Consider the following 144,179-nt stretch of genomic DNA (forward strand, 5'->3'; position numbering starts at 1 on the left):
CAAAGTACACAACAAACAAGTTAATCAAAATCTCATAAATTATGGCACTCTCAAAAGAAGACAGATTTGTGTTAAGTGGTATAAACTGATGATCAATATAATACACTGTAAAACTCAACCACTTGTATAGAACATGGTGAACTGATTTACTCAAAATCATTGCACAAAACATAATGAGGTAAATCATATGGAATAGAAAATAAGTTGAAATCATGGAAAATGCATGCAAGCCGTAACGTCCAAATTTAGTGCAAAGGAGGAAAAATGCAAACAATTTCGTAGACCAATTGAAGCAAGGGCATTCACACTGTAATTAGGAATCCCGTTCTGGTAAACATAAACAATACCTTGCACAATATGATTCAAAATAAACTTCAAACACATTTGATTTGAACATGTGTTAAAGAAATCACAATTAGATTGAATATGATTGATCAAACAAATAATATGAACAAAAGAATTCAAACGCAGTAACGTGGTTTTACACGAACTCATTGCATAAAATGGAATGATGCATAGCAAATTGAATGGAAAAAAAATCATAATCATGAATTCATGTACCATAACGGGGTGCCAAATTTAGTGCAAAGGAGGAAAATGCAATAAAAGGAGGAAAATGCAAAAAACAAGTTGCATAGACCAATTGAAACAAGGCCTTTTACACTGTAATAAGGAATCCCATTCTGGTAAACATAAGCAATACCTTGCACAAAATATGATTTAAAATAAACTTCAAACACATTTGATTTGAACATGTGTTAAAGAAATCACAATTAGATTGAATATGATTGATCAAACAAATAATATGAACAAAAGTACTCAAACGCAGTAAACTGGTTTTACACGAACTCATTGAACAAAATGGAATGATGCATATCATATTGAATGGAAAAATAAATCATAATCATGAATTCATGTACCATAACGGGGTGCCAAATTTAGTGCAAAGGAGGAAAAATGCAAAAAACAATTTGCATAGACCAATTGAAACAAGGCCTTTTACACTGTAGTTTGGAATCCTGTTCTGGTAAACATAAGCCATACCTTGCACAAAATTTGATTCAAAATAATCTTCAAACACATTTGATTTTAACATGTGTTAAAGAAATCACAATTAGATTGAATATGATTGATCAAACAAATAATATGAACAAAAGTAATTTAGTGCAAAGGAGGAAAAATGCAAAAATTTGCATAGACCAATATTGAAACAAGGGCATTCACACTGTAATTAGGAATCCCGTTCTGGTAAACATAAACAATACCTTGCACAAAATATGATTCAAAATAAACTTCAAACACATTTGTTTGAACATGTGTTAAAGAAATCATAATTAAATTGAATATGATTGATCAAACAAATAATATGAACAAAAGTACTCAAACGCAGTAAAATGGTTTTACACGAACTCATTGCACAAATTGGAATGATGCATATCATATCATATTGAATTGAAAAAATAAATTATAATCATGAATTCATGTACCATAACGGGGTGCCAAATTTAGTGCAAAGGAGGAAAAACGCAAAAAACAATTTGCATAGACCAATTGAAACAAGGCCTTTTACACTGTAGTTTGGAATCCCGTTCTGGTAAACATAAGCCATACCTTGCACAAAATTTGATTCAAAATAATCTTCAAACACATTTGATTTTAACATGTGTTAAAGAAATCACAATTAGATTGAATATGATTGATCAAACAAATAATATGAACAAAAGTACTCAAACGCAGTAAAATGGTTTTACACGAACTCATTGCACAAAATGGAATGATGCATATCATATTGAATGGAAAAATAAATCATAATCATGAATTCATGTACCATAACGGGGTACCAAATTTAGTGCAAAGGAGGAAAAATGCAAAAAACAATTTGCATAGACCAATTGAAACAAGGCCTTTTACACTGTAATTAGGAATCCCGTTCTGGTAAACATAAGCAATACCTTGCACAAAATATGATTCAAAATAAACTTCAAACGATTTGAACATGTGTTAAAGAAATTAAATTGAATATGATTGATCAAAGAAATAATTATGAACAAAAGAATTCAAACGCAGTAAAATGGTTTTACACGAACTCATTGTACAAAATGGAATGATGCATAACATATTGAATGGAAAAATAAATCATAATCATGAATTCATGTACCATAACGGGGTACCTTTTTTTAGTGCAAAGTATTAAAATTGCAATAACAAAAAAATTGCATAGACCAATTCAAACAAGGCCATTTACACTGTAATTAGGAATCCTGCTCTGGTAAACATAAACAATACCTTGCACCAAATATGATTCAAACTAAACTTCAAACACATTTGATTTAACCATGGGTTAAAGATATCATAATTGATTAGATTAACTATGATTGATCAAACAAATAACATGAACGCAGTGAACTGGTGTTACACAATATCATTGCACAAATATATGATTCAAATAAATCATAAGCAATAATTTATGTACCATAACGGTGCCAAATACAGTGCAAAAGAGCCTAAGGAGGAGGAAATGCATAAAAAGCATAGACCAGTAGAAACAACGGCATTTACACTGTAATTAGCATTCTCGTTTTTGGTAAAACAATAATAGTTCATTGAGAGAGAAAAATAAAACTGATTGGAAAACAAGTAATGGTGACATTTTGTGATCAATAACTAAACAGCATATTTAACACAAGTAAAGTGGGTAGTATACTACTTACAAACAAAATTATAATAACTAAAAGATAATGTGGTGTGAATATAGTTCATAAAGTCATCAACACGCGATCATCTCTTGTGGAGTGGTGAATGATTAACAGAAGTTATTAAACCGTGTAAATAAACGTATACTCTTTTCATAAAACAGAAAGTGTCTATACTGAATCGCGGTGAGTAATCTGTGTATAGCGAGTGTTCAATAGACTTACGTTCCGAAAAGAAGATTAGTCCGAACTAAATGAATAAACTTGTCCGTTCTGTCTCCATTTTCCTGCAACGAAACGCAATTTAACACCTCTGTTATACAAACTCTTCACTTCTTTCCCCCATTTCTTCTTTTCATCCAGATCTTGTTTTGTTAAGTCATCTACAATGAAGTATGATTCAGACTTCAGCTCAGATTTGGATGATCTCAGTACATCTATTTTGTCCCTATATGACAAAAACTTCACTAAAATGTGAGGAGATTTTCCATCATTCCCTCTGCCATCTCGATGAGCTCTCTCTCTACTACTGTGTCGGCCATGTTGAATTTGGAACTCAAAATGTCTTCAACAATTTCAATACATTTCTCACCTGCTGTTGTTGGCACTCCCACTATTCTCACGTTGTTTCTTCGTGAGAAGCGTTCTTGCTTGTTTAGACTTGATTCATGCATTTCAAGTTTCTGTTTTAGGTTTGCAATCTCACCTGTGAGTTTTTGATTTTCAGTCACAAGTGGGCCTACCTGTTTCTCCAGGTCGTCAATTCGTGTTGACTGGAATTCTATAGAACGATTCAAATTCGTTTCTAGTTCCGTCATTTTCTTCATAAGGCTGTCCAACGTTGACTTCACAAATTTTTGAAACTTGTCAAACGATTTGTGGATGTGATCTGTTAATTCTGATACAGTATTCGGCTCGCCGGCAGGTGGGGGGAATAGCAATGGTATGGTATCCTCGGACCAAGGCTCGGACGACCTCTTTGTGTGTTTTGGTGTAGCAACCATTGACATCGTTGGTACGGATGATGATGTTTCCTTGCCGCGTCGACGGGTTTTTGGGTTTTTAGAAGTCATCGTTGACGTTGTCAGCAAGAAAATCAAATATAATGACGAGAACTTAGATCTTTAAATAAAGATTGAAGAATAATTACGATTTTATCTTGTTTAAATGGTCATTTTCATAGTTGGTCGGAGACCAGTTTTGTGGCGTGTTGTTGCTAAGCCGCCATCTTGAACAGACTTCATCAATTGCAATCGTCAGTAAATAGCAGACTTCATTCATTGCTATCTTCAGTATATAGCAGCCTTTATCATTTACTAAATTCTGTAGATAACAGACTTTATCATTTGTCATCTTCAGTAGATAACATACTTTTCATCAGTTGCTATCTTCAGTAGATAGCAGACTTTATCATTTGCTATCTTCAGTAGATAGCAATATTTATCGTTTGCTATCTTCAGTAGATAACAGATAACAGACTTGTATATTGTATATTTCTTTAAAATATGCAGTTCTGATGCCTTCCGCTGGGAATGGCGACGAATACGATTCGAACCTAATTTTTTCCAGTGTGCCTCTGTTTTTCAATTGGCTAGAACGCCGTGCTAGTAATACGAAGGTCGCCGGTTAGATTCCGGCCAGATGCACTGTTTTTTAACGTTTATGAGCGCTGGCTGCTCTGGATAAAGATTAAAATGTGTTCATCCTATCAACCCATAGAACTAAGTATATAATTTTCATCCATTGATATCTTCAGTAGATAGCAGACTTTATCAATTGCTATCTTCTATATATAACAGACTTTATCATTTGCTATCTTCAGTAGATAACATACTTCATCATTGGCTATAGATCCTCTTCAGTAGATAGCAATATTCATCGTTTGCTATATCTTCAGTAGATAACAGTCTTCATCAATTGTAATCGTCAGTAAATAGCATGCAGACATCATCCATTGCTATCTTCAGTAAATAGCAGACATCATCCATTGCTATCTTCAGTAGATAGCAACATTTATCATTCGCTATCTTCAGTAGATAACAGGTAACAGACCTCATCAATTGTATATTTCTTTAAAATATGCAGTTATCATGCCTTCCGCTAGGAATGCGACGAACACCATTAATGCATTCGACCCTCTTCAGTAGATAACATACTTTATCAATTGCCATCTTCAGCAGATACCAGACTTCGTCAATTGCAATCGTCAGTAAATAGCAGACTTCATTCATTGCTATATTCAGTATATAACAGATTTAATCATGTGTTATCTTCTATAGATAACAGACTTTATCATTTGCTATCTTCAGTAGATAGCAATATTTATCGTTTGCTCTCTTCAGTAGATAGCATACTTTATCATTTGATATCTTCAGTAGATAATATACTTCATCAATTGCAATCGTCAGTAAATAGCAGACTTTATCATTTGCTATCTTCTATAGATAACATACTTCATCAGTTACTATATTCAGTAGATAGCAATATTTATCGTTTGCTATCTTCAGTAGATACCAGACTTCATCAATTGCAATCGTCAGTAAATAGCAGACTTCATTCATTGCTATCTCCAGTAGATAGCAGCCTTTATCATTTACTATCTTCTGTAGATAACAGACTTTATCATTTGCTATCTTCAGTAGATAACATACTACATCAGTTGCTATCTTCAGTAGATAGCACACTTTATCATTTGCTATCTTCAGTAGATAGCAATATTTATCGTTTGCTCTCTTCAGTAGATAGCATACTTTATCATTTGATATCTTCATTAGATAATATACTTCATCAATTTATTGCAATCGTCAGTAAATAGCAGACTTCATCAATTGATATCTTCAGTAGATAGCAGACTTTATCATTTGCTATCTTCTATAGATAACAGGCTTTATCAGTTGCTATATTCAGTAGATAGCAATATTTATCGTTTGCTATCTTCAGTAGATACCAGACTTCATCAATTGCAATCGTCAGTAAATAGCAGACTTCATCCATTGCTATCTTCAGTAGATAGCAGACTTTATCATTTGCTATCTTCTATAGATAACAGGCTTTATTATTTGCTATCTTCAGTATATAGCAATATTTATCGTTTGCTATCTTCAGTAGATAACAGACTTCATCAATTGCAATCGTCAGTAAATAGCAGACTTCATTCATTGCTATCTTCAGTATATAGCAGCCTTTATCATTTACTAAATTCTGTAGATAACAGACTTTATCATTTGTCATCTTCAGTAGATAACATACTTCATCAGTTGCTATCTTCAGTAGATAGCAGACTTTATCATTTGCTATCTTCAGTAGATAGCAATATTTATCGTTTGCTATCTTCAGTAGATAACAGATAACAGACTTGTATATTGTATATTTCTTTAAAATATGCAGTTCTGATGCCTTCCGCTGGGAATGGCGACGAATACGATTCGAACCTAATTTTTTCCAGTGTGCCTCTGTGGTTCAATTGGCTAGAACGCCGTGCTAGTAATACGAAGGTCGCCGGTTAGATTCCGGCCAGATGCACTGTTTTTTAACGTTTATGAGCGCTGGCTGCTCTGGATAAAGATTAAAATGTGTTCATCCTATCAACCCATAGAACTAAGTATATAATTTTCATCCATTGATATCTTCAGTAGATAGCAGACTTTATCAATTGCTATCTTCTATATATAACAGACTTTATCATTTGCTATCTTCAGTAGATAACATACTTCATCATTGGCTATAGATCCTCTTCAGTAGATAGCAATATTCATCGTTTGCTATATCTTCAGTAGATAACAGTCTTCATCAATTGTAATCGTCAGTAAATAGCATGCAGACATCATCCATTGCTATCTTCAGTAAATAGCAGACATCATCCATTGCTATCTTCAGTAGATAGCAACATTTATCATTCGCTATCTTCAGTAGATAACAGGTAACAGACCTCATCAATTGTATATTTCTTTAAAATATGCAGTTATCATGCCTTCCGCTAGGAATGCGACGAACACCATTAATGCATTCGACCCTCTTCAGTAGATAACATACTTTGTCAATTGCAATCGTCTGTAAATAGCAGACTTCATCCATTGCTATCTTCAGTAGATAGCAGACTTTATTATTTGCTATCTTCTATAGATAACATACTTCATCAGTTGCTATCTTCACTAGATAGCAGACTTTATCATTTGCTATCTTCTGTGGATAACAGAGTTATCATTTGCTATCTTCAGTAGATAACATATTTCATCATAATTTATGCTATCTTCAGTAGATAGCAGACTTTATCATTTGCTATCTTCAGTAGATAGTAATATCTATCGTTTGTTATCTTCAGTAGATAACAGACTTTATCAATTACCATCTTTGGTAGACTTTAGCAATTGAGATCTTCAACCAAAAGGAGTCTTAATTAAATTGCCATATTCAGTAAAGAGCAGACTGTCAATTGACATCGTCAGTATAAAACACCAGAGTTTACATATAGTACATAAGATGGCTAACTATAACCCTCCAATAAATACCAGACGTCATCAATTCACATCTTCATGACTGAGCTTAGATAGCAAATTTCATCACTTGTCATCTTCAATAGATACCAATCTTTGTCCATTGCCAGTTTCAGCACCGAGATAGCAAACTTCGTTTCGTATCAATTATCATCTTTCATCGACAATATAGACTTTATTATGCTATCTTCAGTATAACAGACTTTATCATTTGCTTTTGTAAGTAAATATAAGATATTATCGTTTGCTATCTTCAGTAGATAGCAGACTTTATCATTTGCTATCTTCAGTAGATAGCAGACATTATCATTTACATCTTTAGCAGATAGCAGGCTTTATCATTCGCTATCTTCAGTAGATAGCAGATTTACTATTTCTATCTTCAGTAAATGTTAAAAACTGCTTAATATGTATACAACAACTAAAAAAAGACAAAACAACCGACGTTTCGGGAGCATAATAGCATCCCTTTTACTAGGTAAAAACGACTAAGTTACTAGTGCTACTTAACTATAGTTCAGAAAAAGATATAAGAAACAACACAGCAAAAATGACAAGCATAGAATGAAAAGAAATTGAAATAGTACATAACTATTGCTGTCCGTAACACGTAAATAGATAACACATTTCAACATTTGCTATCTGCAGTAGACAGCAGACTTTATCAATTGCAATCTTTAGTAGCTACCAAACTTCAGCAATTGCAATCTTCAGTATACAAGACTTCGTGTATGAGTAGAAAGCTAGCTTCATCAATGTTTGCTGGGATGCTATGAATACAAAATACTCCTTTAATTAAAATATTATTAAGTCCCCTATAGAGTTACACAGTAAAGCAGCCAAGATAGAAAGTCAGGTTTGTCACATTTTACCTCATTATATCCGCTTAAAATATACAGAAACCCTTTCTGCCGGTCGTTACAAATATCATTTAATAATTTGTGGTAAAGAATAACACTAATATTAAAATATGACAGAAATCTATTGCTTTAAATATCATTTTTTGCGAATAAAATAAAATACAGCTGATTTTGATATCGAAATAATGGGAAATAAATATAAATGTGAAGGAAATGTGGCTATAATTTTCATGCAGTGAATTGTGTCATCTTCAGTAGATAGCATGAATGTTCCATTTGTTATTGATCATAAGATGCCATTTTTGTTAACGTGTATAGATAATGTTGATAAACGTGTTTAACACTGGTTTGTTTTTAACATGCGTATGCATATTTGTTTAAATTTAATTACTGTTCATAGATTAAGTTTGCATGCTGAATTTCACTGTAAAACAATTGGTATTGTTCTTTCTTGCTACCAAAACTCTTTGACAGCTGACAAGATCTGTTCACTTTTTATTATTTCGCGTACATCTTGTGCTTTGAAAAAATAAATAAAGAGGGAACCAAAGAACTTCAGGTGGAAAATGATTAAGAAAAAAGGAAATGAAGAATGAAGGAGTTACAACAAGTCAAACGCGAGGATCGAATAAAACTTACAACTGTAACAAAACTTTAATAACCGAATGTAGTTCTAATAGTAATGTCGTTTCAAATAACTAGCCAAATTTTCAAATCAATAATGTGTGTTAATAATAATTATCTGCTCCAATTCAAATCTACACTGTTCGTTCGAAACTGTACCTTAAAGATATACCGTATTTCTTATCGCACCAATTCTTTCTACTCTATCTCCTTACAAGTCTAGAATCCAAATATCTTAATTAGTATACCAATCTGAACTAAACTAATAGAACTGTACCAAAAGATTCAGCTCTATCTAGGCCTTCTTGATTCTATCAAGAGCTACCCAAAAACCCAAATTACTTGTAGCAGATCGAATTGGTTATTTGTACCAATTTATCGCACGCCATTAATTGAATCATGCCGTTATCATACATGTCTAGTGACAAGTACGCGCCGTCAACGGAGCACAAATCCCTCGGGATACTCTTCCCTATCACGTTTATTCACTTTTACTTAGCGTGATAATTATCAGTGATGAAGTCGAAAAGGTTAGCTTATCAAAAGCTACTCTTATCTTAGAAGTTTAACCTTTAAGACTTTTTTCCTCGTGTATTCGAGAATTTGATGTAAAGGTTAATTGATCTGCAACTCTCAGGATCACCCAGGGAGTTCAATTTTCTAGCAAGTCACTGGCTATAATTCAAGAATCCGAAAGGCCTTAAGATCTTTTTAAAATCATTTAACTTGTATACCCATATCGATCGTACATTCATGTTCATATTTTTGGTGCCGTATTAGGCCAGCAAATGGGTCAGCTTGACACATCCATTACTCCAGAAAATGTTGGTTTGCTGACGTTGCAAAAATATCCTGTCCTCTTTACTGTTAGCAACAGGTCTATATTAGACTTGTTGCGCGAACTCAATCCATGTAATTTTCTTTGACGAACGCGAGACATGGCTACCTGAGTCGGCATGTTTCCCCGGGGCTTTCCTGCACTAACGTTGCGGTAATGCCTTTGGATAAAAATAGCATTCGGTTGTTTTAACATTTTAACAAATGACCAGTTTAATGACAACTGATGAATCTATATTATTATGCAGTTGAATTAGAACCATGCTGTATCAACAGGTACATAACAAAATGTAATGATAAACTAAGGTCAAGAAAAAGTTGCCGTTCGGATTTCATTTATTTTTAAATAAACGTTTATTATATATACGCTCAATTGAAAACGGGTTAGGGATCATGCATGGTATTCAAAACGTGCATTTCATTGATGGTATCTTCAATAGATAGCAGATTGATGAAATATATACTAATTTGCTATCTTCAGTAGATAGCAGATTGATAAAATACCAATTGCTATCTTCAGTAGATAGCATATTGATGAAGTACCAATTGATGCCTTCAGTAAATAGCAGGTTAATGAAATACTAATTAGTATCTTCAGTAGATTGCAGATTATACGGTACCAATTGATATGTCTTCAGTAGATTGCAGATTGATGAAACACCAATTGATATGTCTTCAGTAGACAGCAGATTGATGAAATGCTAATTGCTATCTTCGGTAGATAGCAGATTGGTGAAATACCAATTAATATGTCTTCAGTAAATAGCAGATTGATGAAATGCCATTTGCTATCTTCGGTATAGAGCAGATCGGTGAAATACCAATTATTGCTATCTTCAGCAGATATCAGATTGATGAAATATCAATTGCTATCTTTGGTAAATTGTAAATTGATGAAATACCTATTGATATCTTCAGTAGATAATAGATTGATGAAGTACCAATTGGTATCTTCGGTAGATAGCAGATGATGAAGTACCAATTGATGTCTTCCGTAAATAGCAGATTAATGAAATACTAATTGGTATGGCTTCAGTAGATTGCAGATTGATGAAATACCAATTGATATGGCTTCAGTAGATTGCAGATTAATGAAACACCAATTGATATGTCCTCAGTAGACAGCAGATTGATGAAATGCTAATTGCTATCTTCGGTAGACTTTTTTTGATTTGTTCGGGTTTTGACAACCCTGGATAACCCAAGAAAGCCTCTATTGAAGCTTATTTCCATTGGGGTCCATTTGAACACCGGGACGGGTTGGGAACAGTCAGGGGTTAACGCCCTACTCTTTTCGAAACTGGCTGCGAGATACATGTACAGGTATGGCTCTCTGTACACGGGACCGACGGCTTAACGTCCCCTCCGAAGGACGGAGTACTTTCATGATTCATTTACCCAATTCTAAATGAACCATGGGGAGAGCGGAAGTCTGAATTTAATCTACAGAAGTTGCCAATTAATTTCAGATTTTTTTTTCCAAGTCAATATCCCAGCAAATCTTCACCGCCGGGAATCGAACCCGGGACCTCATGCACTAAAGGCAAGTACCCTAACCATTGCGCCACGCTCTCCCGCTGAGACAGCAGATTGATGAAATGCCAATTGCTATCTTCGGTAGATAGCAGATTGATGAAATGCTAATTGCTATCTTCGGTAGACAGCAGATTGATGAAATGCCAATTGCTATCTTCGGTAGATAGCAGATTGATGAAATGCCAATTGCTATCTTCGGTAGATAGCAGATTGATGAAATGCCAATTGCTATCTTCGGTAGATAGCAGATTGATGAAATGCTAATTGCTATCTTCGGTAGACAGCAGATTGATGAAATGCCAATTGCTATCTTCGGTAGATAGCATATTGGTGAAATGTCAATTGCTATCTTCGGTAGATAGCATATTGGTGAAATGTCAATTGCTATCTTCGGTAGACAGCAGATTGATGAAATGCCAATTGCTATCTTCGGTAGATAGCAGATTGGTGAAATGTCAATTGCTATCTTCGGTAGATAGCAGATTGGTGAAATGTCAATTGCTATCTTCGGTAGATAGCAGGTTGATGAAATGCTAATTGCTATCTTCGGTAGACAGCAGATTGATGAAATGCCAATTGCTATCTTCGGTAGACAGCAGATTGATGAAATGCCAATTGCTATCTTCGGTAGATAGCAGATTGGTGAAATGTCAATTGCTATCTTCGGTAGATAGCAGATTGGTGAAATGTCAATTGCTATCTTCGGTAGATAGCAGGTTGATGAAATGCTAATTGCTATCTTCGGTAGATAGCAGATTAATGAAATACCAATTGATATGTCTTCGGTAGACAGCAGATTGATGAAATGCCAATTGATATCTTCGGTAGATAGCAGATTGGTGAAATGTCAATTGCTATCTTCGGTAGACAGCAGATTAATGAAATACTAATTGATATCTTCGGTAGATAGCAGATTGATGAAATACCAATTGCTATCTTTGGTAGAGAGCAGATTGATCATTGATGAAATACCAAATGATATCTTCAGCAGATAGGCCTAGCATATTGATAAAATAGCGGACTTAGATAGCAGACTTTATTAATTTGTTATCTTCGGTAGATAGCAAACTTGATCAATATCATCTTTAGTAGATACTACTGAGATATACAGCCAAACGTGTTACGTGAAACAAACATATTAGATACAAAAACGCCCCCACTCACCCTCCCGCACACCCACCCCACACATTCACACGAAAACGAACAACAGGTTCATTCCAACGAGGGCCCGATATCATAAATGAGCCACTCGACTGATGTATGACGGGATACATACGCGAAGCAGTTGGTTGCGGGAAATCAACATTACAGCAGCAAATGGGTGACAAAGATACATTAATGGATATACAGTATATGCATCATTTCATTTTCTATGTCTACTTTGCAATTTTAGGAAATGCACTCAAAAGTAAAATGAAATGTAAAATTAAGATATCCAAAATCCAGTTCATATAATTATGAGCTCATTTTCAAAAATGAAATCACAATTAAGATGTAATTCTACGTAGAAATGTTTGTTCAATTTTATTGTTCTTTGTGGTCTTCTTCTGGTTCTTTATCTGTTTGTCCTTCTTCAGTTTGCTGTTCATCTTCTCCCATTGTTCTTGTTTTTCTTGTTCTGGTTGTTCTTGTTCTTCTCTCTTTAATTGCCCAATTGAATATTCAATCAAAAAGATTGAATTTTCAATCTCGCCGTCCCGAATTAGGGACAAATCGTTTTTGACTGTATATTCAGTCGGGTGATTTGAATTTTTCAAACTTTTTTTTTCAATCAAAAGGAGTGATTCTCAATCTTTTAACGATTAAAGTTAGTGGCAAATCTTTTTCGAATAAATTTTTAGTAGAAAGGATCAATCTTTTGCCGTCCCAAATCAGGGACAAGTCCTTTCCAGTTGAAAAAAAGATTGAAAATGTTCGCTCTAAAACAGTTTGAACTCTCATTCCAAATATGTGCAGCACATGTCATTTGGCAGTACATTAGTAGTAGCACTTGATTAGATAATGAAATCAGTCAGAAAACAAAAAGACATTTCAATCTATTTTCAATCTATTTGGATTGATTCCTATCATCAATCGTTAAAATGATTGACATATTTCAATCGACCAATTTAAGAGAGTTGTTCGCCTTGTTCTTGTTTTTCTTTTTTATCATGTTCGTCTTCTTCTTGAAATCTTATTTTCATTTCTTTAATATAGATAGCTTTATGTTCCGTACCAACAATACTTCTAGATTGATTTTAAAAATTTAACAAAAAGGCAATGTATACCTGATTCATCATCAGCGATGAAAAGATCAATCTTTGAGTTACGTCCCAATGGTGATTCCATTTCCCTTTGAAAACGAATTAACTTTTATCATCTCAATTGGTATTATTTTATTAGATACCAAACCCATTAACAACGAAAAACACACAACTTTTTCACTCACAATGCGCAATTTGAATCATCATGACATTTCTATAAAATAACAGGAAGTTTTATTAGTACTCTCCGCCCATGTATGCGTGCTAGAGTTACCCTATCGCTACAGCTATCATGAGGCACTCGAGCCCCCTCCCAGACGGAGAAAACGTGCTAGAGTGATTGCTATGAAAATACAGTCACTTATTTATCTTAACTATTAAAACTATCAGAGAAAACAATATCACCACTATAAGACATGACAATTGAGAAGCACAGTTTAACCTCATTTCATTTTAGTATTTTACCATTTGCAATTTGATATTTTTAGTTTTATGTGACCGCTCTTACCGTTAGAAAAAACACATTTCAAAATAACACTTAAAGTCAAATGATATTGACTTATCTCCGGTTACCTGTTTGACAGACCACTTCATTTTGGGTAGGTTTCAGTTTAAATGATTCTTAAGAAGTGTGTTATGAAGATAATACAATGTACTTCATACTCATATTGCTAATAAAACAAGAACGCTTGCAAACAATTATGCCTTCTTCTTAGCCCTCGTTATTACATTGCCAGGATTTGTGACGCCAAACCTCTTACTCCAATACATATATCCATAAATATTAACATTTTATCCAACTTTTTTTGGCTAAATCAGAAAAGAAAATTGATGTTTACTGAAGTGGCTAGACTGGCGATTTTTTTTCCTTAAATTTTTCACTTTAAATTTCATGAGATTTTTTAAGTGGGGGATTTAATTAAAATGATATAAGAAAAGCGTAACAGGTATTGCAAATAGAATTGTAATTTATTAAGGGGTACTACACCCCTGTGGTAAATTTGTGACTATTTTGCATTTTTCTCAAAAAATAATAACACACTGGTAACAAAAGTTATGTATATTATTGGGGCAAGGAATCCAGTTACTACACTGAAATTTCAGTGACTCAAGACAAGCGGTTCCGCATATATGATAGGAAATGAGGTACATCCTAGCGGTACCTTATTTCTTATCATAAATAACGAACCGCTTGCCTTGGGTCACTGAAATTCCAGTGTAGTAATTGGATTCCTTGCCCTAATAATATACATAACTTTTGTTACCAGTGTGTTTTTAGTTTTTGAGAAAAATGCAAAAATATACACAAATTTATCGAGGGGTGTAGTACCCCCTTAAGCTTTTCAACAGATAATTTGAATATGATTAGTAGAGTTGTAAAGTTTCAGATAAATAAAAAAGTTGAAGGTGCTTCAATGGTTTGACGTAAAAACGACAGCAATATATCAACGTGATATTACTATTATTAATACGCTATAGGCCGAATGTAGGCATGCATTCCAAAATAGGCCTAGCAAGTATGAATCTCTCGGCGTTATCTTCAGTAGATAGCACAAAGCAAAAAGCGTTGAAATGCATGTCTATAATTTGTATCATACTAAAGGATAAGGATAGACGATCCAGGTTTGTTTGAATATTCGTGTAATTCATGTGTGTTTGCTTTTTGTTGAGAAAAAATACATTTCTACGGGCCCGACCAACCCAGATTTTGGGATTTTATTTACCTGTATGTAATTTAAAATTGCCATTTTTTTTGGCCGAAGTTGCTTTAGAAAATTTTCCAATTTTTAAGATTTTATACACTTTCGGTGATTTTGTTTGGGTAATTTGCCTGCTTTTCTGGTTTTGTTTTATTTATTTATTTATTTATTTATTTATTTATTTATTTATTTATTTATTTATTTATTTATTTATTTATTTATTTATTTATTTATTTATTTATTTATTTATTTATTTATTTATTCCTATTTATTTATTTATTTTATTCCCATTTATTTATTTATTGTTTGCTTGTTGCTTTCTTTGTGTGTGTTTAATGTATTTGTATTTAGATTGTCCAACAATGATGATAATCTTTGATCGAAGTCAAAAGCAAAAATTAAAGCAGAGTTGTATAACGGCTCTTAGAAAAAGGTACTAGGCCTATGTGGGTTCTTCTGCTGTCCTCCAGGGGCATCTTGAAATGTCAAAAGGGATCTAAATGGGTCTTTAGAACCCCATTGGTTCTATATTGAACCTTTTTGGGTTCTTGAACATATATAGAGAAATCTTGGAAAACCATTGTTTTCATATCAATTTGTTAGCGCTCTTTAGCAAAGTCATAGTTCATTGAATTTACAACCGTATGACAAAACAAGCGAAAATAGTTACTTTTTGCACAAGATTTGCAATTGATAGAGAATCGGCCATTGCTCATTTTAATGATGCTAGTGTATGGACAATATATGTGTGCTCTTTTATTTAGTGACATAAAATTGGAAAAATATTGTAAGGAACACTTGAGGTTTTGACTATTAAAACCTACATAGACCTGGGAACCAAGGGAGAACAGTGCCAGTGCATTGATTGGTCACCCCAGGTTAAATAAGAAATAAATAAATAAATAAAATACATTTTGGTCAAAAATTGTGCTGGGATATAGGTCGTTTTCAACAGATGTACCATAGGTCGTTTTCAACATATTTACCACATTCGCCTTGCTATAAACATTGAATTGCGTTAACTGTTGACCTAATGAGAAAAAGTTTTAAGGGGAAGTGTTAACTTTCGTTCGATATTTAAAAAAATCTTATTGGATTAAGGGAACACTTGATGTTTTGACAAACACCAATCACAGAGGCTTATTTTCTAGCTATAGAAGCTCACACAGCTCTTACGATGCTATGCACTCAAGCGTGTAGTGTAATCAAAGGCTGTGTAGAGACAATTCACTGCATGCTTGCTTGGAAGATCTTGGAAGAAAATGTGTGCTTAGGTGTATCGAGGTGGAAACTGTGCGGCATATATGGTTTATAAAAGAATCGTTTTTGTATACAAACCTTTCCATGTGCTTGAAGGTGCTCTCTGCGGGACAAAATAGGGTGTAACGTTTCTACGATGGGAAGATTTTAAGCCACACACTCGGAAACAAAACAAAATAAATAAAAACGAACAATACTTTTAAAAACCACATGCTCAATATCATACCAGCCTAAAGATGATGGCCAAAGGTTTCCGCCTTTTTTCAACTAATACTAACAATCCTGATACACGTGTTCAACGATAACATGCATGGAAGATAGATGCGCATCATAAAGCGAAGACTATAATACAAGCAAAATAGTTCAAATACCGTTAAGCTTCCATTGCAGACGCATACACTAAACCCCATGCACTCCCAATTGATATCCCCTCAAAAAAATGAAATGTTTATACATAAATCATTCCATTTTTTGCAAATACGGCCGGGTTGACTCTTAAACTTAAAGGAGGATTTCGTGATCCTATCATCCTCTTTTTATGACATTTTCAGTAGATATCCACGAAAAAAGCTTATTTCCAAAATTTCAGTTGATTCCGATTTTGCGTTTGCGAGTTATGCATGATTATGTGTATAACACTGCTCCATAGACAATGTGTTGTAATTTCGTTCTGGTGCACCAGAACGAAATTCAAATTTGGTGATATTTTTTGCTAAACGAATTAATCTGCAAGAAATATTTGGTACATAAACATTATGTAGCCAGAGGTAGCCAGTGGTGTAAAAAGCTCAACTTTGTTAACAGGGGGGGGCTGAGGCTGTGGATCACGAAATGCCCCTTTAATACGGTATTAACTTATTTGACTTTATAAAGGGACACTTCGTGATAATCGTGATACACTGACAGCATCATCCCTCCAACCTACTCCAAACAAGTTGAGATTTGTATACCACCATAAACCTATGACTACATCATGATTGTGTGCATAAGCCCTCTTGCAGATTCGTTTCACAAAGATAATCGCTCGTCTGGCATTCTGTGGGTTCATCTGTTATTCTGTGGAGTGATAAATGTTCACCCCAAAGAACCTTAAAAAGTTCTATAAAGAACCTTAAGGTTATGGGTAGGCTAGGTATTATTGGTCGAAGCAACCACAAAATCGATTTTCATTATCTAAATCAATATATTATTGAACAATAGCACTTTGATGTTTTGCAAAAGTTCATTTTACAAATCATATACTTTGAAAACTTGCTTAATTTATTGTTGTTAATGAGTTATTTACGTTTTACAAAAGTGTTGTTGTTTCAGCCCTCTTTACAACATAACTCAAGCACCACAGGATCTACAAAAGTATATCTGTGATATTTGAATTCTTCTACACGCTCGCTATGAAATGATCAATGCAACTTTGGCCAAAACTCACTACCACTGAACACTCGCAAGATACTGTGAACTACCAAATCGCAACAGTTTAAAATAGCTAACCTAAAACCCACTTGCTATCTACTGAAGATAGCTCTTGGAGATTTCAACTTATCGGGGAACTCCATTTTCCGTGATTGCTTGCTTGCTTTAAATCTGTCATCTATATAATTACTCCTGTTTCTATAAAAATTAATATCACATTCGAGTGATCAACTTAGAAATGAAAAAGCTGTCCTACGTGTACTAAGTTATCGGAAAAATTAATATAAAATTTATTTGTTTTTAGCTTTATTGCAGTACTGCCCCTAGGTACTGCCTGGGTACTGCATTGTGGTGTTAACGCCCTCTATGAAATAAATGGGTTTGGCCAGGCGGTTGGCTTGACTAGACGGCTAAACAAAACAACCCTTTAAAAGGTAAATCATAGTTTAAATGGTAATTTTAATTGTTTGCACAAAAGTAATTGGTATAAGAGAATTATGGGTTTTTTAAAAATCCGTTTAGTATAATATTAGAGATGTATAATGTATGTACTTTGCTACAAGTTTCGCATACATATTGCCAGAGACTGAGCGGACCCCGTATGTAAAATATATAGCCTATTACTGCAGTAAAAACTAGTACTAGTTTGATCAACTTTTTATTCAAATGAACTTGGTCAGACCTAAATTGGCGTTTCTCATTTGAAAAGTAATGTTTGGGCCGATAAATTCCTGCATAAATTCAAAAGATTGATTCATGTCTATTCTGTAATTGTACCATGAGATAGTACCTTGTTTGGTTGTTCGTTTTCTTCTTTAACATGGGATACTTAATCAGTTGAAAAAACAATTAATCATCTGTTGTTCCTTGAAGCACAGGGAAAGAACTTGTTTGTGTTATGGCGCTATTTTCTTTCTATATTTCATCATTTAAATATATATCAGTTAAGCTTCATAACATTTGTACAACGGTCCCGACAACGGTGGACATGTTGCTTAAATGTTTAAAACAGCCTTTTAAAGTAAATTGATTTTGATGTAGCCCACGTAATAAATATCCATATCAAGGAAACAATTCATCATTCACTCTCCAATTGTTATTCTAAAAACGTGTTTTATTTTTTTGGATAATATAATTATCTCACGAATCAATAGATACCAATCCTTACCATACTTACACATAACACGACCCGGTACTTCTCTAAATCGTTTTATCAAACGAAATCATTCTCATTCGGTTTTCTTTTATTCCTATTCATGTTTTAATTTGATCAATGCAACTTATTTGCATTCTACTTAAATTTTGTCCCAAATGTGTGCCTACGAATTGTCATAGATCCGCGGCAATTTTGGTTAAAGCTAAGTATAGTACAGTCGTGCTAAAAGGTACACATCGGAGCTCAGGTGATTCGAATTATCGATCTTTGTTCAAATGATAGGTTCCTAAATGTGAATAGGTAGTGTGGATTATAACACCTCGTCAATAGTATTGATTGCACAACTCACACCTTCTACATTGTGTAGGTATTGAACTTAATTTATGTTTGTTCCATGGGAGTGGCGAGCTAATGTAGGCAGTTCACCCAGGTTTACTTTTATTTATATGATGGGATTTTTCTCAGGTGTTTTATGTGCATATGTGTATATAACGGACTAGCATTTAATACGAAATTGAATATTCGCATGCAATCTATTTTGAGAAGTAGATCACGAATTTATACATTTATTGGATTCATGTGCGTGCGTGATCTTATAGAAATGCCGAATTGCCACTTAAGTTTCGATTTGACCGCAATTCTTTATAGGAGAAAGCTGATACGAATAAGCATTTGAGTTATTTGTGGTGCTCATAACCTATGTGAGAACTGCTTTTTTCAGGAAAAGGGAAAGGAGCGAGACAAGGGAAGAGAAAGAGAGAAGGAGCGGGGAGAGGGAAAGAGAGACCGTTCTCAGCAAACATGGCAAAGAATGAGTGAATGAGATTATGAGCATGATGAGAGGGAGCAAATTTGGGGAAGAAAGTCCACTTTTCACACAATTGCCCCCCGAAAAAGTCCACTTTTTCAAAACTGATCAGCACCCGCACAAAAATATCCTGGCTATACGTGCCTGAGAGGAAGGGAAAGAGACAGACGGGGTAACACAAATTGAGGAATATCTAGCATTATGTATGCTAGAGGGGTGAATGTATGCCGGGGTCATGATAAAGGGTGGGATGAGTATCCGAGTATTATTGAAAAAAAGGTAAACTCTGGCATTTTGCATTCCTAACATCGATTTTATAACAATTTATGCACATTCACATACGTTTCGTGATTCCGTCGAGTGAAAAGTTGAGCTATACGTTTGAGCAAAGCAGAGTATTTGGTTAATTTCTTGAGGCACATTTCTAAATCTGTAACACTCTGTATCCTTTTGCCTATCCAACTAGCATGACTAGAAAAGATGATCAATAAAAATGCCTTAAATTACGCAGGAATGTAACAATATATGCACAAATTAGAAATAATCACTACTTATTTGAATCTCGTGGGATCAATAACGTTATAATTTATAGCTTGTATTCATATGTAATTTGCATTTATTTGATGAAATCGTCACTAAAAAGTGTGTTATACCTATACTGTTTCACTTAAAGTCCCATTCAGTGATCCCAGCGAAAAACGGTGTAAAAATTAAAATTGTTTATAAATTGCTCAAAAGTGAAGGATTTGTCATTCAAATTGTCATTTGATATTTTTGAAATGAAAAATGAAAAATTTGACAAAAACGAAGAAAACACCAGTATTGGCGAAGTTGAAGCCCCATTCAAATACATGTAGCTAATTTATATACATGTATACTGTCAGTATAAATTACATATTCATGTAAAATACCAATTTTGTCAAAAGTGCCTAAAATTACAAGTGCATTCAGCTGTGACAAATGCCAATTGCTGTCAAAGTTCATGAAATATCACCTCAAATCCCAATAAATTTGATAATAACAGAACAATGTTGCATAAAGTCCGATTTGTGTCCCCCACAAAGCTCAAATTCAGCCTCACTAAATCCGCCATTTTAAATGCACTACATTATGAGTAAATTAAACTCACGGAAAACACATTTTCTATCAAAATTATTTGACACCATGCATCTCTCGACACACCCCAATAAATATTTAACCCGTGCGGTTTATGCAGACCCCTTTCAGATTAGTCTTGCATGGCACTTGGTAAAGAAATATTTCATACTAAATGTAAAGTCTGTAATTTCACTTATTGTTCACAAATTTACAATTTTTATGAAAATAATACACTCTAAATTTCAAGAATTAAAAATAAATAAGGATTGTGATTAGGGACCAAACACGTATTAGATTTAAAATTAAATCTTACAGATTTAAAATCAAATATCTTTAAGATTTAAAATTCAAATCTTCAGGATTCATTTAAATCTCAAATTGATTGGTCCCTAATTACAATATTAGGATTTATTTTTAAATCCATGAAATTTAGAGTGTATATTAAGGCTTATCACATTTATAGATCTTTCTCTAAAAGTTTCATTGGAATTTGAAAACAGACCATTATATTCAACGTTCATCAATCATGTCATGATGAATGCTAAATGGCAAACTTGGATAGCATTAGTTTTCAAAAACCGGTGAACCGAACCCAAAGAACATTTCGCACAAGGTGCAGATAAAATAATGGGCTCGCCATTTCTGTTAGCGAATTGTGTATTTTCTTTTGGAGAATTGGCGTTCTGTTGTAATTATGACTCTGTCATGCAGTCCAGAAGACAGGCATTGACGTAACCTGGACATTTTCAAAGGGAGGAAACGTGCACGTTGGGCAAGGCAACTTTCAAAGGGGGAAAGTTTTACAAAATGGTCAAAAAAATGGGCAGGGGGGGGCAAGAGGAGAAAGACTTCTCATAGAGGATGTGCCCCTTTGCCCCCTGGCTACGCCACTGTAGACAGCTCACTTTTCGGCTTTTCGGTGATGTCAAAGTCGTCACAGAATGCAGTGTGTATCTTTAAAACAAAGTGAAAATTCAACAGATTAAAACGGTTTGGAATAGATTTCAGCTGTTATAATGTGTTATTATCAGAGATGTGAAATCTCCTCTTTTAAGCTGAATTCCTCTTTTTTTGGAAATTTCTTTGAGGCAAAATTTTAGCTTTTTCTTTCATTTTCAGCCCATTTTAGCATATTTAACTTTAACTCTTTTTTGAACAAAGTTCCTCTTTTTTTCAATAGAGGTCACTCACACCCCTGTATTATTTCAGCATTTTGAGTAAGTAACAATATTCAAATTTGATGGAAATCGTATATTATGCATGGCTTTAAGGGGGTACTACACCCCTACCCAATTTTGTGCCTATTTTTGCAGTTTTCTCCAAAATTATAGCGCATTGGGGACAAGTAAGATATGTATATTATAGGGGCAAGGACTACAACTACTGCACTGGAAATTTTACTTCAGCACAGACAACAGTTGTGGAGTTACAGTCAAAAATGAGGGGAAAACTAATATTTGATCAATAAATCAATAACTACTTGCTTTGAGTTGCTGAATTTGCAGTACAGTAGTTGTAGTCCTTGCCCCTATAATATACCTAACTTGTCACCAATGTGTTATAATTGTTTAGAAAAATGCAAAAATAGGCCCAAAATTTGCCAGGGGTGTAGTACCCCCTTAACTTAGTTCAAATGTGAAATTTTAGACAGGAACATGATGAGCTAATGATATTTCTCTGGTATTCCACTCTAAAAAATGAACAATCAGAGAGCTGGCAGAATACTTTTACTTTTAGACTGAACATCTACCATTTCAAAAAAAGAAAGTTTTTATTTATTTTTTTATATTCAGCACACCCAGATTCGCAAAAGGTGTGTTTCAATGTTCTTCTTCCTTAAAACTTAAAAAAAGTTGTTGTTTTTAATTATCCATCTATTCATAATCTAAGTGGATATACTTTTTACAAAAGCTTAATACATTCGTTTAAGGGAAGGGGTATGAACGTTTGGACAGTATTTATTGTGGGACATTAGAGCACATCAGACATATCGAATTGCATTCTGAATACGAAGAATGTCCTTCTGATATCAAATAATTTTGATTTTTGAAATTCGCAATGTAATACACATTTTATGGCAAATCATTAAAAATTGGTATTTTTGATATTTAACAGTACTCGAAGTAAAATTTATAAATCTGATGATTTATACTTAAAGTGTATGTAGGTGGGATGAAAAGCCGACGATCAATTGAAAATTTTGACCTTTCGTATTGAAGATATGGATTTTTCCCCAAAACACCAAAACAAATTAGGTCTTTTTGGGAAAAAAATCCATATCTTCAATATAAAAGGTCAAAATTTTCAATTGATCGTCGGCTTTTCCTCCCAGCTACATACACTTTAAGAATATATCATTAGATTTATAAAATTTACTTCGAGGACTGTTATATATCAAAATTTGAAAAATATCAAATTTTGATAATTTGTCATAAAATTTGTATTATATCGTGAATTTCATAAAATGAAAATTATTTGATATCAGAAAGATATTCTTCGTATTCAGAATGCAATTCGATACGTCTGAGGTGCTCTCATGTCCCACAAAAAATACTGTCGAAACGCCATAAACGCTCATTCTAGATCCCTTAACTTTGTAATGAGGTAGGGTCATAATGGCTCCCAGGTAATGGCTACATTTAAATGAATGTCATCTTTGAATACTTGCAATTTTGAACAAAAATGCACGTGACCATGGTGACCTTTAGGCTAAAGTACATTGCCTTTTATCATTAATACTCAGAGAATACATCGTCAAATTGTACAAAATGAAATAAAATTGTTTTGAATCACACGACGTGTTAACTTATTTAGAGGTTATTTTAAACTCAAAGGTGTAAAATGTTCAATTTATTTTACAGAGCGGACAAAAATATATGAATATATATGATAGATAATATATTAAATAGAAAGCTAGCCAACTTGACAGCGGGAAGTCTTTCACTCTGGTTATGAGGTGGGTCCCTTAAATTAAGCAGAGAAATGCGATCAAAGTGGAAACGCGTAAGATGAGAAGGTGCCGGGTATGCATGTGCCCCTGTCATTTACTGTTGAAATTTCACACTCATCATAGATGCCTTTCAATTATTCATCATGTTCCAAGAGGCCTTTTCGAACGAAATAATATTTTGACATTCACATATTTCACCAATCGTAATAATAAAAATATTAATATGAATTTGTTATTTTGAAATCCCCCTTCGAATGTATAAGCAAATTATAAGAGACAAGAAAGCAGTTAAAACTTCTTCAGATGCAAGCTGTATCAAAATGATTGGTACCCATCAGTTTTCTGAGATTAATGGATGAGTCTGACACATCAAAATTCAACATATGATCCAAATAATTTGTAGATTAATCATGTTAATTGTATAACAAGTCATAAGCTATACATTTCGAGAGTGTCCACTGCACTGCATGTTTAGCATATATAGGGCCCATGTTTAGAAGAGACACGCTTTTCAATAAACATCAAAATTTATGGGTACCAGTAATTTTGATACAGCCTGTATAGGCTTCTTCAAATTTGCAACTGGTTATTTTCACGATTTATCTTGACCATATTCTCACTCTGTTGTTCACGTTTTCCAGCTCGCTTTAATATATTCACCAATCGATGCATTTATTATTAATTTTGAAGTCCCATATAGTATTTAAGACAAGAAAGCATTTATTTATCTTTAATTAAGCTTCTTTTTTATCATGTTTATATACGCTTCTTCAAATTGCAACTGGTTATTTTCACGATTTATTTTTATTTTTAAAGTTGTTATTGTAACACCAAAAATGGCATGAAATAAACGTTTTATTTCGTGATTTTATTTGTCGTCAGTAAAAATCTTATTTCGGGTCTTACAGGGTGTATCAAAATGATTGGTGGCCAAGACTGCACATCAAAATGCCGGATAACATCCACCTTATTCATGTTATTTGTACATTTATGTTATAAAAGGTCATAACGATAAATGTTGTAGTCATTTCAAGAGGATCTTATGTTGAATGTGGAAGAAGCATGCGTTACATTAGACAACAAAGCTGATGGGTAGGCCTACAGTACCAATCATTTTGATACACCCTGTATAATGTATGATATTAATGGTAGGCGATGAACAATATTTTTCTTTTGTTATTGCTATTGCTGTTGTCGAATGTTGTTGTAGTTGGTGAAAGTTAAGCCTTCAACATTTACACGTTTTTAAACGTTTAAATACATACATTACAGTAACCGTTTCATACATTTAATATTTATTATACATGTACCAAACAGTCCAAGCTAAACCTTTGAACGAGTTAATAAAAAATAAATGCACATACATCCAGCTTGACGTCATGTGTATGGCAATGGCATGTTATATTATGTATTTTACTGTCGAGCAATCGAAAGAGCTCGAAAGGGCTTTTGGCAAGCAAATAGTATCTGTGGCACAGAACTATTTGAAAGTTGATTGATCAACAAGGTGAACAAATGCCACCTTTTTGTATGTCTGAACCAGTTGGTGTCAACTAATTCGTCAAAGCACAGAAATTTCTATACACTAATTAGACGCTTCAACGGTTAACAGCGCCGCCTACCGAGCACAGCTACCAAAAGTGACAGAAATACAGCATCGCTCGTTTATGATGACTTCTCTCATTTCGCTTCTTGTTTTATGTCCCGAAAGACATAAGAAGCCAAAACATTTAAACAGGAATATTTATTGAATATTTTTGGTTAATTTTGCCTTAACCGTTCGTATGGATTTAGCAGAACGCTGACCGTTCCAACAGTATGGTGTGCCATTTCTGCGTTGAAATCAGGAGAACTCTCTATTAATCGGTGTGGGGAATTTTAACACGATTATTCGCATGAACGATAATACCAACACCTTTCCACAGAGGAATAATAGAATCCGAATAGCGCTGGAATTCAGGAAGGCTTTCCTCAACACCGCAACATGGTATATACTTATGAATAATTTACCCTTTCCTTTAACTTGAATTTGACTTTTGAAATCAAAACTCTGAATTTGTTTTTAAAAAAACATTGAGGTTTTGAGGCCTTACATGTAAGAACTTTTCTAAATGCTGGATAGCTCTGGATTCACAATGGATATTGGCGATTCGACATTTGTCGATATTGATTGAATCGGACTCAAAAGTAAGTTTGCATTCGATAAAATCAGTATTTAATTGTTCATAAAGAAACATTCAAATGTTTGTAAATATTTTCAACTGGATATATGCATGGTTCCAGATCTGATAATATACATTTGTAGGTAACCAGACTACACGCGACTGAATATTTCTTGGCAGCGCGGTTGGTCATCACTGCCGATGCAAGTTACGTTGGTCTTGTGCACCATGCAAAGCCTTCTCTGCCCGAGTTTATTGGTCATTTCCCAATATTTTGTTGGATATCACCGTCTTTCCAATTGCCTATTACTAATCTAGAGAGAGTAAATGCACGGTCAACATGGAAAAATAGTGACATTCATGTTCAGATATTGTGACCGATGATTTTAAGTTTTTCAATTTCTAAAAGCTCATTCATCAAAAGCGTTTTAGATCTGCACACGGTTCTGACAGCCACCAGCAGGTAAAAAAGCCAGACCGGTAAACCTTATTCATATAGAACCTTATTCTGCGAGACTCTTATCGCATCATTCCAGACTTGCAAAAGGGTGAAAATTGAATGATCCTGTTTCATACTTTCCTGATGGCCTGGGTGAAATTTGCTCGATTTTCTCAAATCACACTAGCATACACCTTATGATATGATATGATTTTATTAACCTGCACAACATCGCGGCCAAACGGCCGAATTGCATTATACAAGAGACAATAAACAAATATTATGAAAGAAATCAAATACACATAATTATAAAGTAAAAAAACAAGCAACTTGGCATGGAAAAACAGCAGAGAGATGCAAAAGGGCACAATGGGAAGCCACCAGCACACAAGCTACTACTGCTTATTCAACAGATTAATGTAGTAGGGAATGGGGCTTTCAGCAAATCTGCTTGTGCGTGCACGCAATTTGGAGATATGGGCTGCATTTCTCAGCTGTCTTCCATGGACTTCACTTCTACTGGAGGGAGCAACATCTTGGTACGCTCTGATTTAGCAAGCGATTGCGCGAACTTAAGCGAGTGTTGTTCCCTCCTGGCAGAGAGAGAGTCTAGCTTACATACACTAACTGCATTATCATACGAAATATAATTAACACCCAAAATGATTCTACATGCCCTTTTTTGGACTCGCTCAAGTGTATTTGATTGTTTCACAGTGAGCGATGAATGCCAAATGGCATCAGAGTATTCCAACAGGGGACGTATAACCAACGTAAACTGTGGTCAGCTCCGAAACGTTGAAACCAAAACGTTTCAGAGAACGGAGCATGAAGAGGCGTTTGTTAGCACACTTGCACATGTGATCCACCTGGGCATCCCATTTAAGATCTTGCTGTATGAAGATGCCCAGGACTTTGGCAGATGAAACAAAAGAAAGCAATGAATGGCCTATCTTCAGAATGGGATGAGAAGTTGGGTTTCTCATGAAACAGATTTGAATGGCTTGACATTTGTCAGGGTTGAGTTTCAGGTGGTTACTTACAGACCAGTCCAGGAAGTCATCAAGATCAGACTGAAGGTTGCCTTTCTCTACACGCACGGTTCTCAACGAATGTGAGATCGTCGACATATTTCCAGTAGTGAGAACTGCAACCTTCAGCAGCGTCGTTGATGACAGCCTGGAAAATGATGGGACCAAGTTTGGTACCTTGCGGGACACCAGCACACAAGGGGCATACTCAGATAAGGTTTGGTTATATCTCACACACTGAGTGCGATTATTGAGGAAACTGCAAACCCAAGGAACGATAGCCCCCCTATCTCTGAAAGAGTCTCAACTATTTATAAGATCAAGCTATCTAGGGTAGCATCTTCCTAGAATCTTATCTCAACGCGGGTCTCAATCATGTCAACATGTAATGATTTGTTTTCATTATTTCGTTAGCTCCTTCGCACTCTGCAAAAATTAGGCTTTGCGAAAATACAGTGCACGTAAATGACTCCTATAGCCTAATATATAATTACTATTAATTAGATCTAATTTGCATATTTGTATATAGACAACTATAGCAATTGGCGTGGGCATTTGTAAATTAAGACTAATTAAATATGTTTATGTTTTCAATTATTATTATGTTGTGAAACATAACTATTGACACTTTTCATACAGATATTTTCCTGAAATATTGATACAAAGAATTTAACCTTTCTACCCATTTTTTGTGACAATGTCATTTATCAAACACACTTTTATAGCAATTTTCCAAGTTTTTCATTTTTGATAACCAACAAACAGACAACTTAAATCTTAATTATGATATTTTTACTACCACTTAAACGCAATAATCGCTCAAATAAATTACCCCCCCCCCCGAGACACAGAGAGACTTGATGGAGAGAAGAGAAAAAAAACCCCAACAACAACAACAACCGCGATTAAAATGAGCATAATTTATAGATGAAAGCAGTAAAGTTGCAAATAATTATACCTAGGAAGAGGGAATCGGTTTCAATATATCATATCTGGGAGATATATTTGATGCATAAGCATATGCTTGTGATCATTAATTAAGTATTTCCTATTTTTATTATGAAATAAGTTTTTATCAAAGAGTATGATAACCCGTGTTGTTTTGTATGAAACATGATTACATCTGGCCTGATCCAGCAATATTATTCACATCTGCACATTTAATACACTCATCATGATATAAAAATGTCTCAATTTTGTTACAAATTAATTTAAATTTCTTCCTTGCCAGGAAACCGTAACGAAAGAGTACTGACACTATATAATAACACTCCTCGAAATTATATAGGTTTAGTAGATAAAATATTATATACATTGCATATTCCTCATCCGCTGGAAAAAAAGCGAATATTAATTCCATTGCGTAAGAAAAAATGACCTGTGGCGTTAATTTTGTAGAAAAGCTTTTCCCTCTTCGCTCACTGCTTAATCCTTATAAAATTGGATGAAAGTATTGCGTCTGCATTTTGATTATCATGATGAACTTCACCGTGATCATACTGATAATAGCTTCATGAGATGATGATGATATGACTGGGCTATAAAAGCTTCGTGCATCTTCATCATTATTATGTTCCCTAATTCACGAGCGCGAGCAATAGGCCTAAATGCAAAAACATTATACGTTTATAAATACTAAATTTGACAAATTCATCTCTCTCTGTCTCTGTTTGTCTATGTCTGACCCTCCCAGTACATGTCTGTCGTCTGTATGTCACTATGTCTCATCCCCTCTCTGCAGTCTATCTTTAGCAAAGTCATAGTTCATTGAATTTACAACCGTATGACAAAACAGGCGAAAATAGTAACTTTTTGCACAAGATTCGTGCAAATTGCTCATTCTAATGAGGCTACTATAAGTGTGCTCTTTCATTTAATGACATAAAATTTGAAAAATATTGCACGGAGCAAAATTCTGATTGGATGAAGGGAACACTTGAGGTCATTTGACAAAAAACAATCACAAAGGCCTATTTTCCAGCTAGAAGCTCACACGGCTCTTACGATGCTATACACTCAACCATGTAATCAAAGACTGTGTACAGAGACAATTCACTGCTTGCTTGGAAGCTCTTGGACGAAAATGTGTGCTCAGGTGTATCGAGGTGGAAACTGTGCATGGATGGTTTATAAGATAATCATTTTTGAATACAAACCTTTCTGTATCTTTCTAGCACTCTGTCTGTAGGGGTGGGTGTGTGTGTGTCTGTATGTCCATCATCTATTGGCGGTTCCCCGCGCGGTTGTCGGTCTTTGTTTCTCACTGTCTCCCTTTTCCCATCTGTAATCTGTATGTCTGCAGGGCCGGATTTACCTTTTTGGGGGTCCTGGGCCAGACCAAAATTTGGAGGCCCCAAACGCACTGTGAGGAAGGCATGTGCACTCAAGTGGCCAAGTTTTTAGATTTTACTAGGACATTTGCGCGCGAAAAAATTTCAATTTTAGATTATTTTAGCCCGGATTGAAATTGAATTTTGTTTAACAAAAGACCAGTGCGCGCGAAGCGCGCAAAATTTTGCAATTTTTGCCCAAAACATGGTGTTTTCGGCTAAAATGGAAGATGCACACTGCACAGGGCAATTTTGGGGGCCCCCTAAATTTGGGGGCCATGGGCCCGGGCCCATCTGGCCCTATGGTAAATACGGCCCTGTATGTCTGTCTGTTTACCTGTCTCTCTCTCACTCTCGTGTCGACTTTCTTCCCCTCTGTCTGTCTGTGTGTCTCTCAGTTTGCATGTATGTCCCCCACGTCTGTCTTTTTTGTCTCTGTCTCCCTTTCCCATTATTTTGTATATTTGTCTCTCCCTTGGATTCCCTCCCTCTCCCCTTCCTCCTTCCTCCTTCTCCTCCTCCTCTCTCTCTTTCGCTCTCTCCCCATCTGCATGTCTGTTTGCCTTTCTCTCTTTCCTCTTGTATGATTATTATAATTATTTTGTGTTATTATTTTCCCTTCTACGTTATACTAAAATGGTTCACCCACAACTTTTGTTGCCCATTTAAAATGTCTTCCCGTCAATTATTTGATTTGTTCTTAGTATAGTTAGTTTGTGAGTTTGTTTGTTTATTTGTTTGTTTTGTTTTGTTTGATTTTCCATTTCGGTTCCCGCTAGCTCGGAATTCCGGCTTATTTAAGGTTCGTTATTCAGTGGCGTAGCTATCCAGGGTTAAGGAGCGCGCGAAAATTTAAATCACGGACACTAAGATCCAAGCCGAAACGCTTTTTAGAAACATCACCTTTTTTCCCAGCAATAGCTGAAACATAAATATGCAATTCCAGGTAATCTGTGAACTATGAACTTGGACACCACAAAAAAATGTTTAAATTGGGTGACAGACCTAAATTGCGATTTATACTTTTTGAAAAATTGATGAATTTATCGAAAAACTTTTCGGAGATCTCTATACATTAACTTTCTCAATCCTTAAAGTGAGGGCGCCATTCTTTGTAGTTCCACCCAAATCACTATCAGGCACCTGACCCATACCTGCAGCTTTTCAAATTGTAGATAATGAACACATGTTTGTTTGTTTGTTTTTGTTTGTTTGTTTTGTTTCAGCTGCACCCCATACGCTAAATACAGCATATATGGTAGCGTAGTCAGGACTTCGATTTGCAGAGGGAGGGGAAAGCCGGGGGAGGCGGCTTTCAAGGGGGGGGGGGGGCAAAACTAAGACTAATGGTAAAAATGGCCTAAAAATACATAAAAATCCCGTTAGAGGGTGGCCAGCATCCCACAGGGGCAAGGCTTCGGGGGGGTTCCAAGAAAAGCTTTCAGCGCATACCGGATCAGAGTGGAAATGCAACTAATATAATGTTCTGGAATGTTGTTTGTGTTTTGACGTCCAGCTCTGTAAAATGTTTGTTTGTTTGTTTATTTATTTATTTATTCATTGTATCATATTTACCCAGGGTATCCTGACCAGCTAAAATGATGTATACACAGTGCCCTGCATTAAACATTTAAAAACCATAGGCTAACAGAAAGCAATGAGTAGACCTAATTATAAATCATAAACATAAAACGCACAAAACAACCAATTTAGCGAATAAACAATTAAACCATTGTTTTTTAATGCTCAGTTCAAGACGCATCTCTTTACCAAAAGACCAGATCATAGCCTAATTAGGGCCTATAATATTTGAACCCAGAATCTTGTAGTTCCCGAAAGGCCGCAAAAATCAGTGTTTTTTCTTAAGCTCGGGATCCTAGAGTCTTAAAAAAGGGCAATGATCAATGAAATAAGCAATTTCCCTTTTAGGATTTTGATCAAGATAAAGGAAATTAAATTAATACTTACAAGGAACTATTGAAGAAAGTTTTGTATCTGTTTGTGTATGGTTATTTTACAGATATCGTCTTATTATGATAAATATGATTTCTGCTTCAATATTTACGCCAGGAGATGGGAGTTTTGACTTAAAAAAAATCAACACATATTTCGCGTCACCGTCCCCTCACGTCGCTCTAAAATTTTGGAATACCCCCTTATTCTACCCCTTTTCTCCATTGAAAACTTAACATGAGGAGGAATATTATTCCTCCTCATGGTTTGAATTCAGATTCCCCCTCAAGACCCCCAAACAATCGGCTGCTCCTTAAAACTCACACTCCCCCCCCCCGGCGCGGCGTAAATATTGAACAGTCCCTTATTATTATTAATATTAGGGGGCTGGGATTTTCTTCGGAAGGGGAGATCCCAAATACTAGTAGGCCTATACTGGGGGCCGGGGTCATAAATTTTGGAGAGAAAAATAGGGGGGGTGTCATACAATTTTGATGACCAAAGGGATAAACCAGATAGTGTGTTTGTTTTATTTAAAAAAAAACTGATTTCAATACAATTTTAGCCTGTTATAGGGAGTAAGGTGTATCGGTGGTGGTGCACGGTGGGTATATCCTTCATTATGAAGGAACATATGCAAATATAATATCCAACCCCTAACCCTAATCCCTAACCCTAACCCTAACATATTTGTGACCCCCTTCCGAAGAAAATGCCAGCCCCCTTATTTATTTAGGCTATATTGCTAATGTTATACAATTATAGTGTATCATTATTAATATTATTAGGCCTGTAGGCCTATTATTGTTATTTTGATACTATTATTGACTTATTGTAATATTATTATTATCAAAAATTATATTATTATTATTATTTTTATTTGGGAAAAATTATTATGTTTTTTTTCTATATCAGAATGTGAAATGGCTATATTTACCTTTTTCATGACTTTTGAATATCATAAACCAAACTTAAAACTGAATCATGGTGGTGAATAGAAATATTTGTGTGGAAAATAAATTGTGCAAAGTTGTTATGAATGATTGCCATGGGTTCTTTTGAATTGCAATTTCAATTCTAAATCTATTTATTTTGATCTTATTTTCCATTCAAGCGAACACGTAAATTCAATGGGATAATTCACTTGCAGGTGGCCAAGTTCCATCCATGTGTATAATTGATTGATGATTAATATTCATTAGGTACTAATATTATAGAGGTCAATCCGACACCTTTCTAGCCAATCAGCGAGGATCTTATATCGCTGTTTATGGTGGCGGAATGCGCTCAGCTCTATGGGGTATCGTGGGTGGTTGATTACACACGAAGGGTCACCTGTGCACGTACCGTAATCCTCTCCCGTATTGTGTGCCTGTACATTTACTATTCAGAGACAAACAAATGAAGACACAGGAATCAGCGATTTACGATGTCAAATTCGACAGTTTTTCACTCCTAAATGGAGTCTTTCTTCTTTCAAATGTAATCTAAGGATAGCTAAGGACTAAAACCATGTTTCTGTCGATTTTTCAGCGATAAAACGGGACAGGTGAGGCCATACAAAGGCGTATAGCAGTGTGGATTTACCGCGGAGTAGCGAGCTTCGCGACGTGAGGGTCAGCTTGAAGCCCCAGTAGGGAACAACATGGCGTCTCGTTCTCCGAGTTTGGTGTGTTGTGTGTACATCGCTTTTGTGTCATTCCTAGGCCTGGGGCTGGTTTTACTGAACAGCGCGGAATTGGTGGAGGGACAGAGCATCTTATGTCCTGACGGTTGCGCCTGTTTGGGGGAATTGGTTGATTGTAGTCAACAAAAACTGACCCGGATTCCAGGACCCATCCATAGTTGGGTCACTATTTTGTAAGTATCTGTGATTCAATTTGCATGCAAAAAAGAACCGAATGCATGATGTTAGTAATGACAGGTCACACTTTACTCAAGTCATACAACACAAAATTTCTATATATTGATCAAATCATCATGATAATCAAGCGCTGTAAAATGTTACGAAGTGTTGCGATCCCGGGGTTGCGATCTGATTGGTATAAATATGATAAGGCCAAGTAAAATAAAAAAGATGTTTCACGTAAGAAAAAAAAAAAAAAAGGAGGAAGAGGGGGCTTTTTATTTTTTTATTTTTTATTGCACAGTCTGTGTAAATACCCATAATTAGAGCTGTTTTAGCGTACACAATAATGTTTGGAAAAAGGAGGAGGCCTCTTTTTATTTGTTGTTTTGATAGGTAGGACTAGTCACGATTATCGCACTTTCAGTTTCCCACGCGTTTGAACGGGAATTGGATTGCGTACTTTTTCGATGTCTGGTGAGCAAATTTTTTCAATATTTTGAGAAAATGATGTCAAATTTTCTAATCTGTATTGTTTGGTAATAATGTCTTTTGCCAATAGTATGTTTAAAGTTGTAATTTTGTGTTTTGATCGCAAAGATCGGATATTTTCGTTCGATTCAATTCTGAACCCTTCGCAAGGGTGCCGATTTCGCAGAACTTTGACGATAATTTTGCCTTTTGGACACTAAAATGCTTTCGATCCTTAATTTTGTTTCAACCGAGTCTTAAATTAGCAAGCACAATACGGTTGGTACCACTTTTATATACATTGATGAAATTTTAACGATTTTTTTTCAAGTTTCTAACCGGCGCCGTCGTTAAGTGTGTATTTCCCATTGACATCCAAAATGGGAAATACGAGTCTGATGGACATAGGAACGGCGTCCATGAGACTCAGCGAGTCTAGGTAGGACCCCTCTAAATGATCTCAAAACCTTCCAAAAGTGTTTCTTGTATATTAGCAAGGCTATAGAAAGCATCTCTCCTTCCTAGACATATTTTTTGAAAAGTTATGACTGAATTTCAAAAAATAAAAATACAATTGAAGAAACCTCAAATAAGGAAGCGGGAGGGGACGTGAAACATGTTTTATTTTTTATTTGGCCTAATATCTGCCCAAGTTACATGTCATGGACATGAGGAAACTTAAAATTAAATTTCATGCAGCCATTAATATTGTTGACAATGCAATGTCAACAATGCATGGACACTACGATAAACTGTACTTTATAATAAAAAAAGTAAGTGCCCTACTATAAGTTTTGCCTTCGGTGCGACGTCAAAATTATGCTGGATTTGGCAAAACATTAAATTATTCTGTCAGTCGAACATCAGGGCATGAACCGGCTAACAATAGCACTGGAGTGAAAACAACATTCGCATTCACTGAACTCTGAGTGTATCACAAGCTATCACACTAAGCTATTGTGCCAGGTTCGACTCTCTGCAAATAAAAATATGCGATAAGTTGTTTTCACTCCAATGCATGAATGGATGTGACGTGGCCCCGACCGAGAGAATATGTATTGTACGCGTAGGAAGACATGAAGAATTCTCCATCAAGACTCCATCCATTGTCATGAATCTTGTGCTATTCTAGAAATTGATGTTTTGGAATATACCCAGTTATCTACATACATGAATTGCATGTGAACATGTTTGTAGTCGGTGATTACAACTGAAGTTTCAAATTCACCAGATCTAATTCATGTAAACAAATGCACAGGGTCCAAAAGTTCGTTTTGTCATGGCACCTATTTTTAAAGGCAGTTTAGCTAAATCATACTGTCCCTTGCCTTGGCACCAAGACAATCACATCATTCACATTTAATAAAGTAAAGAATGTGTGTCACAGCACTGTGGTCATAATTTTAATTTAAAATGCATTTTAGGGCACTTTACTCTGATCAGCTCTTAATAGGCGGGACTCATAACATCGTGGATTGATACAGAATGGCGTACACACAGCTAGGCGCAGCACCTACGCGAACTGCGTTTTGCGTGAATGATGCGTGCTTTTGTGAATTTACGCGTGCGTAAGTTGGAACTTTATTGACTCGCGCAGTAAGTAATAATTCCCGCCTATTAAGAGCTGATCATAGTATAAGTGTGCCTTAAGGGGGTACTACACCCCTGTGGTAAATTTGTGACTATTTTTGCATTTTTCTCAAAAAATAATAACACACTGGTAACAAAAGTTATACATATTATTGGGGCAAGGAATCCAATTACTACACTGAAATTTCAGTGACTCAAGACAAGCGGTTCAGTATATATGATAGGAAACGAGGTACATCCTAGCGGTACCTTATTTCTTATAATAAATAACAAACCGCTTGTCTTGGGTCACTGAAATTCCAGTGTAGTAATTGGATTCCTTGCCCCTATAATATACATAACTTTTGTTACCACTGTGTTATTAATTTTTGAGAAAAAATGCAAAAATAGACACAAATTTATCGAGGGGTGTAGTACCCCCTAAAATGAGGTTATTTTGGTCCCTGAAAATCTGAATACATAAAATTATAGGCCTGAACACCAAGATTCAGAAAATGGTAACTAAATCACAACACAGCCTGGGTTCAAAAATGACTGATACTCGGCAAATCAGTTCTCGAAAGGAATTTCTTTTCTCCTGTTCGTCTTGCAGTGATCAATCGTATGTATTTTGATTTCAAAAATAAATGTGTACATTTGCATGTACAGATGTACTATGCATGTGCAGTAATTTTAAAATCTAGAATCATTTAATTTGCATCAAATTTAGCGCCTGCGGAGAATCTGTTAAATTTCCTGCAAATTGTAGTCACTGAATTGAACCAGGAAGCTCAACATTCTACTGTTAAATTATTTTTAATTCTCAGTACAAGTGCGTGCGCTACCGGTATGCCTTTTCGCAATCGCAAGTCGTAGTTGACTTTGCACTTCATGAGAGGCTCCAATCTTGGCGACCGGCTGCTAAGTAACAACATTGTGTGACATTGCATGGTGTAATTGGTTCAATTTTTTTCATGTCATGTATCGTTTACAATGTCATGCAATGTACATTTTGTATCCCGAGATTTAAATGTAGCAACAGTACGGTAGTTCCTGTGTGAAAAAGGTTAGCCTACATGTGGAAACCAGGAATCTGTCATCCCAATCAAAAGGGTACATAATCCCAGTACTGTACCGTTCATGAACAATTTGCACTAATTTGCACTGCAACTGCCCTGGTCTAGATTTGGTACATGATACAATATATTCTCTGTTGGCTGTAAGTGTAATCTAAATTTCAAACAAGTACGCTTTCATTGATTTGAATGTCCGTCTGTGAAGTATAATTGGCAGGCGACCACAAGTCTAATGTACAATGTTTAAAGGACATTTCATCTTTACTAGCAATTTTTAAGCAAAGCAAAATGTGTGATTCTTTCAACAACATTGTAAAAAAATGTAAAAACTCACATGAACATGTGGTTCGGACATATAGGTCACATGGGTGTACAGTGATAAGAACTTCTGATCATATTCATTACCCTCCAATGGTCCTGAATTTGTGCTTGTTTTGTGATTAACTAAGTAGGTGTAAAGCTATCAACTGCTTGGTTTTTATTTTGCCTTAGGACTAAAATCAGAGCAAAAAATACAGAAAGTGCAATCACCGGACATGTGTACTCTTTTTCTTCACTTTTCATCAGATAAAAACACAAATCTCATTGGGATAAGTAGCATTAGAATGATATTACTTCTGCAAGATGCACACTTACTGTGACTAAGACTGACCTATACAACCTTAGGCTAAGGGGAAGTTATGTACTGGTTTTGTGCCAGAGTTTACATTGAAAAAAAGGGAAGAAAGAAAAAATCATTCACAAAACAAGCATGTAAGTTGTATTTGGCATGACTAAGAAGAGATTTGAAAGTCTGAGCTCTATTTCAGAATGGAATGTTAATGGAATTCCAACATAGAATTTGATGTAAAAGTTAATCTAGAAGACTTAAGTCTGAAAGTGAAATTAGTACCGTACACAGGTAGGCCTAGAACTATTTTGCAAACTGTCATTGACTTACCTTATTTTGCTAGTATCAGAGCACACATATTTGATTTTTGTATAGCACTCATATTCATAATTTACATGTTATTGTTAATTGCTTTTAATATTTTATTGCAAAATTAAAATATGCAAGCAAGTTTTTGAATTCATGAAAATTAGCATGGACACAATTTTGTTTTGACGCTCTTCTAGTAACCTAAAGCATAATCTGCTCATTTCAGTATTCTGTAAGACTGTACATCACTACATGTGATACTGTACTGATAATGCATGTTATGGAATATTTAATATTTTGTTGTTTTAGAAGACCTGTCTTATTCAAACAGAATTACAATTTCTTGACAGTCTAAAAGTCTGTTAGTGTCGTAAGGTGGATCTTGGAGCTTTATTGACAGGTCTAGCCAATTTCAATTAAATTTTAGTCAACAATAATAAATAATAATATTCTCCAGTCCATCCATCATGATCATAAACTGTCAAGTCTGAATTATTCCACCATGACTTGGACAAGATGACTGATTACATCCTCCTTTGTATCTCATACAAATTTCTCAATATTCATGGTCACATCCTCTTCAACATCTAGGTGTCCATCAAAGCTTTTGTTGCCTCTACCCAGGTGACCACCTACTCACAATCCAATGGACCATTGCTGAATGACCACATCAATTGGTATTGTCATGTTACATCATAGTACTTGACAAACCAATAGGAGAAAGTTATTGGCAGTTCCTTTCACACACAAAGCTCATTGATGCCTCTTCAATACAATGAGTAAGGGGAAATTTACTCAGGTGTTGGCAGCTACTTTGAAACACTTGAGTCTATTGTCATTACCTGGTGAACTCAAAATATATGTTGACCTCTAAATATTCAGTGCTTGTTATTTTGCTTGAAACAGGAAACAAATCATACACAATTATTTTATTTAGTAAAAATTGCTTTCCTAGACACCAATTTTAGAAAGTATGGGCTCAACATCTATTGTGTCAAAAGTTGCTATACAACTGTAAATTGCAACAATGTTGTATTTCAGTGGCATGATTGCCTCTTCAAAAGATTGTATTTATCTTAATGAGTGGAATAATTAATACGGCTTGCCTCTTCAAAAGAATGGTTAAAATATTATTTTTTTTTTTTACTAGTAAATGTGGATGTTGTAGGGGGTTCAAAGGACCCTGCCCTTTGTAGGGGGGTTCAAAGGACCCTGCCCTAACTACATGTAAAGCAGGCTGACTCATGAACAAAATGTTACTTCTTCGTCCTGACTTCTATAGTTTATGAACATTTTTGTGTCAGCAGATAAAAAGTGCATTAAATTGAACATTGTTGCCATGTTGTTCATAATTACATGGCAATCTTCTGGCAATGTGTGTGGCTTTTATAAGGGGCAAGCAAGGGTAGTTGTAACCATGCCAAATAAACATAAGGAATCAGGCAGGCTTGAAATTGAACATTTTATTCGCGGAAAGGTCATGGTGTTGGTAGATATCCTTAAGGGCCTTGGAGATAGAGAGCATTGTGGGTAAAGTTGAAAGGGGTACTTTTGCAGTCACCCCTGTCCCCGTCACATGTTCATCATGAAGACTCTTGGGTTTTGAGAAATATTCCACAATTCCAGTGTGTTTTGAAACTTTTTTTTTGCCTTCAAACATTTTGCCTAAATTGATGATAAAATAAGTACCATTTTGATTTTTGTAAAGAAATTTTTAGACTAGGTTTATCCATCAAATATTAATATAATTATAATTAATGAAATAGTTTGATTCCTAATCAAATCAAATTCTAATAACAATTAACATTTATAACTAAACATTTTGTACCAATAACCAAGTTCTTACTTTGTTGTTCCAAGTCTACATCAAATTGTTTCAATTTAATCAGATTTCAGTTGGAATAATAATTTCTAATAACATTCCTAATATCATTTATAATTAAAAACTATATTTTCTACCAAGTTCTTAATTAGTTTTTTGTTCAAGACTAAAATCAGTTTGAATAATAATTTTAGCAGTATGTTCTTAAATTGTTGGCCAGGCCTAGTTTTTTTCCTTAATAAATTAAACATAAAGAACCTTATTTTATTTGTTGAATACAGGCACCTTCAAGGCAATAAAATAACAACAATACCTGATGATGCTTTTGTTGGATTAAGCAACCTTAGAGAATTGTAAGTATTATTGTAATTGTAATTGTCTTTATTTTGAATAATATAGTTAGAAGTAGTTTTTTTTTACTAAAATTGTTCTGTTGCAACTTACAAGACTGTATTCGTTTCGCTAAGGCCGTATAAAATTAATGTTTTGGTTCCCTGACCATAGATATTTCATGAATTGATGAGGGAGGGAGGTTTTTTCCTTTAATTTAAAATTAATTAGCATTTTTCAAATGTGAGATTCTTGGAAATAATCCTTTTTCTCTTATAAATGTAAACTATTATGTTCAAAGCTTTTCTAAAGCATTCCAAAGTCTAATTTTTGTTGTTGAAAAGTCTAACTAAAACTAAATCTGACAAATCCCAGAAATTGAGTGAGGGAGGGGACGAGAACCAAAACATTAATTTTTTTTGCCTAACTTTAATAGCGCATGCAAGCAGGCCGTCACATGATCAAGAACAAACAAGCTGTCGTTCGTGACGCATCGGCACATAGGGTAGGAAGGAGTGAGAGATGGAATATATCATCAATTGGAATGATACTTGTTTTGTTGCTACCAGCCTTTCCATGGTTCATCCAAGCTGGATCTCATTTGTGGTGTAGGTGTTCAGTCCCAATACTCCTGTCCCTCCCTCCCTCCCACCAGTGGAAACTTCCAGCTAGACCTTACCAGGGATCATACCCGGTCTGGGAACTTGCACTAAAGAAAGGAGGATATTTATTTGGGTAAAGCTGTTGTGTATCACATCATTGGCCTAGATTACATTTGGGAGGATGACATAGAAACCAAATGTAGATAGAGCACGGTGGTGAAAGATGCAACAGGCATGTCAGTTCTGGAGGGAAATCATGATTCATGTTGCCATGAACTTCACAAAAGCATTGAAATTGGTGACATCTCAAAGTTAATTTGATTACTAATGAAATTTGGGACTATAAGTCTGTACTGGTGGCCAGTTGAGAATTTAACTCATTTTATGTTTTTTTAAGTGCTAAACTGATTTTGGTGATGAATTCGGCATAATTATTGCAATGTTGTAAAAAGAATCTGTTTGACAGATGGATGATATTTGACAATCAGATCTCAGGAGCATCCAAATGAAGGAAAAGGGTGCAGTGTTTAAGGAAACTGACAAAAGTCAGTGCGGAAATTAAGAGGATTTGTCCAAAGACGAAAGGTTAAATAAGAACAGATGAATTGGTAAGGTCGCATGTCACAAATAGGTCACCCAAAAATGGAGGAGCCGTAACATGAAAATGCTTTCTTCACACTTCAAGTTTGGTTTATTCTGAAAGTATAGTACCTATTGTGGAAAGTTTGGTGTCATTTTGTAGATAATTATGTTCTTTATCAAATACAAAAACCCCAAGTCAATTGGACAACTACTTTGAGATTTATACTTCAATATGTAAGATGTGTCAATGGGGGAGCCGGGGGAGCTGGGGCGGGGGAGCCCCATAGGGTTGTACACAAAATTGTGAAAATATGGCAAAGTTCAAACCTTCGTATCTTAAAAAGTACAGCTAGCATGGACCACAAATTGCACATTATATCATCCTGGATTGTAGATCTACCTCATAGTAGATCAACTGTAACAAAAGATGTAACTAATTAATTGCCTAATTAAATGCTAATTAAGACAGTTTTTCCTATTATGTTACTGTACAAAGTGTACACATAATGCTCTGACATTTCTAAATGGCCTATCTTTGGCCCGAAGCATCCTGCTTATTCAAAAGTACACATATTTTAAAGGAAATTTGATGAGGAATTCAATTATGCTATTAGTTTTAGTGCCAGAAATGGAGGAAAAAAGTTTTGATTGATAAATGTCATAAAATTGTAAAATTATTTTACAATTTTGACCACCCTGTATGTTTAACACAAGGGATACCAAACTCTTTCTTCCTAATTTGTTTGATGGGCCCATGAAATGTCTTTCTGAATCCATATTTATTTTGAGCTACATAGCTTTCAGAAAAGAAAAATATGGGGTTCACTGTGACAAGAAATATGCTAATTTTGTTGATGTACCACCCTGTATATTTCTTACCCACCCTGTATTATGATGCTATATTTTGTTGATTTGGCATCCTTGTAATATAAGCTTTCCAGAAATATATACTTATAATGGTCTAAAATGTATTTATTAAAAGTTGTGTTGAAGTGAATCACAATTGGTGATATTTTCCTCATTTTACATTATGTTACACAAAAGATGACCAACTCATGACATGCGACCGTATAGGAGATATATACAGATATCTAGAAAAAATAGTTCAGAGATACTGTGACAGTGGAAATTTTTGTAAAACATTAATTTCGCGCTCAACGTAGCTACCGCGAAATAACAACATGCGTATGTGTTCTTTTTTGTATAGGATTAGGAATGTTAAAAACAAAGTGGTTCAAAAATTGCAAATGTGTGAAAAATTCCATATGAAATTACAAATGTACGTAGATGTTTCTGAGACTCTTGCTCTACCTGCCTGTTCCTCCCATATGTGGTTAAGTCGGAATACTTTACTACCACTTGTTCTCCCCTCCCTTTCAGGTAAATAACTGAAATTAAAATTGAAGATAGTTCGCAGTCTTCGTTTTAGAAAGTTGTAAAATTGTAAACTTGTACTGCTCTGAGAATTAGATCTCGGGTTAATTAAAAACAAATCAAATAAAAGGATTTTTTTTTTCAGTAGGGTATACGACTATACGTGCATGATTTTGAACACATCTGGTGTTTTTGGAATTTCTTTAGGATCATGATTTCAGGCCAAGTTTTCAATACTAAATCTTGGAAACTCTTGGAAGAAGACCAGCTTGTGATTCATTATAAAATACCCATGCTAGACATTGTTTGTGATTAATGGCACCCTTAGGCCTCGGATCAAGTCTAGAGGGACGGGATGAATCTTCCAACTCAACCCAATATCCTTTGATCAGTTTTGACTGATCAAATCCTGTAGGTTGCTTGGTTTAGTTTGTCATGTGAGTTTTAATTTAAACGGTATTTAAATTAAATTGGGTAATATTAACCAAGGTTAGCTAAGGTCAATCCTCTTGAACAATTATTCAAGTGCAATTTTCTTCAATTTAAGTTCAAGTTTAATATTTGGACTAATTATGACTAAAGAACAATGAAATTCAAAATTCTTCAGTTACATGTACTCGTATTTGCATACCAAACTTGTACACACGTATTTGATGAATTCTTGGTTTGTTTATTGTGAGTCAAAAACGTGTATTTGTTCACTTGTTCAAAATATACATATATGTTTGTTTTGTTGGATGTTCACTCTTACGTATAGTGAAAGATAAAGAATTTATCTTGAATGACTCTTGTCCTGGCGTCCAATTTTTCGTTAATACAACTTTAATCTCAATTGTAATTGGCTGGGTCAAGTTCTGTTTAAACTTGCCAATCTGTGCAATCCTTGTGACTCAATAAACCATGGCATACATTTGTACAGTTTTGTTGAAGTGAGCTTTGCAGCGTGATTGTCTTCATAAAGAGTTACGATACACTTATTTGGTTTGGGGAAGGGGGAGGATCAGGATACAGTAGCAAAAGCTCTTTGTGACATGTGCAATAATCTCAATCTCATACATGTCATGCAATGAAAGCCGATCTCCACTTCAGCAACAACAAAAATTGTTTGTAAAACTTGATCAGATTTATTGTTCAGACCATGAGCGGGCTTTCCTGAATGATTTCAAAAACATGGTCATATTTTATTGCAATATGGATTGTATTCATTTCCGACTTTAATTTATTTGCTCAAAGATCCAAGTACAGTTTTAGTCATGTCTGTATCTGTAGGGGCATTGCTATGTAAACTAGTTAGCTTTTGATTTCTCTTGTGAATTGGAAAACAGGGGGTCATTCAGTTCTGATAGGAATACAACCAAATTAGATCATGAAGTCCCAAGGTTACGTTCCAAGATGAGTTTAATCTTATCCGGGTTATCCCATCATTCAAATGAGTGATAGACTTGGAGAAGAACTTGAATAGCATGCAAAACAGTACTTACTTTAAATAGTTCTATGGTTGGTGAGATAATTCCTGATCATCCTGCTGCAAAGCATTATGCTCAGTTGACAGTATGGGTGGGGAATAGGGAAAAATGTTAAATCATGCAGGATTTTTCAATTTCCACAAATGACAATCCCATTCTGACATCAAATTATAGAATCAAGAAAGTATGTTTTACTGAATGCATTGAAAACCTACTAGTATAAAAAAAAATACCGATATATGCCTTTGGATGCAATTAATGTTTTTGTTTGGTAAATCAAGCCCTATTCACACCCAGAGTTAAATTAAAGCAATGCACACTGTGTATATCACCTCTGTATGACATTGTACATTGTGCCTGTAAATGGATGGACATAGTACATGTAATGTCAAAATGGATGGGAACTGTTACAGTATCCTGTCACTATTTATGATAAATTTGTGTTGTAGCAGAAAATCGCAAACCGGGACCTTGTTCCGAATGATAACACATGATTGAAGTCCATCGCCTGCGAGATAAGGAATTGTATGTTGTGTTATATCGTGTGTTCTTTATTTTTGGTTGGTCTTAGATTTCCTTTATTTGTCGGTAGTGGGTGTTGAATCAGGTGGGTCGTGTAAACAGTATTATCAATTAGCAAGTATCGTTAACATGTTGGTAGATCACACCTGCAGTGATACTATTGCAGATAATTAGGATGATGAGAACCCAAGTAGATTACATAGGGCAAAATTCCATCAGATTAGGCCAAAAAAGGTTGGTCTTTTAGAAACAATTGACCTGAATCAAGATCTTTATGTAATACTAAATCAAAGTTTTAATTGAATTGAGACATTCTCCAATATCACATTAATACCTACATTTCAATGGATGATCAAAGGCATTTTACATGACCAATATAACTAGGTTGAAGTTCACAAGTTCTACTTTGGTTTTGAGCTGGACCCATATTTTTAACCATGTCCATGTCCCTTCCACTGATGAGAAATTGAAAGTGCAGCATATCCTGTATGAATGCCACTAGGATCCACAGCATGCTCATCTATCAGGGTCCAGTTCTTAAACCCCAATACATTTGTACATTCATTGAATGACCTTAGAAGATTTGGGTACAAAAACTCATATTCTGCAACTTGAGGTCAAATTTTGCATGTAATTGAGGTTATTGGACTATGTCATTGGGATGAGGCTCTTGTGGGCCATAGTGTGTCATTGAATGTGGCAGGTTTGAGATAGCTATGCATGTTGGCTAAAGACTTGCATCATACAACAAGTTACATGCGATAAAGCAATCTGAAACAAATTTAGGATGCTTACGAATCATTCCCCTTTTAAATTTCTTCTAAATTGGCGATTCGTGAGCCTTTGTAATTTGATTATTTGGGTTGGTGATGAAAGCATTTAACATGTTGGTAGATCACACCTGCAGTGATACTATTGCAGATAATTAAAGATGATGAGAACCCAAGTAGATTACATAGGGCAAAATTCCATCAGATTAGGACAAAAATGTTGGTCTTTTAGAAACAATTGACCTGAATCAAGATCTTCATGTGTATGTAATACTAAATCAATGTTTTAATTGAATTGTGACATTGTCCAATATACCTACATTTCAGTTGATGATCAAAGGCATTTTACATGACCGTCCATAACTAGGTTGAAGTTCACAAGTTCTACTTTGGTTTTGAGCTGGACCCATATTTTTAACCATGTCCATGTCCCTTCCACTGATGAGAAATTGAAAGTGCAGCATATCCTGTATAAATGTCATTGAATGTGGCATAGCTATGCATGTTGGCTAAAGACTTGCATCATACAACAAGTTACATGCGATAAAGCAATCTGAAACAAATTTAGGATGCTTACGAATCATTCCCCTTTTAAATTTCTTGTAAATTGGCGATTGGTGAGCCTTTGTAATTTGATTATTTGGGTTGGTGATGAAAGCATGATAGCACTGGATAGGTCATTTTTGTAGTCAGGAAGTTTTAATCAGTGTCATTTGTTGAGGTTACATTAGTCACAGTTTGTTGTCATAAAGATGATTACATCCATGACATTATATGGTGCATGATCCATGGCCGACTGTCCAATTAATGGGCTCACGTCAGGCAGCTCAATGTTTTATTAAGACAATGTGCTTGAAATTGATGCAGCGATATTGGTCATGACATTGGCAACTGGGTCATACAACTAAGTCACCAATAATCATTATCTCTACCTTCATTTAGGGGTAGTTGACTAGTCGTGACTTTTGATAATGATATGGGAGCTCCCTTGTCAGCTGAATATTCTTTGTATATTGTTGTACATGTAAGAACCGCTATGTTCAAGTAAGCAGCTTCAACTATAGATATTTCAGTTTGTTCAGTATCAGGGTGACCTATATGGTGTGTCAAGATACACGTACCTGACCCCAGAGGCTACATGCATGTAAATGTACAAACATGGCGCATGCATTCTAATTTTGATCAATTTCAGATACATATTTTATATTACCGTACCAAATTTTCGCAAAATGAGAAAAAATATAGGCTGTGTTAGATAAAACTTGGCACCTCTATAATCCTAGTGCTAGGATCAGCTTTCCTGCCAATGACGACTTTGTGTTAATCCCCCTCCTACCCCTTGTTGACACCTTCTTGGAGTATTGATACAAAATACTAGGGAAGCAATGGATAAGATGACAGAATATGAAAATTAAAAGGGAGGGGGAAAGTACTCTTTCACTCAGTCAGGGTATAGTGTACTATTTAGTTTACCGGTCCCCTGTGTGTTGAAGTGATAGGAAGGAGATAGCAGGACTTACTTGGTGTTGAGAGTGAAGGGATGAGATCTATCATGAAACTAGCGATAGAGTGGATTTGTAGTCAGAAGGAGAGGTGTTGACTATACCCAGGATTTGTGACGAAAATGACAACTCTGAGATTATGTACAAACTGTATGAAGGCACACACACAAAGTTACACACACAAACAAAGTTAAGGAACACATGCACGCAGCGCACATACTCCGGTTTATCCTTAGTGTAAGAGAGCATGATATCATTGATATGCTAATAAGATTAGAGTTAGGGTTGGGATTTAGGGTTAGGGTAGGATTAGGGTTAGGTTTAGGATTAGTGTTGGGATTTGTTTGGATAGTTCACCCCTACCCCCACTCAACAGACAGATAAAAAGTATAATGAATATTGAATGATGAAAGAATGATTAATTTAAATCTTCAAGTGGTGTGAACAATACCATAAGTGTAGGGCCTACATAGTAAGTTACAACCTTGGATACAAATCCAGCTTACTAAGTGGTCTTCTGTGATTCACTTTAGTTGGAACAGTACACTCAAATTTGAAGATGGGATAAACAGTTGTTTAAATTCCAAGGCAATAATTTGTTTGATAAAAGAAACTTACTATTGCTGACATTGACTCATGTATCGTCACATACAAAATAACCAGGTGGATATGCTGATATATAAAAGTCTATTTTCAATCATGTTAGGATGAATCTTTAGGGAAAGAATCCAAGGAAATAACACTTAAAAACGTAAAGGAACAATCCTTATTGGCATCTGTCAGTTGGATGACATGTCAAAGAAGTGTCGCCTTTAAAAGGTCCCTAAAGACTTGCACAATTAACGAAAAAAATTAAATGTTTAGAAAGGGCTTTACAATTTTCACTATCTAAATTAAAATTTAGAAAGTGAAAATTATCAGGTGATTTGTGTTACTTTTTGAGAGTACATGAAAGCCCAATCACCATGATCACAAGAGGAGCTCATCAGGAAGATCATGACATGAGGTGTGCTCTGGTGATGATGAAAACAATGGACTTGTGTCATGAGGTGAAGCAAGTTCCGGAGATGGGATGAATTTGGATTTGAGTTCTGTTTAGAATTCTAATATCCACAGGTTGTGTAGGCATAGAAAAATGAATGTTTGTTGAATGAATGTCTGGTAATTCTCCTGTAATTCTCTTGTAAGAATGTACAAGAGGGGGGGGGGGGGTGTGCATCTCTTTACATGTGCAACTGCATACTTGTACATACCGTACTGACGCGAGTATAGTCCCACCCCGTTTTTGGGTGAACATTTTTCAAAATTGGGGGGTGGGACTATACTCGAATTTCAAAAAAAAAAAAAAAAAAAAAATTATTTAATTTTTTTATTTTTTCAGTGGTGTCCCTGGACCTAGACCTAAATGCTAGGATCATTCATGGTTGACCTAAAAAAAAAAAAAAAAAAAAAAAATTTCAAAATGTTTTGTTATTTTTTAATGCATGAAAATTAATAAGTTGACATTACAAATTATCAATTTTCATATTAACTACACTAACACTCTTGCAATTTTTTTTTTAGGTCAACCATGAATGATCCTAGCATTTAGGTCTAGGTCCAGGGACACTACAAAACCAAAAAAATAAATAACTTTAAAAAAAAATTAAATTTTTTTTTTTTTTTTTTTTTTTTAAATTTCTGAAATTTTCCAAAAGTTTGGGGGTGGGACTTTACTCGAAGGTGGGACTATACTCGCGTCAGTACGGTACTTGTAAACATAAAATGTGCCTGTACATTGACTGTGACACAGGCATGTGTAAATCAAATTTGCCTTGAAAACTTTGAAGTTATATCTGTTGAAATCCGATAATGTGAATGCATTATAGGGGAATTTGTACATGACCAGGTGAGTTTGAATTGGCAGAAGGCACATCTTTGTTTGCCGGACCTGCGCTTGAATTTACCTTTTCATTGCAATTGGCCATGCGCGACCAACATATTTTTGCCAGCAGCGGCATGCATCAAACCGTGACAGAAACCCTTTCAAGAACTTTGGATTTTGTAATTATAAATTACAATTGGATTTTGACTATTAAATTGAAAGTTAATTTCACACTGTCAGTGAACCGATCAGTGTAATCAATATTTTTCTTTATTACTGTTTGTCTTTCTGATTTGGCAGATTCAAGAAATTGATTAACAAATTTGGAAATGATGAGTTGATTGAACTTCACACACCCTTGTATCGTCCATAATTGACAGCTTTATGAACTCCTATACAAATTACAGTACTGTCAAGTTCATCAGAATAACTTCCACATTCCCAAATAGATCTGGTAAATGTCATGTACCCTTCAGATTGATATGCTCTCCAGACCTGACAATAGAAGTGAGAAAGTGGTCTGGTTTTGCAACAAGGATCAGTAATTTGTCAACACTGGCATATGAGAACAGATGTTAGCCAGGTATGTGGGTTTCTTTCAGCGGAGAGTTCATCATAGATCAGAAAAGATAACCATACACACGCAATCAGCTATTCCAGTTGAAATCCATACGCCCCCTATGGAAGACACAACTCTAATCTCCCACACAAGGGCTGTACATTTCAAATGAAGTCACCCATTCAGTACCCCATTTGAAATCCACACTCCCTTTGTTGGAGATTAAGGTTATGTCTTTCATGGGGGGTGTATGGATTTCAACTGGAATAGCCCGATGCAGGACAATCTCATCACGCTCCTGATGCGCATTGCACTTGTTTCATGCCCGGTGTTAACCAACTTTCCTGTGGCTGCTAAAGAGCTTCATCTGGATGCCACTACACCTTTTTGCGCATTGATACCAGGCTGTACATGGCCATGTTGGCTCTATATGTGCAAGGTAATTCATTGTGTCAGGTCATGCGACTCAATAGGTCATTGAAGCCAGGACATGGTCCCAGCATGACCATTCCAAACGCAGCAGACGTCGCTGCGAGATTTCACAGTTACTCAGCCAACAAGCAGCAGGCATCGCTCACTCAGGCCTATTTCTAGGCTCAGGCACATTTTTCAAACATTCACGAACAGAGCATTCTTCGTAATGCTAGCTATCGCGCAAGCATTTTCCAGAAAATGAGGTCTGTCTGTCACAGCTTACAGCGCTTCACAATTAGAAATTGGTTGGTTGACACCAAATCAAATAACAAACTTTGTTTTCAAATTGGTCATTGCATCTGAACAGGATAAACAGAACAACAGCATTCCTAAAATCGTAAATACAGCATCATGGTTTAGCATGCCCTATACAAGGTATTGTTCTAACAATGCAAAATGCTTTAGTTCTGAGAGGTGAAATGGTCCACTACATTTTTCCAGAGTATTATTATGTTTATTTGCATTTAAAAGAAGGTTAAAATGAAAGAAAGAAAAGAGTTTTTGAAACACATGCATAATACAGCAAGGAAACATGTAGGAAAACAGTATTATCTTATGAATTTTGTTTCTTGAATCATAGCGACCTTCCTCTTTAGGTGCGAGTAATGGACTCATGATTTTTTGGGACATCGCAATTGTTGATACAGCCCAATTGGCCCAAGTTAGTGTATTATCGTGTACAGTGTGCACTTCTATTATAATATAAGCTAAGTGATGAGCCAATTGCTATTTTCACAGCTGGCTTACTTGGCTTGGGATGGTCGCAACGGGCTGGTCAGATAGAGTTACAAGTACTATGCTGACTACGCCATGCATTTATTTACGACTCAAGGTATAGTCGCGTTGTGTATTTCACTTTCTGTATCAAGCAGCAGTGCTGTGTTGATTTATGTTATTGTTCATAATTATTTTTAATTATCAGCATTTAACTTTTAAGATTTATGTCCACAATTTGAATTCCACAAAGTTTAGTACCGTATACAAAATTTGTATTGAATTCAAACGTTGCATTACATAACATCGGCTGCATGCTCTAATAATGTCAAAGCATTTCATTGATTGACATTTTAACACCAGGTCGGCAAGATCCACCCATGCAGTAAGATCATGTTTGTTATTTGTTTGTTGATATTTAGGGCTGGGCTGTTATACATATGTACAGGGTTTGTTATTGACAGGTTACGTTGTTGAAGACATCGTGGGCACTAGCAAATTCGAACTCCTCACACTTCAGTACCGTCAAATGTAATTTAACGAATTCATTATACTCTCCACCTTTGATTTTTTTTTTTTTTTGCTTTCTAGCATAGCTCTGACTTGAGAAACCCATGCTATGTGTTCAGATAAAAAACCAAGCATGATCAAGCCTTAAGGGGTGAAAGCTAGGCATGCAGATCATGGATTCTCGTATTTTGTTAGGTCAGCTGAGAGAGAAAAAAAAGCGTTGCATTTTGGAGCTGCACCTTGAGGTGCTCGTGTTGTACCAATACAGTGTTAATTTGCTCGCTTGGCATTCACTCAATTATTATTCTTGCACGCAAATAATAAATTGAATTCGGCTCTGTATTTTTAAAAATGTATAGAGGTCAAGGGCATGGAGCTTAACACAAAAGGGTTCAATTTGTTGGCTGCATGATGAACTACATGACGATTCAAAGAAAGAAAAAATTCTAGATCGTGCATATATACACAAAATTTAGCTTAGAATTGGGCATAATATTTTTTAATTGAAATTATTTGCAACTTTGTTCTCTGGTATTGCTTTTTTACAAGGCAAATTTTAGAATGAATTTGGGGTAGAAGCAATTTTACTTTTGCATCACATTTGACCCAACTATTGAACTAGAGTATATAGGCCATACAGTCATGTTGTAAAAGTTTTTTTTAGGTGTGACGTGGCCACTAGCCAGGTGAATAGAAATTGAAATGGAAGGAATATCACAGCACATACAGGAATATGCAATGGAATGCAACTCATTGCGATCCCTTTTATTGCGAGCACTGTGCAATTATGGAGTGTGTTGTGTGGTTACGTTTTGGTGTCGTTAAGTATTGTCAATAACCCATGTTCAATAAAGATTTATGGTATGCCGTGGCCCAAGTTCAAACTAAAGAACCTATAGTATAGATCAATTCACATGGTATATTGAGTTTGTATTTGTTAGTATGGAAGGGATTTGCTTATCATTTGCCCATGAAGTGGAAGGATTTTCTGCCTGAGCAGCTTTGATTGGCTGACATTTCTACCACCGAACACCAACCGTGTCCTGCGGTCCGGGTGATGCTACCACCAGCCAGCGCAACGCCTGGGAGTTGCCCTAGTTAGCATGTCCTTTTGAATTCAAAGGACCGTAGTGCAAGTTAATTGGCACGTTGTGGATGTACTCGTGCTATCTATCTATTGTTATGTGTGTGTCAAGTTGTCACTAGGTATTCCTGGTATTGTTGTGAGCAGTGAACATAGAGTCAGGAAGCACTGCACACAACCAACTGACTTCAGTCCATATGCAGACACTCTCTGAACTGACTCCAGTCAGAAGCTTGCAATTTTAGGGTACAAACTGGTTTCCTTCAATTGTCATGCAGGTGATAATTTGGACTGACAAGAATATTAAATGAGAATATGAAGTTGCAAACTGTGAGGTCAATATGATTTGGTTGCCTAGGTAACTTAACAATGCCAGTTTGAGGCTGAGTGCTGGTTTGCAAGTGTGTTTGTATTCTGAGTCGAGTCGGAATGTGCCTTATTATATTATGTTTTGCAACAAGTAATAATATTTATTATAGTTAATGAATTATGATTAGAGGAAGTGGTTAATAGTTTGAGTAATGCAACATCAAAAGCGGCAAATAGTGACGTTGACCCCCAGTTTGTTTAGCGCAACGCAACGGTGGTAATGTGAGGGAAGGGTTTACAACTAACTAGGAGGAAATCCGCCGCTTCCTTGAATCAACTTTGGCAATTAACACTGATGTAATTATAATGATAATTGAAGGGGACATACTAAACATGGAAACAAGAATTAATATCTGCTCAATGTTATATAATTTTGTTCAACCCTTTGATCTCGTAAGGTAAAGGTCATATCTTTTATAGATACTGTCGGTATAGCAAAATGGTCTCTGGACTTAGCATTTATGGTGTATGTGGACAGTGGAATAACTTGAGCATACGGTGGGTAAGCGTATTGATCAGGAAAAGACCCATTTTTTCAGATTTTTAAAAGATAATTTCCGATGTATTTCTTTTACACAGAGAAACAAAATTCCTTCCTAATTCAAAAATTTCTGCCCTAATCCCAAAATTCACTGGCTTAGGAATGCGTTTCCTGGATGGCACCTTTTTCCAGGTCTGAGTACATGTACACAGATCCCGGTACATTCAAACAATAAGTGACCAACTTTGTATACTTATTAATGGTCACCATTTTCACTGGAACACTTTGGAGATTGTCACTGAGGAGTGCATGTCTGTGCATACAAAGAGTAATACTTGACTCAATATTCACATACATTTCTTTGACTAGATTTGCTTGCACTAGTGTTGCCAGAAGAACTATGGTGAAACCTTGGTAGTCTAAAAATAATCATGGAATTAGAAGAGGGAGGCTTTTAGTTGTAAACCCTGAAAACTATCCATTTTTAATGGAGGATTTGTTGAATGTCTTTTTTCAATGTAACAAATGCTCATCTAATGTTTTATCACCAGTGATTAGTGCAACTTAAAACATAAAACTTAAAACATAATAATTGAAAAATACATTGTAAAAATGGGGACATAAAAGAGCTAATTTACTTGCATATTGTTAGAGTAGATTTGAAATACTTTTCATGATCATGATAAATTAAAGCTGCAGACATATATCATGGTGAATGTATGCAGCTCTTTTAAATGTGCCATTCATGACTAACACCATGATAGACTGGCCCAGTTTGGCAACTGGGCAAGCAAACACGAGGGCATACAGAAACCTCAGAATGTGCTTGAAAAGTGGCAGTGAATAGAGCATTAAGGAGCAGTTTGCACCTCCCTATTGTTGGCTCTGCCCCCTTGTGTTAACAGAACAAAGCTGTGTTTGCACCTAAAAAGGGGGTCAATAAGCAGGAGTGTTGTTTGCGCTTTGTGCTAGGAATATTGGGCAAGCAATGGGTAGAAATAAAACTGTTGAATATTTAATGTGTTATTCAGAAATGAGCTGAGTTTGAATGATTATTCAGTTGATGACCTGGTTAATGAATATTGTATCATACAGTATTGTTGCAGTGTGTTCATGATATAATAATGTGAATTCAACAGAATTGCAAATGGTGGTGATTTACTCATGGCTTCGCAGTTTGTCCCAAAGTTGTAGCAGTGATGTCAGCCTGTCAGGTTTATCAATTGTAACATATGTCACTGTCAACTTCGTTAAAATCAAATTTGAACAGGCGTAAAGTTTATAATTCATATATGAAAAATATAATCAGTCTCAATCCAAACAGGAAAAGAAACTCCCAATACTAGGCCTTCCATATAAATGTATTCTGCGAAGTAAATTGGGAGGACAGCAAGTAAAGCAATGGCTGCTGTGCCAGGTAACACAGTGCTCACACTTGTTAAATTTCAAGTTATGATAATGCAATGCATAGGAACTGTCCCTCTTGGTACATATACGATTTGTATACATACACCTGACTCAGCCGGGGCAGGCAAGGATTCACTCACATGAGTCATGACTACCACCGCTGTGTACCATGGTTGTACCACAAAGATGGATGGATGGACCGTGATACACAGGGGACAAATAAGTGTGATAGAAACTACATCTTTACATTTCCTGAATCAGGACAATTTGAGCGATATTTGCATTAATTAAGACAACAAATTAAATTGGGTAAAATTTGAACAAGGTTTTGCTAATGTATTACTGTAATGAACAGCAAGGTGGCAAGGAGGCGACAGGGACTATGCCTTTTTCTGGAATTGAGTCAATTTGTGCTGTATAAAAGAGGTGATTTAAAGTTTTTAGTCCGGTTGTTAGCCTTTTCATTGAAAAATGTACTGCCATAGGTTTCATTTGGCTTTTTTAAATTGAATATTGCAGATAATGTACGCTATTTAAAAGCACAAAGTCAGGTTTTATCCAGGTGTCATTCCATATTTAGATCGCATTCTAATAAAGAATTATGAAATAATCTGTTTTACTAACAATCCTGATGAACTTATTTGCTGAAACCATTAGAAATGTACCTGACCAAGTATAACACCCAACAACAACATGGCTGAAATTTGGAACACATAATCTATGAATCACAAATCACAATGTCTTGAATATAGGTTAAAGTGCCAAAAAGCAGATGTCTGTAATGTACTAGAACTTCCGGCCTAATTGATCAAATTTTGATTCATCTCATGTTTTTATTCTGGCATGTTTATTGTGTGTAAGGAAATCATTTGTTCAACCATGCTATCTGCCATGTAGTTAGGTAGGTAGGTTGGCAACTTTGAACAAGTTCATAAACACCAGCTATGTATGTTTTTGTTATTGGAAATAAATCATCCTATATTGAACTGGGGCATGTAGAGGAGGGGAAGCAACCAAGACAGTCAGCCTTATTGCTGTATGCATACACTATGTTGGTAATGGTAGTGAACTTGAGCAGGTAGAACCATCTGTGGTAGAACAGATGTGTTCTCCATCACAACTTTGGCATTGTCAACCACTATCCCCAGAAGATTTTGTTGAATAATTGGAGAACAAGTTAGGAGCAGCCTGTCTGACCTCTGTGCTTGTAATTCACATGTAAAGACAACTTCAACTGGCTGCATGCAAGATGGAGTCTTTGTGGATCAAAGAGAATTGGAAATGTGGAAATCAAGTTTACAAATTAAAATTTAGAAGAATTAGAACAAATAAGTTGCTTGTGTCAAAAGTGCCGAAAAATTGGATCTGCCAAATCATTTTCTAGCTGTTTGTGTGTGTCGTTGTGATAATAATATTTCTAACATATCAGGGGTACCTTTGTCATAATATTGAAGTAGTTTTGTTTGGTTGTGATGAATCTACTTGAAACGCTCAAAACATTCTAGTAATGCAATGATACAGTTCATTCAACGATGCAGCTCTAATTTAATATCCAGTGAGTTGCAGTACCCTAATCAGCCTATATCCAGAATAACCATCGCTACTAGGATCATTAATGTTAAAAAACAGCAAGACTATGACTAGGTGATATTGAACATCGAGTTATTTTAATTTTGGATTCACTGTCATGCAGAAAAAAGTACACATTTTCCATTTTCAACAAGCATGTCCAGAGTAGAAATTAAGCAATGGCTAGTTCTGATTGAAATCTCTGTGGTGAATATTGACATTGACAGAAGAAGATGGTTATCAACTCCACAAATACAGAGAAAACACAAAAGTGGCTTTTTAAACCATTTACACATGTCAGAATGTATTTCTGAATTGGAAAGAAAATAGCCCTAAATGATTTACAGTGGATGGCTGATGCGCGGAGATTTGACTCATTTGGACCATTTGCTTTTAAAAAAGAGGAAAACCTAATATATTTGTAATTGATGGTAAGAGGAGAGACCACTCAATTGGAAATGGACAGAGAAAAGAAAATACTACGACGACTTGGTAAAGTAGTTAATGCATCCGTCTCTTACACAGCACTATCAGTGTTGGCTATAGTACATGTAAATGAAATCATAGACCCTGGAAAGTGATAAGATGATTTCAGCTACAACTTGCAAAGGAAGATGGATAGTGAAAGCAGATAATATAGGAGGAAACTTACATTTCTCAAGTTCAGAATAGAAAGATGATCAGGGTATTTAGTATCTAAATGCTTACAGTTAACAAAATTGGTGCGGATGTACTGGATTGTATTAGTTTGTGTGTAAACAGTTGCGATTTCATGACAAACAGATTGTTACTTGCATTGGAATCTGAAATATGAAAGCCCACAAGAAATGCTCCGTCATGTTACACAGTTTTGAGTGACACTTACCAAATATAGGATTTCTCAATTCCTATTTATTTCTTCACATTTTAAACAGATGAATTTCATGCATTATTCACATTTAAACTAAAGTCAAAACCCATTGACTTTAAACTCCAGGAATTAATCTACATGCCAAAATTATGTGAAAAACTAAAAATGATGGCATAGTCTTGTTTTGGTGACTTCTTAATAAAAAAAACACTATTGATGTTACTTTACAGTGTTACATAGTTTTGCCTGATGCTTTAATACAGGTTCTAAGGACCTATATGACTTCTCATTACTATTTCATTTCTTCACATTTTAAACAGATTATGAATTTCATACATTATTCACATTTTAACGTAAGTCAATACCTATTGACTAAATTACAGGAATTAACGTAGGTGCTAAAATTGAGTGAAAATGACAGCATAGTTTTGTTTTGGTGACTTTTTAGTAAAAAACACTCTTCACTGATACTACTTTACAGTGTCTCCTCACATGATGTCGTCATAAGATAAGTCACTGGGGAACTTAGAGTAAACCAATGTCCTCTCATCTAGCTTTTTAGAGGAACCTAAGGAATAGCCAGTCCTCATTCTAAGTGGCCACATGTAAATTTAACAACATGATTCTTATACTAGTATAAGCAAAGTGCTTGGGCTTTTTACAGGGGAAAAAATAAGAGAGCGGGTGAGTGTACGTACATGTTGCGTTTCCCCTGATTGACATACTGTATTGCAAGAAAGTAGTTTTTACTAATGGGCTTCAATGGCTCTTCTACAGCTTTGGCTTTCATAAGGGTTTATAGTGAATGCTGCAAGATCAACATTGGATTTTTTCTGCATGTTATGTTTTGCCCCTTTATATTTCTCTGTTCCCCCTCCCTCCCTTCCTTGTCTTTCTCCTCTTCTCTCTTGCCACCCTCTCAACCTCTTCTCTCTCTAGCTCAGGGCTCTCTCTTTGCATGCAGTCCCCTTTCTCTGTCATGTCTTTCGCTAAATAAAATTTTGTGCATTCAATTTTCATCTTTTTAATACGATTGATTGGCTTTCAGATAATACATTAAATTGATCGAGAACATTGAAAATTACATCAGAGAGTAACACAGACACCAGCACTACTTAATATATCAACACATACTACTAGGAAATTAATAGAGAATCAACACATTACAATGATAATTGACATGGCAATTGACACATATCTTCTGAAGTTACTGTGGTCGTGGATTCATGTAAGATGCTATGTAGAATTGCATTGCATCAAGCCCGATTCGCTTGTCGTTGGTGTGTCATCATCGCGTGTGGAGGTGCGATCTTAGGCAATTATTGATTAGATGAGCTTGAATTGGCTGAATGTGAACTAGTTCATGCGGAATCTTGGATTTTAAAGGTGCACTCATGGTTTTCAGTGTAGTTGAGGGAGCCTGCGGAAGAGCAGAAGAAAACCGTTCTACATTCAGGCACATATGACACTAGGATCCACAACATGCTCATCTATCACGGCACAGTTCTTTAACCCCAATACATTTGCACATTCATTGAATGACCTTTGAAAATCTGAGTATAAAAACTTGTACGCTGCAACATGAGGTCAAATTTTGCACTGATTGTTTAATTGAACTATGCTATGGGATGAGGCTAGTATTGCGGTCCATAGTGTGATAGATTCAGATTGCTTTTCATGTTGGGTATCATTTAAGTTGGACCCTTTGTCAAATCAGAATAAATATTTTCATGCAAATTAAGTGCTCAAGGAAATATAGATAGCAAAGTTGTGTTTTGTACAGTTTGAACAACTGAATAGGAAAGATCAAATGAATTTCTTGGATTGCAAAAATGGAACATTTTCTTTCAGTGCTCGAGGAGATTGAAATGTCTGTGAGCATTGTGTTTCTGTTTCTTAAGGACCATGTTGGGAAATAGAGAATAGCAAAGAGAGCGCAAATGAATTGAAATTGTAGAAAGTGGCTGGGAACTTAAATGAGGAGAAGTGGATCAATTTGCATAGGTTTTCTTTTCAATATCAGGGCTGCATGTACAGACTCACACCTGCACATGTGGGTCAGATCATGTTTCGTATTGTTGCAGTTGTCAACATCATAATGCAGTGAGCTCGGTCTTGTTCAACATATTACTCTTTCTCGCTTGCAGATTTGGACATATATGATGGAAAGCAAGTTGTTTTTTTGTCACATTTATTTAAATGTTTTATTTTTGTGCAAAATTTGTGATGCTGACAAATTGATAGAAATACGATAGTATAAAAGCTTACACATTGTATCTCTTGCATAAATTTGTGTGTGGGAGTGTGTGGAAGGGGAGAGGTCTTGAAAAAAGGACTTCAGAAGTCCCAGCAAGCTCCCACCACACACCCCCACACACCCCACCCTAACACCCCACCCTAACACCCCACACACATACACTCTTGGAACACTCAATCACATAAAACATACTTGAACCACCAACCAGGTAAAGTTGCCAGTGAAGTAGAGCAGGTTTTCATCATATTCAACCCGCCCGGTCAGCTCGCCATAATCATGCTAATGCGGTTGTGCCTTGTGAAAACAAATTCAGTGGAGACTTGGGTGTTCGATATCACAATTGGTATTCAAGATATTTGCACCAGGATTTTAGTACCACCTGGTATTTTTTTGGATCAAAAAATAATCAGGTTTTTCATGCTTTTGGTGCGAAAACAATAACTTGTCGTCGCATACCATATTAAAGCATGTCTGCGTACGGTAATTTCATGGCCCTAAAATGTAGAACTTGTGACCAGCATTCATTTACATAGACTTAAAAGAACTTGTATTATGTGTGGGAGTTGTGTTGAGGTTTATATTGGGTTATTTGGTTGTTGATGGTGACAACTTTGTGTGAAGCCTGTAATTTGTACTTTGTTTGTGTACATGAAAAGAAACATGTTTGTAACAAATACCACAATGCTTTGCACCAACTTGGTTGGCACACAGTTTGGTCATAGGGTTGCTGCAGGGTAACAAAGTCATTACTTATCAAAACAGAATGGATTGTGGGAATGATTTTCCAGGGATGTGTAACCATACTCTTGTTTTTCCTACAACAATATTGTGTTACGTACATTACAGTTATGTTGAAATCATTTTTAAAACTTCCGCTTTGGCATAGCAGATTTTTTCACATCACAAACAATATATTTTAAATTATGGATTATCAATTGAAATACCAATTATTGTAAGTGACGCTCTGAACCAGGTTTGGACGGGGAAGTCTTATTTTAATTCTGGGCATCTTTCATTCAGTAGGGCAGATTTTAATTTGAGAGGACATAGATAAGGAATATATGAAGCACTTAGGTTAGGAAAACAACAGGTGAAGGTAAAACATCAATATCATCAATATGGACAGGAGGAATTATACAAGCAAGATGGGAGAGAAACGAGATATGGCGGAGATAGCAAGTTGGAAAAACAGAGATATGACAAGCTAGTGTTGATTTTATAAACTACTGTTACATCGCTGACTCTCGAGAACGTCAGTCATAGCATATGAATTTAAGGGAATGGGGGAAGAAATATGGTGGATGGTTGAGTGTTGAGGCCGATGATGTATTTGCAATGAGAATTGAGCTGTGTGTATTTGGCAAAATGGGAGGAATTTTACGAGGTTGAGATTGATAACTTATTCAGGGCTACCAAGTCAGCACAGTTTTATCACTTTTACATTAGAAATCGCATTGAGGTGGAAAAGTTTTTATAATATTTACAGACATAATCAATAATTTTGGACATTCATGAAAATGTATCTGGAGCAGCAGCAGCTTATTGTTCGCCATTAGTTTCGATCAAGATGCTTGAAGCGTAGGCAGGCTACATGTTGCATAGAAACTTGCAGTTGAACTAGACAGTTGTTGTTAGCTAGTAAGCAAGCTAGGTCAGGTATTGAGTATTTTTGCCTGGGGGTATGGCTACCAAATGCTTGTGTGCTGCTATACTGGATGGAGTAGAAGGAAAGAATTCACTTTTGTCTTGACCTCAAGTCTGTCCTCATCTGGCAGCCAACAATAATAACATATGACTTGGCTGGCTGGCTTGCTTGGTTGTTGTCTTCTTTTCATGAAAAATAAACATTTGTGAAAATGTCAAGGAAAACGAGGGGAAAAAATTCAACTAGAAAAGTCAAAACTGTTGGAAGTTGACTACAAATTACCAACATATATTTCAATTTTAATTAATTAAATTGTGAAGTTTTGCCAACAAGATTACTCGGGTAAATGTTGTCATTTAAAATGACACAGCTTATGCCAACAAGTGCCAAAACATGCCAGATTTGAGAAATAAATGAGATGTTTCAACATTGTTGATTCATAAGTTGTCTTCTATGTGAGTGAAATTGCCAGTGACCTTACCCCTCCTAAGATTTGTACTTGATGCCATCTGTCCCCACCTAGCCTCATGAGCAAGTACTTTACACCTCCGCGTGCATTTATACTGCCAAACTAAAATTTTGCATAATCCACTCGCTTTTTCTTTCACTTTCTCTAACCCGAGTCCTCTCCACCACTATGTAAGTATATCAGTTCATGGTGATGGTCGTGAAAAGCAGAGCAATTGCATGCTACCTTTTAGCGAGGAGCAATCTTCTTGATTGAGGTGGGGTTGCACAAACATGAGAGCGGATCCATTTACTTTGCCCGGCCCTATCTGCACACCCATCTCTGTAAGGCTGCATGTGCATTAAGAAAGCTTTCGGTGATGTCAAATGCGAAGCATGATAGCCGTGTTGACGGAATGGATTGAGTAAGATGTTATGCAGACCGGCAAAGATATCAGTGTGTCATTGCGGTACTGATCTAAGAAAGAAGGAAAGAGAGAAAATCTTTCAAAGTACCATGCACTTCTTCAACATGTAACAGATCACATTGGTGATTACCACAAATGAACCGACTGCCTAATTTGCATAGGGATTACACACAAAAAAAGATCAATATACACTAAGATGCCTTTTGACAAGGACAAGGGGGGTCAGAGACTTTGTGTCACAGTAAAAATAATAGGAATTGGCAGTGTTTAGCCCCTGTGTTTAGAGCAGAACATGGAAGCAACAGGAAGGTGTTTTCATACCAACAACAAATCACATTATTGTGTTATTGTTATTGTTACAATGTAGGAGGTGATTTGGTTTGCGCACAAAATATAAAGGGAGACAAGACTGTTACATTTGATATGGGAGTATTTTTTTGTGTAGAAAATAAACTGGAATAAAAAGGTGTGAGAAAGTGCACAGGTGCATTACGTTTTTGGCTTTGACTCGGTGAGCTCTGATGATCTGATTAGACATAGCATAGTAATAATGCATACTGCCCCTGGGAAGGCAGGCAGCTTACAATTTCATGATGTTATCAGGGAAGGTCATGGTTAGCATTGTTAAAGGAGCTCTCCACGACTTAAGAATTAGATGCAATTGATTCAACATTAAACCCAGAATGGCTAGAAGACCAGATTACATGTAATCTTACAAGACATGCCAATGTGGTCATGCACAAGTTAATTTGTGATAAATCCTTTGATTATAATATGTTATAGCAGCGACACAGGTGTACCAACTGGGGAAGGGGAGGGGGACAACTTTCCCCCTCTCAAAGTTTTTTTTCCTGTCAGGTGCGTCTAAAGTCTGAAAAAACATGTTATGTTTGAATTTGTTACGAATTATGAATTCTTATTCCATGCATGTAGTCACATCCTGGTAAACAAGATGAAATTTTTGGCATCCACCCTCAGATAAAATGTAATTGGAACGCTTTTATTGGAACAACAACCTCCGATAAGGTTAGGAATGTGACAGAAGAGAAACACAGACTGATCATGTTTTGCAGCTATAAGTCGGGTATCATGATCAAGTGACGTGCCAGAGAACATTAGTCACTAAACAAAACACCCCAGTTTCTCACACCTTCAACAAAAATGGTAATACATATTATTAATTTAATTTGGTTAAAGTTTCACTCCCATGCAAAGGCTGGCACTGGCAGGAGAATGTCAGAACAACACCAACATTACCGGTGTGCATATTTTTCAGCGAATGTAATTTACACCTTGCCCTGCGTGTCTGTCTGTCGGTTTGGTACTGTCAGGTGAGGATGTGTGTCGTACGTAGTCTGCTAAACTTGTCTCACACGCAACCTCCTGCAACAATAATGCAGTGAAAAGTAATAGATCAATCAATACACGCCCATGTTTTAAACTGTCTCCATGTAGACTTTGAAAGCTTACCAAATTTCACAGAATTATTAAATGAAGGTGACCAAAAATTAACATGAAATCTTTTAATTTTTTAAAGCAAGTTGCAAAGCATCATCATGTGTACCCAAAACATTGAAACAAATAGCATTTGCTTCTTATTTACTGTTTTATACTCATGAGTTATAATATTCATAATAACCGTCACATTTATGTACCGCTTATTATGCCCATATTATTGGTAGCTCGGCCTGAGTGGGCAAGCAGTCCTTATTATACTCAAATAATATTCATGAAAAGTGAAAACTATGATTGGGCCATTTGAGATTCTGAATAGCCACTTTTCATTGCATGGTGTGACTGAACAAAGCATTGTAAGCAAAAGGGTGCAAAAGGCGAAATAAAAAAACACAATAGACCAATGCCTTGAGGTCACACAATTAATCAGGACTTGAATAGTACTCCCAACACACCAATGACCCTAGAATTTGGGCTGGCTATTCAGGGAACGTACTCAGATATGGCGAGAAAGCGACGAGTCTGGAAGCATGTGCCACTTTAGATTCCACTGTCCTCTTTCAGATCAATTCAAATTGGTCAATTGTTCAAATCATTGGCTGGTCTGTGTTTAAATTGGCCAATTGTCCAATTATGTTCCACATAAAAGTTTTACCACCCAGTGTAGGACATTTCAATCAACCACTACAGCAATGGTGACATGGAATTGGATTGAATTGATTGGAAAATGCAGTTCAAAAGGGTGTAAATCAACATATTTTAAAACAATAGTGGCTTGCTTCTCGATTTAATAGACTAAAGAATTTCACATTTTGAAAAAATTTTTAAGTACAAAGACAAGTAACGCAATAGGATTCTCCTTAAAGCAATCTATATAAACCAATAATTTAAGAGATTTTTAAGCTCTTTTAAAATATACATAAGAAAGCCTTAACAGCTAGGCCATCTTGGCACAAATGCCGTAATCTTGATTATGACATAATTTTTGGAAGAAAAAAAAAGGAGTTATTAATATACTTGCAAGCTTGAGGCTTGTTGGCATAATGTCATACGGTCATAATTAATTAAGTTGATTGTAGAAATAAGCCAAGGTCAGGAGCAAATAAGCTAATTAGCCAATTCTGATCAAATTATCATTTCAACAGTGGTTGTTACCAGGAAATGCTCAATTTGCTTAATTGGAAGATCGTTTATATCTTAATTTCTGATCGAAAAAGCAATTATTAATATAAGAAGTATGACATTTGTTAACAATTTTGAAATGAATCCAGGTTTCGTGGAAAAGACCACTATTTTAAATGTCTTAATTGTTTTTTGACTATTTTGGGGTGTGTAAAATGGTGTATTAGGGTGATGCATGAATATAAAATAAGAAATACACTTACTTTATTTTGCACAAGGTCTTTACTTTTCCTGCCAAAATCAGGTGTTTTGGATTAAAAAGAGTAGAGAATATAAAAGATCAACCATGCCTTTTGTAAACTGCCGACTCCCATTGTGGGAGGTGAGCTATTTGATTTCATACATTTGTTGTTCTTTTTACTTCTTCCTTTGGGTTTTCGTAATTTTCTAAAGGCCCTGAAAATAAGCTTATTATCATTTTTTTTATTTGAAAATATAATCCAAAAAGTATACTATTCCAGAGTAAGTTCTGGTGTGAAGTGACAAGGAAATCAACACCTCAAAGTTTATGTTATTATTTGAAATTATTACCTATTCAGGGAGATTGATTTTGTTGCCGAATTTTGTACTTAAAGCAATGGATATCTACATGTAGGTCACGAATGTACAATTTAATAGTCCTCATACATGATAAGAGTTATTTGAATTTGTTCTTACAATGTACGTAGGTCTGGGCAATAACCAATTGATCTGTCAATCAATATATTGGTAATTCTGGAAATAAGCAATTAATCATTCTTATCAATAGGATAGGATCACAAGCAGGTAACCCAGATGAATGATATAATTACATGATTTAGATCCCACAGAATATTCAGAAGTATAAACCATAGCAGATTTTATTGTTTTATATATATTTGATTGACAGCAGACTTCATTATCTTCAGTGTTTTAACTTATTTATTTATACAATTGAATTTATGAATCAAATTAAAATTTCAAATGTGCTGAAATCTGCTTTATATGTCATGTGTGAAATTGTCAACACTTTGTTTGAATTCTACCTTGGATGCATGCTCCAATACAATGATTGTTTTGTGATGGACAATTTTTGAACAACCAAACATGTTGTCGAAAGTTGTGAATATATACAATGAATGTACAATGGAATGATTTTCAATGCAAGTCCACGTAAGAATGTATCACATTGCAGAGACAATGAGAGAAAAAACAAAAAGCAGGTTTCTTTCGTGATATTGAAAAAATTAACCACCTGAAAATTTGTTGCTTTGCATTGCAGTTTTTATTTGTTCAGGTGCGGTATGTAGAGAACATACAGGTAACTAGATGTTTACCATGCTTAGTCTTAGATCAAAGCAAGGCCGTGATCGTATAAATGGCACTTGTAAAAGCATGATAAAAACCAAAAGTATTATAGCAGAGACATTCTAGAATTTGATTCAGACTCATTCATGTGAATTCTTTCATTGTTAGGTCACGAATTGCAGATTTAATGTCCTATTTTTTTAAATTTCTTTATGAAAAAAGTGTGAAAATTCTGAAATGCTTGAGTCAATTGCCTGGATGATCGTTCAATAATAATGAAAAGTGATTATTAAAAAAAGTGTTAAACATGAGGTTATGTGAATTTTTAGAGGACTGTGAAATGTCACATGACTATGTAAAGTATATTTTGTAGGTTGATCAGAATGGAAGTTGGCGTCTGAGAAGTTGTGATCACAGTTTAAAATTAGAAGTTTGATAACAGGTTATGGCATGAAGGCAGGCAGTTGTTGGAGTAGGCCTAGTTTACAATACAGGTCATGATGTAATGCTATGACAAAAAGACATGTTCACAAAAATCATGGCAGGGCAGGTGTACTTCATGTTATTTTAGTGGTAGCAGTTCATGATAATTTGAGAGTTGTTCTAGGTTTGTGTTGGAAGCATTTAAACCTTGAACTATTGTGAACCTTTACACAATCAAGTTCTTGCCATTGTTTTCCCTGAAGAAACATTCAGAAATTCTCTTCCTGTACAATAGATTACTTATCCTTTAAAGCAAAATAAACATTTTCCACCAGTTTATATCTTGTAGGCCTAATTGTAGTTGCAGGTCTAACCTAATTAGTAAATGAGTCCCTAGATTTATTAAATGCGATGTCAGATCTATATTGTTAGCTTGGAAAAGAGAGAACCCCTTTCTCCGGTCCCAAGAACATGAAATATGCTTCCAAGCATCTGCAGTTGTGTTTTAGTAGTGTTCTGTACAGCTCAAATACCTACATAATGTCACATTGTCCCATGTAGACCTGTATATAGACCTACATTGTTCAGTACCTGTTTTATGTGGCGCACCGTGTTAACCTGACTGTGTTGACTGGAAGAAAATATATTGCAGCATTTAGCCATAGTAATAGACTGCAGGTGTTTTCTCCCCCTCTTACTAGAGAAAGGCTGTCTGGGGTCGCAGGGTCAACCTCACCGACAGTTTATGCCTAGTTTACTTGTTTCTCTCTGACTGTGAGGTCAGAGGTCATGTTGTTAGGCATGTGCTAGGATGTGTTTGCTAGTGTGATTGAAAAGAACAAAATTGGAAGAATTAAAAAAAAAGTTGGGCCTGCCTGCATTCATGGAAGAATTTAATGTGAAATAAATGAATGAGTTGTGAAATATCAAGATTATTCAGGACTTCCAGCATGGAAGAGATATGTCAGATTAGATATGTTTAATTGCAGTTGCAGTCTCTAGTTACACACCTTTGCTCAATTCATTCTGATGTGTAGTAGTCAACCCAGATGCGATGGATTAGGTAGAGCAAATTTGTACCAATTGGTAGTTAGTACTGTGTCAATTTCAATACCCACATAGAATTGTCGGTTTTCTAACTATATGTTTGCGCTAAATTTCCTGATTACTCAGCTTCAAAACACAGACTTGGCGAGCAAGCTAGGGTGGGAAGAAACTCCCAACCCCTGATATATATTAAAGTTAGATTAGTGATTCATTGATACGCGATACGCGGTGCGGTGAAGATGATCCCTGAATGGATTGTGAAGATGTTCCCTAATCTATCAGTCCATTACCAGATGTCCTAACAACAATATAGGTCCACGTCCCTGGGGTCTTGTCCTGTACTGTAAGGGAAGAGCTTGTATGTCATCACCTCTGTAAAAGCCTTCTCTTGTTCCAAACATGCTCCACGGCCTATTACCAATTGAATCACCTGACTTTACCTTGTTTACTCCCAGTCTAATTTCTTATCCCTTCCTACTTTTGTTGTTTCTTGTATACAGGATACTAGCCAACAACAAGCTGTCCGGAGAGGTCAATGTGACAAGTTTCAGCGGATTGAGGGCGCTTCGTGAACTGTGAGTAATGCATCAGATCTATAGAACACAAATTCATTGCCAGTTGCATTGTATGCTGTTAGAAAATGAGAGAAAACGTACACTCCTATTCCTGCATTAATATTCCAGAAGATATATTTCAGATCCTGGGTTTCAGATCAATGTTTTGAAATAAACATGTGTTGAATGTTTATCCCCCTTCCCGTAGTCACACACTTATACATACCACACAGCACTCAATAGGCATGCATACACACCCCACACACCCCCACATGGTGGTTATTGAATGTTTCATGAAGCATATGTATGTGAGGCGATCTAGAGCATAGATCTAGAATATTGACAGCGAAATTTAGGCCAATATAAATAAAGAGTACCATCGGTAGACAATATCGACACAAAACTTGAGCCCAAATTTCTAGGACATGTCAATAATTATTAAAGGGAACTCACTGAAGTAGGAAGACAGTGTTTGTAAAGATGACTTGCCATCATAGCTTATCATCATTGTCCTGGGAAATAATCGGAGAGATCTGTTTGAAACACCTGTTTCATCTTTTCCCCCATAGTTGACTGGGGTAGCCAAATGTGACTATTTTCCCCCCTGCCATATCGCATTATTCCAAACGGAATGCAGTTGCACACAGGGATTATAACATTGCCTGAGAAGACAGTCAGTAGTGTCTAAACTTGAAAATGATGGTAGACATATAAGGTGGGCACTGGATCGTGAGTATTCGAACGTACCAGGTTGCAACCGATATTGGCGTCTCTGCAATTTGTGTACAAAATCCCATTAAATGTTCTGGATTTGAGGCAATTTTACTTTATCTATCTAGTTTCATAGTTTCGGGTCATTTTACCTTTTAGCATTCTTTCTGATCCTTTGCCATAAAAAAAGGGATGTGAGTGTAATTTTGTTTGTCTTGTCATTTGTTTATTCATTATTATGTAAATGTTCTTTTTGCGAATTGAAATTGTGTTCCAGTGGTATTTATTATGTAGGGTACTTTGTGTCAATCTTCTATATTTCACTTTCTATCAGAAACATCTTTATCAAGTCATAGACCCTGTTCACATTAGGAAATTTTCTTCTTTTGACGAACCTCGAACGAAGATTAAAAATCGTTTTTTCCTAATGTGTTCGCACTTTTCTTCCTTCGACAAAGATTAAAATTGCTTCGTTTAATGAAGCTAAAAAGGTTGTTTCAACGAAGGAATACTTCGTTCGACAAAGCTAATTTTGTAATGTGTATGCTCGCTTCGTTCAACGAAGGAAAGTGATCATGTGACAAGTGACCTTCGCCGGTTTTAATAATAGCCAGGCGTTAATAGCTTCATTCGAGCTTCGTTAATTTTCATGAAATGTGTACAGTGCAATGTCTTCATTCGGTCTTCGTTCAGCATAATGTGTACGCACACTTAATTAGTTAATCAAGATTAACTTATCTTCGTTGAATGAAGACATTTTCTAATGTGAACAGGGTCGTCACAGATGAATAAATGGAAACATCAGAAGCCATCTACAAATCTATAAATACTAAGTAGTACTAGGCTTTATGATAAATAGCATGGGACTCCCAATTGCATTCTCTCATAAAATTCCTTGGCATTAATTTACACATTCTGGAGGGCTTGTTTGATAGTTAACTAGCTCGCTATGCCAGTCATCTCCTTATAGTGGGAGTTTATATAGTCAGGTAGGCAGGCTATCACCATCGATACCGTCGATCATACGTTCATGCATCCATCTCCCAAGTATTTGTGCCCGGTGGTGCTGTCCTCAATGAGCTCCTTATATCATTGCCCAACATAAATAAATTATGATTTTGATACCCTGTAGGCTGCCCAATGCCAATCTGTGTGCTGTTGTGCAGTGTGTAAAAATATGCAAAACAAAATAGTAATCTAGTAATAGGGGTGATTTTATGAGACCTGCATTTTTATCTGTCTGAAATCTAAGTATTTTGTGGACAGTTGTAACTTGAACTTGTCATAATATTCCGTAAATCCGAAAGATAATGTCTGGGTCAGTAGTTGTTATAGGTAAGCCATCTCGTGCATTATGTGAGTGATTTGTTTTCATTTTACAACTTCTGTGAAATTAATTTGAGTGAAAAAACTGCTTTTTCAGACACTGGTGATGATCCTGGTTCTCATTTAAGAAAGATTTCTTAAGGCATTGTATTATTAAGACACCTTTGTTGTTTTTTGTTTTCACCTAGTTACTAGGGCTAGAGATGATTTTCAGGCAAGCAGCCATCTTGGATTTTGAGGTCATGATATTGAGGTTGTTGACCCAATCTAGTACAAGCAGTTAGTAGTAGTTAGTTAGTAAGAAATAAGATAATGATGTCAGGGTGTTTTCGGAAGAAGCTTTATGGAGGTGATATGGTGGAATGACACTGCCAGACATAGGATGTTAAAGAACAGGAAAAACACCACACGTAGCCGCTAATGAGGGAGGCATGACTATGATATCAACCAGCTATGTAGAACTAGAACAATTCAATGAAGATCCGTTTGTCTTTTCCAGGGGCTACTTCAAACTCCTAATTTAAACATAGGATTCAGGTTTAGAGCTTGTAGCCATGGTACCTTGCAATAAATATAGTTAGCTAGTTGGCTCTGACCTGGCAACTGAACCCTTTCATTTGTACAACTGGCAACCCAAAATACATTAATTTTGGAATGTAGGGTCAGAGGTCAAAAACATACCTTTTAGATAGATGAAATTAAGGGCAAGATAGTTGATTTGGTCAAGTTATTTTATTTTGTGGATTATAAGATCGTCAAATAATATCATTTTTGGAAATGTAAACATAATGTGTTCCATTGTGCTTGATAGTCGCTTTATTATATTTTTGTTTGTTTTATGTTCCTTTACAGGAATCTAGCCAGGAACAAGTTGACAACAATTCCATCTCTTGGCCCATACACTGGGAACTTGACCAAACTAGTCCTGTAAGTATCAACACTATGGACCACAATGGCCTCAACCCAACGGCATAGTTCAATAACCTCAATTAAACAATCATAGTGTAAAATTTGACCTCAAGTTACAGAGTATGAGTTTTTGTACCCAAATTGTCGAAGGTCTTTAAATGAATGTACAAATGTATTAGGGTTAAAGAACTGTGCCTTGATAAATGAGCATGTTGTGGATCCTAGTGCAAGTAGTATGTTTTTTGTTTTTCTCCAAACCCTACATTGAGCTGGTTTGTGAGCAGTCAAAAAAATCACAATCCTTATTCATTATTGAAAAAGTGTAATAATATCATGCTACCAAAATCAAAAGTTGTGAAGAAGTGTCATGAAGCACTAACAAACAACATGGAGGAGTTTTGACTGCATTTGGTTTCACCTGTAGGCAGGTATGCTTATAACGGGTTTATGCTAAGATTAGGTAACTGTCAACCATCACTTCATGTGCGTCACCACATCATCCACCCTGGAAAATTGCAGCGTGTGTAGCGTATCCCACTAAAAATAAACCTGGCTGGGAGAAAAACAAAATTTACTAAGAAAGTTTGTCTCTATCAGTGATAGCGAGCCGTTTGTTGGAACAGGGAGTGCGTCTTGTTGATCTTCATGCATGCTTCTCAGATACACTTGTTATTTTTAGAATTGTTGCAATTTGTTTTTGTTTTATTTGTGTATCTGACCAACTAGATGCATTTTCCGTCTGGTTGGTAAAGATTTAGTCCCTAATTAAGTTGGATGTGAATGTGCGAGGACTTGACGATAATATCAAGTCAGGCATGCGAATCACGTTGATGGCTTGTTTAAAGCATCGCGGAATATCTCGCAAACGCCCACTCTACATGTTGCTATTTAATCTGTTTGTTCATAATATTTTTGTTAGGCATGTTTTACAAACCATCACATCCTGGTGTTTGATTATATAGAGTCTTTCTTGTTTCAGAAAAGGAAATTTCATAAAACGCTACATATTTTTTTTCTGCTTGTTGCAAATCAGGTTATTCGTTCAAGCCTATATTGAGTTTCTGTTTGAGTATGCTTGGCGAATATGTGATGGTTATAAGCGCAGAATTGATCTATTCTTGGTGTCATCCCTGAGGGCTCTTTGCATATAAATGATGGATCAGCTACAAGGATGAAGTGGGTGATGAAACCTCTTGTGATAAAAAGTGGACCCCCTGGGCAAGCTTACTAATAACGATTACATGAATAACTCCTCATTACTGTTGATGATGATGATGATGGGGATGATGACGATGATGAGGTCAGGTCAGGATGCAGATATTGGAAAGATTTTTGGTGCTGTAATTGATATGATTTGTATGCAATTTGTATGTACACGCATGTTCATGATCACCCCTACATGTGCTTGCATTCAAATGTTTGCACAATTTTGCAGATGCACAAGTTAGTCAGTTTGGACATTTTATGTGTATGTGGGAGATATACTAATTTGTTTAAAGTTGTCATTGCAGAGAGGCAAGTTGACATTTAAATTTAAAAAAATTTATATGGGCATCTCAACTTTAACATAAATCAGGTCTCAAAGATCTATTACTTCAACTGGTTGTATATTTTGTTGTACTTTACACTTTTGTCACAAAATTCCATATTTCAAAGGGTTTTGACAAAACGATTCAAAATGTTATTCAAACTGATGTTTTTTCCTGTGATGGAAATCTGAAGAAAAAAATCCATTTATTGGTGCTTCTGAATGAATTGACATTGAAGTAATTAAACTTTTGTCAATTTTTGTATTTTTCAATGTGCTCAACGGTGGATGAAATGAAATTCAGGCGTTGGATGTCGATCAGTTTGTCACGCACGATTAGGCTTTCACTACCCATTCAGAGAGAAAGGAAGCAAACTCTATAGAATTAGCACATCAAATAAACGAGTCCTCTATTGATGGTTCAGCTGAAAACTTGCAATAAGCATTAGTTAGAAATTATTATGCATACAAAATCAACTTGGTGTAATGTCACAGATTGAAATGTGTTTTCCCAGTACACATTTAGGGGCAATGTTTCAGGTGCAACGACAGACGAGAATAAATAAATATTACCATGATTATGCTATTGTTCAATTTCAACAGTTTCACGCTTAGCAAAGAATCAAAATTGATTGAATTATTGGAATAGGTTTTGATTGACTGAAATTAAAATAGGTTGCTTTAGACTGCATGCTTGATAGTTGCACAAAATAACAGGTTTTGGCTGAATTTCATGTCATCCCTTCCTTTAGGTATGTGGCTGGTGACATTGCAAGTAATTTTGAGAAGAAAAAAATATGAAGGGTGTGTATGGATTACCATGGTATTCCAATCCATCCCAACACAATGTCATAATAATAGATCAGGAATTTTTATGTGTTAACCGATACGATTGATTTGTTTATGAATTTTGCAAGTTGAAGATAAAGGCCTGAACTAAGCTGCGTGATGTGGGCGCATCCTAACGGATGATCGTAATGATCATTGATTACAAAATGTGCTCGATTTTGGTAGGGTATTTATTATTTTTGATGGCCAATTGACTATGAATCAGTCATCCAGGCGGCTAAATGTTACCACTTTCAGAGATGGAGGATGTTTTTGGTTGCGATGTGTTGTTGTAACGCAGATTTACAGAGTGTTGTCAGTTGACAACCATTGCCCTGTCATGCTTTGTGCAATTTATGGCCAATACTTGTCATCGTAGTTCTATTTTATGACTATCCGATGTTTTTATCGTTAGCACGTATCTGAACGTAAATTTTGATTATGGTATTTGCAAGGGACAACAGTAGTGAGCTGGCTTCCATGAAGTTACTAGGCTATACTGATGTAGAAGAGTTTTGTTGTAGATGGTGTTGTTGCTATATTCCATTCACAACAGTGATAAACTAGATGGCATGAATAAGAATTTATTATCCTTTGAGCTATTGCCTCTCACAAATCATTCTCTGGAATACACATTAACCCCCTGAGTACTTATTACTACCTGCCAATTTAACATTGCCTCTGATTGGTCAATTACATGATATCTTTACTTAAATCACCAATCAGAATGGAGCTTTGCAAATAATTCACCCCAATTTTTATTGCATGGTGAAATTATTCTAACAATATTGCTGATTGGTCCAATAGATATGAAAACTTCTTTTTGACCAATAGGCAGGTAGTTCTCATGGGGTTAATATTAGGAAGATGACTTTGATAATTTTGTGCATTATAATTTCTCAATTTTTGTAAAGCATTCACTTTCAAGTTAGTATGCATCCTTGGGTGTTTCCATAATTTGTCTTAATGCTTAGTAGTAAAGTAGTTTCAGCATAGTGACATCCAAGGGAACAAGTCATCGTCACTTTTGGGGTTAAAATGGTAATGATTTACATGATTTATCATTGTTTCTAAGGATGTGCTATAATTTCCTTCCCATTCCCCCACAGGTACTTTCCACATAATTTCCTGTGAAATATCCCTACAAGTCGTGTTGAGAGGAAAGTCAACTTAATTTTAAGACCAACATAAAAGAAAGTTTGTCAGCTATGGTTCAAGCGGTGTTCTTTCTGACAAGATCGTTGTAACATTTTCCTTACGCAGCTAGCAAAAATGAACGTTTCCCAGCCCAGAAGTAGGTGTCAACTGTGCGTGTGTTACGACTAAGTATTGTTTCCTAACAGGAAAAGTTTCTCACTTTGTATGTCAGTGCCGAGCCTGAGAGTGTCATCCACTTCTTTCCATCATTGGCTAGTGCAGGATAACATTGAATATGTTTCGTTTTTGAGATGTGGCATGTTTCCTATCACTTTACTCTCTCTAGCTCTAGCTCTGGTAATGTTATAAAGAGGTGACGGTACAACAGGTAGGATATGGTTGTCTTCACGGAAGAAATGTAATGCGATTAAACATATCTTCTCTTTATTGTCTCATTTTAGACATAGGAAACATGCCAAGGAGTTTGTCATGAGTACCTGAAGTGTTGCTGTGAAAATCGCTGCAATCTCATTGTTTGTCCGATGTTAAGTCCCACATCATATTCAAGTTCACAATGATAAATTAACATGTGGATCACGTTATTATACCACTCCAGAATTTACTCATAATTGTCACAATGTTGACATGCATCTCCAGGCCTCTCATGAATAAACGATTCTGTAATTCTCAAAAACTACAAATTCATATTAAAAAATTGAGCAATTATTAGGTTAATTTTTTTCAACAGACAGTGAGTGTCATGGATATTTACAGTGACTCATTTATTTGATGGGACTTCAAATATAAGTTCCATTTCATAGGAGAACTGGGTCAACCAGTGCTGTGATAAAGGAAATATACACAGACATACTGAAATATAGCCTACGTGTAGAAATTACCAATAAGGATTTTTATTAACATGGTAAGGAGTACTTATGCAAAAAAAAACGCCGATGTTAACTGGCATCGGGCATATAGGCAATTCAAAGCTGATAACACACTACTCCCACTCAAAAAATAATAATTTTGATAACTAAATGGCTCCCCAAATGATCATTGTGAATCTTCAATCATTGTCGGACACAGTTCAGTAATCTGTCTAGTGTTTGGAATGAATGATTGACCTGATGTTTTCTGAGTATCAAATTTGTTACCTGACCTACTTAGCTACAAACATGACAAAGGAGGAATTTAGAACAAAGATACAACTGTAAAATGATAAAATGAAAGAAATTTTGGCGAAAAACGGTACAATTCATAGGCATTGGTCTATGGTCAATGTCATATCAAATTGTGTGAGAAAAATTGAAAACAATGTCCAGCAAAACTGAAAGGACACTCGTCCATTATCCCCTGCTGTCCGTAGGAAATGACCAAAGGAACTGACCAGTTAAATGACCAATACTATAGAGAACAAAGCAGTTAATGTTAACTTATCACCATGTATCATAATAACCAGTATACTAAAAGGTTTTATTTTGTTAAGATCATGATGACAAGCACATTTTGTAAAATCCCATTTTCAATAAGTGAATTTTCTACCGGCAATGCAGGATTAGGTGTCTGATTAAGTGCTAGATTGTTTGATGTCATTATGTTAGTGAGTAATAAAGGGAGTTCATATTCAAGATGGAACCAGCATCACTTTGTTTCCTTTTATTCAATATTTTTATGTAAAAAAACCCAAAATAAACAAAAAATAGTCACATAATTTTTAACTTCTGCTGAATAAAATTTAATTATGGCACCTCTTTAATGATCATTAATATTTATTTTCCTTTTAGTATAAGCATGCAACTTAATTTGGTTTTACTGGTATAAAACTGAAGCTATTAGACGATTAATAAAAAGGATGGCGCTTATGCTTAGCAACCCGATGATGGATAGCGCCAATTAAAATCCAATCAACGAGTTTGTTGTTAGTGTCAGGAAAATAATAAAAATTTGACAATAAATCAGTCATAATTGCCCGGTACGGATTGTTCAAAAATATGGATTGTGCGCGTAATTGCGTGCAGTGTAGGAACTTCCAACAGGTGATAATGACAGGAAGAAGATGGCTCTTTGATCTAAGGATAATAATATGAGTGATTAATGGTTTGAAATCAAACTGACAATTAATGTGGTGTTCTCTGTAATGGTCAGTTCCTATGTCATTGTCCTTCTTGATGCGGAGAAATTTGATAAGGAAATTATAATGTCCATGTCTGATCAATTCTCATATTGCATAGGAAATGGGTTTATATGATGTTGTTTTTATTAGCTCAGTTGGTATCATCCAGGGCAGTGATACACTTTCGTTTTATAATGAACCAAATGCAATATTTTTTTTAAAGCTGCAAAACATCGACTGGGGAAAATATTAAAAATTGTATATTATTTTTCACAAAAATGGTTACACTTTTAGGTTTAAATTCCACACCAAATAATGTTTATTTGTTGAAAATTGGTCGTCCTTATGTACTGCTAATAGTATTGATTGGCATTCGTGACAATTTGATATTATTGCTGCGGATTTGTTTCATGACTCGTCTGAGCTTTACAATCGGAGGACATTAGAGAAAGGTCTACCTATTTGTTGTGTAAATATTTCCACAAATCCGCTCTGGGCACAAAGCACATTACGGTACGTAATATACGCTGAATGCAGCTCTTCAATACGAGCAGTGTGTTTTCTTTTCTTTTTTAGATTCTGGCTCTGCCATGTTGAAAAAGATGATGCATTTATTGATTGCACGGACAATAGTGTATGTTACACTTGATGAAATTATGTGAAATTGGATCACATGAGTGGCTTCAAGATCCAAAATATGTTGTTGTTCACCTTTCAATATAAAACGTATGACAAAATGATACGAGATACAAAAAGGAAAAGGTGCAGAGATGTATGGACATGAATTTTAAGTAGGCAAGTTATTTTGCCGAATGTCTTTGAACAGGTAGTATCATTGCCGGTGTGCCAAACGTGGAGTGCATGTTGCAGACTTGACAGCAGTGTTAGAATAATGGCAAGAGAGAAAACATTCCTTCCGCGGGGAGCAGAATACTTATTAGCCTACCCTGAAGCGGAGGCTACGGTGCTATCAATTATAGTAGTCAAGCGTGTTTAATATTCGATGCAAGTAGCATCCGCCGAATCTGCGATGGAAATGATTGGCAAGCGGTGGTGTTTGGTTTCGCGTAATCTGAGCAATTGCGCTGCTGCGTATGTGCTATGCAGGCCTTGTTCTGCTTATGTTTTTCTTCTTCTTCTTCTTTTTTTTTTGTTGAAAAGTCTGACGTGATTTGGTTGGTTGGCTAGGAGATTTGAACTACTCTGGTTAACATAATTATTTAAAGATAGGCTATAATGTCAATTTCTTGTTTTTAGAATGTCGGAGAATACTCGGTGATATTGTCCAGAGTGTGGCTTCTTTCGTCTTTTATACTACATGTAGGCATTTAAGATTTGCTGTGGTGTAAATTGTATTGCTGCGAGTAGATGGTCATTTTAGCTCACATGTATAGAATCAGGGGTCGAAATACAAAATAAAACTTACATGCACAACTCACTAAATTTTACATGCACAGGCAAAATTCTACATGCACAGGCAAAATTCTACATGCACATAGTCAAAGTTACAGGCATCTGTGCATGTATGCATGTGGTAATTTCGAACACTGTATATAGGATTAATATGCATGACATATAAGTACTCAATTTGGACTGTATTTGGAAGTAAGCATCAGCCAACAATCAATGAAACATAGGTAACTGTAACATTCAGGTTAAGTTCCTATTAATATCATCATCACAAGAAACCTTGTAATAAAACCCAGTTACTTATTTTACTGTGAGTGAGCATACAAAATACAGTTAAATTAAATGGGTGCAATAGAAATTCCCATTGATTAGTCACTGCCCAGAGAGGATAGCCCTCGCTAAACCACAGAGAAAAGATGAAATGTTATGGCAATAGGACATACATTTCCCCATCCTGAAATCCAAGACAAATACATAATAACCCTGTCAGTAAAGCTCACAGGATAGAGAGTACGAAAGGGCAATATGCAGATCTCCATGCAAAGCGCTTTCCGCTCTTGCTTGCAGTATTGTAGCATAAGTGGTGAATGAGGGCTGGAATTTCACACATTAAACAGCAGAACGCATAAAAAAGTATAAAAGGGCTGGCTATTTGAGCATGATGCAATTGTGCACTCAACGAAAAAACAGCATCTTGCGCTCGTTCTAATTTCACCATAATTGCCTTCTGCCTGCATAATTTTGCCAATAATTAGGTAAATTCTTGTATAACATCGTCAGAGAGTGAAACACAATGCGGTTCTAGGACTCGACAACTTTCCGAAAATAGAGCAGGCCGCTGTTTTTATGCATCTAATGTTTTCCCCATTTGTGGCCTTATTATTGGTTTTCCTCTTGAAATGCCTGTAGAATTTGTTATCTGAGCGTATTGGTAATGCAAACCCAATTCACCCCTTAAAATCGCTAGTATTTCGACTATAGTACGACCAGTGCTAAAATGGCAATATTTTATCGATGAAGATTTCATCTGCATTGATTTGACTTTGAAACTGTGTTGCATCAGTTAATTTGTTATACATTGTATCATGTCATGCAATGTACCTATAGATGGACATCACCTGGGGTACCACTGTTCAGAAATTGTATACATCAATTGATATGTTTCAGAAATTAGGTTTATAAATCAGCTACTGTCATTCAGACTTAAATCAAAAACAGAAACGTGGAAGGTTAATACATATTAAAGCGAAAAGATATTTTTTTCTGCCTCTAGCTCAACAATCATCTCCAGAAGCTGCTCCTGATTTTTCTCGTTTCATTCCTCCTTAGGCCATGTCAAACCATTTTGTCACTTCAGAAGGGAAAGTATTTATATCTGACACGAGGCTGGCCCCTTTCACTTACCTCCTATCCATCTTATAGTACAAGGTCAGGATGAATATCTATGGAGGAGACTATTGATAGAAAGTGGATGAAACGATCTGACAGTAAAATAAGGTAAAAGAAACAAGATGGAGAAGAAAATGGGGCCTCCGATATCCCATGGCGTTTTTCACCCAGGTAACTTATCGAAAATAATGGAGAGGTGTCCTCATAGTGACGGCTAGTATTTCATGATAAGATACTTGGATTTTACTCTCTACCTGTCTTTCCCATTTCAGCATTGGTCATTTATGCAATATGTTACTGCGCCGTGTCGTTACTAACATATTTCAGAACACATAATGCAGTACAGCAGAGTATATTAATGAAACATGAAAAACAGAGGGGAGAAATTTCCTGCGTGTTTCTGTCAAGATGTTGCATATGATTTAGCTGCAAACGTTGGTTGCTTACCGTAGATGCTGCTGCTAGTGTCACATCTTCGGTACCTTTTGATGGAAATATTGGGTTACTACATTCAGGTCTGAAATCTAATGAACCTTGCATCTGCAGTTTTTGTCCCCAGGGCATAGCATGAAAAACGCAATATCTACCTGTTTTTTAGTTACCACGCTTGCACGCAGGGAGCTACTGCTAGCTGTGCTCCAGTGTTCTGCATTTCTGATGCAAGCTTTTTCCTCCCGTTGCTGATCTATAGGTATGTTGGCAGTTGAGAGGGTCTTGAGCTCCTAACGTAATCAAAGGTGGAGAATATAACCACAAAGATATATTTGAACCATGTATATTACAATTTTGTTGCAGAATTTGTACGATTATGTATTCAAATGTCTGACATTATGAATTTGAATAACAATTAGTGTGTATGCCAATTTCCCGCTGCAAAAGTTGAAGGTATGATGATGTAGCATCTGTCATAGCAGATTGTAGGAAAGATCATTCTTATCGAAAGATGTTTGATATCAATGCTCTGATAAGACTAGAAGGGTGTGGATGCTTCCTCGCTTGTTTCTCTGTACCTTTGGTGATATTCCAAATATCATACACAATTTATTCATAGTGGCACTCACTTCAATATGGCGCCAGCTGCACGAGAAAGAAGTTTCTATGACAAAACTAACAACTTTATGCTAATTTGAAGTATTTAAACTGGTGATGTTATGTTGAAATGATTACATACTTAACATCTTCAAGTTCATCCAAGTGCTCATTTCAGGTCCGGCTGTAGTATAAATGCTGTGCAGCAAGTAACAATCAAATGTTGGAACTGTTTTATTATTCATTAAATTTAGAAAATTAGAAATTTGTGGCTCGTCCTTGTGAATCATATATCATTTATATAGGTAGTCAAATTACAAATCGGGTGATAAAACAAAAAAAAGGTGTCAAAAACGTCAGTGAGTGCAGGTGGATACACTTAGCGTATGGTTTCTGTATAATTTGACTTTTAAGTTCACATTGCATTTGAAATTGGAATTGAGAAAAGGAAAGAGCAAGGAAATCTACTTATTACCTACATTTCCATGCCAGGTTCATTCGCAGGCTGGACCCGACTCACTTAAAAAGTATTAAGTGGGGAGGAAATTAAACATTATATAGAGGGAAATATGATTTTGCAAATTACTCTGCAGCAGAAGGGATTGCAGGGCTATAGCTGAGCACATTAGCGAGTGTAATTGGTTGTGACGGAGGCTGGTAGCCTTATTAATATTGTTGATTATCCAATCAGTCATGTCGTAAGCTTATTGAATGCTCGTAAGTTTAATTAATAACAAAGTCGACAACGAGTTGAAAGCAGAGTATAGGGACTGATTGATGGCTAAATCTTATAAAAACTCAGTAAATCAGATGAGCCATTTTGTGACGTGTTATCGAAGCAACAGTGCCAGTATTTGATAATGTTGGACATTTGAGTTGCCAGTATGCAGGACATTTGAAATGTCATATTTAGATTGGCACAGTTAAAATACCCTCAAATCATAATGAATAGATGGCCCGATTTTATTGCGTATCATAAAATCAGACATTTTGATAAATTTTCTAGTGCCGGAATGGAATTTACGAGATTGTTTGTAGAGCTACTATTTTACGATGGCGTTTGAGAGGGAATGTTTAGAGAAGGAATAGCATCTGACACTATGTACACAGCCTATGTCGTATGACTGGGGTGGAGGTGCCTGGCTTAAGGGCATGCAAATCACCAAGAAAATGGCCGCTGGAAAGCTGGGCTTTGATGGGTTTGACAGATCTCGGATGTGTCAGTCGATCGACGTGCTTGACATGGCCACCTTTGTATGCACACATTTCCCCCCTCATGCTCGTTGTTGTCAAATGCAGCTTTATTTGCTTGCGACACAGTTGCATGTACTCAAAACAGAGCATTGTGGGTAATCTTGGCAAAATGTTGAGGGATGTTGCGTGCCTGTGTTTGCGAGGTGTCAGGCGGCTTGCTTTTTGCAGCAGTGCTGCATTAATTCTGAATTGGCTGGGTGTTACTATACTGAAATTTTCGAATGTGAAAGGTATTTTGTACCACTGAAGTTTTTCAGTACACATCGATAGCTTTATTAATATAAAGATTGACTTTTGTAGAATTTTGGTTGTGTATCCATTGATTTTATATGCGATTTCATTGAAAGAAGTGTTTTTTAATGCAATGATTTTCAACAACACACTCAACCTGGGCTCCTTGCATGAGGAATATTAGCTACAAGCATTAGCTGAGCATGCGTCCTGTCAATTTCTACTCTCACACCCCTGATTTAGCATAGGGATTGGGCTCGCTTTGCATATGCATGAGTTCGTTGAGTTGGTCGAAGGCGTCCTTGGAGATAGTACATTTCTAGTAAAATGGTATAGATGAGTTTATAGTCAAAATGCGTGATGTATTTTAGCAGTTTAAACGTAGGCCTATGTTTTTGTAAATGTGCATAATTTCCAATCACGTCATGAGATGGCAACTATCACAGCACAAGTAATAATTTATCCTAGTGTATTGCCCGGTAGAATACCTTGCATATGCCATAGACAAATTTTGATAACTTGGTTGGTAGACAGAGATGACGCAGTGGTACTGATTTTGGTTTAGATCTGAAACCATATTATACCTCAGGTTTAGATTGAGAAAGTATAGGCCTACATATCAAGTAATTATCTGGTGGGAATTGTTTTATTGTTGTATTAATTGTGGTATACTGAACCCGACAACCACATTTGAAGAAAATAATTATAACTATGATTAATTTTATCATGGGCTATATTTTTGCCGGCGGAGGAATATGGATTTAGCCTGGGGAGTTAGCTTTCAAAAACTGTATCACGTGTCATTACATGTGGATGGGATGGGTGAAGTTTCGTGTTACCAAAGTATGGTGTGTTACCATTACAACAACAACTTACTTATTTACATAGTACATCCAATCACAGCGTGCTGATCTGTCTAAAGTAATAAACAAAGGTTGTTCAGTCGCACAGTAACAGTGCATGCACGTCATTAGAGGCGCTGTAGTTTAATATGGATATGCAAACGAGATGGCGGTGACCGTGACTCAACTGTAAATGATTATTCTTGGGACACCTTGACGGATTTTCCAATTGAATTGACACACCGTGCTGTAAGCATGGTAAAGTGAACCTGTAAAATGTACCAAATGCAGTTTTTGATATTGCGGTACATGTCAGCTATTTTATGCAATTTTCGCCGTTGTTTCGCCTACAGTTTGTTTAGGACTTCTTTGTTGTGGACCATACTATTTTGTTTTTACGAAAGTGATAATTTCTCCATCATTTTGTTTCAAGTTGCTTTATTTATTACTAAATAGCCTATTCGGTCTGGGTATTAAATTGATAGGCCTAATGGCGCAGTGTAAAGGACCATGCGGTTATAAGTTGAGACTCCCAAAAGACTGACGGCGTGACATTTTTCTTGAACAAATGAAATGATAATGATATTTTCAAATGAATACTTACACCCCTCATAGGGGTCTATGTAAAACAGTCAATTATCAGAATTGCAAGTGTAGTCTAAAAGTGACAAAGAGATATTGTATTCTCTGGTTTGGAATGAGTATTTATGACTGAAAGCAGTTTAAGCAGCTAATTAGCACTAATTAAACCTTTTGAATAAATAATTAGGTCTGTTAATGAAGTAAATTTTGATCACCCTGTATACATAGAAGCAAACATCGCACCCAAAATAAAGTATATTTCTGGTTGGCTTTTTCAATTCAAGCTCTGTTTGATTTTGTGGTCCTCAGATTGAGAAAATATTCCTGAAAAGAAAAATATACCACATGTTCCTTAAAAAGTTCATTTTTACACACTGTATATCGGCTAGTACATCCGGCATCTTGATTTCGCATTTTGGTCAGTTTAATCTCTGTTCTTAATGCTTTCCAGAAATAGGCCTACCTGTAATTGGTTCATAAAATGATATAACTATTCATCGCAAAATTGAAAACAATGGCCATACCCGATGTCAGTCAATGGTATATCCAAACCACAATATGAACCTGAAGACTCGTCATCAGACTTCTATCCATGCTATCAATGAGGAATTGCTATTACCCCATACCACAGTATTATGTTTATAATCATTCCTAGGCCTTATTAAAGGCTCAAATGCATACAACTTTTTAACTCATTTATGTTAAGTACAAACTTGAGAATAATTATGTTCTTCATTTTAAGTAAATGTCATCATATGTTATTAAGTATACCAAGAAATGAACTAAGTACTCAGCATATAAATTAATTTGTGCCCTCATTGGGGGTTTTTAAGACAAAATAAAATAAAGGAAACAAACATCATTCTCCTTTTTACAGTGTCGTTTCTAAAAGCTCATTTTTAAGCCAAAGGTCCTCTCAGTGAATGTGAAATCCAACATTTTTTCTTCATTCACTGCGCCGTCTTTTTTAAAGACATTTCTTGTTGAGGATTCACTGGGGCATCATTTAAGTGTGTTGCAAATATGCAAATTAACAATCTGGTCGATTCATCTTTTAATGAAATGGATTGCAGTTTGGGTTAAAAGGATTGGATGAAATGGAAATGCATTTGACTATAAACATGAATTGGCAAATCCTTTGATATTGATGATTTTATTATTAATGTGAAAATATTATTGCACTTTATTTGATGGTGATTCTCCCAAACGGAGGGTAAGGGAAGAGAGAGGGGATTATAACTTACAATATTTTATCTGCTGATTCATTGTAATAAATTCAATTATGTAGGCCTAAAATGATGTCTGCAAGTGAAATGTTTAGCTATATTTTAATAGCACCAGGTTTAGGTCTTATTTTGATACCAAATTATTGAGTATAAATGTTGCTGTCATTGTTTGAATGACTGTATAGGTAGGACTGAATGGAATCAAGAGTGCACACATTTGATTTATGAGATATTTACACCTCTTTATATTGCTGTAAACATCAGCTGTCATAATGTTAGATGAGAACATGAATGTCAATGTTACGAGCTGGCTGCCTGGGTGAGAATGTTCACCATCTGTTTTCAATAATTTCGTAACCGATTGGCAACGTTTTGTAGCGGCACTGCCCATACAATGCTTAAAACGGGCGCCCTCGCTACAACAAAGTTAACATACTTTCACTTTGCTGTTGTAAATGTCATCATGTCATTCATGTACCTGAATGTAGCCACAATAAAAATATTTTCATGGATCTAAAAAACTTGAGGGTACACTTTTTCAGACAGCTCCCTGCAGAATAGAACAATGTGGCACAGGCTCGCTCAAATATAGCCTAACATTCAAGTATTTTAAAAAAGTCGCATTTATTATTATCTAGAGGGCTAGCATTTTTGACAAATTGGATGTCAGTGGAGAGGGAAAACTAAACACCCTCTGTTTCATATAAAAGCATAGCAAAAGAACATGTTATATTTGCAGTGTAATGTTCACTAGAACATTACTATGTTACTATTTCTTTCACTCCGTCATTAGGCCTACATGTACACACAGTACATGCACTGACATGTAGGTGAGCAGATGTTTTCTTGTATCGCCCATCCCGAATCCATATGATCAAAATTGGGGAGTAATGATTCGGAAAGAAGGGGCAGCTGATTGAGTTAACAGAGTCATAAGAAGCTGGTAAAATGATGTAGGCAGATTACAGATAGATCAGAGGGGAAAAAAGAAAGACAAGTAGACAACAGAAGAAAGAATTGGAGATATGGATTCCCCACGGGGGTTACCAAATCTTGATTTTCTTTGCAAGGGAATTGAGATCAGTGTGCTAGTCGCCAATTTGCAATCACAAAGAGTTTTTGCACTGTAGGTTCGCCTCCCATGTCATCCGTGCTCAAATCACCTCTTTCGTCTGAACTTGGGTGGAGACCTATATGTGAGGAAAGAAGCAAGCTGCCGAGGGACTGTAGGTAAATAAGCAAATGAGAAATTTGGTTTCTATGATGCATGGTCCATTTCCTTAACAGTCCAAAATTTGCTGATATGTAAATAAACAAATAGAAAAGCCACCACAGTAGTTGGCTTTGTCATAAAGGTTTGTCATCGCAATCTTGAATGTTGGAGAGCCATCTTGAATTTCATATTGGCACAGTTTTCATAATTTTTTTCGGGTTTTGGTTTTTTAAACACAGGCATTGAATTCCGTCACTCTTTCCCACTCTCTATCTCTTTCTGTCACTCGCACTTGCTGTGCTCTCGCTCTAGTTCTCTCTCTTGCTCTTGATAGCTCTCTTGCTCGCTCTCCCTTGAATAGTTCATACAGAATAAGAAAATCAGTTGATTCTAATAATTTCTCACTACGTAAATTCAAATTATGACATCAATCCATTTAAACATTTTGTTTTCAATCCTGATTCTAATCTCAGTCCCCGTCTCCTGTGATTAGATCTTGGCCTGCACGCACGCCATCTCTCTTCAGTTGGCCCACACCTTTGCTGTAACAAACCAGTCAATCAGCACGTAAACAGCTGAATCTGTTGGCCCCTTGCCTGCCGTGCTTTAGGAGCTGGGTGGGTCCTTTCCTTCCTGTCAATAGCATACACCCAGAGGATTTACCCCCCTATCATCCAAAATAGCTCCAACAGGGGCTTTAGATGCACCAATAGGGTGGTGAATAGCTAGGCCGGGGATTTCCTGGGCCTAGGCTCTGGCATGGCTCGGAGTAGGTTTGGTGCCGTGTTTTGGAGTCGTGGGTTTGACGAAAGAAGTTCAGGTGGCGGCAACACTGTCAGATTGGGGAATTGCAGTGTTAAAATGTTTCAGTATTGTTGAGAACAGGAGCAGTTTCCTGTATTAGATACAGTAGTCAGTGATACTTCTATTTGACACAATTCCTAGAAAAGATCATGCACTCTATTTGTTTTTGCTTTGCTTTCTCTTGATTTTACAATATAAAGGAATCTCAGAAAGCTTCAAGTTGAATTTTTCAATCAACTTGTTGTGCCATGTCAAAAAAGGGACTAATTAGGGAAAAATAATTGTTTATGTTTAGAAAATACACCTTGGAAACCTTGTAAGAAAGGACAAGTAAACATCTAATTAGTTGCCGTGCATTAGAAGTTCAAAAAGCACCCGATAGATGGGAAGGCTTGATAAATCCCTTGGACAAGAAAGATTTGAGGGAGCTTAGACCTGGCTAGCAGGTTAAAACCTTCAGGATAGACCCCTTGGGTCCTTAATCCAAGAAATTTCCCGGCAGCCATCCGAGTACTTGATCCTAGACTTTCAACAGGTTTAGTGGGTGTAGTTCTGAATTTCTTTATCTTTTCGAATTTTGGAGAGTTTAGTGCAAATAAAATTCACCACAAATGAAATGTGTGCATTTTGCTAAGTATGAATATTGGCCTAGAAGCAAATTCGTTGTTTCGCATTGTTGGTGATGTTGATATCATTGTGATTACAAGTAGTATTAGATGGCAGAAGTTCTTTATCTTTTTGATATTATAGGCCTTGCATGTATATGAAATGCAACAAGTGACACACACACAAAAAAAAAAAAAGCTGTGCAGGGGAAAGGATGATAGCTGTGATAAAACTGACTGAGTAAAACACCTTTAACTTTGCACATAAAATTTGATTAGATTTAGAGATCTTATATAGGACACCCTTAAGTAATTTTGAGGCCCTGTACATCCCTGCTTTAAGGTGGGGATGAAGGCCACATTAACCAGGTGAACCATTATTAAAATGATCCCTGTGGCACTATTCACCTACATAATACTACTCATGCTATGATAGATAACACAGAAAGAGAGTAAGTTTGTATCTGGAAGGAGCAAAACAGCATTGCTTACAGGTTATCTTGTGCTAGAAACCCTGATTTGATGTGAGAGAAAACATTGAAGTTGAAGACTGTGTGAGTCCGGAAAAAAGTGTAAAGGATAGCGTTAAGTAACCTGTAGATGCTTGCTTGTGTTGAAATCGGAACGCATCAAGGATGACCCAGTAGCTGGTCTTAAACTTGTTGCACATCTGTGTAAATTATCCTTTGCTTTCAAAGACAACAATGCTTTGCTTGCCTGGTGCTGGATCAAAATCTGCTTCCTTGCTTGGTGGGAGATTTTGAAGGTGTGGTGTTTGGACGGTAGCTTTGATCAACAAAACTATTTGAAGTGACCTTCCAGTAAACTGGTGATGGAAAAAATAGTCCAATTACGAAAGTTTGAAAGAAAATGTTGTTTTCATCTCACAACAGATAGTAGCGGCCATACCAAAACATTCCAACCAAAGATCTAGGATTTGAACAAAATTAAACAACCAAAACAATGCATTAATTAATTGTACTGTATGCATAGGACGACTGTTTAAAGAAGTATGATACAAACAACTATTTTGGCCTATATGACAAGAATATCAAGTTGGTAAATAGTAGAAACCATGTGTGTGCAGGTGTAGTCTAATTATGCCAAATTAGCAATCCCTGCACATGTTTGTCCCTGGCTTGTTTACCTGTGCTGGTGACCCCACCAGGTCACTCGCTGGGCTTTGGCTGGCTAATGATGACATGTGTCAATCCCAGGGCCCAGTGTGAGTTTGAAGCCTGGGGTGTTTTACCCTGTGGGGATAGCTGTGGTGTGCGTAACCCCTAGAGGGTTTGCCTTGACTTGCCTGCAGTATCACCTAACAATAGTCTATAGGTTGAACTTATACTAGAATTTCAAACATGCTCTTTATCAGGACACAGTTCTTTAAATCCTGATTGGTTTGTACATTCAAACAATGACCTTTGGATGTTCTTGGTACATAAACTCATCCTTAAACTTGGGGTCAAATTTTGAACTATCAGTGTTGAATGGATAGCAGTGAACAGTGCTATTGGGTATGAAATCTTTTTAGCTCAACATGATGGACATGAGGCAGAGATCTGCTGAAATTTTGAGCTATATTAATAACATAATCTAGTTCTCAAAGACAAAGTTCAAGGGCCATATTTGTGGTTTAAGCTTAAAATTGACTGGCTGTCACACTCTGGATATCATGTAGCATGGGATAGAGACTACTGTATAAATGAATACACCTTGACATGCTATATCATGTGGCATGGGATAGAGGCTACTGTATAAATGAACTACACCTTGACATGCTGAAGTGTCAAAAAAAAGTTCCAAGATCAATTTCGATGAATCATCACAAGGTACCATGCTTAAAATGGCTTAGTGTTCCATATAGCTACTGTAAATATTTCACGAGAAAAGATTACGAAAGCCAGCAAAATGTGGGGTGCTCATGTCTAAGGCTCTTTTACAGTCCTAGCCGGGAGCTAGGTAAGAAATGAGGGTGTCTTCTGGGATCACTCTATGAACAGTTCCTTGAGGGTGAGCTGGATACGTGGACGGAATTTGGTTACAGGACCGATTTCAATAGACATATTTTGAGCTGAATGGACAGAGATATTTTTATGCTTTTAGAATATTGTATGTCATGGCCTCTTGAACCTATTCAAATGCATTCATTTAATTGTGGTGGTGTTCACAATTAGCATTTTTTTCATTAACGGCTCAAATATTCTATATTTGGTCGGTTTCCCCTTGGGTAATTTGCCTTTGTACATGCATGTAGGGCCAGATCAATGATTCGCATCTCAGGCAAGTTGAATTCCAGGTCAAATTTTCAGCCTGACAAGTAGTATGTTTTCTAGAGCTTATCATTACAACCAAAATTTAATGTGAATTGCTAATTTGCGATAATTTTAATTTAATATCAAGCTCAAATTTTGTAAAAAAGAGTTAAAATTTTAAAATAAAATTTGTAAATGCGAACATATTGTAGAGGTGAAATATTTATCATGTAGAAAGTGAAAAAATAAATCCACAAAAATGACTCCCATGTTTAGATGTGATAATTGCATTTTAGAGTTTGATCACAGGGATCATGTTGCTTCTTCTAATGGTATTTCTTGTTAGTATGACACCAGCTTCAGCAAAGTGAGAGGCTGGCTATGTGTGGGAATGCTGCCCAGTTGACCACAGAAACTTCTGAAAATTACGCTCCTTCATGACACAGGCAATTTTCTGGTTTTTCTTCTTAAAGGCTCAAGGGTTGATAATAATAGCACCAAAAGTGTCTAAATTTTTGGCCTCATACATGCATTGCTTTCGAACAGAGTTACCAGGTGATTGGTATCATGGCGTTTTTAGAGAGGTTGTTGGAGATGCAGATTCTGCAAAGGTTTTAGACTGACATCCTCCCCCCCCCAGCAATAAAAAGGTTGATAATAAACATGATGCCAGTATGACATTGCTGAACGGAATGAAAGAGAACTTAAATGTGGAAAAGGAAAAGGAGTCATATTCCCCTTAGGTGAAACCCAATATTAGCATGTAATGATATGACTTAATTGGTACATCAGAAAAAACCTCAACCACAGCCTGAGTGATGGCCAGAAATCATGAGTTTCTAGCATTCCACTTCCAGTGTACTCCATCCATGCAAGTTTAATGCCTGAATGAATGCATACATTACTTGTATTTGAAAAGAATTTGGTTCAACTTGTTTTTCCATCATCATGATCATGGCCATTTAACATTGTGACATGAATGAGCGATCTTGTTAGAGCACTTTTACAGCAGGGTCAGTGCATTTTATAAAGTCAATTGGAAAGTGCAATTTGTACTTGTAATCTCCTTAAATTAAAGCTTGAGAAACTGGTTTATTATGAACGGATTACTGAATAGTTCTGAGGGGTTGAAAGCCATGAAACAGTAATGATCACTTGAATTAGGTCCAGGCTACCAGCTTGGTTAGTGTGGTCCACTCAAAGGCAGATACAATTACTTGCTTTGCTGGTCACCATCTTCAGACCCACCCATTTTGACCCAGTGTCTTTATAAGAGTAAATATGGAGCAGTATGATGGGCAGGGACCAAGGCGATGTACCTATGGTATAAATTGCCACTTGAGGGTGTACTCAGTGAACAAGAGATTGGCCAATAATCAATATTGGGAATTAAAGTAAATAATAATGCAAAGGAGATATAATTTCAAGTGTGGGTTGTTGCCACTCAACACAAGGTCCTGCAGCAACTACAACAAAACGTTGGACTTTCTTCTGGTGTATTATTTGGATCAACAGAGTTGCCTGGTAGTACATTTGTGTAGCCCAATCGGGGGATTTTGTATTCCTTCGTACATAGAATGGTTCATCACTGCACTGTTTATAACACTCAAAGGAAGTCTTGGAACAAGAATGCAGTGACTTAAGAAGATTTTCAACATTTGGGGCTGACAAAATGAACATTTGTTGATGACTCATTCTTGGAAGTGCCAGAAAATTTTCCAAAAAATATTTCAAATACACCCATTTTTCCTGGTGCATGATGACATTTTTTTCACTTCACCTGGAATTATTGGGGATGGGGAGAAGGCTGAAGGTATTCGAGCCCCCTCAAAATTATTGAGCAGGCTGAGCCCCCCTAGCCCCCTGGTTTCTTAGCATATATGGGAGAGGCTATGCAAAAAGTATGTAGTATAGTATTAATACATCTATATAATAATACGCTATTCTCTGTCTCTCTGTCTGTCTGTCTGTCTGTGACTGCTAATGTGAGGCCGTCGTAGGTCGTACGGGGCCCAAACTCGGTGGGTGGGTGCTGTTCTGTCCTGGCAAGAAGAAGTTTATGTTTGTTAAGTCATCTGACCCCTGGGTCCCCTCCCAGGGGTCATTTGAGGTCAAATTACTAAAACTGTTGTGTGAGGCTGTAGTACGTCAGACGGGGCCCAAACTCGTGGGTGGGTGTAGTTCTGTCCTGGCAAGAATAAGTTTAGGTTCGTTAAGTCATCTGACCCCGGGGCCCCCTCCTAGGGGTCAACTGAGGTCAAATTACTAAAACTGTCGTATGGGCATGAAACTTGGTAGGTACAGTCAACATTTAGAGCCAAAATTTTGGAAGGTCATTTAGGGGTCACCAAGGTCACCCAGGGGTCATCTGAGGTCAAATTACTAAAAACTGTCATACGGGCATGAAACTTGGTGGGTACAGACAACATTTAGAGCCAAAATTATGAAAGGTCATTTTGGGGTCATCCAAGGTCACCCACAGGTCATTTGAGGTCAAATTAGTAAAAACTGTTGTATGGGCATGAAACTTGATGGGTACAGACAACATTGAGAGCCAATTTTTTGGAAGGTCATTTTGGGGTCATCCGAGGTCACCCACGGGTCATCTGAGGTCAAATTAGTAAAAACTGCCGTATGGGCATGAAACTTGGTGGGGACAGTCACCATCAGCCAGGTAATCGCACCCAGCCGAGAACCGCCAAAAATGGGTAACCGCCTAGTCTATATTATAATACGCTATTCTCTGTCTGTGCTCTGTTTGTCTGTCTGTGACTGCTAATGTGAGGCCGCCGTAGGTCATACGGGGCTCAAACTTGGTGGGTGGGTGCAGCTTGGTATGAGACCGAACGAGTTTATATTTTTTAAGGTCAAAGGTCAAGGACGGGTCAAGTTCAATTGAAGTCTAATTTCAAATACTTTAAATGGCAAATCTTGCCATGCCATTGTGTTGACCTTGGACTATCAAACAAAAGTTTCCACGGTGACCTTTTCATCAGACCAACAGTTAAGAGGTCAAAGGTCAAGAAAGGTAAAAATTTCAAACTGCCCCTATGAAGCTCAAACTTGGTGGGTAGATGGAACTTGGAATAACAAATAAAAGTTTCCACGGTGACCTTTTTGTCAGACCTACGGTTAAGAGGTCATAGGTCAAGAAAGGTAACAATTTCAAATTGCTCCTATGGAGCTCAAACTTGGTGGGTGGGTGGACCTTGGACTAACAAACAAAAGTTTCCACGGTGACCTTTTCGTCATACCTACGGTTAAGAGGTCATAGGTCAAGAAAGGTAATAATTTCAAATTGCTCCCATTGAGCTCAAACTTGGTGGGTGGGTGGACCTTGGACTAACAAACAAAAGTATCCACGGTGACCTTAACAGCATACCCACGGTTAAGCGCCATAGGTCAAGAAAGGTAACAATTTCAAATTGCTCCTATGGAGCTCAAACTTGGTGGGTGGGTGGACCTTGGACTAACAAACAAAAGTTTCCACGGTGACCTTTTCAATCATACCCTACGGTTAAGAGGTCATAGGTCAAGAAAGGTAATAATTTCAAATTGCTCCCATTGAGCTCAAACTTTGTGGGTGGGTGGACCTTGGACTAACAAACAAAAGTTTCCACGGTGATCTTTTCTTCAGACCTACGGTTAAGAGGTCAAAGGTCAAAAAGGTAAAAATTTCAAATTGCCTATGGATCTCATACTTGGTGGGTAGGTGGAAATTGGACTAACAAACAAGTTCCATTGTGACCTTTTTGTCAGACCTACGGTTGAGAGGTCATAGGTCAAAAAGCAAAGATTGAGAAGCCAATAACTATGACAGCCGAGAACCGCGAAATACGGGTAACCGCCTAGTGTATAATAATAGCAGTTCAGTCTCGATCACAGGGTCCCGACTTCGTCAGTTTTTGCAAGTTTCCACACAAAATTGGGTCATGCAGTAAGGTTAATCAAAACTCATCCATCACTTGGTGACAAAATAATTATAGGCCTGTAATATAGGCCTACTATTACTAATGTAATCATTTTTGTTTCTGGAATGTGATCATGAATTTATACAATAAAGTTTGATATATTTGCCACATACAGTTGAAATTATTGATAACAAGCACATTGCAAAGAGACATTTATGGTGCGGCACGTTAGACTGCATTATGATACCAATTGGCAGTAGGCCATTTTATTTTATTTTATTTTACTGAATTTCTTGTGAGTGTTTTTTGCCAATCACACAAAAGCAGGATGCCATACAATTTAAATCCTCGCAAACAAATTTTGAATGTGCATTCTTTCTTTTTTATTATGATTTTTTATAGTGCTTAAAAAGTATAATTGAAATATAGAAGTGCATTGAATGATAGAAACACTTTATTCTTGATTTCTCAATAAAAAATCCAGGAGGATAGTTTTCTATTCATGACGGATTTGAGTTAATTCTCTGTGGTAGGTGTTGACAATAGCATGGAGGCCTTTGTTCTGGCTAGACCAGTATTGGGTTACCAACACCTTAAGTGTCAGCATTGAATGACTAGGGTTGCCCGATGTGTGTGCCAGCCCCTCATCATGCCAACCCCCAATTGTTGTCGTTTTTCGTGGAGAGGTTCCTATGTTGTATGTTTTGCCATGAGTGTTTCTTGTTGGTGCTTGGTTGGAAATTTGTTTTTGAATTTATTTGGGACACAGTTTTCTCAACTTTGCAATTGACCACTTAATTTGATTTGTGTGAAAGTTACGTAGATCGTAAACAATGGGGTGATGACTTAACGTTAACGCAACTTTATTAAAAGATGTTATCATAACTTTTTCTTTCTTAAAATAACCCAATTTAGGCTGTTATTGTTCTTTAATAATTGCTTGTGTTTTATTTTGATTCACCACATCTACTGGGGAGCATTGTGTTGGGAAAGCGGTCCAATTGAGGATGGTTTGTGTCATTGTGGCAACTCATAGCTTGCCTGCCATGCAATTGCGGTTTTGCCCCTGGGCTTGTGCTTGCTTGGTTGTATGAATAAGAATAGAGTCAGGATCCCATGAAGGCCAGGTGTAGTGCAATGGTGTGCACTAGGCCCAAACATTGCCTTAATTCCTATACAATTGCCACGGATTTAGACATTTTCTCTAATCCAATTCAAAGTTCAAAAGTGTATAGAGTTCTATTGGCCCGATATATACCGTTACACACAGCTCGCTTGTTGCTTTACCCCGTGCCAGCCAACCCATCAAAAGGAGAACAAATAGCGTGGATTTTAATGATACAAGCGCAATTTTATTGGTTGTCTTTGTGAAATAAAAGGACAAATCAGAGTGGGATAAGGATGACAAATAGGTGGGATTAGTTGCCAATTGAAATGCTAGAATCTTTTCAGGCAAATCAAAATGCAAACAACAGGAAATTTGTACATTTTAAGCTTTGACTGAGCAGATATGTGTAAAATATTTTCATGCCCCAAATCCTATTATTGAATTGATTTGTTGCCAACAATTTTGTTCAAAATGGCCGACCAATTTTGTCATGTTCAAAATTGCAATTTCTGTTTAGCCTCTGGTGCTTAAAGTAAAATTGATTATGAATCAATGAATGGGGGTATTATTATTTGTGTAATAGAAATTGCAATTTAATTTTCATAGTAACGTATGAAATGTACCGGCTTTATTTTTGATACAACAAGAGCCTGATTACTATGCATGGATTTGTCTACCTTCGCTCTGTTGAATATAAACACTGTCATGTTTTCACTAGGGTGCTCTCTCTCGCTCATTCTCTCTCCTTCCTGTCCTAATGCTGCTCTGAATCGTTGAATTTAATCGCCTCATGTCTAAATACTCTTGGTTTCCTTGTTTTTCTCATTGTTTATGAATGCAGGAGCAACAACCAAATCAGCGAGATACCTGCCGGTGTGTTTGACGACCTGCCGCATCTGCGTATGTTGGATCTGAGTAACAACAAGATACGAGTTATACCCGTGGGCTCTTTTCCCTGGCCTAACAATCTACATCACTTGTAAGTAGAATACATTGAAATCTGCCCTGGCTGTTGTAATAACAGACAAAGCTAGAAAAATGTGTGCACGTTCAATTATTTCATGTTGTTTTATGTAAATAAATTCCTCGCTAGAATACATTACGTTGAAATGGATTTCTGTCAAATCAATACAAGTCTGTGTTAATATGTCAAAAACGTGTGCGGAAACATGAATTTCCATATTTTCCGTGTAGAGTAAAAACATGGTGCTAATAAAATTTTTTGTTGTTGTTCAATTCTTTATATTTCAACTCCTTAAGCACTATATGAACCCCATAATGACACGCCTGTTGAATAGTAACAAGTGGCTAAAATCCAATTTAAATTAGTGCTGAAATAAAAGGTCTTTTCCTTGCCACCTTTTTCTGTTGTCATTGAGGTGATGTAACCAAAGCAGGTTGTCTTCAGAATACAGCAGCAAAATTGATAGTGAGAGCTTGCAGGGACAGTAATAAGCTAAAAGGCTTCTTGTTTTTCCCCTGTCGCTGCTCATGAAGGCTCTCATCAGACAAGTTTATTTCAATCGCCATGCCATGTTTCATTTGAAAGCCTTGTTTTTCTCTCGCATTTAGCCACTTGCTGAAAAGACAGCACAGCAAGTGGAAAGAAGGTTTTGTGTGCACTCTGTGAAAAGCTTATAGTTGCTTAATTACTATTATCAGAAGTTTTTGTATAACATTTTGCTTTGATATGATTTTGTTTCTTTTAGGGTGCTAAACCACAATCGTATATCCCAAATCCGCCCTGGTAGCCTCAACAACCTGACGGTTCTGGATACACTGAAGTTGAGCAAAAATCGCATCTCTAGTATACCAGCTGAGCTGTTCTCTGCAAAAACATCGCAAGTCAGGAAGCTAACAACATTGTAAGAAGGCTGTTTTTGTTTGTACTTTCCTGTAAAAAACAAAGAGTATTAAACACTTTTCCAGTAGGAAAGGGTTTGTCAGGTTGGGAACTTGGTGTAAATTTGACAGAGCAAGTGCGCTAACTAACAAGTCAAGTTTCTACGTAATAGAGACGGTTCAATATTTACACCAGGGGAGGAGTGGGGAGTTTTTCTAAGCCATGAATCAGTTAGGGGTGGAGGAGAATGAGAGCAAAAGATATGTAGCTAATGATGTATTCAATATGGTTAGGGTTTGACTATTATGACTTCTTGAAAAATTAAAAAAAAACTAAAATATTGTTTTGTTTCTTTGAACAGAGATCTGAGTCGAATCGAATCTGAGCCATTCCTAGTCTGATCTTCAAGAGGCTTCACGATCTGGATGTGTTGGATCTCAGTCGTAATCTCATTAAGCAGCTGGATGATGGCGCTTTCTGGGGATTGGAGAACCTGGCGCAACTGCAACTTGAATACAACGAAATAGGCAGCGTGAGCAAAGGTTGGCTCTCACGGCCTCAGTAGGCTGCGTAGCCTGCAACTCAATCATAATAAAGTGAATTCTTCCGATCCTGAAGGGTGGAAATTCTGCACTGGTTTAGAAACACTGGACTTAGCGTACAACGAGTTATCAATGTTAGAAGTGGAATCTTTCTCATTCTTGGAGCATCTGACGGAGCTGGCACTGAATCACAACAGTATTGCAAGCATTGCAGATAGTGCTTTTCAAGGGCTATCATCCCTTCAAACACTGTAAGTTAGGACTGCATGTGGATATTAAAACTGGGTTTACTTTTTGATGTTTAAAAACCCTTTGCTTCCTTATTAGTTGTTATATTCAAGATTTTACGGACCCTAATTTAGGAACACAAGATAATTGCTGTACAAGTCAACGTACAGGTCAATGTAATTGTCAGCTAATCAAATTTAAAAAAGGAGATTATTTGAAGTCCTCATGACCTTTGACATGATAAGTCATACAAATTAGCAGCATAATATGATTGACTGCAGTTCAGAGTCGCTAAGTCCAATAATTTAATGAGCTATTGCACAATCAATGTGTTTATTTCAGGTTTCTGATATTTTCACAAGTTTGAAATCTGCTTACCTCATTGTGTTTTCATCCAGAGCATTGTCAAACTTGGGCTGCCAATCTGAGATGAGAATTGACTTTTGATTGTGAAGTTGCAAACTTAGGTTTCCTGGGGGACTTTGATTTAAAATACAAAAATGTTTCGCATTACGAATGCACATTGTCCAAATAAAGCCTTTTTTTGGGAAGCTTGAAAACTTTACATGTACAGCCTCTCTAAAAAACAATGGTATATGTATATATTCCAATGAATATACCGGGTCAAACTAATCCAACCAGGAAATTTTTTGTCTTTGCCTACAAAATGTTTATTTTGACCCTTCTGACTAAGAAAGCGGGCTATGCTCCGGGACCACTTATATTACAGTATTATACAATACTTTGCCAATTTTAACATTTACTACTATGTGTGCATTATGTATTGCAGTGATTTGAGCCACAACGACATCTCTTGGACCATCGAAGACATGACAGGTGCTTTTGAGGGTCTGCAATCTCTTACACAACTCAGTCTGGCTCACAATCAGATCAAATCCATTGCCAAGAAAGCATTTACTGGACTGGAAACTGTGCAATTACTGTAAGTATACTACTAACACACACAGGGATTGTTCTAGGCTTAGCCAGTGGTCTAAATACTAAATAGTTACACAAAATGTTTGATCAGTTACTCATGGATCATGTAAAGTGCAGTGCCTTTTGCATTACATTAGTAGAAAATGCATTGACACATAGAATGTTTGAAAACAGGGAGGCTAATTGCTATCTTGGCACTAATCCATCAGTGTTAGTTAGCTAAATGTGCAACTGCTGCTACTGCCTAAAATGTCTCGTAACTACATTGGATTTGTTAACCCAGCAGAAAAAGCAAACACAGCAAAAGATGCAAGCATATGAATGTTGCCAGCCATCTGGATAATTTATTTTTATTACATGACATGCTTGTGTTGATATATTATTTTATTGATTTTTGACTCAGGCACCAATTGTATTTATAATTTTTTTATATATAATATTAAGAATATCCTGGTTTGAATAAGAACAAAATTAAAAGCTGAAAAGTACCAAAGTTGGAAGTTATCTAAACAGCAGAAATTGTGGTTTATAATTAAAAAGCAATTCTGAAAGTTAGGATTTGTTAGCCTTCCGAGATAGTGATAGTATCTTTGTTCACAGCAGAAATAATAAACATAATTTCTGCTGTGAACAAAGATACTATCACAATTATTGTGACTAATATTTGATTGAAATAATTAACCATTTTTGTGTATTGTTATACTTTATCAAATACAGAGATTTGAGGCAGAATTTCATCACATCTATCCAGAATAATGCATTCACCAACATGGAAGGACTCACTGAATTGTAAGTATACTTTTTACTCTCCTTTCCTGAATTTACTATGACATTCCTGTAGTTACTCTGATTTTATACAATTACATATCTAGGCTTGAAAATTTATGCATCAGTTACAGCAAATAACACTCAGAGAAGTTGGCTGATCTTAATTACAGGTTTGTTAATTTATACCAGTTAATAATTTCCAAAAATATCTTGATTATTATTTCTAACAAGCTAAGATGCAATAAATAGTTGGTTATTCAAATCTTATAATCAAATTTCACAGAACTATATATTTAAGTTTGAAAAGTAGAACAATCTCACTTGATTTGCCCATAATAGACACGCTATAAAATCATGTAGTATACAACATCACAGTTCTACAATGTGACCACACCCTATTTCGTTCCATACATCATAACCATTGTATGTATTTTATCACACACAGGTTGATCAATTCATCTAGTATGTTGTGTGACTGTCAACTTGAATGGTTGCCTCAGTGGATCATGCAAGCAGGTTATAGGTCAACAGTCCAAGCTGAATGCGCCCATCCAGAGGCACTCAGAGGGCAAGACATATTTGATGTGCAAAGCAACGAGTTTACCTGTGGTAAGTTGATATTGTCGTATAGAGGTGTGACTGAGTATCACACTCAAAAGGATTCAAAATCTACTAAGATTTTAGAGTAACAACCCAACACAATATGTGACCATCCACCACAAAGTGGTACATGTAGTAAAGTCGGCTCTAGACCATTTTCTGTTTATTGCAGATTTTGTAACAATGTACTTTCAGCTTTAGAATGACACCTCAACCAGCTTCATCTGACATCTGGAAGTGAAGTTATGGTTCATCAAAGGTCAAATTTCTTATATATTTTACATAGAAATCCATATATTGTTTTGGATTGTATCTCAAAATGGTAAATGGCGACTTTGCGACCAGTTTGTGGTGGATGGGCACATATAAGGATGCAAGTACATGTATAGAGAACATTTCTGTGTGCAAACAAACCTGAATAGTTACAAATGCACAGCTCATATGCCAAATACAGATATTAGTCCAATAACATAGGCATGGTATCTGATGTATCAATTTGGCACAGCAGAGTTTATGACATGTGTGACCATAAGTTTGTGACATGTGTGACCATAAGTTTGACATGTGACCAGAGGTTTGTGACACATGCAGTGTTCGAATTAAGGAAAAATAAATGGTTGTCCCACGGACAACCAGGTTACAATTTCTGGTTGTCCGTCTAAGTTTTTAGTTGTTCGTATGTACAAAGGTCCATTTTGGCTACAGATTTATGGTTGTCCGGCGGACAACCGAATCAGTATTTTTGGTTGTCCAGCCACTTTTTTAGTCGTCCCGGGCAACCGGACAACCAAAATTTTGAACGCTGGACACATGTGACCATAAGTTTGTGACCATAAGTTTGTGACAAGTGTGAGCATAAGTTTGTGACAAGTGTGACCATACTTTTGACATGTGTGACCATAGGTTTGTGACATGTGTGACCATACATTTGACATGTGTGACCATAAGTTTGACATGTGTGACCATAAGTTTGACTTGTGTGACCATAAGTTTGTGACATGTGTGACCATACATTTGACATGTGTGACCATAAGTTTGTGACATTTTTGACCATAAGTTTGACTTGTGTGAACTATAAGTTTGTGACCAGCAACATAGATTTTGTTGATGTACCTGTGGTAAAAATGTAATTAATGGATTATTGGAAATTATAGTACAGTAACAGGTGATTTACAAATCATGTCCTGTTTTGTAATCAATTATTAATGTGGTTATTAATTTTCTTGTGTCTATACAGATGACCATCCTCAGCCATTCATCATAAGGCAACCTGAGACTGTTGTAGCATTACGAGGGGATAATGTCTCTCTGATATGTACTGCAGCATCTAGCAGTGATACACCTGTGCAATTTGCTTGGAAAAAAGACAACAAGGTATGTACAGTGCTTACATTGTACTCATATAATAGTCATCACTAGGTGTATATTCAAAAGATATCATTAACAATATAGTTCAACATTTGGGTCAATAGATATCGGGATATTCCATCTTTCCACTGCTGCAGATCAGTGAAGCAGCAACATTTTGAATATATGGATGTTTGCTCTGTTTCAGAAATCTAGTTTAAAAATGTGGGTCGCTGGATATCTAGCAATTTCATCTTTCCACTAGGAAGCAGATGCTTGGATGCTTGCTCTGTAAAAAAGAAATGATAATGATGATTATAATTATTTTGGTTAAGGCCTTGTAAAATAATATTTTGCAATGACTGTGAAACTTGTATTGTTTTATACAAACTAATATTGCATTTTTGTTTCTTGCCAAAATCTTTTTCCCATAGGTTATGCCTGAAATGAAGATGCTCAATTTTGAGAATCGGGGTGATGGGAACAATCGCGAATTCACAACGGTTTTGCGGCTGACCAATATCCAAGATGAAGACCAGGGTCGCTATCAGTGCGTCATCTCAAATCACTTTGGTTCTATCTATTCCAAGAAAGCTAGAGTTACTGTTCATGGTAAGTTGATGTCTTACTTAGATATGTATGTTGGGTGTTCAGGAGAGAATGTTTGTTTATGTGTATTGTCTGTGTAGTGGTATAAACCGAAGAGATTTCAATTTAATATGAGTTGCCTTCAGTAGTAGCTCAGTCTCTGCCCACTGGACTTCTCACCCTTTCCCAACAGCTACTAATGAGAATTATATTCCTATGACCTGTGACAGTAAATGGCAGGTATACAAAATAGTTTTGCATCCAGAGAATTGGTTTTCCATCCAGAGAATTAGTTTTCCATCCAGAGAATTAGTTAATGAATAAGAAAATATGTGTTCTTGTTAACTTAAGGCGATATAATACCCCGATTTTCATCAGTACCCCTCTTCTTTTTTTTCTTGCAAATTTATTAAGTACATATATATGTTTATCACCTCATGTCCTGAACTTATAAAATATATCTACATATAAAGTGACTTTCAACCATTTTAGTAAGTCATTTTAGACCTATATATTTTTTGTTTACTGTAACCTAGTAACTCAGATCTGTGTTTCATAACAAACCATAATTTATTCTTTTCAAAATGTTCAAGTAGGGTACATGAATAGAATACATTAAATCCTTTGTTATACTCTCTATAGAAAATCTATAGTGGTGCATGCAAAATACCTACCATGATATAACACTGAATAAATTAAATAAACACTTATACAATGGATGCATAGTAATTAGTTGTTAGGAGAAGAAAAGGCTATTAGGTCACCGTATGTCAGGTTATAGGTCAATTGGTTCAGGTCAAATTTAAGCATCAATTTTGAATACACATGTGAGAGTCTGTGATATCATATGAGGCATAATTTTGATATTCTGTCTTTAACTGGATATATATCGAGAAGTGCATGGTGGATATACTAATATACCTTGGGATGTAAATGGTGAGTACAATTTAGAATGCCTAGTTGAGACGGATTTCACAAATAAATATAAAATAGTTACCAAAATCACAAACGTTAAGCTTACGGAAAACTACCCAATATGGTTGTATAGGTGACAAGAAATACAATTTTTTTCATCATTGCTGTAGTATGGTTGTTGTAACCTGTTACCTATGGCTTAATTAAGTTTCAGTGCAATAATGTCGCAAGTTAAAAAATACAAAATATAGCTCAACATTGAAAATAGAAGCATTTTAACCAGTTCCTTTTTTGATAGTTGTGGAGCACCAAGTTCATGAAGTCATAAAAGAAATCAGGAACCACTTATTCCCATTTTACATATCAACTTTATTTCCCTAATGTTTTAGCAACACATATCCAAAATTTTAACGAAATCCGTTGATAGTAAGCTTTCCAAAATGAAGTGAATTTAAATCATCAGTGATGTACCTCCTTTTGGCTTCTATCTGTAAAAGCATGTAAGCTACATTGATACCGATACCACCAATAAAACGAGAAGATTTGCCCCTTCATTTTGCATACCACTTTGTCCAATTTTTTTGTAATTTCTTCACAAAATGCAAAAAAATGCAAAAAAAAAATCAATGGGTGTAGTACCCCCTTAAACTAGCATGTAATTAAAATTCTATTACTTATTTTTCCCCTACAGTTTTCCCATCTTTTGTGATGACTCCAAGTGATGTTGAAGTAAAAGTTGGCGAAGATGCAATGTTGGAGTGTGCTGCACAAGGTTCACCGATACCTGAAATAGCCTGGCAAAAAGATGGCGGAGAAAACTTTCCCGCAGCTCTTGAGAGACGATTTGATGTGATGGAATCGGAAGTGTTTTACATTGTGAACGTTAAACTTGAGGACATGGGCATATACAGTTGTACCGCCGCTAACGATGCAGGCACGATTATTGCCAATGCAACAGTAACGGTCCTGGACTTGCCTCGCTTTGTCAAACCTCTGGCAAATGTGCGAGCAGGAGTTGGTGAAACAGCTGTCATAGAGTGCAAAGTTGATGGAAGTCCAACTCCTAAAATTAGATGGTTGAAAGGCGAGAAAGAAGTTATACCGTCAGACGATATCCTTATTGTAGAAGGAGGGTCAGTTTTAATTATTAGTAGTACCAAAAGAGAGGACAGTGGTACGTACACATGTGAAGTGTCAAACGCTCTTGGTGTAGCTAAAGAATCGGCTAAACTCATCATTGATGGTAGCTTGCCGAACAAAATGACCACAGGGATCATCATCATTGCTGTTGTATGCTGCGTCATTGGCACATCACTCATCTGGTTGGTAGTTATTTTCCACACAAGAAAACGACCTAGTAGGGTACGGTACAGAACGGCATCAGCAGGTATGTATTATGTGATTGAGATTGTTTTGTAAGCTTTAACCTTTGGATAAAGATCTTTTTTACAATTAGACATTCAGGCATGTTGTCTCCTTTGTACAAAATTTAGGTGTGTGCATAACCACCAGGTTGACAAAAGAACACTTCATGTCTATTGAGTGATCTCAACCTAACTAACGGAATTGGCAAAGGGATGTTGTAGCAGTCAAATTAATGCTTTTTGATTGAGTCATAGGAAGATGCTAGAAACTGACGAACCGCTTAAAATTGAGAAAGCACATTTGTAGGAAAGGAACGTAGGTTGCAATTTATAGATGTGACAATTTCATGATTAACAGAGCTCTATGCTAATTGTAGGTACACTACACAATGACCAGCTGTTATATAGAAAACGAGAACTGTATGACTAAATTGTGTTAACCAGATATCCATATATCATCCAACTGCAGGGTTACCACCAGATGACCCGGTGCTTCCTCCAGAGATTCCCAGCTCAGCTTTTAATGGCTCTTCAGAAGGTACTATCCATCAAGAGACCAGCAGTGGTGTATCCAGTGCTGCTACCGATAAGTACCAGGGTGACAACGCCAGCGATTGTGATTCACTTGACTCACCGACTCAACAAGTGATATTTACTTTCCCAGGGCGTGGGCCCAGAACGGCAGCCATCTTTCCTAGTGAAACCGATATGGAGCATCTTCAGGGTGAAGATACCTGTCCAGCCGATATAGACAATGATGGCCCAGGTAGGTTGATTACACTCTAGTTTACAAAGGGACACGGTACATTCATGCTACACTACAAGCAGGTGTAAGGTGATGTGTGCATGAATTGATAATGAAGGATCATGATGACAGCAGCTTACAGTGAGATATAGACAATTTAAAAAGAAAGCAAATCAACTCAATAATGTTATTTTCCCTAACATGTTTTGTATCTTTGGCATGATTCTGGTTTATCCCACACACATTGTGTCTTAGAGTTATAGTAAGGGTAGTGGGCAGGGTATTCCAGAAGAATTCTGTATCATCACCTTCATTCAAAAAAGGCTGCCTAAATCAGTGGTTCCCAACCAGTTGGTAAAACATGGGGTCGGGAGACTCCATGGAATGAAACGGGACATGTGATATAATTGTGACATGGGGTCATGAGTAAGATTGCATTCAAAAATATTTTGAATAGCTTTTGTCGAAACTTTTGCAAGCTACTAAGTCTTATGTAATTAATGTATGTGCAAATTAATTTTTCTTTCCTCAGATGACATCTTGAATTCATCTGATCACCTTTACCCAGACTTGGAGCTGGAAGCAGCAGGGGATGACCTCTTGGACATGGAGCTCCCTGTTGAGTGTCCTGGACATGAGTCCTCAGACAATGCTATTGTAAAACATCCGTATCCAAGGGAAACACGCTCCTATGATGCCCTTAATGGGATGCAGAGAGCACCATGTAGTCAAGATGGTAGCCATCAAACATCTTCATTACCCTGTCAGTGCCATAGTCACTCTTTAGGTAGAATACATATGCCACCAGGCTGTGCCAAACTCCCCAAAGGTAAGATTGCAGTTCCATTTTTTCTTTCAACAAAATATACTCCAAAATTCCAACACACACCCCTCTCCTACCTGTACACGTTGTCAAAACAAAAAAAAGCATGTATTTGTAGTGGAAGGAAGAAACTGTCTGAATAAATTTAATACTACATTAACTTTGTTACAGATAATAAGATACACAATGAAAATTACTTTAAGCCGTGCAAGGATAAATCACTAACTATAATTAAGAATAATATTATCTTTCACATTAATTTTGAAATGCTTGATCACATGATATGTGATGAAATATGACCATTTGCTGCAGTTTCAGATACAGCATTCCAGACTGACATCCTTGCATCTGACCCACAGTGTAAATTTGACTACAATAGCCCATTTATAGGTTTTTTTAATATTTGAAAACTATTGCACAAGTTGACATCAATTGTATGTCTACAGTAAGTGCTGACGACTGTTTAATTGTACTACAATCATATGTTGTGTTCTAAACCAGATGGAGAAAAAACTGTCAAGTAGTTGTGAAACTTTCAGTGTGGAACATGAAGATATTACATGAATATTAAACATAACACATGAAATTTCCATTTTTTTCCCATTACAGATAATCATACCTCATCAACATATCCAAGGCAAAGTCCTTCAATGAGGAGATGTAGAACCCCCGAACCCCAGCATTTCAATCCCCACCTACCCCACCACCAACAGAATGGTAAACCTGGCCATCATCTTCATAGTAACCATAGTGTCCATAGCATTCAAAGCAACCACAGTTTGCCAGCTAGCAATCATCACCATCGCAGCAATCACAATCATCACCACCCGGTGAATATCTACGAGAACCCCACCGTACAAACAAAATTGCCATCGTCGCGCAAGTGTCGCAAAGACAAGCATCGCATTCCGCCAACAACGACATCTCCGCTTCCCTCCACACAGTTCACCGAACTTTGCCACGAGAGGGCGCCATCACTGCAACCGAATAGGACACCTAGAATACCTCCTAGTACCGTATAGTATAGACTCAGTTGAATAGAGTTATCAATCTATAAGAAATATATATTATTATTATTATTGTTATTGTTGTTATTTGAGCTGTACATTTTGCAGAAATTTTAATTTTATTTGTAGGATATTATTTGTTAAGATAATATAATTTTCAGAGACAACGAGTTGTAAGAATATTTAATTACACAAAGTTGGAAAATACACAAATAATATAATACTAACGAAACCTGACACTGTAGATTGTCACTTGCCTGGCTGTTAACTTTGCAACGCTAGTGAAAACTGGTGGAAACCATTTCTATTGATCATTCTAGCATTGATTTAAAGGTTAGCTGCATTTATGACAATCAAGTTTGGGCAAATATCAAAGTTGAATACAGGAAAGTTGTAAGTGTTCTTATTATTATACATTTACAACTTTCTTGCATTCAATTGACAATACATCATATTGTGTTTGGTTTTGTAACATCACCTAACCAAACAATCACCATAAACCACCAAATTTTGAAGAATCCACAGCGGATGTGATTCTTAACTGTTTTTGTCTTCTTTATACAAAATTATGTGAATTTATTTTTTGCCAAAGACAAGTATTTGTATGTATACAGACAATGAATAATGCTGAGAGTTTAATAATGAATGTTCTTGTTGTAATGTCTAGTGCCAATATTATGCGGGTAGTAACCGGCATCAAAGTAATTTATGCTTTATATAATGCAGTCACAATTAGAAGCTAAATAAATACAAGCTATTTTCATATTTAAGTCACACAGTAAGACAGATATGTAAATATCTGGCCTAGTGAAGCAAAATTGGAAGATTTGCTGCAGTACAATGAAGACCTGTATAACAAACTCTTCCTTTTTTGATGAATATATAAGTTAGTAAAGCTTCTGGCTAGCAAGCTGAAGGTCCTTGATTTGCCCATTTGTTGGTTTGTTTCAGATTGATAGAAAAAATGGGCAGATGAAGCTTGATATATTTTAAATATTGATTTGTTTTCTTCACTAGGTCATGAAATGCACACACACACATGTACACGAACAGAAACAATGTATAATAAAAATATAAATGCATTACCAGTTCCCTATCGCAGATACTCACTCGAAACTTGTACAACGAATTGATAAAACAATTGCAACGATAATGCATCGCAGCTCTTTATGCATGAATTTTATCATGCTATATGTAATCAATGTGGTGTTACTAGTCTTATGTAAGCATCCAGTCAACATAAATTATTGTACACATTTCTAGAACAAAGCTTGCAATCGGCTATTCCTGTTGAAATCCATACACCCCCTGTGGAAAACATGACCTTAAACTTCCACACAGGGAGTGTGAATTTCAAATGGAGTCACCCATTCAGGTAGCAAATGGGGTTACCTGAATGGGTGACTCCATTTGAAATTCACACTCCCTGTGTGGAAGATTAAGGTCATGTCTTCCATAGGGTGTAAGGATTTCAACTGGAATAGCCCAACACTTCACCTGATTATAAGGGAAGGAAACTAGCAAAATGAAGTAACTTCCAATACTGTTTGGTGCAAATTGTATTAGGCCACTATTATGACACAATTTTTTTAAAAACAAATTGGTGCAACTTTTTGATACAGTTCTTTAAAATCAGCATTAATAGGTAGTTACAAAATTGAACCCACTATTGTAGGTAATGGTAATACTACAACTGGCCGTATATTCTAGCTGTATTTAATGCTACTGTACTTTTTACAGAAAGTATTTTGGTGCCAGATAACCATTTAATTTTGAGATATTTCTAGAAATTTGCAAATTTAGAAGTTTCCAGTTTCATTGATTTAGTAGTTGCAATGTTCTTAATACCCACCCATGCTTTCAAAAATGTTGGTGTTTTTTTGTCAAATGGATAGTATTCCCATGCACTTGTTGCAAAGTTCAGATGTCTTTGTCAAATGAAGGAGGGAGGAACTTTGACTTCTCAAGTGTGTGTAATATTGTTCCTTTAAATGAAAAGTTCAAAATTCTATCTTTGCCGTCATTTGATACTTGACCTTTGATCTTTGACACAAGTGTGTGGAAACAATGTTGCATCATGTTTTATGATTGTAATTTTTTTGATAAATGAATGCAAATCTTCATGTGCCATATTATAATAATTATTATGACTAAATGTTGTCTACGTATGTGTCAAATGCACAAGGTGCTGTTTTTTGGATTAGACGTGAAACATTTGTTACCAGAGACCATATTTTTTGTCATTTGCTGTAAGAAATGACGGAAAAAAAGAACAAAAAAATGTTGTTTCCACATTTTTTGCTGTGTTCAAGATGTAAGGCCGCCGATTACTTTGAAGTCATTATTTGTATATATCGAAGCATGGAATTTGATTGTTGTTACTGGATCATCATGTTTACTGATAATTAATCATGTGAATTTTACAAGGTTCTGTCCATTTTTTTCTGTAGTCCATGTTTGTGATATTTTTGCATGCTGTTTTTGTATTTTGGAAAATTTTGACATGGTGCAATTAAGTTAAGGTTATGAAAGGAATGGGCATTATGAGGATCAGTGTAGTACATATTCATGTGATTTGGATGTGCTTTAGAATATGATAGGGGAGGGTGAAAAGGGGTTTTAATTTTGAACCGGGTTCTGATTAGTCGTATGAGACATGAAGATATGAGAAAGTAAGCTATTGTTATCTACCTAATGCCTTAAAGTGTAATTGCAAATCAGCATCTTTGAGTCGTATGGAACAAACCAGAAGTTTGATAACGTCCTATAAATGAAAGTCCTTTTGTGGGAGGGGGGTCTAGTTACACTTGTAAAAAAAATTAAAATTATTGTTCAAACTTGATCATTATTAAAGGTTTAATATATATATTTCAAATTTAAGTATTTTCTGAAGTTCAAGGAGGAAAATCTCTTGCTGCTGGTTTACAATGCCACAACACTTTCCATAGCCAAAACTTGTGTCAGTTCTACATTTTGTTGACTGACTGGTCTGTGAAATATAACAGGTTGATTGACGTTGTTGCAAGAATTTTTGAAAATTGTTCCGTATTTAAATTTACTTCAGCACATTTGGAATCAATACACATATATTTTAATGGGCTTGCACTACAAATGCATAGTCTTGGTATCTGGATTGTGATTCTCAGTAAAAACTCTTCAATTTTTCTAAACATCACCAGGGAATATTGTATTGCAACTAGAATGCAAGAATTTTGTAATTGTGGTCCAGTGGTTAAGGTCTTTGACTCTGGTGACAATCAAAATACGAAGACACTTACATCGTTCTTGCTTCTGCTGCTGCAGTTTTAACTGTTCACTCCAGCATGTTTACTTGAGTAGCATTATGACATTAAATTGAGGCTGTTTGGTCCACATTTTGTGCTGAACAGTTTCAGTGTTAAAATGTCATTGCTAGGCCTAGTGTGTTATGTACCAAATGTGCTGTTCATTCTAAGCACATGACCTATTAAGCAAAAATAAAGACACATGTTGACAAAACAGGTTTTAAAATATTTTGATTTTGATTAATGTCATTCATCACCTATATTCTGGTCTAAAATATTCAATAAGAATAGTAGTAATGCTAATACCAATAATACACATCAGTAGTCTAAATCATTTTTTGCTTAATCAGGTCATGTATATCAGATGGACATATCGTCAAACTAGTGCAAGAAAGTCATGTGCAATAGATGTCTTTTGTCATTAAAATAAGTAGCACTGTTGAAGTGTTACGTCTAAGGATAGTGGGACAACACTGGGTTGTCGCTTGCTCAGATTGCTCAGTGCCCTGTTAATGAGCGACTTATGCGGAGCTTTGTTTGTGCCGACCAACGTTTTGACGCATAATCGGCCAATCGGATTACCGCGTCTGTTACAATTATCAGACGATTGAATCAGCCTATCGGAACCCACTTCCGTGTTCAAAATGTAAACAAGTGCCGTTCTTCTTTGGCAGAAACTAGTCAACTCAAGATGCTTCCAGGAGTAACTTGAATCACCTCATGAAAGTAACGTTTGTCAAATTTTTGGATTCACCTGTAAATGTCACTTATTTCAAAATGTTACATGAGACAGCCATTGCACTACAACTTTCTTGCACTTACAAAGCGATAATTATATTCTTGTTTGTTCTATACTCTAATGTACCGTTAGAAATGTGCCAAATATGCCCAATTAAGGAAAAGTAATCTATGTATTTGTAATTGTCAAGTCTTTGTGTGTTTTGTTCTTGACACATACACACAAAGAAAATAACTGAAAAACTGAAATATCTGTCTCATTTTTGTTGTACTTTTTGCTATTACCTAATGCATTTGTTTGGTAAGAAAAAGTTCCCAAGTCTGTTTTGGTCTTTAAGAAATATTTTTTTTGTCATTTTGCTGATATGCACGAGGCTGCTTGGGTCTTCACATTGTGTGTGAAGATAACTGTTGTGATAAGTCATTAATTTCATTACAAGGAACCCAGTAACTTGGGAGATATGTCATCGAACGATCGAAAAAATTTGTTCAAAATGACTTGTGCTTTGAAAGGTGCATAAAATGTTATTATTTATATTATGGATAAAGCTTCCCACACCAGGAAGCTTGAGATCTTTTTGTTTTGTTGACCGACAGCATTGGGCGACGTAGTGAGCCAAAATTGGACCAAGTATTTTGGTGTCTTTGTTTGGTTCACTTCTTATGTGATAATTGTGAGTAACAGACCCTAATCCATTGTTGACAATCGCTGTCTCTTCATCATTAACTATTGCACTGTTTGACTATACCATCAGTATATTATGGTCATGCTTTCTGCAGCATTGGTCTTTAACTGACATCAACACAATTGTTTTCTCTTGCTGATACTACAAACATCAATATGCTATCTATATTGGTATTTTAGATATAGATGTGTTGAATTCTCAATAGAAATGCATCATAAACTCTCAATCTTGTACATAATCCCTCCAATGATATGTCTGCAAAATGCCCGTCTTCAATGTATTCAAACTTGCACTGAGAATGAGCAATGTACAGTAAACAAGGTGTTGGCACCCAAATGATGTAGTTGCCAAGTTGGCAACTACATCATTGGGCTATTCCATTGAAAATCCACACACCCCCTGTAGAAGATGTTGCTACTATCTTAATTCAAGTTGCCCCTTATGTTCAGTCCAGCTGGAAATATTTTATAATTTGATGTTCAATTCCTGTTGAAATTGGTAAACGTTTTAAAATCCGGTTAAAATTTGCCCAATTTGGCCTAAAACTTTATTATTTTGTTTAGAATTCCAAAATCTTTCTCACTTTTTTTTACTTCTAGGGATGAAATAGAATAATTTAAACTGTTGAATTTGGTTTGAATTACAAAATCTTCTACAAGGGGTGTGTAGATTTTAAATGCACAAACTAGCTAACAAGATGTTGCCTCTCCACACTGCTGCCGGTGCCAATACACTGTTATCATCACCCATGAACAGAATGTTACTGAATGTCAGTTTCACCAATGTTACCTATAACCATGTATCAGTGCAGTAGTTTTTGATATTTGACCACCATACTTTGGGCTGTTACTCACACCATATATTATGAATGCCATTATTATTATTATTATTATTGTTATTATTATTATTATTTCTTCCCACCTATTTCAATTGAAATATTTTTGTGTGATCACAGTTAATGGTTTGTAGGTCAAAGCATGTGTGCTGTGAGGTGTCTTGATTTCCTTATAAATTATTGAGGTGTAACCATCCCTGGTGTATAAAGTTCATGACCATTATATTGGGGAGGGATTCATTAAGAGGGTGCACTAACTTGCACCATGTGGGTATAAGGAGGGGGAAAAATCACATTTAGAAATGGGTAGCCTATAATATGATATTTATGCTTAGGAGTTTAAATCAAAATCATGCCAAAATTGTTCAAAATGGTGGATTTTCAGAGAATTTCACATCAGGATTTCTGGTTGGGTGGAAATGATCACATCCAAGAAGCAGTCCGCTCTTGGATATTGTTCAATCAACAGTATATATTTAATTGTTTGACGATACTATAGATGATACTTATTGTCTAACTTAACATATATCTACTCAAGCAATAATTAATTGCCAGTCATTCTCAATTAATAAAAAAAAAGTGAACAAAATTATGAGTACCAAAGGAAAAAGCAATGCAGCACATCATCTTTGTCACCTACAAACCAATTTCTGTGGATCACAATTTGCAATTATTATGCATTAACCATTTTGCATTTGTTATGCATGTGTTATTTTCACTCTGTTACTACTGTTATTAGTCACCTGTTGTAGTATTGCATTACAACAGACAATATTTGTGTAGTTGTATGTTAAATTATGTTGATTTATGTAACATTTGATAATTGCCATATCTTAAATGTGGATTATTTTGCCAGTGTAGAAAGGGTGTGATGGTGGAATGTTATGAAGGCATGCAGATTTAAAGGCCTTAAAACTGTTTTGAGGGGAATGGGGGTGGGGAGAGAGAGGGGGGGGGGGGTAGTTTTAGCATACCACTTGGTCAAATATTTTTGAATTTGATCCTTACATTTCAGCAAAAAAGCAAATAAGTTGGTATTTATTAACTAGCCAATACTTTTATTATTTTAATTCGTGAAAAATACTGCATGTGAATGGCAAAATATCTCACAATTACATACAAAATGGAATGTTAGATAAATCATTTTGTAGTTATGTGTTATAATTCTATATAGTTCACACACATTGTGCATTTCACCAATATCCAAGGTGATGTCCTGAAGGTTATGATTTAATTCAACCTAACTTAACAGTAAAAAATTATTGATAAAGTAAAAAGCATTATCATAATATGGGCTAGTCCATTTAAAATCCAATACAACCCCTATAGAAGATATAACCGTAATCACACAGGGGGTGTAGATTTCAAATGGAGTTACACATTCAGGTAACCCCATTTGATATTCACACTCCCTGTGTGGATGATTATGGTCATGTCTTCCATAGGGGGTGAGTGATTTTCAACTGTAATAGCCCAATAGTAATTGCTGGATAAGCAGTCCCATAACCATATGCACTTATTATGTGTGTGTGAACCAAGGAGGTGTAGCACTTTAATAGCTTTACAGCTCCTTGACCTCATCATAGTTAGAAATTGGAGTAAACAGGGTCTTATTTGTTTGTATTGTTACAGTGTGTATTTGTCAGTAGGAAACCAGTGTATTTGTATTATAGTTATTATGTAGTATAAGCAACTGAGATTTTGCATGGGGCAATATTTTTTTAACGACCATTGGTTGTAACAATTTTTTTTGCATTTTTACAACCACTTTTTGTTGATTCATCTCAGAGTTTGAATGATAGGTTTATTTTATCCCACCTTTCCTCCCTGTAACAACCAATGGAAGAATCCAATACTTCATCTGTTACATTTGCAGACTTAACAAAATTGTCACCTTGAATTATTTTCTAGGGAATGCAATTGATGATTTTTTAGTAGTTTTTTTCCATTGGTTGTTGCAAGTATGATGTCTCCATTTGTGGGGTCTGTCATTTTCATACGAGGGGGTATCAAAAAGTTTTAGAAATCGCCCAGAAGTGAAAGAGCTATATCAATGAAATTTTGTCAGTGCAGTCACTGGTCCTTATGTACACTCTGGTGCAAAAATGGTCTCATAAGTATGTTTACTTTTTTTACAGGCGACGACGCTAAATGCTAATAATCTGCTGCCGCAGTTACTGCGCATAAACTGCAAGATTAAGAAAATTGAGGCAAGCAGCGTTATTAAGATCCTGCATTTGAAGGGTTGCAGTGCCTAGAAAATCGATGATGAAATGAAAGTTATCTTCGGTGGTGATTGTGATATTGTCACTGTTGCTTTTTGGAAAATGAATTTTTATTTCATCACAGATTTTTTGGGCACTGTAAGCTTTAAAATGGAACTTAATCATGCTACATGCCTCAATTTTCTCCATTTTGCTGGTTATGCGGTTACATAGGCAGGTACTGACATCTAGCGCCTGTAAAAAAAGTAAACATTCTTATGAGACCATTTTTGCATCATAGTGTACATAAGGACCAGTGATTGCACTGACAAAATTTCATTGGTATAGCTCTTTCACTTCTGGGGTTTTCTAAAACTTTTTGATACCCCCTCGTATATATATGTATAGCCAGTTGATGGTTAATTTTTTGTGCCAATGTTGGACAGCATCTACTTATGGAACATAGACCGACAGTAGTAACAGAGTGAAAATGTTTATTCATATTTGTTTGTATTTTGTAATAAATGTTTGCCAATTTGTACAGATTGTAAAATGAAAAGAAAGATGGCTATTAAATGCATATTATGTATATCTGACAAACTACAAAGCTAAATATTTTGTGACTTGTTGTTTTCTTTTTGTGAATCTTAATATGAATTTCAAGAATCTTCTAACAGGGTTCTTATGGTCCTTAAAAATCCTTGAATTTGAAATTATCTTTTCAAGGCCTTGAAAGTCCTGGAAATTTGCACAAGGTCCTTGAAAGTCCTTGAAAATTGGAATTTTACACAATTTTGGGAGTGGAGAGGAGCTGCGACTTTTGTTAATACGCAGCTTTTTGTGTTGTGGTAAGTCCATGAAAATCATGCTTTTGGACCTTGAAAGTCCTTGAAAAGTCCTTGAATTTTAAAGTGCTTCAAGGTGCGGGAACCCACTTCCAATAACATGTGTCCCATAAAGTCAGTACTGGTGATACAATGTTTTTTGAATCAATTCCTACCATTTGCCTATCAATTCTCACCATGTGCATATCTACTATAACCATGTTTATAATGGAAGCAGATATACAGTACTATGATGTATAATCCTGAACACAGCAATATCCAGTGTGAGTTTCTCCTTTTGAGTGCGGTGGGACAGGGCAATCCGGATGGCAATACAGAGTGCCTCAAAGCAGGGTAATAAATAGTTACAGTGTGCGTATGACCAAGTTTGTTGGGCTACTTTAAATCCAGTGGGGGTATTTCCATGTTAAAGTATATGGGCATGTGCCACTCAAATGGGCTGTTTTTCAAAGAAAATAATTCGTGTCACGTCCGCCCCCTTGTCACTTTCTGGGATCAGTCCATATATTTTGCATTTGTCAATTTTCGATGTTTTTAATATTAGTAAAATGTTAATGATGATAAACAAGTTTATTAGTCAGCATGAACCACTTGGAAGGGTTTTTGTGGAAATCTCATGGGTCTAACCCCTCATAATCCTGGCAGATTCTGAAAACTTCTAGCAATGTTAATTTTACATGAAAACTTCTGTATTTTATTAATTTAGCAAAAAAAACCCTAAAAACAAAACATACAACATGTACAAAAATCACCTCCCGCCTTCATTGTTCCAAAAAGTTCGGGACGTGAAACGAATTTTTATTTTTCATGTGGCCTAATGGTGGTAGGTTTGTCACCAAATACTTTTACACATGTGTCCATGTTAAATAAAATGCCCTCAAAGAGCAAAATTTTGTGAAATTTTTCAGTAAACCCCCTTTAAGAAAACGGGGTAGGGGTTTGGAGCTATGTAATGACGGGGTAGGGGTTTGGAGCTATGTAATGGCACAGAGCATGGTTTCTGGTTTTCAGTTGACATGGGCATGAACCAAGGACACCATGCAAACTTTTCATTTGATTGTTACCTTCGGCATCATCTGACTAGTACCATTTAAATCCGGGAAGGGGTCAGTAGCGTAGCCAGCTGGGGGGAGGGGGGCAGAGTGCCCCCTGACAAAAAATGAAAGAAAAAGTGCCCCTCTAAAAAAAAAAATGAAAGAGAAAATCAGGAGGGCAAAGGAAAAGAAAAGGGCAAGGAGCCCTTTTCTAGCAAAAATTCAGGGCCAAAATAGTGTAAAATACAAAATATTTCCGCGCTACGCGCGCACATTGTAACAATAAAGCCCTTTTTTGCCGGATAATGGGCGAAAATAGTGTAAAATACCATATTTTTACGCGCTACCCGCGCACATCATCCCAATAAGGCCCTTTTCGGGAAGCTCGAAGACATACAGTCTCTATGTATTGTATGATGCAACTGCAGTTTTTTTCGTCTGTGCCCCCAACGTTTTATTTTTCCCCCACCCATGACCAAGAAAGCTGGCTACGCCCCTGGGGGGGTACTTAGATTATCTCTTTCTCTCTCTCCTCTGTCTCATGCACACATCCACACTCGCATATCCCTCACAGATACAAACAGCACAAAAGCAAATCAACGTAACTAGAAGATACCTAAAAGTAACGATAAAATTAGATTTATTCAAACGTGCATTATTAATTGAACTTGAACTTGCAAGTTCAAGGTGAAATTGTATCTGTTATCAAGTTCTGATATTTGTATTTACATAATTCTATAAAAACAAAAATTGTTACACAAAACAGCACTTAGGGCAGATTGGACAATTGTCTCACCCCACACTTGTACACTTTGGAATTATTATCTTCAAGTTCAAGGTGACGTTTTTATCAAGAGATTAGACCCAGTTTTATAATCAAAGATTATAATCAACCGATTACTAAAGATGGGTTGTAAAATTCAATACAATGGGCCCCAACAAACAAAACATTGAAAATGTATAAGTATCGGGTTATATGAAATGTTTTAATTACATTCTATAAAAATATTTATGAAAACTTGCTGTGTTGACAAAGTAGTTTGCAACCAAATATAAAAATGTCTGCCAACAAAATACTAGTATACGTTTAAAGACATTTTTGTGTTTGCTGGGCGTTTAAATTTTGAGGTATTGGATAAAAATGCTTTTGGTATTCTAGACTACTCTCTAAATCCAAAAGAGTGGATTTCCACTCTTTCAAGGAGTTGAATGAAGGACAACCCATTCTTGAGTGGAAAACACACTAAAATGAAAGAAAGTACATTTTCACTCTTTTGAATGTATACAGACCATTTTTCTAAATACTTTTAGAGTGAAATTTTTCCATTTAAAAGGGGTTGTCCTCCATTTCACTCTCTCACTCCCTTTTTCCACTCTTTCCACTTGGTGTACATTTGGAATTTAAACACTAGATTGCTTCTGGCGTGGATTGCATTGTACGTTATTCGCATTTTCTATTTTATCACGTAATTTGTTGCATGTTGCTGCACTTTTATCAATGTATCTGGAGGTATCGTTCAGAGTGTCTAATATCATATTAAACTGGTTTTACTTGCATTCACCGATAATTTGCTTGATTTAAACCAGTTCATGCGTTGCTTACTTTCAAAAGTTCGTTGTTAACCAAGTCATCTTTTGTTTCAATTTCCGGGTGTGATCATAAGAATATGACTGCTTAAAGTATTCGTATAGGGATTGAACAGGAATGGTCATCGAATTGATTCCTGCGGTACGCCACATCTTATTACATAAATGGACAGTTCGTTTGACTAGTGAACATAAATGGTTCTGTGGATACACCTTGAGCTCGTAACTTTTCGTAGATTTGATTGAGCGCTGTCTCTTCTATGGTACGTTGTTGACTCAAGATCCAATCAATTTGAGTGTGGAAGAAGAAAAAACTAGAGCAGGAATGTACAAGAGCGTATACGTCATAGTCAGTATCGAGAACCCAATAATCGCCTGCTGGTGCGTCTGCAACAAACAAGAACACACAGAATTTAGGCCGATTTTTATAATGTTATCAATGAGTATGTTGGATTTTTAGGCCGAAAACAAATTAATGTTTTGGTTTTCATCCCCTCCCTGCTCAATTTCTGGGATTTGTCAGATTTTTTTAGGTTTTTCAAATTTGTTTAGACTTTGGAACACATTAGGAAATCTTTATAGGCGATTTGCCATTTGGTCTAATATTATTTGGTCTAATATCCATTTCGTCTACATCCATTTCGTCCATACCCATTAGGTCTATATCCACTACGTCCAATAATCATTTGGTCCTTTAACCATTTGGTCCGATAACCATTTAGTCTAATATCCAATAAGTCTAAAACCATTTAGTCTAACAACCATTTAGTCTAATACTCATTTGGTCTATAACCAATAGGTCTAATAGCCATTTGGTCTAATACGGTACCCATTTGGTCTACACACCATTTAGTCTTACAGGCACTTAGTTCATTAATAAATAGACGAAATGGTATTAGACTAACTGGTTATTAGACCATACGAGTATTAGACCTAACGGTTATTAGACCAAAGGGTTATTAAAGAAATATTAGACCAAATGGTTATTAGACTATATGGTTAGTAGACATACCGGTTATTAGACCAAACAATATTAGACTAAATGGACAGTAGACTATATGATTATTAAACTAAGTGGCAATTAGCCTTTCTGGTAATAGACCAATTGAATATAAACTAAACGAGAATAAGACGAAGTGGTACTCTAAAGGGTTTATCCCTCAGAATCTCACAGTTGAAAAAAAGAAAGGAAAAAGTGTCTCCTCCTTTCCTCGAGCAGTATTGGAAAAGACCGAAAACTACTTACAATGCTAATTTTATACATTGGAAAAAACAACAACAACAAATCTCCCTCCCTCATCAATTCACGTGAGTCCTCTGGACGAGAACCAAAACATTAATTTTACATGGCCTTAGTGCACGGGAACAGTCCATATAGAAAGAACCATTTAGGGGTTCGTTCAATTGTCAAAAACACTCTTATCTCTAGGTTCTATAATAAGGAGAGCCAAGAACTTTTTTTTTTCTTAAAGTGTAACCTTACTCGGCCTAGTCCAGGGTCGTGATATGAATTAAAAATCATGATTTATTAAGCCTTTCTACTTCTCTAAAATCACACCAATATACATGATAATTGATATAGGACACTATTAAAACGGAATGTTTACAATTGCCCTTCCTGAAAAAGAAAAGAACTTACAAGGACTGAATCTGACAAGCAGTTTGCCTGGTTCACTTGGGTCAGGAACATATGCTTCTCCTTGAATGCTATCAACGGACCCATCAGCTAGAAGTCCTTGATTTAAAACATCTACGTAATTGTCTCCTTTTTCAGAGGGTGAATATGTAGCTTGGGTGCAGGATTCATCATCAGACTGGAAGAATGCCGGATAACGTGCTATCTGGTACCAAGTTCCAAGATATTGCTCAATATCGAAGTCGGCTTTAGTTGTGACATCAGGACAGCCTCCCCAATCCCAGTATATGCCACCATGCACTGCCGTGGCTGACAGGGCCAACAACAGGATGGGTAGAAGATGACTGCTGAACTCCATATCGATTTGAGTACGATGAGAGCCTGGGAGAAGATGAGAGCTATGCGTTTCTGCAGGAGATCAAAATGGTGTTAAATTCCTTTGTAATATAGAAGTCAACACTTGAACATATATTTACGTTACTTAGATTATATGCTAATCAGCTGATTATCGCATGGCTCAAAGTCTTATTTTAACAAATCACAAACATGCTGACGAATCTGATTAGATAAACGTTTGTTTTTGATTCATTTAGACGCACTGCAAACATATTGAAGACAATGGGGCAGTCAAATTTTGTTTGTGTGTAGGACTGCCTAAAGGGTCTGTGACCCGTCTATCGAAAATTTTCGCAAAAATCCATTTTAGTCATTTGTATACCGAGACCCGGAGGGGGGGGCACTTCAATATGAAATGGTTATAGGTGTAGGGCTGGCAGTAAGGGGCAATCAATGAGAGCAAAATGTAAAAAAATATGGGGTCAATGGGTGAGAGCATGATTTTTGGCATTCGGTGAGAGCAAAATGTAAATGTAAAAAATATGGGGTCATTGGGTGAGAACATGACCTTTTTTTTTTTTAAAGAAACCTTTGGATGAGAGCCGAAACAGCGCCACAGAAACCTCTAATTTCTAGTTCTAAATGGCTTCAATTGTAGGTTTTTTTCAAAATAAGTAACAAAATCAGTGATAAATAAAAGTTGCTGTTCAAGTTGAAAAATAAGGATCTTTAGGTGACAAATCAAATGGAAAAATAGGGGGTCTTCGGGTGACAGAGCATGTGTTCGTAAAAAAATATAGGGTCTTTGGGTGACCGTATAGCGACGCTGAAAAGGGGGGTCTTAACAGCCCTACGTACGCGTCACCTCCAAAGTGGGAGTGCTCCCCGTACCGAGAATCCCATTCCTCGGATATTTGTGGTTCTATTTACTGATTTTAGTTTCCCATATCATATGATCGGGCTATTGTAGAGGTTTCAATAAGAGGCCCTGGCCAGTCTCTCTTTGGTCGGAACTTTACTGAACACAAATGACTTTACCAAAACGGTGTTTCGGTATCATGCATTTTGGATATACGAAATTTAGAGTTAGAATTAGGGTTAGGATTATGGTTAGGGTAGCTTAGGCTTTCTCCCGGGCTTTCTTATATACATGAAATATCATACATAATGGATCGACCCGGTTTTGACAAGTCCTTCTTTCAATGGAATTTTTGTTTCGCATTTCTGTTGGGTAAAGCGACGCGTCGTAGCGCCATCTTTAGGTTATTTTATTGCGTGTAAGGCCTGTCATTCAATTGAGGGCTGAACCCGGTCAGAAAATGGATGTCAAAGTTTTATGTCTCTTTCGTTACAATATACAAATGGATTGATATCATTAGCACAACTTGATTGTGGTCAAGTATCGAAATGAAAACATCAGACGTCTGTATCATATACTATCCTAATGTAAAAGAGTGGAATTTCCACTGTGAGCACTGTTTTTAGCAATAACACCTTTTAATAGGCGTTTAGCTATTCAGAAAAAGGTTTCATATTTAGAAACCCATTCTCCTTCACATCACAAGTCCAAAATAAAATCAACACCGCCGTCCCAAACTTGGTTTACAATTTATCACACTTGAATTTGTATCTAAAATTCATCCTATAAACACTTATATCCGTCCGAAATACTCTAAATGCTATCGTTTGGCTTGGCCGGTGTTTAGCTTGTGCTAAATTATAGGTTAACGTTTGATATCTAAACATGTCGCCGGAGAAATATTTAGATATCAAACATCAACCTATTACAGGCTGTATCGAAATGATTGGTACCCATCGGTTTTCAGTGTTACTGACAAGCCTGCTTCTTCAATATGCAAAATTGGATAATCTTGAAATGCCCAGGATTTATAGTTCAATGACCTTGTATAGCTTTCATTTATAAATAAGATAGCTCCTGTGTTGCATGTTGATGTGGTAGTCTTGTCCATAATCAGTGCAAACTGTTGGGTACCAATCATTTTGATACAGCCTGTATAAGCACAAGCTTTAGATTATCATTAGATTAGATACAAATTAAAAAGTGTGATAACTGGTAAACCAAAGGAACTGTGTCGTATTCTAATATTTTTTTTAACGAACGGTCCATTTTTTCCCCGCCCCGTGTTCTCCATTTATAAGAATTTTGTGAAAAACAGAAAGGATCCGTTTAAAAGGGCATTTCATGATCCACAGCCTCACCCCCCACTTTTCTCAAAAAATCCTCTGGCTATATACATAAAGTTTATGTACCAAAAATTTCTTGCAGATTAATTTGTTTAGCAAAAATATCGTCAGATTTGAATTTCGTTCTGGTATACCAGAATGAAATTACAACAGTGGCCTATGGAGCAGTGTAATACACATAATCATGCATAACTCGCAAACGCAAACTCGGAATCAACTGAAATTTTGGGAATAAGCTTTTTTCGTGGATACCCAGCAAACACAAAACGTTTTCGACATCATTCGCAAAAGGTTATAAAAAGTTGTCAGAAAACGTTTAAATGTCGGTTTATATAAAGGGTATATTAAGAGTATAAAACGTTTTCATAATCTTAAAAAAGCATTTTTTTTATAATTTACTGCTCAGCAAACAAAAATGTTTTACAGAAAACGTTTAAATGTCGGGTTGTATAAAGGGTATAAAAACGTTTTAATAACATTCCAAAAACATTCTTGAAAACTTGATACAAAACATTCTAAACAGAATGTTATTTTGGGGTTGAAAAAACAACACGCGTTTTTTAAGGAAAAAATGTTTTACAGTGTAACCAGCTTCATTAAAAAGTTATAACTGAAATTTTAGAAAAGAAAAACAAAATCTAAGAATCTTCAAAAAAGTTTCTGGGAGGGGACGCCAAACAGGTTCGTTATCCTCCTGTATATAGTTTTAGTTACAGTTGAAAAGTCTTCCATAAAGTTCACCTTACTAACATTCATAATGGAAAACACATTTAATAGATTTCACTGTAATCGTACATATTTATAAGGTAATGCATAATAATAATGAACGTAAAATTAGGTCGAGATGACAAATTAATAATTGGATATATTAATTTCAATCTTTGCTGCCAAACGTGAATTGAGAGATTGGATTATCAATTTATTACAACTTCTTATGTAATAAATATCCATAGGGTATAGGGTTTTATTAACTTTTTATATCCTTTACACCCTATTTAATAAACATCAAATATTGCCGATTAGCAGATATAGGCTATAGGCTAATTGAATTTACAATAATCAATTATTCGTAGAAGTAGGTCATTTGCATTCGCAGGTAATTTATATGAATAGTTTAATATTTTAAATAGTCGTATAACGTTTTCAGTTGAATAATTATTGCAATTACTCTGCCATGTCTGCAGGTAACATAACGAAATTGATTCAATTAATTATTATGAGTTCATAAAATCGGTTTTGAAGTGATTCTGCGGTATGAACAAGTAAGGCCAAAAAAAAAGTGTTTGTTTGCCCAGACACGAAATACATTAAAGTTTGACACAAGTACAAAATGTAAGGCTGACGAATGTCATATGTTTTATCCACCTCACTTGCTGCAACACATGTACAGATCTAAGACAAAAAAAAAAAAAAAAGAAAAAGGAAATCGACCTACCGACCCACTCCTTTCTACCCCATGTCTGGGCAAACAAACACTTTTTTTTGGCCTAAGCTTGAGTAGGGCCTAACAAAGTAATTATAAAACATATACATTTAGGAATGTGAACTGCCTCACTGAATATCCCCATTGTTTCAAGTTAAGTTTACCGGCCACATAACTAGATCCAGGCCCGTACGCAGGATTTTTTTTTTTTTTGGGGGGTGCTGATTTTGAAAACGGGGACTTTTTTCCAAAGGGGGGGGGGGCGGTTTTGTGAAAAGTGGACTTCCTTCCAAAGATTTGGACCTTTTTTGACCAAAAAAGCGCAAAAATCCTTATTTTTAGCTCGCTACGCTCGCAAAGTGTGATATTTTGGGACTTTTGCAAATGGGGGGGGCACCCCTGCGTACGGCCCTGACTAGATCAGTAAATCTGTTACGGTATAATTATGATGAAGTATGATGGAATTAGTATATTAGTATACGTGTATTATTACAGAAGTAGCCTATGTCTGATTGTCTTGGTTCAAATTCAAATTAGACATTAGAAAATAAGAAATTAGAAAAGGAAACGAAATGAAAGCACAGACAATGAAAGAAATATGAAAGGAAGGTGTGGGGGGGATAACACGAAATGAATAAGTATGAATGAAAGTAAACCAGGTTATAGGCTTTAGGGAAAAGGCACTGATGAAACATCTAACAGAACCCAAATAATATTCTATGCACTGAGATCTGTCAGAAAAATATTAGAATGTGTGAAATATCGCCAATGGATGGCGGTGCATAAAGAATTTGACACCAAAACAAAAAACATGCTCGAAAAATGATGTCAATTGACAGTAATTTCAAGCTTATTTCCCTTAGTGCCATCTGTAATGCTGAAACGCAAGGACTGGAAATTCATTGTGGCATAAATGTGCCAGAGCCGTGTAGCCTATGGCAGATCATTTTATCGAAACCGAATTATGTTTTTACGGTTCCTCATGATAAATTTATCAGAAATATAATTTTTTTCCGTGATGTTTATTTTTACGTTATGGTGAGTAAGAGTAAGGGAGATAGGCAAACAGGCCAACCATGCCAACAGATAATCCAAGCAAAAAGGAATGAAATTTAAACCATCTTGCATGGTGTTCCAGGCACCGAAAAACAACGTTGCTATCGTATATTATTGCCAAATATCCACTCAGAACGCTAGTCAGTCGCTGGCTATTGTTATCATGGTTATACAAGACCCACTCAGTCATTTAATTAGGTACTGAAAACGATCGAATTCGGTGTTGAAATTAGCAAAATTTTTAGTTAAACCTTTTCACTTCATACTTACTTTTCTCGGTCAAATGAAAAGCAATACTTTTAATTTATTCGGTAAATGTCAGATATCAAGATATTCACAGAATCAAACACATAAACAGAGAAGAGAGGATTTTCCAGATTCAAAATTTATAGCCTAACCATCCCACCAATATTATGAGATATTTGGATGCTAATCCCAATCATGCCATGAGAGATTTAGTGTAAAAACAAGCGCAACAAAATACACGGATTGACAATCGGTCGTTTCAAGAGTTTTCAGGATTGGTTTTGATCACGTGGTTTCCTATTATCCTGCCTACACTCTTAACTGACGTCATTAGCGATACCTTTGTTAGAAACTTAAAACTTGTAGAATGCAATTTCAGTTTTCATTTCAGTTTGTTACATAATCGAGTGACCGCAGATTCTCTTCGTGTGAAGTAACCTTGATCAACGTATACAAATTAAATTTTGCATGGAGTGCAATATTCACGAGCAGAGAAGTCGATCAAGTCAATCTACATTTGAAAGCGTGATTTAGATAGCCAAATAATCCTAGGATTATTTCCATGTGAAAAATATAGACCATCGAAATATTTCCACCGAGATTACAAAATAATAGACACTCGAGTGATACATACACATCTATTCATAATGCATATAGCATGCAAGAGGATCGATTGAAGCTATATGACTTTCAATATAGGCTAGTTGACTTTTATTCATGTTATTTGTTGCTCGAAAGAAACGAGAGGAGAGAGGGGGAGAGTTAGCTTTGCTCCAAAGCCGACCTATTTTCCATCCAATTGAAAGAAAAAATGAAAAACCATGCCATATGCCCTCTGACACTATAGTAAAGACCGGCTGTAGGTCGGCTTTGTATATTTTGAAAGTTTACCCCGTGTCTGGCTGCTATAAAATGAACAGCGAAATATCAAGAGCCATCGGCTGTGCCTCGGTGAGTGGACTTGAGCGGTTGTTGGGTGGGGTAGACCAATATCTGTGGGTAGACAGTAATACTGCATAGTGGTCCTACTCATTGGTGACAGGGAAGTGCTGGTTGGTGACTTATGTAGTAGCTTGCCTACACTGCTTCTCAGACGCGTCCGAGGTGTTCATAATTGTCTCTTTAGAACACTAGTGTATTTGAAAATATGATAAGCCTTGCACATTAGTGTTCTTTTAGTATAATATAGAACACACAGTATTGATCAGACGTGTCACAAGTGTTCTGAATAATTATATTGAATACAGGTGTTCAAAAATGGAACGCATGAGCAGATAGAGGCGTTGGAGAGCTGCGACGTGTCAGCGAGAAATACAGGGTGCTCCTTTGAAGGAGGGATATATGTATCAACAACAAAAACAATGGCGATGCAACGTGGAAACGCGACCCGGGAAACGCTATTCCAAACTGTCTTTTTCAAGACAAATGGGATGATAGTGAGAGTAAATTCGAAGGATTTAGGGAAGAATGAAATTCAGGGCAACTTTGGGAGCGACTCGGAGCCCGTATATCTGTTGACAGCGATGAACAAGCATCGGAAAGACACAAGAGGGTGAGATGGCCGAGCGATTAATGCGTTGCGCTGTCGGCCGGGAGATACGATCGGCGAGGGTTCGAGCTCTCTTCGGAACACCGCCATTATCTTGTTTATACTACCATGCATTTGTTTATTGTCGAGTAATGAGATTTTGAAAATGTATAAATAAAGGTTGCATACCAGCATTCTGAAAATCAATGTTTGAACACGTGTCATGTGTTAAAAAACCGTTACATTTCTTTCATGTGTCCGAGGTGTTCATAGATAGTAATTTTGAACACCAGAGTTTAAAGGATTAGAACATGTTACACTAGTGTTCTGAGGTAATAACACATGTGTTCTCTACATTAACACTAGTGTTCTCTAAATAAGTTGAACACGTGTCATGTGTTAAAAAACCGTTACATTAATGAACGCGTTCCATGTGTTCTGGCCAATTTACAGTGTAGTGATAGTGTAGCTTGCCTTCGGCAAGCTCTGTACTAGGATCGGTATTAATTTTTTACAGAATGGTCTAACCAGGCAGGGATTGGCCTTACATTTTCTTTACTAGTCACTTCCTTGGGTTTATTTTACTCAGGGATCACTGGATCTTCTAAGGTACTGCGAGGGCTCTGATCAAGAGCCAGGGGAGAGTGTGTGTTAGGGGAAGGTTAGGGAGAGAGTGAAATAGAAACAGAGTGGAGAGAGAATTGGAAGAGGGAAGGGAGAGAGGAGACCTCGAGGGGCATCACTTTTGCTGGGCTCACTGAATGGGCATTTAAAAGCCATAATGTACGATCTTATAATATGAAATTGGTTAATTTTTTTCAAACCTGATTTTTTTTCATATTTGTAATGTTTACACATGTCCTAACTTGCACCTAATTGGAATCGGCCAAATTTGTTGTCTTTGTAGGTCAACAGAGCAAAGTCCGACATATTATCATAATTTAAAAATTATGCAAGATAATATGTCTTCCCATAGAACTGCATGTTAAATGGCCAAAATAACCAGTGGGGTTTCTTTCACGTTACCTTGTTGTTTCAACTGAAAATGGACATCAATCCTTCCCGTCAGTTATTAGGGGCCTACTAATATTATTTCAACATTTTGAATAAAGAATAACAAAATTAAAATTTAAAGGAAATCGTACATTATGGCTTTAATGAGAGGCTCCTGATGAGGACTTTTAATATAGGTATGTCTTTTCCTCAAGAGATATGAGATTGACATCTTTTGTGATACATCAAATTGTATGTGTGCGTCAAGAGTATACTTGACAATTTTATTCTTATTGTCTTGATTTTGCACTTTGTTTTGCTACAGCTATACAGCTGCAATCCCATGTAGTGCAGCAACCGCTAGAATTCGGGCAAATATTCAGTTCAAAATGCAGCGTGAATTTTGGATGAATTATGAATGTTCTGGAGATGAAGTTGCCCTTAAAGTTGTCCTAGATACGTCCAAATATTCAGCTGTAATCCATAATTGCGCATAAGCCTCAAACCTCAAGTATAATGATTATATTTTCGTTGTAGATGGTGGATGGTGCACAGTGTCATCGCCCCGATATCTTCATGGCAGGAAATGCCATGGTAGGTTGAATCCACAGCCACGCATGGCCATTGTGTTCCCACCTGTTTAATAGTTTTTAAATGCATAGTGGGCTGAAGGACATCCGACTAAGGCTAATGACATTAGCCTGTGACTGACCTCTGTACGGTCAGCGAGCATACATTCGCCATTGTCATCTGCTTATGCCTCTACGATAGTCTCCTACACAGCCAGTTTGTGTCAGTCGGTCTGACACTCGTCGATCCTGTATGTTCGTGATAGTCACATACAGTCTGGCCCGAGACTACCTCCACGAGGGTCTACGCAGCGCTATTCAAAATCTTGAATTTTGGTCACTTTTTCAGCTCAAGACGCAAGCTACTCTCTCAAGACGCAAACTAACGACTATCATATCTGTTCAAAATATATATTCAAGTGCAAGGAACCACATCTGGTTTCTTTATACGAAATCATTTACGGGAGATATTCATCATTTTCCACCCCGGTATCCAAAGATTTATCGTCTGAATATCAATCGTGCATAGCACATTTACGTGTATCGATCCCGTGTATTCATTTCAGTGTCTCTGGTTGTATAATGTAATTATTAACCGGGCGATGTCGGTGTGTGGTGTATACAAATAGAAAAAAAAAAGTAACATAGAAAATATTCATTCTTATAAACCCGAATTTATTGATGAATACAGTCAACCTGTAACATGATCAAAAATAAGATTTACTGACTTTTAGCAAAGCCACAAGCAAGCAAATAAAAACGAATTTCTATCAAAAATCACAACACGTGAACATGGAGGTTCAGAAATTCCGATAATCCATTGTTCTTGTTATAGTGTATGTTATAGCACTACAAATTAATAATTGCATATTAATTTTAATCTTTGCTGCCAAACGTGAATTGAGAACAGTGACAGTGCATAGGACTGGCCTAGCGCTGTAGTAATGCATATCACATTACAAAATGATTGAAATTCACAAAATGAGTCACGACCAGTAGGCCATCACCGGAACTTTGTCCTTTTTGAGGACTCTTCTTGTTATTTATGATGCATGATGTTTTAAAGTATGATATAACACAAAAGAAATAAAAGAACATTATTTAAAAACCATGATATATCAAAAGTTATTTTGAAGACAGCAATAGGCCCCTACATTGAAAATACTAAGTAAAAAACCCAAAAAACAACCATAAAGCTATCCAGTAGTTCTCATGACCTAGACCTAGGCCTATAGCTAGTTTATACAAAGTGAAAATGAAATAATTTTGTTGTTAATTAATTTTACAAATGGAGCAAAAAAGATTGATTCAAACTATGTGTTATTTACAAATGCAATACTGAAGATCTATTATGTTGTACAAAGTAATGATATTATTTACCAACATAACTTGCATAAGGACAATGTGATAGTTGCAATTAAAATGTGAACAATTTGCACATGATCACATGTCTTTCAACCACTGATGGCTAGAAATTGCACTAATAAAGCATTTGTTGGGTATTGTTGACATACCGGTAGATAACAAGAATAAAAATTCCTTTAAAAGGAATAGGGTGGGCAAATGAAAAATTGTCAAGAGAAATGAAAGAATGAGTAAGTCAAGTTCACAATTAAAAACAGGGAAAATATGACACAACATCGATTTCCAACAGGGGAATAACACAAAACGTATAAACAAAGTTAAAAGAGTTTTTACCTTTATACGTTTATACGTTTGTTATTCCCCATTGGAGGTTGTGTCATATTTTCCTGATTTTAATCTGATCTATTGCTTATCCTTTGTTCTCTGCTGGTCAGTTGGAACAGATTTTCCTGTTTTTATATTAACCCTTCACATCATAACACAAGACGTTTTATGTTAACATTTTATATAAAACATGGTTATAAAACTTTTGTAGATAATAGTTATTTAAAACATTTTCGTAATCATACCTTGAGTTGTTTTTTTTATCATCAGATAGAAAGACTTCTGCTCATCTTCTCTGGTGAGACAACAGGGCTGGGGTATCTTTCCATATCAAAGTTTAAAAATCTGTCATATCAATTTCCTCAATATGTTGTATTGCAACTTATGAGGGGAAATGTTTGATTTTACAATATTTCGATATTAATTTTTAACTTTGTAACTTTATTATGATTAACATAACTGTATTTCAAAGCGTCAAACTATATCATTATTTTGTCCCAACACACTGAACACAATGCACATACAAGCTGTATTTAAGTACATGCCAAAGCTGTCAGTATAAAATGATATATATGACCTTCACGATGCTATTAATTTAGCCCAAAGATTAGGAAAACTAGCAAAACTGGTTAACTGGTACTGTTCAAATAAAAACATCTGCAAATCTTGCTGCAATTTCCAAATAGTATTTCTATTACTTAAATAATTATTTTTGTTATTTCTTTTAATACAAACACATTACTGCCTATGACGACTTTATCGTATTAGGCCTACTTACATATCAAAATCAAGTAGGCCTAATAATTACAAAACTCGCCGTAAACTATCACCTCTGTGGGTGTTTGGGATATAACCGGCACGAATATTTTCTCAACACTGCGGCATGTGAAAAAGTAGGTCAATAGTCAGAGAATACAGGGTGGGTGCGGCACGCCGCACCCACCCAAAAATTTAGATACATTCGCAAACCTGAAAGTATTTTATAGTGTGAGAATCCATATCCGTTCACCTGAAATTCACATCTGCGTGTTATACCATGTGTGCATAGTTTTAGACGAGCAAATGAAATCAAAATGTTCTTGTGTTTATTGTATTTTGTCTATGTTGATCCAGAGATGATATAAAGTAGGCCTATTGACCTATAATAATCTATTGAACTACAGACCTATTCGACATTCTTACATAAGTTACATCCGACTTCGAGTAATCCGGTCGAGTGTATAAATCTGATAAAGGTGATGTGATAGCAATATATTACAGAACGTGTCCAGGAGGTTTGAACATTAACATTTGAACATTTTGTTTTTGATTGCGGGATGTGCTCCCGCTAGTAGCTTCTAGTGCAGGCTTCCTCAAATATATTTGTTGAAGCGCCACATGAAGTAAAAAAAAAACTGCAAAGCGCCACTCAATGGCTGCGAAGTCGCCGGGGGAGTCAGAGGGGGGTTGGCCCCCTCGGAAGCTATCGATTTTTTTTTAATTTGAGGTGCAAATGACGCCATTTGGTGCAACATTTTGTACTATTTTAGCCTGTCTTTACAAGGATAACATGGGAATCGCATTGTTTTTTTTTTTTTTTAAATCTAAAATGTAAAATGTGTTGTTATTTGCTGCTCACTCAATTGAAGATGGATATTGACCCCAAATGAGATACAAAAGTATATTAAAAAGAGTCTGCAAGGTTGACAGCAAAATGTATGTTTTGATTTTGATTTTTCCACAAAAAAATAAATCGATATTCATCATTTTTTTGCAAATATAACCAGTTTTTATCTGTACTTTTTGGAAAATCACAATAATGAATTCAAGTGAGGGTCAGAAAATGAAGTGAGGGCGGGTGACGGGAAACTCAAAATCAACTTTCAGTGGCCTAAAGGAAAATATCAGTAGATATTCTAAGATAACACTGAATATCAGGAGACATTCTAACATAACTTATTTTTTAAGGATACTTTGCGTTTTCGATCAGGTGACATAGGGCCTCTTGCTTGAGATATGCCGGGTGAATTTCCATGTAAAATCACCTGGCTGGCAGGGTGGTAGTTATTGGCTGTGTATTCGGCTGCACATATTGACATATTGACCGACCACACGCACTGCTTTGAGGAACTCACTTTGATCTGAATTTTATCGCTTTTTTTTTATATCCAAGTCCAAAAGTAATACGGTATTTCCGCATCCAAAAATCGAAACGAGAAAGATTTTAAATCTTTTTCTCGCAAAGGAAAGTTTTCCGGAAAAACGCATGTGAATTATTCATTCTCCATTGAAATGTGTACTAAAGTGAAAAGTTGAAGCCCAAAATTGGCACTTTCCTTAATTTTCAGCGCTTTGAAATTCAGGGGGGTAAAAATATGGCCAATTTCAAACATATTATTTTTTCACCCACCCCCGAAAAACTCACCACCATGCCCCCCCCCCTCATTTGGGCAATTTTCAATTTTTGCTCATTAACGAGGCCCTATGTCACCTGATCGATAACGCAAAATAACGAAACATCCTAAAAAACCTAAGAAAACACGAGAATATTGTAAAAAAATACAAACATTTACAACATTCTCTAAAATTCGGAAAATATCAGTAGATATTCTAAGATAAATCAACCTGTGAAGCTAAGTTTTTCAGTCATTATAGTGCCATCTTTACATACAAAATATAATGTTAGCAATTTTAGTGTTCAAAATCGTGTTTGAATAGGTCCTTTCATTTAACCTCAGAGCAAATTATACCGAGTACCAACTGGTCCGAAAGCGGACTTTAGACTATATCAAACAAGATATTCCTGAAAAAAATTGGTGTCAGTTCCAATTTACAATGTAATTATTATTTGAATGTAATGTTAAAGATGGTTCCGAAAAATGGCCAAAAGCAATTCGACAAATAAAAAATAGGCAAATGTGGTGACTAATTTGCATATCTTGCGACAAAAATTGCATCGGATCTTACGACTGCCGCTTACCACAACCTAATCAAGTTACATCCCTATACACCTCACCAGTTCTTCGAAATGGCAAAAAAAAACACACCCAAAAACAATTTTTAAGTTAAATATGCAAATTAGCTACCTAATTTGCGCCAAAAATTGCATCAAGTCTTAGGGCAGCCACTTACCACCACCCTACCAAGTTATACCCCAATATACCTCGCCAGCTCCGTGAAACTGCCGCTTACCACAACCTCATCAATCCCTATACGCTTCACCAGTTCTTCGAAATGGCAAAAAAAACACCCAAAAACAATTTTTAAGTTAAATATGCAAATTAGCTACTTAATTTGCATATTTTGCGCCAAAAATGCATCAAGTCTTAGGGCAGCCACTTACCACCACCCTACCAAGTTACACCCAGATACACCTCACCAGCTCCGAGAAACTAACCTGGAAGCCAAAGGCATTTAAAAACAAAGTTCACACAATACAAATGTATAAGACCCCATTATAGCATAAGGCATTTTATAAGTCATTTTAAATTATTTTAAATGTGACGTATACAATTTGTCTATAACACAGGGAGATATAAAATGTAGGGATTTGGGTACTTTTTGTTCAATGTTCACAGAAATTGAAGGGTTTTGACCTATGTTTTTGTTTGTCTGTTTACCCCTGGGTCGCTGAAACAAAGAATTATATTAATTAAATCACCTATTTATAATTAATAAAGGACAAAGAAAGATAAAAGCAAAAGTATGCTTCATTTAGTTAAAACAATAGTAACATCCCTGTTGTGTACAAAAATATAACTCTATACGACAATGCAAATCAGGATCAATTCATGGACTAAGTACACAGGGAAATGTTGAGTATGTAAATTAAATGGAACAGCAAAAATGCCAATGGGTATGTAATTTAACTAGAACAGCCTTAAATTGATATCGATATTAATATTGACGTCACAGATTCGATTTGTCACGTGATCGTCAAACCTGTACTAAAGGTGTCAGTTCTGCAGGAACTGACACAAAAAGTTAGCACCCTAAAATGGATTTCTCCTGGAAACATTAAATTGTGAATGTCACATACGGAGCGGTCAAAAAGTTCGTAGAACTCGGTATGCTACTTTGTCGCACGGTATTGAATTTGGTCTCATTTGAAAGCTTGTTCCTTCAAGACATTACTGCAAAGATATTAGATTTTTGCATCACTGTATATGTACAGGACACTCTGCAGAGGAAGCCTACCTCCATGAATTCACAGGTACTACCAGAAGTGAATACAGGGTCATTATGGAAATTTCTCCGGACGGCGGTGAAAACTCAAATGTAGTTTAACAATGTACAGTTGCTGCAAATGGTAATGAAGTCCTTGGTATTCAACAGCAAGGAAATGGTTCTTAGAGAATGGCATGAGCGTCACCACTAATGATATACGTAGCATTGATAATGATTAAAGAGCCAAATAAGAAAGATGAATAGCCACAAAATATTCAACATCAATCCATTAACATTGGGTATTCCAGGGTGTCTTGCAGGTCCAAGAATCTTCATGTACAAAATTGATACCAATTGACATATTCAGGTCCACACCTTCTATACACTTAGAATGAGGACTGAGGCAAGTTAATTATATATGTAGCTTAAGGTGATAAGACATGTATACATTAATCACTGGAATTACGAGTGCATTTAGTGGAAGCACCTGGATCTCACACCCCTAAGAAGATCACCACTCGGTCACCATAGTGCAAGGTCTTCATCGCTGTTTCTGAGATCCAGGGAGAGTCTTGATGACAGATCATTTGCCAAATGAAAGTACAGTCATAGGCATATATCATACAATTTTGATAGCAAAATTGGGCTATTCCAGAAAATAGATGCACACCCCCTATAGAGGAGTTCGGATTTCCGGACTTTTTGTCCAGTTGTGACTGTTGGAAATCCAGACTTTTAAAGCGTCCAAATGCAAAAATATCCGGCAGAAAAATAGTTCAAAATCAGAAATCCTCAATTTGAGACTTCATTTTTTACATTTCCGTGATTTTTCCTTTATTTAATTGGATTTCCAAGCTTTTTCAAGTGACATTGGCAACTGGAATTCCAGTAGTTTTCAGAAAGCAGACCTGGAAATCCGGACATTTCTTTGATTGAAAAGTTACTCCTCTATAGGGGGTGTGCACTTATTTTCTGGAATAGCCCATTGAGGCAAGCCATCATGTGAAGAAGGTTGATGGTAGGAATGTGACTGTTCTCGGATTGTGTCCTGTACGCTAATCTTAGTTTGTCAAGCTGCCATTCACGACAGAGGGTCAGTTAAGTAATCCCATTGTGGTTCAGGCGTGGCCTCCAGTTAGTGAAACCTATTTTAAATTTTAAGTCCTACCTTCATAATATGAGGTTTGCTGGTGATCAATGCCGGTGACCCTTCACTGAAGAGTGGCTAAAGGAGCTATCGGAAGACTTCCATTTTGTTGATATAGAAGGTTTCAAGAAAAATTGCGACGGGTGCAGGTAGTGACCATGCTCAAGAGTGAGATAGAAAGAATTTGGCTATATAGTACTCTTCTAAGTACATTGTTCTATGAACTTATTGACCGCCCCTCGTATGTTACAATAAAACGGGAATATTTGCGCAATATTTACGACTATTTGCGCATGAATACTTAAGGGCAAAATGTAGTTAGCAGTCCTCAAATTGGTGATTATTGGCCTTTTATATGTAATTAATGAAAATCGGTAATTTGGCTGCTTCGACAAACAATACCGCGTCTACCATTAAATAAAGCTCAATTTTGAATTGAAAAAAATGCGGGCTTTTCTCTTATCCACTCATAACAAGTTTTATATCTACGGAAACCTGAAAATATGAATATTTATGTTCCGTCCGTGGAAATAATAAAGAGCGACAATCTAATTGGCTGTGTACGTTAAAATGGACCAGCCCCTCTGAATCATGCGACAATGAAAAAACGCGGGTTTTTCGTAGTCACAGGTTTTTGTTTTCAAATAGGCTTTTAACTTTCATATTCCGAGCGACACAGACAGAACAGCCGGTGGGAAATCAACAGCTGAATTGACGTGTATAAGAAGTAAAACGAGTAATTAGGCAGATGCGCGAAAGTTTTTCATATGCTTTGAAGAGGACAGCCCAAGCCTGATTTGTCCAGTGGCTTTCAGGCATCTGAAAAACACTTTCAAACCTTTGTTCCACGATTTGGTCACGAAACATTAGGATTCCTCTTCGATTATTATGCAAAGTCTGGATTTCAAAGCGGCTTCATGATTATATTTGATGCAATAAGGTGATTACAATCGCGTCCAAGTAACCATGGTAACCGACAGCGAAAAACGTCCGTTTTTTAATAGCTTTAAGTTGGAGTAAAAATGAAATGAGACCGCGAGTGGCAAAAAATTGATGTAGTTAAATGCCCAAATTAACGGTCCACAATCAAGATATCGATAATATAACAAAACAGTTTTTTGTCATGGAAGGTTCTAGAGAACAAGTTTATACGTCTTGAAACAAATTGATCAGGATCGTTCATAGTTCATTAAAGTAGGAAAGGTTCTTATTCAGATCCAAATAATCTGGTACTCACTTAGGAATATTTCAATTCCTATCAGGAATCTTGATCACTCTGTTGTCATGGTTGTGGTGTTTCTAGATGTTTGATGAAACAGCAACACTGTTTGGTCTTGATGATCATCAAGACCAAACAGTGTTGCCGTTTCATCAAACCCGATGGCACCAATCTCTGCATATACAGGAAGCCAACACACACAGACCAATACCTGCAGTTCAAATCACACCACCCGCTACATCACAAATTAGGGGTAGTAAGAACCTTACAGAAAGGATGCCATAGTCACTGAGCCAGAAGACCAGGAAAAAGAGGAGACACGCATCAAACAAGCCCTCGCACAGTGTGGGTATCCAGCATGGACAATCAACAAGGTGAAAAAAGAAAAAGAGCACCCAAAACAAAAGAAAAAGCCTTCCAATGACAGTAAACATGGTAAAGAAAAGAACAAAGGTTTGTGGTCATCCCCTATGTTGAAGGATTGTCAGAACGTGTTCCAGGATTTTCAAGAAACATGGTTTTTACAAGCCGTGCCTTTAGGAAGGGCTTGTATTGTATTTCAACGATTTCTTCTTCTTCTTCTTTCTTCTTTCTGTCAATCTGCTTCTTCTCCCACATAACATGGCCGTCGTTCTGTGAGAACGTTTAATTTTGAGTTGTGACGAACCGTCAATTATTTCATCCAAACTTGGACTATACTACACCAGTTTCGTATTATCAGTGTACTAATCTTCTTCGGACATTTTTCTAGCAGTTTTTTCACGTGTTTTTGGACTATTTTGAACCTCGCGCCACAGCGATGTCGCACACTACAGGCTATACAGGTAGCAACGACAGCACTACACGTAGTACTAGTGCACTGTTTGACTCGGTATCACAATCATCGGCACCAACCCAAGTGAGCATGACTACTCTTTATGACATGTTACTGAAGTTAGATAGTAATATGCAGACTAGATTTGACGGACTTGAACGCCAACTTATCAAGGTAAATGAGGAAATCACATCAATAAAATAAATAAAAAAAACGGTCCCTAGATATTTTTGTCTAGTTTTTAAAAATTAATACAAAAAAAATTTGGCCCAAGAATTTTTTTTACGTTGCACGAAAAAAAAGTGGGTCAAAAATCTTTTTTGGGATTTTGGGCATTTTGGCCCAAATTTGACATCACAGATGAACTTATCAAGTCTTTGCCATTCTAAATATGTATACTTTTATATACTTTACACCAACACTTTAGCAGTTATGATGCCCGAAAGTTTCCATAATTCCAGGGTTCAGACCAACCTTAAGTGGTAACTTCCGGTCTAAAACAAAATACCGTCAAAAACATTTTAGCCAGCAAAACATAGCAGAGAGCCAGTATGTTCACACATGAATTATTGTTACACAGTATATATGTGATATTTTTTCATTTGGGGTCAAAGGTCATTAAGGAGTCACTTCCGGTCAGAGACGAAATACCATCAAATTGCATTTTCTGCCACAAACAACATAGCTTAGTGACGCTTATTGCACACATGAATATACATTAGACAGTGTCTGCAGGATGTTCACAGATTTGGGTCAAAGGTCATAAAGCAGGCCGGCTTGTTCGTGTTGTATGCAACACTAGTTCTTCTTTCTTTCTGTCAATTTGCTTCTTCTCCAATATGCAACATCACACATTGACGCCATTTGCACATGTGCATTGTTATTACGCTGTGTCTTTGGGGTGTTCACAGATTTGGGGTCAAAGGTCATTAAGGGGTAACTGCTTCCGGTTTACGGCCAAAAACGTGGTTTTTGACACTAAAAATGCTTCTTCTACAAAGAACATAGCACAGTGACGCCACTTGCACACATGCATTGACATTAGCCAGTGTCTATGGGGTGTTCACAGATTTGGGGTCAAAGGTCATTAAGGGTAGACGAGGTACTGTTGGTCGAAGCAACCTAAAAATTGATTTTCATTATCTAGATCAATATATTATGGAAAATTAACACCTTGATGTTTTGCAAAAGTTCATTCTACAAATCGTATACTTTGCAAACTTGCTTAATCTATTGTTGGTAATGAGTTGTGTACGTTTTACAAAAGTGTTGTTGTTTCAGCCCTCTTTACAACGTAACTCAAGAACTACAGCACCTATAAAAGTATATCTGTGATATTTTAATTCTTCTACACGCTCGCTATGAATTGAGCAATGCAGTTTTTGCCAAAGCTCACTACCATTCGTAAGATGCTGTGAACTACCAAATCACAACAGCTTAAAATAATTAATAACCTTAAGAGGGTCATTTCTGGTCTGAAATTTTGAAAAATTCAAAAATTAAATTATGTCTAAAGTTACATAGTACAGCAACGACACTAATTGCTATTAGTCAATGTCTATTAGGTGTTAACCAATTTGAGGTCAAAGGTCATTAAGGGGTCACTTCCGGTCCAAGACAAAAAAATTTCAAAATGCTTCTTCTGCCACAGATAACATAGCAGTGTGACGCCACTTGCACACATGCATTGACATTAGCCAGCTTCTATAGGGTGTTCACAGATTTGGGGTCAAAGGTCATTAAGGGGTCACTTCCGGTCTAAAACCAAATACCTTCAAAACATTTCATTAGCCAAGACAAACATACCACAGTGACGGTATGTTCACACATGAATTATTGTTACCACGTGTAACTGTGGTATTTCTTTAATTGGGGTCATATGTCATTAAGGGGTAACTTCCGGTCTAAAACAAAATACCGTCAAAAACATTTTAGCCAGGAAAAACATAACAGAGGGCCAGTATGTTCACACATGAATTATTGTTACACAGTATATATGTGATATTTTTTCATTTGAGGTCAAAGGTCATTAAGGAGTCACTTCCGGTCAGAGACGAAATACCATCAAATTTTCTGCCACAAACAACATAGCTTAGTGACGCTTATTGCACACATGAATATGCATTAGACAGTGTCTGCAGGATGTTCACAGATTTGGGGTCAAAGGTCATGAAGCAGGCCGGCTTGTTCGTGTTGTATGCAACACTAGTTCAACCTGTTTTAAACCCCACCGCACATTTCGCAACTTGTTTGTACACCCCAAGGACAAACGCGACCCTCTACAGACTGCTGAGGCAATATACGAGATTCCTTGCCAGAATTGTCCTAAAACATACATAGGAGAAACGGGTCGTCTGTTCGGCACACGGCTTACATAACCGAAATCAGAAACTGAAAAAATAGTGCTAAAAGATCCGCAAATAAGTTGCAAAAAGTTTCACCAGGGCCCAAAGAAAAGCTTCAACAACAGAAATTCCCAAATCAGCTATCGCTGAGCATGTAGCAGCACAAAATCACGTAATTGGGTGGGAGGAGGCACATATCATTGACCAAGAAGCTGACAAAAACAGAAGGAGGGGCGTAACACCATGAACAAAGTCATTAAGGGTAGACGAGGTACTGTTGGTCGAAGCAACCTAAAAATTGATTTTCATGATCTAGATCAATATTATGGAAAATTAACACCTTGATGTTTTGCAAAAGTTCATTCTACAAATCGTATACTTTGCAAACTTGCTTAATTTATTGTTGGTAATGAGTTGTGTACGTTTTACAAAAGTGTTGTTGTTTCAGCCCTCTTTACAACGTAACTCAAGAACTACAGCACCTATAAAAGTATATCTGTGATATTTTAATTCTTCTACACGCTCGCTATGAATTGAGCAATGCAGTTTTTGCCAATTCAAAAATTAAATTATGTCTAAAGTTACATAGTACAGCAACGACACTAATTGCTATTAGTCAATGTCTATTAGGTGTTAACCAATTTGAGGTCAAAGGTCATTAAGGGGTCACTTCCGGTCCAAGACAAAAAAATTTCAAAATGCTTCTTCTGCCACAGATAACATAGCAGTGTGACGCCACTTGCACACATGCATTGACATTAGCCAGCTTCTATAGGGTGTTCACAGATTTGGGGTCAAAGGTCATTAAGGGGTCACTTCCGGTCTAAAACCAAATACCTTCAAAACATTTTATTAGCCAAGTCAAACATACCACAGTGACGGTATGTTCACACATGAATTATTGTTACCACGTGTAACTGTGGTATTTCTTTAATTGGGGTCATATGTCATTAAGGGGTAACTTCCGGTCTAAAACAAAATACCGTCAAAACATTTTAGCCAGGAAAAACATAACAGAGGGCCAGTATGTTCACACATGAATTATTGTTACACAGTATATATGTTATATTTTTTCATTTGAGGTCAAAGGTCATTAAGGAGTCACTTCCGGTCAGAGACGAAATTCCATCAAATTTTCTGCCACAAACAACATAGCTTAGTGACGCTTATTGCACACATGAATATGCATTAGACAGTGTCTGCAGGATGTTCACAGATTTGGGGTCAAAGGTCATGAAGCAGGCCGGCTTGTTCGTGTTGTATGCAACACTAGTTCAACCTGTTTTAAACCCCACCGCACATTTCGCAACTTGTTTGTACACCCCAAGGACAAACGCGACCCTCTACAGACTGCTGAGGCAATATACGAGATTCCTTGCCAGAATTGTCCTAAAACATACATAGGAGAAACGGGTCGTCTGTTCGGCACACGGCTTACAGAACCGAAATCAGAAACTGAAAAAATAGTGCTAAAAGATCCGCAAATAAGTTGCAAAAAGTTTCACCAGGGCCCAAAGAAAAGCTTCAACAACAGAAATTCCCAAATCAGCTATCGCTGAGCATGTAGCAGCACAAAATCACGTAATTGGGTGGGAGGAGGCACATGTCATTGACCAAGAAGCTGACAAAAACAGAAGGAGGGGCGTAACACCATGAACAAAGACGAGGGGGATTACAAACTAGACAAGATCTACGATCAACTCATCAACAAACGGCAACCAGGAAATTTGGAAACATCATCAAGACCAAACAGTGTTGCCGTTTCATCAAACATAATTATCGAAACATCACAACAGAGTGATCAAGATTCCTGATAGGAATTGAAATATTCCTGAGTGAGTACCAGATTACTTAATGGATCTGAATAAGAACCTTTCCTAATTTAAAGTTTATTCGTCTTTGACTCGCTTCTTGTAACCTTAAAGGTACTGACTCTTTAGTCAATATGTGCCCCGCACTTTGTCATATTAAGTTTTTACATTTACCTAGTTGTTTTTTTTAATTGTGTGTGTTTCCTTCAGTTGCGTAGCGTGGGTCATCATCATATTGGGGTGTTTGGGGGTTGCACCGAGTCTGATAGGGGGTGGGGGCACAAGCTGTTGTTGGCAATATTCCTATGGGAATTTCTACAATTTTTGCAATCGAATGGGGGGGGGGGGGCACGTGCCCCGCGCCCTATGACGCTACGCCACTGGTTTCATGTATTATTTCATATTTCGCGTAATTGATAGGCTCAAAGATATTGTGAGTTTTGCCGCTACACGTGGATATTCGATTTTTGGGATTACGACAGCCCATGGAGCATAATTTAGAAGCTGTTTTACGGTTTTGAGTTATATTGGTACACTTCTGTCAGTTTAACATTACTTATTTCCGCGTTTATTAGAGCCCCTTACTTCTGTGCAATATCTACGGACGGTCAAGAACTGTAATCCATCAAATTTATGAAATTCCTGCAAGTTACAACAACTCTGTTAAAATCTGCCACGAAATCAAGGTAACATTTTGTTATAAGCTACACAAACCGGAAAGTCCCATTTTTATTAATACCTCATTCTCTCATATTCACATTTTATAGCAACATATGATGAAACGCAATGATAACGTCATTGAGTCATCTGGGAATTGCCAAGATAATAATAGACGTGACTGACTTTGTTATTGTGGGTCAACTTGATTACATAAAAGGGAATTCCCATCTCTCATTAAAAATATTGAAATGTTAATAGCTATTTCTATTGGAGAAGTTTTGAGATAGACCTGTATTGTTCTGATCTTTGTTTTAGTGAACATGGGTGAGAACCAGAATTGGCCCATTTTATGTGCAGCATTTGTGACTCAGGCATTAACCCACGGATTCGCTGGCTCCATGGGGGTTTTCTATGTGGAATGGAAGAAATCATTTGGAGAGGATCTTCATGGGGATGGTAGCAGTACTATTGGCTGGCTGACATCATCTGTCTTTGGGGTACTGTTATCAACTGGTAAGAAAACTTGTAAGATCTGGTTAGGGGCAGTACAAATAATGTGTCATGAGGGTGTTTTAAAACATAAAAATAACTAAATGGGAAAGTAAATTTGAGCAATTTATAGGAAAACATGTTGCAGTTGCAGTAAAATGTCTCGGAATGTCTCAATCGAACTAAAAAGTGGAGTTTCTGATAACAGCTTTTAATTTAAAATATTGACTATTTGTAGGCATGCATAATACTCTCTCTCCATCTAAAAAAACACATTGGCACATTATCCACCATTCCACTGCAGTCATTTTAAACGAGATTAAACGAGTTTGTAAACATATTTATATGGTGTATAATAAATTTGTTTTGGTTTATTTTTTTTCATCAACATGTATCATTTCAGGTCCCATATCTGGTGCGTTGAGTCATCATTTTGGAGTCCGTCCTGTCGTCATGTTAGGCGGTTCTCTATCAGCTCTAGGTATCTTCTTCTCTTCATTTGCGAAAACAATACATCTTTTGTTCTTCACAGTACCATTGACAGGTGAGGAATAATTCTTAACAGAGTATCTGCCCTATCTGTTAAAATGTATACGCCAGAAACGTTGCCAAGGAATTCAAGTATTAATTTAATAGCTTTGTAGATTCTTCTTGTTCCCATTATATTAAGCAAAGTTAAGTAGCAAGTTTGGACACTGGACAGTCTTAAGAAACTTAAGTGTTAAAATTGCATTGTACGCACAACCTCTTAAGTCTTAACAAAGGACCATGCGTATCCATTGCTGATGTTAATTTTGAATACTATCCTAAATCCTCTCAAAACCACTTTTCCGGGTGCCATTAAGCCATCATTTTTACAGAACACTACTTGCAAAAGTGCAAATGATGTTGGGATTTGTCAGTAAATCTCAGATAGATGATTCTTAGATGTAGATATGTCTGACTTGATAAAATAACAAAGATTGATAATTTAACAATCATTTTATCCTCTCCAGGTTTTGGATGCGGACTAGCATATGCTTCAAGTATCACCATTATCACTAAGTGCTTCCACAAGCACTTCGCTTTAGCAAGTGGCATCGCATCGACGGGGATATCTGTTGGAGTCATGACCCTTCCTATCATCATCCAAGCACTTGTCAAGTACTACACCTGGAGGAACGCCACCATGATTGTCGCTGGTATAATAGCGCAAGTGATGGTCTGTGGCGCTCTCATGAAGCCACCATCTGAATTAGACAAACTTGTGGAAACAACAGAATTTAACGTTCCTGAAAAGTCGACCCAAGACTATGATCAAGAACCATGTGCTTATGCTAGAATATCTACAGAGGATGGTGGTGAAATGGAGACAGCTGTTGTTATCAAAAATGACGTTTTAGCAAAAGAGTCTCGTAAGAACAACTTCGGAGTTATTTTAGATAGCCTAGGGTTGTCACTGATCTGGACAAATCGTGTTTACGCATGTACACTTCCAATGTTCTTCCTTAATGGCGCAGTGTATACTACTTTTCTAGTGTACATCAAGGAAAGAGCTGAAAAAGTGGGTATTTCAGATTACAATGCTGCACTACTCATATCTATTATCGGTATAAGTGGTTTAGTTGCACGAGCAGGACACGGTCGTTTATAGTAGACAAGAAAATTTGTCACCCGACTACAATCTGCGCTTTTGCCAACTTTCTTGTGGCAGTATCACTCCCAATAATCGCAGTTTCTGAGCAATATACAATGTTTGTGATATGTGCTGCTAACATTGGATTTGCTGCAGGATTGTATATAGCTATTAACATAGTCATAGTGAGAAGCATAGTTGGAGTCCAGCGCTTCCCTGGTGCTATGGGAATAGCATTTTTTCTTGTGGCTATGAGTATTATGAGTACAGTTGCTATAGCAGGTAGGTTGGTCAACTTTACCTCTGACTAGATGGCCTTTCATGGTCAAACGATAGTGTGTGGGACTTTCACATTGCTGTAGCTGCTATATTGGAAGTGGTGGGCAGGGGTGTGGTGGGTAAGGTCGGTAAGGTTAAGGGTGAGGTTGAGATAGGTGCGGTAATTGGGTAGGATTGATGTGGTAGAAGTAAGTGGTTGTATTGGGGTAATGATTGGGATGTATGAAGGGGTTCGGGATATGTGGTATGAAAAAGTGTTAGAAATAGGTAGGAGAGTCTTGGGTGGATGTAGTAGGACGCGGTGAAGACAGTGGGTAAGGGTGTGGTGGGAGGGTAGGTGTCAAATGAGTGTGGCGAGTGTAGTTGGTTTAGGTATAGTAATGATGTGGTGGGGGTACGGGTAGGATTCTATTGGGTAAGATAGGTGTGTAAGGTAGGGTGAGGTTGGAATGGGTGTGGTATATTAGGATTTGGTAGGATATAACGGTTGGGGTTATGGGTAGTGGTGGGGGAGCGATGGTGTAAGGGTAGTAGTTGGTTAGGAATGAGCCATGGGGTAAGAATGTTCGGGTATAGGATAGGGGTGGGGATAAGGGGTGTGGTGGAGTTGGATGGGTGCGGTAATAGGTCGGGTAGAAGTAGGTTGGGGAAGAGGTAGTGCTGGGTAACGATTGGGATAGTGTTGTGAGGTAGGGTGTGGTGGTGGTAGGGATGAGTGTCTATTTGCGTCATATTAATGTATTACGACTAAAGATAACATAACATTATTTCTTGGATTATGTAATTCCAGGTTTATTACTAGACTACACAGGTGACCACATGGCAGGGTTTCTCTATGCAAGTATCATACAAGGATTAACTGGTGTATGGGTACTCGCCAGTCATGTCGTGTGGACAAAGTGCGTCAAAGATCCCAGATGGCCGTACCCGGCCCCCCTTCCGTCATTATGCCATAGTGTTCCAAATCAAGCTACTGAACCACGGGTTGAAGACAAAGGTGCTTGAAATGCAATGACATACAGTACTATACTGCGCCAATAAAGTATCCTTACACTTGGAAAAATAATTACAATTTCAAAACTGAACAATATTGGTGTTAATTTGTTTTTTCTAATGCACTATCTAATCCTGCACATTATGACACCACATTGAATCCAATGTGACCTCAAGAAGTAAAGTCATGAAGTTACAAGCAATTGAATAGACGAAGGTCCAGTTTTGAAAGTGACAAACTGGCCTATACAAGGCGCAAAAAGATTCCAACAAGCGAAACAAATTGACAACACAGTTTCTTCAATAAAGCGTTATTTAAAGCAGTTGTTATTTCAGTTTTTACTTCTCTGTACTTTTCATAACTTTCATTTAATTTGTCAGTTCTTTTGTTTCAGTTTTCTTTTGTTCCCTTTGTTTTAAATTAAAGTCAAACGCATAAATTAGCCATTCACCACTCTCACACCAGATGTCTAGTCTGTGGAGTTTTGAATAGGCCAGTTTGTCTCTTTTAAAACTGGACCTTCGTCTAATCAAATGCTTGTAACTTTACTTCTTGAAGTCACATTGGATTCAATGTGGTGTCATAATGTGCAGAATTAAATATTACCCCCAATATTGTTCAGTGTGG

At 36.4% G+C, this 144,179-nt stretch overlaps 3 protein-coding genes across 3 annotated transcripts; 2 read left to right on the forward strand and 1 right to left on the reverse strand.

Moving 5' to 3' along the window:
• The first annotated feature begins 25,340 nt into the window (after positions 1-25,340).
• On the forward strand, positions 25,341-106,492 carry LOC140148501 (leucine-rich repeats and immunoglobulin-like domains protein 1). Its single transcript, XM_072170482.1, is given in 19 exon segments — positions 25,341-25,855; positions 33,117-33,443; positions 39,568-39,639; positions 66,966-67,040; positions 69,909-69,983; positions 94,272-94,409; positions 95,140-95,295; positions 95,635-95,647; positions 95,650-95,823; positions 95,825-96,066; positions 96,834-96,986; positions 97,700-97,771; positions 98,196-98,359; positions 99,588-99,724; positions 100,132-100,309; positions 101,892-102,587; positions 103,034-103,330; positions 103,842-104,138; positions 104,742-106,492. Coding segments are annotated over 18 exon segments (3,567 nt in total). The 5' UTR covers positions 25,341-25,855; positions 33,117-33,228; the 3' UTR covers positions 105,155-106,492.
• A 9,927-nt stretch (positions 106,493-116,419) lies between these two features.
• Positions 116,420-118,391, reverse strand: LOC140147690 (apolipoprotein D-like). Its single transcript, XM_072169457.1, has 2 exons — positions 117,992-118,391; positions 116,420-116,739 (listed from the first exon to the last, which is right to left on the reverse strand). Exons 1-2 carry the CDS (start codon positions 118,344-118,346, stop codon positions 116,510-116,512), a joined length of 585 nt encoding a protein of 194 aa, XP_072025558.1. The 5' UTR covers positions 118,347-118,391; the 3' UTR covers positions 116,420-116,509.
• Positions 118,392-140,479: 22,088 nt separating this feature from the next.
• Positions 140,480-143,481, forward strand: LOC140147691 (monocarboxylate transporter 6-like). Its single transcript, XM_072169458.1, has 4 exons — positions 140,480-140,688; positions 141,068-141,208; positions 141,660-142,561; positions 143,349-143,481. Exons 1-3 carry the CDS (start codon positions 140,496-140,498, stop codon positions 142,295-142,297), a joined length of 972 nt encoding a protein of 323 aa, XP_072025559.1. The 5' UTR covers positions 140,480-140,495; the 3' UTR covers positions 142,298-142,561; positions 143,349-143,481.
• Positions 143,482-144,179: the final 698 nt, after the last annotated feature.

This window comes from Amphiura filiformis, chromosome 3 (assembly GCF_039555335.1).
Source record: "Amphiura filiformis chromosome 3, Afil_fr2py, whole genome shotgun sequence".
In the NCBI taxonomy this organism is placed as follows: domain Eukaryota; kingdom Metazoa; phylum Echinodermata; class Ophiuroidea; order Amphilepidida; family Amphiuridae; genus Amphiura; species Amphiura filiformis.

Excerpts from the sequence above, each read along its gene's own strand:
- LOC140147691 (XM_072169458.1), top strand. The coding sequence starts at position 140,496 with ATGGGTGAGAACCAGAATTGGCCCATTTTATGTGCAGCATTTGTGACT. Across the intron at positions 140,689-141,067 it reads TGGGGTACTGTTATCAACTG|GTCCCATATCTGGTGCGTTG; the intron begins GTAAGAAAACTT and ends GTATCATTTCAG. Across the intron at positions 141,209-141,659 it reads CTTCACAGTACCATTGACAG|GTTTTGGATGCGGACTAGCA; the intron begins GTGAGGAATAAT and ends TATCCTCTCCAG.
- LOC140147690 (XM_072169457.1), bottom strand. The coding sequence starts at position 118,346 with ATGGAGTTCAGCAGTCATCTTCTACCCATCCTGTTGTTGGCCCTGTCA. Across the intron at positions 116,740-117,991 it reads GCTTGTCAGATTCAGTCCTT|ACGCACCAGCAGGCGATTAT; the intron begins GTAAGTTCTTTT and ends TGTTTGTTGCAG.